The sequence below is a fragment of the Amblyomma maculatum genome, chromosome 11, assembly GCF_055883805.1.
Source record: "Amblyomma maculatum isolate TAMU_Amacu chromosome 11, ASM5588380v1, whole genome shotgun sequence".
Classification (NCBI taxonomy): domain Eukaryota; kingdom Metazoa; phylum Arthropoda; class Arachnida; order Ixodida; family Ixodidae; genus Amblyomma; species Amblyomma maculatum.
This window is the reverse complement of record NC_139354.1, coordinates 52,808,350-52,921,607: the sequence shown is the minus strand read 5'-3', so window position 1 is coordinate 52,921,607 and position 113,258 is coordinate 52,808,350. Positions and strand designations below refer to the sequence as shown.

General features: G+C 44.0%; 4 protein-coding genes across 6 annotated transcripts; all 4 read right to left on the bottom strand.

The window, feature by feature from the left end:
- Positions 1 to 5,469: 5,469 nt before the first annotated feature.
- LOC146173810 (fibronectin-like) lies at positions 5,470 to 15,676 on the bottom strand. Its single transcript, XM_084585275.1, has 5 exons — positions 15,569 to 15,676; positions 13,704 to 13,755; positions 8,642 to 8,917; positions 6,957 to 7,232; positions 5,470 to 5,807 (listed from the first exon to the last, which is right to left on the bottom strand). Exons 1-5 carry the CDS (start codon positions 15,659 to 15,661, stop codon positions 5,470 to 5,472), a joined length of 1,035 nt encoding a protein of 344 aa, XP_084441401.1. The 5' UTR covers positions 15,662 to 15,676.
- A 19,938-nt stretch (positions 15,677 to 35,614) lies between these two features.
- LOC146173809 (fibronectin-like) lies at positions 35,615 to 54,088 on the bottom strand. 3 transcript variants are annotated; one of them, XM_084584550.1, is made up of 6 exons: positions 53,995 to 54,088; positions 51,910 to 51,961; positions 49,110 to 49,388; positions 46,171 to 46,452; positions 41,647 to 41,931; positions 35,615 to 36,031 (listed from the first exon to the last, which is right to left on the bottom strand). In XM_084584550.1, the coding sequence occupies exons 1-6, from the start codon at positions 54,028 to 54,030 to the stop codon at positions 35,949 to 35,951; spliced, it is 1,017 nt and encodes a 338-aa protein (XP_084440676.1). In that variant the 5' UTR covers positions 54,031 to 54,088; the 3' UTR covers positions 35,615 to 35,948. The 3 variants fall into 3 exon arrangements, with proteins under 3 accessions (XP_084440676.1, XP_084440675.1, XP_084440677.1); XM_084584549.1 differs by lacking the exon at positions 53,995 to 54,088 and adding an exon at positions 53,829 to 53,971; XM_084584551.1 differs by lacking the exons at positions 41,647 to 41,931; positions 53,995 to 54,088 and adding an exon at positions 53,829 to 53,971.
- Positions 54,089 to 61,475: 7,387 nt separating this feature from the next.
- LOC146173808 (uncharacterized) lies at positions 61,476 to 70,137 on the bottom strand. Its single transcript, XM_084584552.1, has 4 exons — positions 69,922 to 70,137; positions 66,022 to 66,073; positions 62,849 to 63,133; positions 61,476 to 61,848 (listed from the first exon to the last, which is right to left on the bottom strand). Exons 1-4 carry the CDS (start codon positions 70,120 to 70,122, stop codon positions 61,760 to 61,762), a joined length of 627 nt encoding a protein of 208 aa, XP_084440678.1. The 5' UTR covers positions 70,123 to 70,137; the 3' UTR covers positions 61,476 to 61,759.
- A 9,659-nt stretch (positions 70,138 to 79,796) lies between these two features.
- On the bottom strand, positions 79,797 to 107,813 carry LOC146173807 (fibronectin-like). The gene is made up of 7 exons (XM_084584548.1): positions 107,691 to 107,813; positions 105,836 to 105,911; positions 100,650 to 100,928; positions 90,761 to 91,039; positions 88,650 to 88,928; positions 87,119 to 87,403; positions 79,797 to 80,557 (listed from the first exon to the last, which is right to left on the bottom strand). Exons 1-7 carry the CDS (start codon positions 107,754 to 107,756, stop codon positions 80,322 to 80,324), a joined length of 1,500 nt encoding a protein of 499 aa, XP_084440674.1. The 5' UTR covers positions 107,757 to 107,813; the 3' UTR covers positions 79,797 to 80,321.
- Between the last annotated feature and the right edge of the window lie 5,445 nt (positions 107,814 to 113,258).

The window sequence follows — 113,258 nt, the reverse complement described above, 5'->3', positions numbered from 1 at the left end:
AGGCACTGGGGAGAGCATCTCCATGCTATGTTCATAGCACGCACGCTCGTCAGCATACGCAGTGCACTCAAGTAGGATATGTTCCACAGTTTCTATCGAGCCACAGTTGTCGCAATGAGCACTGTTCATTTCATCGAAACGGTATCGGAAGCCATTTGAATATGCACAGTTCAGGCGATGTCGGAGGTAAAAAGTTTCTTGTTGACGAGGAAATTTTGTCGAGGTTTTTTTAAGAGTTCTGTAGCACACCAGTCGCATAAACCAAATTACCCACGACTTTGATTTGACGCCAGCTGACGATGCATTTCTTGATGTACACTTGAACCCAACACCACAAAATCTTAGGGAAAGTACACGGAGGTAACTGCGACAATTTACCGTTAGGGTACAAACCAGGGTACAAGAACAAACCAAGTATAACTTCAGCGTCGTCTTAGTTCGCCACACCACATCAGCACGTCTTTGTCGTCTCGATACTACATACCGTAACAATATGTTCGATTTTTAAGCCTCATCCCCACATTTTTAAGGGACGTTTATTCCTTCAAGGAAAATTACTTCATATGTTTTCCATGACATATCTCCTAATGATGCGAAGACATTCCATGCAACAATTCCAGGGTAGTAGTATTCTGCAGCACTTAGCTTTAGAGCACCATTTTTCAGCTAGAGGAATTCTTTTTTCACTGACCTAAATTTCAACCATTTTTATAAGATTAAAGTGCCTGTATTCATAATTAAGTCTTGATAACTCACTGTTGTGGTCTTGTGCAAAAACACTGCTTTTGCAAAATGTCGGAACAGTACTTTATAAAAAGTGGGTTTGATGACTTTTTATAACCCACTTTTTATAACCTGCGCTATCGTGATAAAGGTTTCTGTGGAATACTCAAGCCTGAATAATCGATGTCTCTTCCAAATTCTTAGACGCCTATAACTTTTCCAGCCTTTTCACATTTTAAAGTTGAAACACTAAATAAAGAAATGTTTCAGAAATGTCACCTGATATCGCATGCATAACAGATAACGACGCATTTCGCAAAGCCATTGTTTTTCTTTGAATGTATCTATGCTTGTTACGATGTTGTTTGCCCTTTACTTCCTGACAGTTTTTACTTATTCTCACTGCATTGTGAAATTTTATTTTCCTTTTTTTTGCGCATGTTTTTTGTGTATTTGTACCGTATTTTTTCTGTAACTTTGCTCTACTTTCATATACTTTTATGTATCCCACTCCTCTCTGTAATGCCTCCGGGCCCTGTGGGTAAATAAATAAATAAATAAATAAATAAATAAATAAATAAATAAATAAATAAATAAATAAATAAATAAATAAATAAATAAATAAATAAATAAATAAATAAATAATGTTTGCGCACTTCGTAGTTCTGCTCCTAATGACCAAGATAGGTTTCAAGGAAATAATTTATGCAAACTAGCCAGAATAAAAATTCCTCTTGGGGCACTATAGCTAAGGGAAAAAACGTTTTGTGTGATGTTGGTTTAGGGCACCAACACCAAACTGAAAAGCAAGCACAAAGGCACACCAAAGTGTTAGGCTTAAATCTAACATCATGAAAGTAAAAAAAATCTAATTGAAGCCCAGGGGTCTCAACATCTGCTCATCGCGCGCCCTTTGTATTTTCATGCAGGTATAGTGTGGTATGAAAAAATAGCCCAAAATCAATCAGGCATTTCTTTATGATAGGCACCGCGTATGTTTAATTAGAACAACAGAATGCTAATGCGGAATCACCGTTGATGAGTTAGACGGGGCTTGACCCTCATATTTGTGATTTCTGTTAACAGCATGGACTCCAGATGTCAAAATGGCGTGCAGAATTGTCATTTCTATTCCCTGGAGTCTCAAAGCGGCTACATCTTCAATGGCGTGTGGCAGTAACGTCCACAAAAGAACTTGAAACCTGGCCAATTTTAGAGGAGCAAACATAATAAACATACATCCCTACTGAAAAACGAAAAGTTTTACAGGGCAATGACCTCACACAGTTTCAACAAATCACATAGATTCTCATACGGTGCACATCATTATCATAAAATATCTTCCATAATTTATGTTAATGTACAAGAAACTATGAGATCTAACGCAATTATGTGTGACTTGTATGTGATTTCTTACGCGAATTGTGTGAGACTGTGTGAAAAAATGTGAGGTTATTGCCTCATACAATATTTTCGGTAGGGATACACAGCGAAAATCAGGGTTATCACAGTAGGTGGCAACATTTTCGTCCCCGAAATAAAGAGCAACAAGATAAAAATAATTCCGTGAGCTTTAGGACTTTACTAAACGATTATAAATTAATATTTATGAGCACGAAAAAATGTGTTGCTTGATTCGCTGTTTTCTGCTGGCCAACCGCACATGTTGCATTGGTATAAAGTAGTTCTAGGTGCAGTCACGTTCATATTAGAAGGTACAGAAGCGTGATGACCAGAAGTAATCCATTTTGGACAGGCAGTGATGCGGTGTTGTGTTCAGGGGCTGCAAGAACAAAAAGAAACAATATGCAGGCAGAGTTTACTTCGAGGTTTCAAGTAAAGGGGCACTTGTTTCAATCAATATCTTGCAGAACCGTCCACCGTTAAACACTACCTTTAGCATCTCTACTATTATACAAATACGAATATGCGGTGTTTGTCCTTGCCAAATAAACGTACGAGTTTGAACTTTTTTAAAGCTTAAAATCATTTTGAACAGATTTGTTAGGTTTATTTCATGGAGATAATTTCTTGGTGGCCTAGAGACCACCTTAGATATCGCTCAATTTCCTTGTCGCCTACAACTATTGGGGTCGAAAAATTGATCCATCAGTAGTGCTTTCAAAGTTTGGTGTTTAACTGCCGGAAAAGTGTTTGCTAGCATGTAGTCAAACTGTTCCAAATAGCAAATAACAACTGCTCTGGCGTATTAGTGGTGATCACTGTACATCTTGAACCTAACAATGTTTCAGTGAACATATTTCTAAAACCTAATTGAAGACCCCGCTCCCTCAAGGCATCTACTGATGTATAAATTTAGGTGCTAGAAAGAAAAGCGCATGGTCTATGTACTGTTTTATCCTAGAGATCCAGTTTATTGCTCACTTCTGTAATAACACCCTTCGGTTGACATTATGTTGAATTAAGTAAATAAATAAATTTGTGAACGCTTCGCACTGCAGGACAAGGTCAAGTCTCTAGCTTGCGTTACCTTGGAACGGGACAGTGAAATTCAGCGAGGTTTTTCTGTTGAGGCACACTGGCCCTTCCGCGTTGGGCTTGAAATTTGCAGAAATTATATAGTGCGCTCCTTCTTCGAGACCGCTGATCCAATATTTCGAGTCGGCTCCGTCAGTACTGTAATTAGTGCACAGGCTTTTAGGTGTAGTGGCGAGGCATATTTCGATGCCCATTTCGCCTCCTTGAATTCCGTCCCACGACACCTCGATGCTCTTGTTATCCACAGGGCTCACTTTAAAGTGTTCAATCCTGGGTGCTGCGAGGTGAAAAAAGAAGAGATTAATCTCTCAAAACATTGTTTAGGAAGGGGCGGATGCTAGCGAACGGGTATAACAAAAAAGACAGGAGGAAATTGATGTTTCATTCGATGCGTACCATATAAATAGTTTACTTGTGTAGCGGCTTTCTGATGACACGAAAGCTAACTCGCTTGATATCTTGTCTGCTGCGACAGGATGGTGACTATTTTAAATCTGGATTAGGATGAAATATATGCGATCGAATGATATCCTGTTTTGCTGTGGTAAATCAGCCTCACAACTTCTGTGTTTGCACAGCGACGAGCCGACAGATATTCTCAACACAGACTTTATCCAAACGCTTAGGGCACCTCGAAGACTTGTTTCTCTTGAATTTATAGCTTGCACTTCGCATGTACCAAGAATATTCTCATCTCGGCTTGCCTGCTTTGGGAACACTTCCGGAGAACTTGAGTTATTGGCATATCAGTCGAGTAAGATCCTTTTTTAATGAACTACAAACTACTTGTGTGAACCGGTTGACGTGAGTTGAAACCAAGCAGTATCACCTTGTGCTTAATTCTTGTAAATTTTTGGGGCCTATTTTTTGCGTCCAGAAAATCGAGGTAACTGTCACTGCTTCCGTTCGCTACAAGACAACGCAAAGACTTGTCGAACACAGAATGACCTTTGATTTAAAAAAATACCACTCAGATAGGAGAAGCTGACACAGCTGCACAGTCATACGGAGGCATTGCATTTGTATAACGCAAAAATATCTGGTCCCATGTTCTACTTAAACAAGAATCGAGCCAGCTAAGCAATTAGGATAAAAATTACAAAATAAAAGAATATAGAAACAAAGAATGAGAAAAACTCGGTCTATGTTGGAAGGATGACCAGAAGTCAGCAACAGTTTACCACTGTGCGCATGTCAGAAGTGATAGGCGATGTAAATAAAACGATAGTTGCAAATGAACAGAGTACTGGAAACCAATTACTGTAGAACATTATGGGAGATATGCTTAAAAGAGAATTCAGTATAAACACTCAGGGGAAAAAAAAAAAAAAAACGTTGTTACAGTGAGTGTATTGAAGTGGCTTCCCTAGTGAGTTTTATAACAGTTTAATATTATTCAGAGAAAAATGCATTTTAACATCCGAAAAAAATTCCATGAGGCCGGAACATGGTGGGTTATTTACGACAGCCGATAATGTGCAGAAAAAAGTGAAGAAGAGATGGTTATTAGAAGTTGCAGGCAGTGCAGCCGGAGTATCCCACACGTTAATAATGTGCGAATCTTTCCAGTTTTTCAGGCACAACTTGGGCATTATTTACACAACGAATATGCGATGTGAAAGAGTTTTGAATGTGTCCTCTGTACTTTCTTAGATAGAAGTAGAGAGGCATCGATGGATATCGTAATGGGTCAGAAGGCAAGCAGAAGCGAAACCGTTTGTGTCTTTTACAAATAAGTCATATTGAAGTTTCTGTCAAAAATTTATGTTCCAGATTAATTGCTGCTTATGTCCGTTTGTGTGCTGTTTATTCTTGATTTTGGAGTGAAGCTTTAAAATGTCAGATGCAAGCCTTCTTCTAAAGGGGATATAGGAAGTGCCATAAAGAGAAGCAGTGTCGTTAGTGGTTCAAGGTTTCAGATCATATTAGCTATACGTTCACTGCGTGAAAGACACGCACTTAGAGCAGGCGAGACAACTGCCCCATGCTGTCTCGACTCTTCTCTTAGTCTTTCGTGTTAAATAGGAATTATTTCAGTCCAAATAAGCACGCCCAGTTTTTATTCCCCTGAAGTTTAAGATCACAATTTTGAATAGATTGTCTTTGCACAAATAAATACACGTCGATTTCCCACTAAGGAAACAGAGAGAATCGCGGTGGAAGCGAGCAGTTACTGGTACCCATTTGCATTGTTATAGACTTGCAACGTCTCGATGTAAGTTATGGCAGTCAGGTCTCACTTTAGCACTAGAGTGGCGAAATATAGGAAGATGATATAAAAGTAGTTGTCATGCTGTGGCACTTGCCTCGTTTGATGGAGCTGATATTCTTCACAACCGCTTCACTGAGATGCCCGGCGAAACCGTACACTGAGGACTGAATAATAAAGGTGAACATAAGTTCCTCTGGGGCAATTTTGAAGTTGAAAAACCGTTCTTCTGGAGCAGCTGTTTTGTGGAGACAGCTCTGCTGCACGTGTCCGCACAGCTTCAATTCGAACCCGGTGGGAGGATCTCCTGTATAGTTCCACGAGGCCAGTATGCGGTGATCACACGTAGCCTGCAAGTTTACATCTGTTGGTGGTTCTGAAAAAGTGAAGATGCTTTGAATTAGTGCTATGTTACAGAGTTAGGCAACAAGGGTTCATTAAAAAAGTCACACCGCAAACACTTTCAGTTTGATAAATTTCTGCAGAGAGCTTCGACGCTTGAAGTGTGAATTGTCGGCTAGTTGGTTTTGTACATTATGAAGCAAGCCTAGACACACAGACGAAGAAAATATATGCATAAGACAATTCATCATCATCATCATCATTACCACCACCACCACCACCACCACCACCACCACCACCACCACCACCACCACCACCACCATCATCATCATCATCATCATCATCATCATCAGCCTGACTATACCCACTGCAGGGCGAAGGCCTCTCCCATATTTCTCCACTTAACCCGGTTCTGTGCTATATAGTTGCATCCACTTGACCCCTGCGAACTTCGTATTATCATCCGCCCACCTAACTTTCTGCCGCCCCCTGCTACGCTTTCCTTCCCTTGGAATCCAGTTTGTTACCCTCAGCGACCATCGGTTATCCTCTCTTCGCACTACATGTCCTGCCCATGTCCATTTCTTCTTTTTAATTTTCACTAGAATGTCGGTAACTTGAGTTATTTTTCTTACCCATTGTGCACGCTTCCTATCTCTTAATGTTACGCCTACCAGTTTTTGTTCCACAGCCCTCTAGGTTGTCCTCAACTTAAGACAATTGAGAAGAACTAAACAAGTGGTAGCAGCGGTTGTCAGTCAACTCAAGCTCTCATTCCTCGGTCTTTGATAAAGTGTTTGTTCTATCTTCTTAGTGGTTTAAACTGTGGAGATGCAAACGTCGAACGTATGACGCTTCTTAGGAGTATGCTCCTTGCTCTGAGCTATATCGTCGCGAGCTGTACGGTCCTGACAGTAAACTGAGAATTATGCCGCGGCTACAGAACGGCAGCAATATTCTTCTTTTTTCTAGAGCCGTTACAGTGAAGCTGGCCTTGCGGTTTTTCAAGGTTAGCATCTTTATTAGAAAAGGTAGGTCTCTAATTGTACAGCTCGGACATAAAATGGTGATTTATACACATTTACCATTTGCTGTTCGTGCAGTAATAAATTTAGGAACAGTTAAATACCATAATAAAGCTGTGGCCCTGAGAGGGAGCAAAACAAAATAAAAGTGTACTTACGTAGCGTAGTAGTGGTCGCTGACACTATTACAGGTACACCGGAGGTAAGTTCTTCTCCTTCCCTTTTGAATGTCTTCACCTCTATGGTGTACGTTTCTTCAGGGTTCAGGTTGGAAAATGTGACGGTTGTGACGCTTGTGTTGGCTTCTACGAAACCGCCTCCCTTTCCATATCCGTGAACCATGTATCCAATAACTTCTTCCTGAGGCGCAGCCCATTTCACCTCTATAGATCTTGAACCGAGTGCAGTCGCCGTTAAATCACGGACTACGGGAACTGAAAAATGGAAACAATGGCAAAGGTTGACAGTATTGAAACAAAAATGTAATCAATATCGATACAATGAACAGCCGCAAGATCGGAAGTTGTCGTAGTGGTCTCGCAGCATGCTTTCACGCTACTTCGACAGTATTTGGTACATCACCCTTTGTCCTTCTTGTGTATGAGAACTCGCTCGTCTGTTTAATTAAACAGATATGAATGCACCGACGGTCGTGAATATGCTTGACCAAAAGGACATATAAATACGAAACTTGGTATGTATACATTTTGTCGGTTTTGCGATCAGCCTTTAGGTGTGCGAGAGAGTGAGAGAAGACTACATTTTTCTTCACCACTTCTTGGTAAATCGCGGTGCCTCTTAGCGCAAAGTTCATTCTTTTTTGAAGCTGTGGAGCGCCTGTGACACCTATATGTATTAGAGGATAAATCGTACTTCGAATAACACGAGGCTGACCGTTGAAGTCAGGTTTATGGTATGAGGGCAGCTGTGGTATCTCAATGAGAAATACACGATGAACAATATTTGCTGCAATTATTTAATAGTAATGAAACATTGCCTGAACGACTGTTTTTCTAAACGATACCGAGTAAATTGTGAATAGTTTAACAGTATTATTGCCTCATAAATAGCAATTTTCAGTGGTAAGAGCTTATGGTCAAGTGAGTAGTATTCATGCTTAGACGGTTGCATGAATATTAGTATATATACAGCAGTTGAACTTAGATGCACGTTAACATTATTATGAGGATCTGCATATTGTCAAGTATATGGAGCCGCTTGTGGCCTTTATGCTCTGTTAACCAGTTAAACACGCACAAAAAGCATTTTGTGATATAAGTATGTTGGCGGAAATTGCATGGAGCGCTTGCATTGAGACCATCTAAGCATCGTGTCTGGCAGTTCAAAAATATCGCTACATTTTCTTTCTCAACTCCAGATACCGCACGTAGATGGCGCTGTAATGCCGCGACGTTCTTCTCGACCGCCTGCAACTTGCCATATGGCATTTTTGCTTCGTACAGTATAATTGCTTATTGAAGGAATGTGTACGCCTCTTGATTTCTGCTAGGCGCCCGACTAGACTTAAGTGTCGAAGATGAGGGCCCGAAGAGAAGGGAAACCAAAGAAGGGTTAAGGGGAAGCCTCACCCGCCACTGACGTTTCGACTATAACGGACTGTTGCTCCCTCTCATTCATCTCTCCGTTTGCTTTGGCTTCGACTTCTTCTAGGACAAAGGTGACTGTGAAAAAAAATTCTTGCTTCGCTTTATACATATGCACCTGTACGTCGCTAACTATGCGCAAATATAAACAAGACAAAACATACAGTGTTGATGGTAATGAAGTAAAAATATTGATATGAACAAGGCGAAAAATCAGAAATAAATGTTGATAGGCTCACAAGGATGGGTAGTAAATTCGACTACAACTTGGTGTCCGTAGACTCGCGGCTTGCTGTCATCAAATGGCCTGACCATCACTTGGTACGCGGTGCTGGGCTTGAGGTTTTGCAGCTTTTGATTTGCTTCAGCTACGTCAGTTTTTTCGCATACCCGAGGCATCCATTTGGTACACACACGCAGCTCGTAACCGACGACAGGTCCCGTAGACTTTATCCACTTGACCTCCGCTCTTGTGGCGCGCACAGATACGACGTTGAGGCCTGTGACTTGAAACCCTGTTCAAATAAATGCGTCAATTGAAAATTCCTAACAAAATTCACTCCGAATAAATACATAATTATTTCGCCTACAGGGCCTTACCTGCTAAAAGGTGTGCATTTACCAAAGGCGGACAGCACATTAAAAAAAGAAGAAATAGAATAAATTTGTTCGAAATCTCGTGATGTAGAAATTAGCTGTGCGCATGAATATAATGTAGTGCTGACCAATGGGAAGAAGCATGATTTTATTAGTTTACGAGCAATGTGGTTGTCATAACGTAAAAGAAATTTCTCGCCATCATTTAATAGAAAGACGAGCAATGTGATTGTCATAACTTAAAAAGAAATTTCTCGCCATCATTTAACATGAAAGACCACTGAATCGTTTTATCCTTATGTTAGTGACAAATGCAGCTTTAAATAACTCAGTCCCAGCAATCACCGCAAGATATTGATTACATCTCGTCATTGGTGCAGTAACGCTGCACCGTAGACGGTGCAGCGGTGGCGTAGCGGTAGAACATCCGCCTCGCATGCAGGAGGACCGGGGTTCAAATCCCGGTGCCGCGCAATTCTCCACCGGATGAAAAAAAAAAAAGTCTGCGTGTCGATGGAATTGCATATACAGGTTTGGGGTGCGACCTGATGCCGGTGAACACCTCCGGCAACGCACTCCCTCACCAGAAGAGGAGTTGGCCACCCTGGTGCAGTAATTGGCCATACCCTCCTATGATAAGCTCCATAAAACCCCGGCCCTCAGTCACCAGCGGCTGCGGAACAACTGACCACGGCGGCGGTCAGACCTGTGACGCAGCAGGGGGTGCTAAGAAAGACTGGCTCCGCTGGACAGGCCGCCATCGGAAACTGACCCTGGCAACGTTTAATGCTAGAACCCTAGCTAGTGAAGCTAGTTTAGCAGTGCTGTTAGAGGAACCAGAGGGCATGAAATGGGATGTCATAGGCCTTAGTGAGGTTAGGAGGCCGAATGAGGCATATACTGTACTGAAGGATGGGCATGTACTGTGTTATCGAGGTTTACCGGAGAGGCGACAACTAGGAGTAGGTTTCCTTGTCAATAAGTATATAGCGGGTAATATAGATGAATTCTATAGCATTAATGAGAGGGTTGCAGGCATCGTAATTAGGCTTAATAAGCGGTATAAACTGAAGGTTGTACAGCCCTATGCACCTACATGTAGTTATGATGACCAGGCAGTTGAAAGCTTCTATGAATATGTAGAATCGGCAATGCGAAAAGTAAAAACGCAGTATACTGTACTAATGGGCGACTTCAATGCCAAGGAAGGGAAAAAACAGGCAGGAGACAAGGCAGTAGGTGGCTATGGCATTGGTTCTAGGAATAGCAGGGGGGAGTTACTAGTTGAGTTTGCAGAGCGCAATAACTTACGAATCATGAATACCTTCTTCAGCAAACGGAAGAACCGAAAATGGACATGGAAAAGACCTAACGGAGAGACTAAAAATGAAATCGACTTCATAATGTGTTCAACCCCCGCCATTGTGCAGGATGTAGAGGTAATCGGGAAAGTTCGATGTAGTGACCACAGAATGGTGAGGTCCCGAATTAGCCTAAATCTGAAGAAGGAACGCAATAGATTAGTAAGAAAGAAACCCATCAACGAATTAGCGGTGAGGGGGAGGGCAGAAGAGTTCAGGATATCGCTACAGAATAGGTATTCAGCTCTAACTGAGGATGGCGACATTACCCTAGAGGCAAGGAACAATAATTTCAGAGATATCATTACTGAGTGCGCGGTAGAAGTAGGCGGTAGGATAGTTAGAGAGGATACCGGTAAGCTGTCTAAGGAGACGAAAGATTTGATTAAGAAACGGCAGAGTATGAAAGCTTCCAATCCAACAGACCAGATCGAATTGGCCGAGATATCAAAGCTAATCAATAAGCGCAAGGTGGCCGATATAAGGAAGTATAACATGGAGAAAATTGAGCATGCTGTAAACAACGGGGGAAGCCTTAAAGCGGTAAAGAAGAAATTGGGCATAGGCAAAAACCAGATGTATGCGATAAGGGACAAGGCGGGCAACGTCATCACTAATATGGACAAGATAGTCAAAGTAGCCGAGGAGTTCTATACAGATCTCTACAGTAGCCAAAGTAGTCAAGACCGTAATGAGATTGGCGGTAGGGAAAAACAGTCAGACATTCCACCAGTGACGAAGGACGAGGTCAAGAAAGCACTAGAAACTATGAAAAGGGGGAAATCAGCTGGAGAGGATCAGATAACTACAGATTTGCTGAAGGACGGGGGGGATATCGTGCTAGAAAAACTGGCCACCCTGTATACGCAGTGCCTGGTGTCATCGACGGTACCGGAAGCGTGGAAGAATGCAAACATTATCCTCATTCACAAGAAAGGGGACTCTAAGGACCTTAAAAATTACAGACCAATCAGCTTACTGTCTGTTACGTATAAGGTATTTACTAAGGTAATCGCTAATAGAATCAGGACAACCTTAGACTGCAATCAAGCAAAGGATCAAGCAGGGTTTCGGAAACGGCACTCTACTATCGATCATATCCATACCATCAATAAGGTGATAAAAAAATGCTCGGAATATAACCAGCCCTTATACATAGCATTCATTGATTACGAAAAAGCATTTGACTCAGTTGAAACCTCGGCGGTGATGCAGGCATTGCGAAATCAGGGGGTAGACGAGCCGTACGTGAAAGTGCTGGAAGATATATATAGTGGCTGCACAGCAACCATAGTTCTGCATAAAGAAAGTGAAAAAATTCCCATAAAGAAAGGTGTTAGGCAAGGAGACACAATCTCCCCAGTACTATTCACAGCTTGTTTAGAGGAAGTATTCAGAGACTTGGAATGGGAGTAGTTAGGGATAAGGGTAGACGGAGAATACCTCAGTGTACTGCGATTTGCTGATGACATTGCCTTGCTAAGCAACTCGGGGGATGAACTGCAAATAATGATTGATGACCTAGACAGGAAAAGTAGAAAGGTAGGCTTGAAAATCAATATGCAGAAGACTAAGGTAATGTTCAACAGCCTCGGGAAGGAACAGGAGTTTACATTAGGTAGCGAAATACTGGAAGTAGTAGGCGAATATATCTACTTAGGACAGGTAGTAACCGCAGATCCGGACCATGAAAAGGAAATAACAAGAAGAATAAGATTGGGATGGAGCGCATTTGGCAAGCACTCGCAGATTATGACTAGCAGCTTACCGGTATCGCTCAAGAGGAAAGTATACAACAGTTGCATCTTGCCTGTACTCACCTATGGGGCTGAAACGTGGAGGCTAACCAAGAGAGTTCTACTTAAGTTGAGGACAACCCAGCGGGCTATGGAACGAAAAATGGTAGGGGTAACATTAAGAGATAGAAAGCGTGCAGAGTGGGTCAGAGAAATAACTCAAGTTAACGACATTCTAGTGGAAATTAAGAAGAAGAAATGGACATGGGCAGGACATGTAGTGCGAAGAGAGGATAACCGATGGTCGCTGAGGGTAACAAACTGGATTCCAAGGGAAGGAAAGCGTAGCAGGGGGCGGCAGAAAGTTAGGTGGGCGGATGAGATTAAGAAGTTCGCAGGGGTCAAGTGGATGCAGCTAGCACAGAACCGGGTTAAGTGGAGAGATATGGGAGAGGCCTTCGCCCTGCAGTGGGTATAATCTGGCTGATGATGATGATGATGATTGGCATTAGGACCGGTAACTGCCACAGTGCTAGAGCAGGTTTGTTCCCTTCACGTACATTTTTTTTTCGCTGCCTCGCTGTAATTTTATAGATTGCACGTTGTCTTAAACTCAGATGCTTAAGCAGGTATATTTAAAACTCAGATCGAAGGTATGCGCCACTTGCTATTTACCCGGTCGAAGTGAGATATTATGACGGGAAAAACAACCGTGGCACAGTTTTTTTTTTTTTTTTTTGCTGGAAAGAAGAACGTTTACATTAAGTTGCGAGGTGGATTCAGTACGCGCCAGGCTGTCTGCTAGAGGCTGTGCTATTGTGTTGATAACAAGACCAGTAAACCAAACCACGAGACTATTTATCATTGTAATCACTGTTCGAAAATTCAATCACTTTCTCCAACTGCGTGCCTAATAACATAGTCAACAACGCGTGCTCACGCATGAGTCAATCGTTCAATTTCCCAAATAAAGGCTTCTCAGCCTAGCGTGGCAGCTTTGTGGTCAAGGCCTTCGACTGCTGATCTTGAGGAGGCGGATTCGGCCTTGGACAGAGGGGCAGCGCTTCGACGGAGGCGAAACCCAAGACGCGTGCTCAATGTGGTTTGATAGTGCAATTAAAAAAAAAAAAAAAAACCCCAGGTGCTAAGAATTAGTAGAGCCTACTCCTGCTGCGTCCCTCATAGGCGATGTAACATATGGATCTTCAAGCACGTATGCAAAATAAATGGTTGCTTTATTTTCCTGATATGTATTCGTGTGCTGCGTCGCAGACCTTAAGCACAAGGGCCGTGTTTCGGAAGCGATTTGTATTAGTTGTTATCCAGGAAGAGTTAGCGCTGCCATAGCAGCTATTTTTCTCGTTATAAATTTGTCATGTACCAGTTATAAGGATGATGATACTGTTATCTTTCTGTTGAATAATCAATAGGCACTTTGTCAGAATGTCATTCCTTCTGCTGATACGAATATTGGGGATATTTATGTAATCCTTTCATATGTCACGTACTGCTAGAATCCTTAGAGAACGTCAGGTATTACGAACAAGTAATAAATAAATCAATGAATGACAAAATAACATAAAGACAACAGAAAACGTATTACTTACATGTTTCAGGCGGAGCATCATTTCGCTCGGCGTTGTGTTCGAGTGCACTTCTCTGAAATAAACAGAGCATAAAGTTGCAACCGGTGTGCTGCCTAAATACATGAAAAATAGATAACTATAACACTTGATCACATAGTGGAAGACATAATAATAAAGGTGTAAAAGAAAGATAGTTGTTGCACCGTCAGTATATAAAGCTTGCTGGAGGCATTCCCTCCCCCCAAAAAAGATGTTTTAAGCACCACATCGCGATTTGGTTGCCAGATGCTGTCACCAACGAATGCGACATGCCCGCCCAATAATACCTGCAGGCACCTTAGACTAGTTGCTGGCGTTACGGTGCCGTATGCGCTCACCTAATGACATGTGCGAACAATCTGTCAAACGCATTCTTAATATATTGGCGAGATGACTGGCATAGGATAGAAGGTTCGAGACAAACAACTGGAAGTTACCACTAATATGACACCGATTTGAGTATCGGAGCTTTTTAGCATGTTTAGTGTTGTAATTTCATGTAGCGCTCTATTTACAATGTTGTCACAGCGCTACCAATTTTTGTATGTTTTTATTTTCTAGAATTGACTTGCTAGAATGGTAGGGAAAAAAGACTAAACAAAAGACACGCATGACATAAGCGATTCGAATAAAGGCAATTGGACAGCAACACTCTCCCTCGTGAAAGAGATAGCTCGCCAAACAAATATTTCCAAACAAATTATTTCGTACATATGTAAATTATTATAGAACATTTACTGCTTAAGCTTGTCGAGTATTTGTTTTTACAAGAGTACAAAGACATAATCTCCTGCCTACAACGCTATAGTAGGAAATCTTCAAACATTATTTTCGATGAGTCCAAATTGACTCAGCTAAGACAACTTCGCAAATAGTTTTTTGATGCCAGGATAGGGGAGCAAGGATAGCACCTGATTTACTCAAAAATTATTGAGGGCATTCAAGTGCGCCTTGAAGGGTATGGCGCGATAGCGCATGCTACCGGTCTACTTATAAAAGCCCGCATTAAACGATCCGCGTGAACGTGCCTGCGTATACACTAAAGGTAACGTGAATGCTGGGGCCCTGGTAGGCTGATTCTGATATCCCCTTCCCACGTGAAAGGAGAAGCCCGAATTGGCAGCTCCCGCCCAACGTAATGTGTAGCCAACTCTACGTTCAGTTATTGCTCGGCCATGTCAGCTACCAGCTACTGCCTGCCAGCGCCAAGCTGATGTTCGCTCACACCGCTCACAGCGCTAACGGCGACGGATACGGGGCCTTTGGGACTATAGCAATAAAACTGCAATAGCTAGCGACATCAGCTACTAATGTGAAAATTCTGGAATGCGACGGAAATGATGGTAATACGCGATGAAAAACAGATTTTTATTCGGCCTGCTCAACCAAGTTATTAAAAATGTTGACATTATATACCAATGGTAATGTTAAACGCTTATTTTTACTTTTAAAAGGTACTCGATAATTGTGTCCATCAGAGGCTATTCAGACGTCTATTCCTTAGAGCGCGTGCGTGCTAAATCAAATTATGTGCTATATAATGCTTCGCTCGATAACACTATATGGAGCCTCTGTAAGTTTTGCGGGAGGGACTAGCGAGGCTGACCCGTACAAAGTAAGCCGTTCAGTGTTGTCGTTTTGTAGGTGGTAAAAAGCGAGGGTCATAATAGTTTTCACGTTACAAAGATTTAGTTACCAAATTAAAAAGCGTAACACAGTGAAGGTGAAAACATCAACAAAATATCCATGATGTTAAGATCGTGGTCAAATTAATTGTAAACCTGAAATTATAATCCTCGAAATATGCCTTCAGATAATCCGATAATATCTGAGCCCTTCCAGCTTACCTTAATTGCGTGGCTGCAGTGTGCAGTTACAGTGAGGCATAAAATGAGGAGGAGTGCATTTCCAAGTATGAGAAGATTTTGCTTCATCGCCATGCTGCCACTACGATGTGCGAGATGCCAAGTATAAGAGGTGCTGCTCTCTCTGGATTGTTTATATTAATATGCTCTTTATCGCCTTCCCGTGTAAGTGCGAATTCGTGTCACCGCCATATCTACGTCATTCTGTGTTCCTGGAATGTGACGATATGCGTCAAGCGTCAAGGTGCTGCGTAACAAATCTAATGTGATAAGAAGACATTCAACCGTTGCTCCGAAGCTGCTATCCATGATGCGGCTATAACCTGCGTACGCGCTGGCGACAAGGTACTTACAATTGCATTCAGGGGTAATAATATCACAAATTCCACATTTTGTAGACCATGTGAAAAGTGTCTAATCGTTGTTGTGAAAGGAGTGAAATATGCTTAAAAGGAAATTGAACACTCCGTTGAAGAAGCGCAGGGGCCATTATCAGCACTTTTTCTGCTGACATGACTCGAAGCAGCAAAGTCGCGAGGTGATTAGTTTAGCTGATGTTCAACACCTTTTGCGATGTAATAGCTAGCCCAAAAACTGCACTCTTACTGAACCCAAGGGCTCGTTTACACGGTGTTTTTCTTCGACATTCAGCATCACTCGAGATTTGGAGCTTTACTGTAGTTGAAAAGCTGGCCGTAAATCCAATAGCTTTCGTTTCTAGCGCAGCCACTATATGTTTTGTTTTCAACTAACGTCGCACAGTGGAAACTAAGCTGAGATGAAATTGCAGATCGTGCATTCAAAACCTATGCGCTGACTTGCGCCATTCGTCTGGAAGGTGATTCGCTGTAACACCTAACGCTGAAAGTTCGAGTAAAAAAAAGAGTGAGCTTTATTTATATCTTCCTCCATGAAGTTTGAAGCATGTTCCCGCGAATATTTAAGTTATGTTTCGCACAACTGCCTCACTTATGAAGACACACCACAAATGTCGTTTGAAGAGACAATACATGCATACTGATCATAAGGAATGCCGAACTCATTTCGGCCCTTATCCCCTAATGTATAACAGATGAAATCTATCGTCACCTTGATACCTTACGCCAAAAGAAACTAGCACAACCAAAGGAAGATATGAATAGACGGAAGATGCAAAACCACTACTTAAAGTTAGTGAATGATGGCATTGTCGATATTACTCGGCGCACTTAATTTACGCGTTACTCAACAGACGCGCCGGATATAGTCAATTATGAGACTTTACTTTAGTGTTCTAAGTGTTACCATGAAACAGTTAAAGGAAGAATTCGCAATATTGTTTTTGTATCTATGGGAATGACAGTAAATGTAATTAGAACCGGTAATATTTTCTTGCCAGATTCATTGAGATTCTCGCCGTAAAATTAATTCGTAAATATTTTGCGGCACCCATAGGAGGTTTGTAGGAACGCGATACTCCCGTAGAGGGGGCAGTTACGGCAGTTCCAGAGTGGAGACGTACCATTAGACTTTGTTGAATAATGTTAGCCTCCTTTTCTGTAAACTAACACAACACGCACATACAGACATGGGTACTTAAATAAGGGGGCCTGCGTACTAAGCAATTTTCATCAATGATTTTTGCATGTATAATGGAAATGGAACAGGAAACATACGTTCTCTAGCTTATGCGTGTTCCTGGCTAGTGTTCGAGTTGGAGATTCTAATGGTGCCGACATGAGGACACGAAATAAGAAAATGTGCCCGGGACGATGAAATTCAATAGAGGGATGATGTAGGTTTAGCTCTGCTTTCTGCATCAGCAGCATACTTCCTTCGCAGAAAACCTTTGCATCAATTAGTTTCGTGCTTTTTTTACGGATGTATTGCATAGATTCACCGGTGAGTTTGGTCAGCAGCCAGCGGTGTCGTCTTATCTGAGTATTGGTGCGGTACGTCACTGTCTGGAGAGTCGTTCACTTGAAGCCATGACGTCAATGTTGGGTGTGGTGTCAGGTTGCAGCACAACTGCAAAAGGTTTCGCCTTTATCAGGAACTACGCTCGGACGCAGATACCATGTCCTGACCTTTTGCTTGCGTTCGATATGCTATTCAGCACAGAACAATCTGAGGAAGGCGTGGTGGCAGGTGAATGAAATTCTGCTATTTCTGAACCTGTGCCACGCCTAGTAAGTCCAGCAGTTCTACTCACCTTGTATCAGGGTCGGGATTGTGAGCGACGGGGTAATAGATTCTCCGAAGTCCTGATGAAGACTCATAGCTGGAAATCGCAGCGAGTGAATAGGAATAGCCACCTTTTGTCAGGATTCTTTCGCGCCTTACCTGAAACAGATTGTAGTCGCAGGTAAACAGAATGCGACATTTCGTGAGGTGTATGTGTTGTTGTTAGTGTTGTCGGTAATAAATATTTAAATAATTAAATCATGTAGTGGAAATCAATACGTATCCCTCAGGATCAATCGTCAGCAGAAACATTACTGGCTACAAAATAAAGCGCGACAGTGGTCCAGGCGGCTGTTTCGTTGCCTGGCTTTAGTGCTCTAACGATGAACAGCCCTCAAAAACCGAAGCCGAAACTGATTGCATCCTGGCGTTAATAAAGCTACCACGTGCGGACTTCATCTGATCTGCTATCGCGAATAATTTCCTGTAACAGAGAAGAAGGGTGAAATGAAATGGCATAGTTGGTGAAAAATATTGATTTCTTGTCGACATCCTATACGCGAAAAACAGGGCTTATCAGAAATAGTTGGTGGTCAGAGAAATAATGCATGTCCAGCTTTGTTTGATATAAAGCAACTATCGCCATCCACTGGCTTGGGGTTGCGAACACCATGTAACTTAAAAGCGACGCGTTAAGCCTGCAATTTGAGAAAACTGGAGAGCCTAGGGACTTCCTGTGCGAACGCAGCGACAATAATGGACGACTCATCCTCTTCGTTGCCAACTTGGTTGCTACGCTCAAACCAGCTTTTTCTTACATTCATAAAAAGTCAAAATATTGTATCAAAATTTAAAATTTTCGTGCTGGTTTTGAATTCCAGGCACAGCACGTCATGAAGTTGCCGCCGTTCTTAGGAACCCGCTATATCTGTCTACATCCGAGAGAGCTCTCACGATTCAGAGATCTCATGCTGGTGTATCAGGTTTAACGTATCGGATGTGATAATTTACGGATAATCGTCATGAGACATGATGTTTCATGCTGTGATATCAGGCGAAAAGTTCTGCAAAAAGTTATATTTGGCTATTCTTTTGGCCCGGTTTCTTAGCCTACAGCAATGGTGCAAGTAAAAAGTAAAAGTAATTTTGGAGCTTCTAACTTTTGTGGCATGGATTGTGAAAATTAGAAACGATTCTTTGCGCTTGCAACCAACAAATAGACTGCGAAGGAACATGAAATAAGATGATAGTCTCTTTATTATTGTAAAAGAAAACGTTCGTGCCTGTTGAGATAGTGAGGAGCGGTGCACGGAAGTTGCGGAGGCTCAGCGCTGATTGCGTGCGTACGAGGTATGGTTTGCGAGACTTGGCAGAAAATTGCATTCAGCGGCAATGCATTCGCAGTTCCTTACAATTTCAGCTTCCAAGCAAAAAGCAAGCATTGTTTGTTACTGTCTGCACTATAAAATGTATTTTAAACTACATATCATAAAGAACGGTTCTAGAAAAAAAAAGGCGATCAATAATTAGTGCAGTGCTGCGTTAAAAGAATGCAGTGCTCAAGTGCTGTCTGTGTCATTGATGCTCAGCGATGCCTAACAACGTTAAAGCCTGAATGCGCACTTAACTTTGCAGTAGTGTGGATGGCTGATTGCTTGGAGTGTTTGAGAAGCTCTTAATCTGGAGAAAACTACATGCTTTGCGGCTTAGTTCTAAATATCACCTAGTAAATACCGTGTGTTTCTGTCTTTTGGAAAAATCTAGAACATTGCATGATTAGCAATTTATCAGTCTTTTGGAGGGAGGAATAGCTTTAATGAAAGTGCTTTATTATACATTAAAGAAGGATACGGCTCTCCATGCGCTTAGACGACGACCTGGAGCCTAGTAACTGTCTTCATCCAGTTGGATGAGTGTAAGCTGCGTAGTTGAGTCCAAGCTGAATACCAGAGCCTAGGTTTCGAACATAAACATCACGTTTGGGTTTGAGCATATTCAAATGATGTGAATAATGTCTGGAGTGTTTTTACTACTTTTCATGTATCTTTGACTGTCCTGGGTACCCCCTGCTGATGAAGGGGGGTGGAGGGGGTGGATTGTTCGACTTAGAATAGTATTATGTGACGTCTTCGCATTTACGTAGCAGGACCCGACCGCTAACACATGAGGGGCCTGGGTCCTCCCACACGGAAGGTTAGACCGCGGGCGGGATTATGAGCGTTTTCATTTCCCTGTAGCCGGGAGTGGGCTGGATATCAAATAATTCAAACTCGGCTTTCGTATAGCAAATGTACATAATATATTTTGCTTCTTTTAAGGCTCTCCCTTTGATGCACGTGTCGTATGTGGACTTTGAGCGTTTTCTTTTTATTATTTTTGTCCTTGGTGCTGTTATTTACAGCGACTTCACTGTTTCTGCAGAGTGCGCGCGGACAGAGTAGCTAGCGTTATTGGCTTTATTCTCTTTTGGTTTATTTGCGACTATTGGTACCATAGCCGGGCCGTCCTGATGTTAGGCTGCGTTGTCGTATAGACTACATCTTTTCGACCTCCGTCGCGCCTGTTTAGGGCATCGGCGTTTTGTCTTCACTATGGTCTCTTTGTGGATTTCGGATGACTGATTTTTAGGTAGTTTAGAAGAACTTCTTCTTGGGCTAGTTGGTGCATGTTTTTGTTGTTATTGAGGATGGAATTGCGCTCTTTCCATCTCCATCGTTATCTTCCTGTGTTGGTCTTTTATGTTTGCGCTACTCGTCATTTACAACAAAAAGTGCTTTTTAGGACAGGGAGTATTTTTACCCTTTTCGTTTCAGTGTGGGGACGCGGGAAGGGAAGGAGATGTTCTGGGAGCATGACCTATCCTCTTACTGCAACACTTATATTATGTTAGGGTAGGTCTTTAGTTTTACAGCAGACGCATAAATGTCCGAATTACCAGCTTACACGCAGTAGAAGCGATATTTGCAATGGGTACCAAGCGCGTACTGCCCCTGACTTTCTAATGAGTCGGCGCCTAAGACAGCGCGGGACGAGCACATGCGATTGAATTTCCTATGGTTGTGAGTGAGTGCATCTGGTTACTGCACCACAACGACAAGCAGGTGCATGTTACTGTCAGCACGTAAATAAAAGCCCAAATAGTTGCTCACCGCGACAGGCTCGCGCAGAAGCGCTGGCCATGCCATTCGTGGATTAACCGGGGCGTACCAACCACTTTCGAAACATTCATAGATGGTGTACCGCGAGTAAAGAATTTTCCTGGCTCAACTGTGGTATTTTGCCAAGCGATACGGGCAGCCTAAATTTTTCATGTGCACTATGGTAGATTTAAAGCGGAAATTCGTGATGGTTTAGCTTGAATAAACATAGTGTTCAAGCGAGAGCTTTATTACTAAAGGTTGCAAAGAAGAAGCCACTCAAACGGAGCAAGAAGGTTCGGAAGACGATAAGAAGAAGACGACCAAAGAAGGAAGGAAGAATAAGAAGACGGGAGACAAGAAAACTCAAAAGACGCCAAGAAGAAGAAGAAAAAGAACACAGAAGAGAAGTAGACGGGAAGCATGCGCAGTTGTGGCCTGCGCCCGGCACGGTGACTTTGGCTTTACACGGCGTAGTGAAGCTTGCACTTCAAAAATCAGAAAATCGTGTACACAAGGGAAATATATCTGAACACCCTAGAAGTTCACACGTTCCCTAAGACACCTATTTCCTTTCGCCCCGGACAGGTCCCCAAGAGCTGGTACAAGAAAAAACCTGTACAAATTACGGGTCATTGTACAAACAGCTAGCTTGCTTTCATGGTAGATAAGTAAAAAACAACTAAAATATATATGAGACAGGTTCACAAACGAATTTGAACGCGTTTCACATTATGTCTGAAAGAAAGCCAGAAAGAATCGGTTGCTACCACCGGAGCTGCCTTGGATGCAAGATACAGGATATTGTACACTATATTAGGTACGACAATCGACAGGACGGCGAGTGGAAGGCTGGCGTTCAGAAATCCTATCGCTTTCTCTGCTTCCCTGGTTTGGTATGACTATGTATTGTCCCACGAAGCAGGTGCCTCTGCTGAAACGTCGCCACACATGCCGCGTTGCCTTACATTTAGCGGTTAATCATATAGGATATAGCTTAATACTGCCTATTACCGTCTTTTAGGGCGATTCATCGATTCAATTCCTAAACGTTGTAGATTTTGTTTGAGAAATTGGCTTGCGTTGATCAAATTGATTGCAACTCACTCCTCCTCTTGGCTGTCTGTCATTCGTTTGGCACGTGCCAAAAAGAGATAACAAGCCTGACATAGTACATAGTTTTTAGTTTGCACCCTGCGGGTCTTGCCCTCTGGCTCGTCCCAGAGTATCATGGACTTTAGGGTTATGTCGCTTGATACTATGCTGAACAGGCGGCTAAGCCTGCCAGTAAAGTCAGGGTCGTTATGTTCTGTCTTCACTTCTACACTTCTTAGAGGTGCTAATAAATTTCGCAGGCAACGTGTAGTTGAGATATAGACAAATGAAGGACGGCAACGGACTTGAAGCAACAGTCGAAATAATTTTATAAAAAGCAACAACACAAAGCACAGAAAACTATCCACAAAGGAGGGACAGCTACACTACAACAAAGGCTCACTGCTATGAGCTATGCGCAGCTCCACTAGCTGGCACGCTAACTGACACTCAAGTTCATAGCTATAATATCACGTATTCGCTAAGCCGGGCCTGCCTGCTACCGCTGCCGGAGCCTGATCCAGAATCTGCTATCGTAGATTGGCGGGTTCTTAAATATCCGCGAAGGGGTGTTTGGAGAGACCACGACCACTGCTGCTCCCGCGAGCTAAGCTCCTTTATTCCAGCCCGCTAGAGAAACCCGGGCTTGCCTGGAAGGCGTGCCCTGCGCGCGCGGCCTTCTTAAGTGCGGTGTGAGGAGGACCCAGTCTGTGTGGCAGAATGTATATGCTGACGACTGTACCTTCTCGTTAGTACAGAAACTTTCTAGCGGCTACCGCTATGATCCGTGGAGAGACGGCTTTGCGTCCTTGGCGACAAGTGTGATTTTTAGGCGCCCCCCGGTTTCGGAATTTAACACAGAACACCTATTAGTTTTGTGTAGGAGAGAGACCTACGTGATTGAGGAAACGACAGCGTCTTTTCACGGACATTCTTCACGTGTCCCTTGCGTGGTAGTAGGGGCGGAATTTTTTTACCCACTATAGTAACAACAATCCATGGCTCAGACGACTCTCAAAAGCCCCCAGGTGGTCGAGATTTCCGGAGTCCTCCACTACGGTGTCTGTCATAGCCAGAGTCGCTTTGAAACGTTAAACCCCACAAACTAACTAAATTAACCAACTTCTAATTGGAGAACGGCGGCGCTTGGCAGACAGATGCGACCCCCTCGCCCCCCCCCGCCACACACACACACACACACACACACACACACACACACACACACACACACACACACACACACACACACACACACACACACACACACACACACACACACACACACACACACACACACACACACACACACACACACACACACACACACACACACACACACACACACACACACACACACACACACACACACACACACACACACACACACACACACACACACACACACACACACACACACACACACACACACACACACACACACGCACGCGCACACACGCACGCGCACACACGCACGCGCGCACACACACACACACACACACACACACACACACACACACACACACACACACACACACACACACACACACACACACACACACACACACACACACACACACACACACACACACACACACACACACACACACACACACACACGCGCGCGTGCAACGCAAAAACGAACCGACCTCCGAACGCCACCATTTGTCTGCACATGCCAGGTTTCCCTTTTGTTGCTGTGAGCCTGACAAGAGCAACCGAGCAGGTCTCGTTAATTTCGCGAGCCGCAGAAGTGTTAAGGGGCGACGGCGTTGGGGTTGAAAGACGGAAGGAAGCCAGTTGGTAGGGCGCGCCGACCTTCTCCCTGGAGAGAGTAACATCCCACTTATTTTTGATGGCTTTGTTTTGTAAGCGGGACCTTGGGTGCAAGGCTGAGTTCTACCTGCGGGGAAGTTCCCGCCTTTCATGACCTTTTTGATGGGTTAAATGACGCAAGGGGAAGAGCATCGAAAATGACCGCGCATTTTTTTTATCGAGGAAGGAATGTAAAGTGAGTGACCGAAGAGAATTTAGTCTGGATTGAGGCTCCATGCTTAGCACGTAAGTCTGGAAGTGTCTAGGCTTTGACTGAGACACTTATTAGATAAGTCAGGTCCCGTAGACAGCGTCTCTGCGAGAGAGTTTCCCTAAGTTACAGTTGTAGAAATTGTCAGTGTGACTTCATGACTGTAACTTGCAGTTCGCCCTTGTAAAGTTTGTAAATTTAATTCTACTTTTGATCTCCATCAGCTGCATTGTCGCCTTTGCGCCACTCCTTGCTGAATCACTACGTTTGGAGAGGTCTCAATACTGTGACAAAGTGAACCACACAGAAAATTATTGTGATGCACGGGGCTGCAGACGAGATTGCGTAATCTGCCCCACTTCTTTCTGGATGCCCCTTGATGGTTCCACTTGCGCCACTTTCTAAGGGGGGCGTGCCAAAGCATTTCAAAACAGAGCCCCGCGGTCTTACACCACACTTCGTTTGCAATGCCTAAATGCCAGCATATGCTACGGAAACTTATGGAGCGAAAGTTTGAGGTGGCGTGAGTGCCCCGACAAGGGTGAATTAAAAAAAATAGGATGGTAAATAGAAATGACATGAAGGATATATGAATGTGTTTTTGGTTTATTTGCTAATCTGTGTTAGTTCAGGTTATATACTAATTTTAACTCACTTGTACGTAATATGAATTCATTTGATAGCTGATTATACCCTTTTTATGTTTGTGTTCGTCATGTGTTTTGGTAATGTTTCCCCAGTCATCCTTATAGTGACTCTCAATTTTGCTAACTCACTCTTAGTCCACCTTTTATCTCCTAGTAACCTCCATGTCGCTCGCCTGCACAGCACTAACTGGGTTGGTTTTGATCTCTAAGAGGTGTCGTTTTCGTGAATGGTAAACCCTTGCTCTTGAAATTCTTAGAGATCAGGATGGCACACACGCAGCCCACAAAAGGTAGCTGCCATGCATGAGTTCCCACAGCCCCGCTCTCTGAAACATCTTTGAAGCTTCTGGGCCTAAGTTGCCACTTACGTCCGTTCACTCAAACGTTTGCCCAGCTCCCTCATCATTCGATTTCTCGCCTTCATAAAGGGGCTCAATCTGTAGGGTCGTCTGCATGTGAGTCTGCCTTCCAGCGTTTGGAGTATTCGTTAATACGTGGACGTGTTCGACGCCACTTAGATCAAGCGGTGCCTACGGAAGTGCATACACCGACGCCAGCAGCGTGGGCGGCGGGGTGTTCCGCAACCAGCATTAGCAAAGTCGTTGCTTATGTAAGCCGTACTTTGACCAAAGCGAAAAAGAGCTACACGTTAATGGTGGCAGAGTGAATGGCGGTCGTCTTGGATGTCTAGAAGTTTTGACCGCATCTATATTGAAATCATTTTAAGATCGTCGCTGATTACGACTCTTTTGTAGGCTTGTCTGCCTGCACGATTCATGAAGTCGACTTCATCGTTGGAAAAGCTAACAGAATATATAGGGTACAATAAAAATTATCAAATACATGAAATAAAGGAGGTGAATTGACAAGAGTTGATAAAAATGTGGAAACAAGGCAAGTCTGCAAAGATACACAAAAAACACGTGAAAAACTACTTGACCATTGATTCAAGGTATGTTTTGTTAAGTTAATGGATGCTTCGCTAACACACTAATCCCTTCCTTTCGTGATATGATATGCCTCTATAATTTCTCTTGTACGTTGATTGCGCGATGTGCCAAGCACGATAGTTTTATCGAAAATGGGGCGGCATTTAATTTCGTGCAATGTTAGGCAAATTGTCTTGTGCTGTTTGGGTTAAAGAATTTCTATTTTCGAAGAGCCGGACATTCAAACAACGGCCAGTCTGCCTTATGTAGTATTTTTTCACAAGAGAAATATTGTAAATTACCTGCGTTCTGCACTGTACATACCTAGATTTATGGTTAACATAGCAGCAATTCTCACTTTTTAACGCGTCTGCCTTTCTTCTTACCAAAGCACACACACCTGATTGTTAGCTTTTCTAATTAAAAATCAGTTGTGAGTAAGCGCTCGTGTGTGTATCTTTCTTTTTTTTTGTCCTTGTCTTCTTTGCGTTACGTTTCCTAAAATGCAAATGCACCAACTCGCCCAATTCAGCATTCTTGCTCGTTGGGCCTTGCGCCTACAAAAATGATGCTTTACTTGTATATAAAAGTGGACGCCACCATTCTGACGCTGCTTTTCCTGCTTCCCTTTACCGGACACAGCGAATAGGGGCAACAATTTCGATGACTGTCTATCTTCGCTCTCTGTGGAATTCCTCCGTATTGAGACAATTGAAAAAAGAAGAGAAGCGACCCTACTCTTCAACACTTCTTCGAACAAGCCCAGATGTAGTACGCAAGTGAAACTTCGTTCATCATACATCTAGGCATACTTCTTAAAAAAACAAATATTCAGTTGAGGGAGCCCGTCTGCTTCTGGTCGTCCCCACGAATCTTCGTGACGCTGCCCTTCATGTCATGCTCGACGGCATCGCGTCCGGCAATCAAGGCTTTGCTCGCACATATCACCGAACACACCTACTATTCTACTGGAACGTATTACGTGCGGTAGCGCGGCAGTAGGTTGAAAGCAGTATCTATCAATGATTTTTTTTTTGTACGCAAGCTTGCCATAAGGCATATTATATAAACTCATGTAAATGGTTTTCCGTGAGGAACCGGAGCAGGCTCCCGCTCTTAGAGTTGCCGGTGAGCCATTTAGAAAAGTCCTCTTCCCTTGTTGTGGTTAGTCCCACTTCGCGCAGAATCTGTGTCCTTGATGCCCTTGTCCCTGCACAAGTCCATAGCAGGTGGCGAACATCCACTTCTGCAGCTGGTGTGGAACACTTCGGGCATGTGGTTGGTCCGATGTCTGCTTGCGATTCCCATCGGCATTTTACCGACGGGGTAAGGGTCGCCCCAGCTCTTATCCTTCTAAGGGAAACCTCCTCCAATCTCGTTAAGTTACGAGGGAGGGGGAATGTACACGGGGGAATGAGGGCACGTGTACTTTTCCTTAAAGAGGATGCTAAGATGGGAACAGCGGAGCGGGCATCGAAAGGCAGCCTGGTGGGGGCGCATTAGTGTTTGGAACTTCGTGGGTGAGGTGGTCAACTTTTCTCTGCTCAGCGTTCTCAACATTTTCTTGTGTCCAATGTATCTGGATGCTTATCATCGTTTTTTTTTTATTGAGTGCGTGGATTTCCTGGGTAACACATAGCGTCTTCGTCACTTTCTTCAGTTGTTTTATGGCGGCTAAAGAGTCTGTATAGATGTGGGCTTCTGTTATCGAATCTATTTTATTTATGGCCTCCATAGCATCGCGGATTGCACAGAGTTCATCACAAGCGGGTCCGGGTATTCTGAAACATATTCTTTACGTACCTTTAGTTCGCTGTGTGTTGGACTAGTAGCTGCTGTTCTACCGCCATTTTTTATAATTGATACGTTCGTATATGCAATACAGGTACCTGGAAGTGCATCAACCAGAGGTCGAGATGTCAGCTTTTCTTTGCGACGAAGCCGAGTGGTCTTGTTTGTCGTAATTGTCGTGAATTCCCACGGAGGGCTATCAATGATTTAAACATTTAACTACTAGTCCTGTAGGCCTCTTGCAAGCTATCAGCCCACCACATTCTTTATTTGAGAAACTTGGCATCGACTTGCTTGGTGCCTTCCCCAAGGCATCAACCGGCCACCGCTGAATTATTGTGTGCGTCGACTACGGGACAAGATACGTCTACAACGTAGGCATTCTGTCTGCCAAAGCAGGAGACATTTCCAACCCTTTGCTGCACTTTGTCATTCTTGGCCATCGTGCTGTTCGAGTCATCATCAACGACCGCGGACGTCAGTTTACTGCCAATGTCGTCGAAGAGTTACTCCAAATTTGTCACTGATTATGTCACTTTACACCGTATCACCAACGCACGAATGACCTCACAGAGCGCACAGTTGGCACCGTGACTATGATGCTGGTCATGTATGACTACGAGCCATAAGTACTGTAGCACCATGCTGCCATTTGCCACCTATGCTTATAATACTGCCAAGCATAACAACGCCGGGAATTCCCTGGTCTTTTTCTTTTACGCCGTTCACTACACAGCTTTCTGCACCCGGTTCTGCGATTTTTTTTGTATCCTTGTACATTCCTGTCGCAAACTCTATGCCTTGCGCGACGACGTAGGAATCACGACGACGTGTTCGACCGAGAGCTCTCAGTACATAAGGTCGCACTAAGGCACGGTTCAAAAGTGGCCACATTACGGTTTCCTGCATAAGTGTGGCTGTGGACGCCTCTGCGATAACGGGTCACCACCAGGAATTTCTCTGCACGTACTCTCGTCCCTTCATCATCATCCTGGAGTGCCTCAGGGATGTTAATTATGGTATTTTAAAAATTTCCTCAACCCATCACGGCTCCCACAAGACCCGAATCGCCCCCCTCCTCTCCCCCTATAGAGTTGGCATCAGCGCTGCGCGTAATATATTTGCTCAGGACGAGCTCTGAGTGACCCGGGGCAAGTGATCCGTTGTAATTATATATATATATATATATATATATATATATATATATATATATATATATATATATATATATATATATATAACACTGCAAGACAACATATAAGTGAACGTTGGTCGGACAGAAAAGGATAAAAAGGACAAATTATTGTAGCGACAGGGATATGCGAAACCCTGCAGCGATTCCAAACCGTCTCATCTACCTGTATATTTGGTGGATTCGACGGCTTGTTGATCAGGACCACGTAATTCATTTATGAATATTTTGTATTGCGTTCGTATAAAGAAATGTTGAATCGCCGCCAGCACTAATGGTAAAGATGCTCCTGAAAGCAGAAATCTGTAACCTGGTGAAAACATGGGAGAGCTTGAGGATTCAGCGGCTTTCCTGTCAAAAAGTGTGACACGTTTCGAGAGCAGATTAAGTTGAGCCAGCCACGCGCGCGTGATGGTAAACGAATAAAGAGATCAGCTCGACCGTGTGCTAAAAGAACAAAACGAATCAGAGCAATACAGGCGGAAGGTTAAGGTCTATGGCATGCGAGTTACGCCACACGAAAATCTGCTACACAAGCTACTAGACATCAGGTATAAGCTCGAAATGAAAATTTATTCCCCTGGTGACGTTGTCGCTGCACATCGCCTTCGTGCCAAGATGGACAGCATCCCGATTATCCTGGCACGCTTTGTTTGCTGCAACAACCAGAGAAATGAAAATATTGTTTAACTCGTAAAGCAAAAATCAGGGAACTACATGAATCAGAGCTGCTTCCTAGAATATTTTTCAAAGACAACCTAATAAAACAGAATCATCAATTATTCTGGAAGATCTGGCAGGCAGACAGGTACATAAGTACGTTTGGGTAAAAAGAGGCAAATTCTATGCCAATAAGGAATAAAAGGCTCCTCTCATCCTAGTGTACCGTGAAGCAGACTTAACACAAATAAAATGAACCCCCCCCTCCACCATCTCCACCCCGCACCACCAACAACAGTTCTCGGATTTTAACATACTTAAGGAGGGCTTCGGTCCAAATTTGTGCTCGGAAGTTACTGTGGTTAACTTCTAAATCCGCAGTTTCGGCAAATAGTGGTACGAGTTTAGAACGACCGCAGATGGGTATTGAGACATTTAGACAAAATGTCTTGATGGGCTCCAAACTAACGTCACTAACACTACTAGCAATCTAACGGCCACCATTGGAGAGTATGAGTCGCCTCCTGCCCGAAATGAAAGCAGTCTTACAGGCGAAGATCACCATTGATCAGTTCTACACTGCTGCACTGGGGGACCAACGAAGAAGTGGCGGCAAGTAGATTAGTACAGTCTTGTGCAGATAATATCGACATACTTCTAGCTGCAATTTCTCTTTAGGTGTCAGCACTCAGCGGCTGGCACATCCGTACTTTACCGTTTGCCATTTGTTTGACCGCATTACCTGCAACATTCTAGGTGGCACAATATTGGATGCCGCTCAAACCAACTTACTCATTATTATTTTTTATCAACGCCATTTAGACGAACTGATTAAAAGTGTTGATTGGCAGGTTTTATGCACATGCAATCCCCCTATTTTTTTTTTGTTCTGCAAACAAATACACATGTTTGACGAAATCTGTAAGCGGATCATTAAAGACGTAATCATAGATGTTCGAATACAGATATGCAAGCAATTGCACACAGAGACTGGCTATGAAAGCGTGCAAACGCTCTCCGAGAAATCTTTACCATAGCATAGATTACAGGGCCGCAAGAAGTACAGTTGTGGCACTTATACATTGCGCGAAAAGACAGTATTATCGTGAATAGTTTAAACTAGCTACCGGAAGCCGCCCAAAAATCTAGTCACTGATTAATCATATCGGAAGCGTCAATAGCAAATGAGATAACCATTTGCGAGATTTTTTTCATAATATAAGACGAAACAATCTCCCACAAGGAATGGCTGAATCATGCAACAAATGCTGCGCACGTGTAACACAGTCTCTTGCGCGATTTGCCGCATGAAAAATGTTTTTGAGAAATTTCATAACAGCATTTCCCTATTTCACCCAAACGTTCGGAACCACATTTGGCATGCATATTATTCAGTTTTAGACTTGATAAACCACCTGGTCAAGACGGCTTTTCGATGTATCTGCCTAAAATAGTTTGGAGCTCTTGACCATATCTTTCTCGTCATCCTTAACAGATTCTTAGAAACCACTACAATACCAAGTATGTTAAAAAGCTACGAATGTGAGGCCTTTGTACACGAGTAGCAAAAAAGAAATTGTTAAAGATTATAGATCTAATTGGATTCTACACATACTTTTCGAAATTATAGAACTTTTTTTGCTAGAATGCACATTATTTTTTTTTAATTCGGTTCTATGGGACCGAAAGTTTGATGTTATTGAATGCCGCGGTACGCTTTACCTTCTCAAAGTATTCTCGGATGAATTGCATGCGGCTTATGGTCACAATCTTTTCGCCTGCTGCCTATTCTTAGATATTGCCAAGGCTTTGAAAACGGTGAACTACAAATTATTGTTGCGAAAACTGTATCTTCTCAAAATTAGGAGGCATTCCATGATCACCTGAAAAATGATTTACATGATCGCTCTGAATATCACCACAGCCCTTAGCAGCCGACACAGTTTTAAAGCAGGAGTACCACATGGATGCATTCTTTCACGATTGCTTTCCAGTCTATTAAATACCGATTTCACGTCTGTAGTTCCCAACTGCAGGACCTTACAGTACACAGATGATACAGTTTGTCTAACAAAGCACATTTCCTGCAAAAAGAGCTGTTTCTTAACTACGAGAAAATAATAGTAATGCAATGAACTGGTCATTTCGAATTATCGTTTGACAAATGGATGTAAAAAACATTATTATGCACACTCTTGCATACAGTGTTTTAAAATATGGCCTCTCCTTTTTTGCACAGTGTTCGCAAATACTTCTTATTTGAAAAACATGTTGAAAAGTATTCCTTCGGACTTTCCCTCTCTGAAAACGTGGTTTATTTCCTTCGTCTCCCATAATTTGAGTGCTTGTATAAACAATCAGGTTTTCTCTGACACATTTGGAATCCTCCCTTCAAGATTAAATATGTTGTACCAGATTTCTGCAGAATTGACAAGGCTCCACAGTGCCGAGATCCTTGAAAAGGTATGGAAAAGCATGCGGATATGTACATGTCTCTACAGGTTTTCATGTGTTCCCCGCCACCTCAAAAACAAACCTGAAAAAGCTATTGAATTATGTTGTTATGCAACACATTCTCATTCCAAACATAGGTTCTGTGCAATTTGCTTTCTATGGAATATTTTATGTGTGTTCAATTAGTACGACAAATGTTTCCATCACTCTACAATCGCCAGTAATGCTGAAGGTAGATCTGCAAAGCTTCTGCCCGTTGGCTTTGACAATAACGAGTTTATGTTTGTTAATATATTGTGGCAATAAACTATTAATATTTGTATTATACTTGCCTGCTGGCTGAATATCTTTTCGCATACTTGTAATATCGTGCCAGCAAGCAGATACTAATGATGTTGCTGCGTGTAGAGTTTAACCTGTCATGGGTGTGTCTGGGAAGCATTGCGTTTGTTCGAAAACCGATAACAAGATTCGAAGTGCAACTGAAGAGTTGGCACAGTATGTGCCGACCTCGGTCACCTGATAAGAAGCAAAAATGCCGCCCTTATCTCAATGACGCGTAGTGCTGCATCGAACCGCTGAGCTCTCGCAACGTCTACGGTTAAAATTGAAAATAGGTAACTGTGCAAGATGTACCAGCAAATTATGGTGGGGAAGTTTCTCCTCCGGAATATTCTGTGGAAGCCTAAATGCTTCTTCATGATCTTATTGTAATATTTTAGAAATTAGTTCCGAACATATTTGCCACTTCAGTGTGCCCAATAGCACATAAAGCGCCTTGTAGACGCAGAGAGTGTACAATGGTTAGCATGAAATTACAGCTTCGCATAAGACTGCATTTATTTACTTATTTGCGACCTCGTTCACTAAAAATCAAAACCGGGTAAAAAAAAAAGCACATGACAGGCCTTAAGTCAAACACAGACTGCGAATAGAAATTTTGCATTCAGGCCGCTGATAACAGTGCACTTGCTTTCGACGACGGGGGGGGGGGGGGGGGGACAAAAGCAATACTTTGTTACATCATCTGATAGGTTGGTCGTACCTTCCGCAAAGACCACTGAATTTCTGCTGCAAGGTATAACTTCTGTGGCAAGGAGAAAACGTTGTCTTGCATGTGTTATACCGTGAATACCGCGCGAATGGCTGCCTCTGTGAATGTACTTGGTCCACAAGGGTAGAGTTCGATTCTTTCGCACTCGCGTTCTTTCTGGTGTAACCGCATATCCTAAACACTTTGCTCCTTATTCAACCGACGGAATGTTGCCGGTTTTCAGTAAAAGATTCGTGTTGTGCTCAGTGTTTACTTTTACAAAATTAAAAAAGAGAGCAAAATGTTTGTGATATACTTTTCGTCATTTAAAAATTTACTTACAAATTGTTTTATGACTGCTAAGTCGCCAGACAGCAAGCTTCGTATACAACAAGGAAAATATAGAAGGATCTCTGCTTTTCCTCTTATTATAAAGGAGTGGCGTAGGTAGAAGCTTTAGTGTGACTTTTTTTTTTATCATACAGATAGGTTCTGCGTTAGCACCTAATAAAATAGACCGAAGAAAAAAACATTCGAAATGGCCGTCTTGGCAATGTCTAATTGCTGCCGATAAGTCGTTTCATTTTTGACCCTAATATAGCGCGCTAGCTGAGCAATATAAAGAGTTAATGAATTAAGACACGAATGTTCCTAATAACAAACAACCATTTGTTTATTAGCATTAGTAAATTGTAAAAAAAAAACTGAATTTGCAATTTAAAGCTGCATGTGAAAAACTGCTGAATTAAATAAACACTACTTGCTTACGAGATGGTGCGAAAGGCATGCGAGCGAAAATGAAATTTTTAATGAAAGCCGAATGAGCGACTGTAGTTTTGTCCGACTCCTAATAAATCGATATAAAGTTTTTTGTTTTGCTGTCCTTGGTAACCATCACATGACGACCAGACTCGATTTTGCATTGATCATAATTATCACGCGGCATAGATGAAATTTACTAATTGTGGTTTATGTGTCATATTCATTGTGTAAAAACTGACGTATTTATAGGAAGGAAAAGGCGCGGTAACTATCTCACTTGTTTTTATGTGGACACCTCAACCGTACCGTAAGGGAAGGAAGGAAAGTGGGAGTGAAAATGGAAAGAGAGATATTCATTGTGTAAATACGTACTCGCTCAACAATAATAGGAAAGAGAGAGGTACTCCCCTGATGGGGCTGGTACTCGTAGGTCACCGCCGCTTGCGGCGGGGGCTAGCCTGCCACCGAATTTTTATCTGTTTAGGCCATCATTGCACCCGCCACCGCTTCGGTGGTGGATGACAGCTGTTGTTTCAGAGCGCGTTTTTCTCTCCCTCTTCCTCTTTCTTATCTCTTTCCTGTCTGCACGAGGCAGCGGAGGTGGCTCAGCTACAGAGCCAGTAGCTGTAGCTGAAATTTCACACTAATTTCACAACTAGCTGCGAAACTATTGCTTCTTCGATTGCGATACCTACTAGGGCATATGTATCAATTATGACATCAGTCAGCGATAAGGAGGAAATATTTTTATCGTCAGCGTACGTTGCAGGAAGAATACTCGCCATTTTGCTGCATATACGTTTGTTGTATTGGAGCCAGCGAACGAGCACAGGATGGGTACATTGTGCGATGAAGCATAAGGAAAAATGACTGTAACAACCTTCCTGTTGAATGAACTGCTCTCGAGATGCTGTGTATATCCGGCAATTGCGATATAAAAATAAAGTGCAGCTTTACATGACGAAAAAATGTTCTAACGTTATGTAAGGCAGAAATTCGGTATCCTTAACGTTTGAAGCTGGAATGTTTTAATATTGTATTCGTAGCTCAGCTTGCAATCATGGCAGCGCCAAGCTTGACCGCGGTCTGTATTGAAGTTCTGATGTCAAGGGAACTCTTTTTCGTATATCTAGTACTTCTGAACATTCCACGCGTTTTATTGCGAAAGCAATACTGCTAGCACTTCGAGCCTTTGGCGTGTCGTGGCGCCTCCATACATGACCTTTCACGTGGCCGTGTGACGTCACGTCTGACCTAGAGACGGGGCCCCAGCTCGCGCCATCGGCGGCGAGTCCATACACGGTGCTTTGTCGCAGCCGAGAGAGGGCGCTCGCTGTTTGTGACGTCATGCTAGAAGGATAAATGGGGCTGTGGCTCGGCTCCTCACAGTAGTCGGGGCGCAGCCCTACTGTATGTCGGATGATGTGTATAAGGTGTATAAGGTCCATTTGAATGGGCAAAAAAGAAGTGAATTAAGCTACTAGAAGCAACCAACAGCAGCCTCCATGCTTTCGTATTACTCTAATGTAGATTCTGCAGTGCTCTAATTGAATTTTTGTTTGCACGCACCCGGTATTCGCTTATCCACTGCGTTTTGAAGCTCGAAATTCTTATGTAGTGACGACAGTTATTAGCCTGTCGACATGGCAGAAATTGATCTGAATGCTTTTTCTGTACTTACCGTTAATGAAGTTCCGAGTTTACGTTATTCCGAAAGTGAAGGCATGTTTTTTTCTCTCATTGGAAAAATTATTCTTAGATGCCAGCGCTAGACATCCGAATATTCGAATGTGAAACGACCCTATATTTAGAGTAGTGCTGAAGACATGGGAGGTATGCGTTCGTTTGGGTGCTTAATTGCAAGGTGATTGAAAGCGCATATTTAGGATTAACTTTTCATTAAAAATTTCGGCCAAGCATTGGCAGCAAGAGCTGCTCGTTAAAATATTTTTCAACTTGAACTTTTGTTTCTAGTTATGGTTCCACACACGGCTCAGCTCATGAGGAGTGTCAAATGGGAGCGGTTTTCTTGTTTAACGTTTACAACGACTCTTGCCATGTCTCGATAACATAAGCTTAAGAGAAATGTAGTAGAACACTCTTCAGTGAAAACGGCATTGTTCGTAGAATGACATACATTGACCTGGTCAAAATTTATTTTATTAATTACAGCACGCCGGATTTCGAGTGGCATTTTACACCGCAAGCCACAGCGCTTCAGGTGCCTGAAGTAAGCGATATACATGTTGTCCTGGTCAGACCAGCATAACTTGATCATGAAGCACCGTAAATGATTCATATTATCGCAGGGAACACTGCGTGGGTAGGTTATAGCAAGCGAATTGACAGTGAGCACCCGCACATCATGAAGTCTTTCCACTTACGGGGAATACAGCAGCAAATTCCGCATATTCTATTTCAAGGTTTACAGTCAGGAAGCGGCCATATTCCGCCTATGGCGAGAGGCTTATGGTTTTTATCTCATGATAACGTGCAGAAGTGACAACAAAGTCAAGATACAGCTGAATACGGACAACGATGCTGCATTTCCCCCGTTACCTGCAAAAGGAAAAAAAAATGTTCAATTAGAGCAGCAAAAATTCCTCCTGTTGTGACGGCGAAATACAAATTACTCGTTTCATTTAGTGGGAAGATAAAATAAACGTATTGTTCGAGCTTTTATTTTGTTGCGTTTGTCGATTATGAATGAGGATTCTTAGTCTATGTTTATTTACTATTGGAGTTAGCAACAGAAAGACAAATCTAGTTGTTATATTTTGCAGAGTAAATATTCAAGCGTTGTACCCCACAAAACCCAATTTCAAGGGCATTGAAGAGCTTGTACGTGCTGTAAACACCAGAAATCCAGCCTCGCTGTTGTGAAAGGCCGTGTCTACCGTTACGAAGCCTTTAGGATACGACTATGAAATTGAGGGTGTTTTTAAGTAAGAAATGAAATGCTCCTCTTAACGGCGTGGTCTTGTGCAGATAACATTGTTTCATGCAAGAAAGAGGACGCAAAATTGATTTTTGCAACCAAAATGTGACGTTCAATTTTAGAAGAATGAAAATTGGCGTGGCTGAGATTGTTGGCAGTGTCAATGGACCGGAAAAGCTTTCGCAAGCCATTTTGTCATCCTTATGAGAATAAGTCCTAAACAGATAAAAACGAAGGATGCTCGGATAATATTTACATGTTGTTTTGATCAATATTAGATCACTGCGAATTCACACTTATCAGCGCTTGTTCGCGTCGAAAATTAGTTTTCTGGAGCAGCGTATTATATCAATTCCAGATTAAGCTTTTCTGAACAAATAAATAGGACTTGAACGCTTTCGATGACTTCGGACACGTGTAAAAAGTGTTTGCGGAAATTAAAATTTGAGAAATAGACACAATAAATTATTTGGTTATACCACGGTTGTCGTCAACGCATTGGAAATGCTAGGTGAAGATTATTCTTTCATGCCTCTATACCAATCAGCGGAGCTTACCCTAACTAAAGCGTGAATGAGGTAAGTGGGATGAAAACGCTTTAAGTGTCGCAAGCTGGGCTAGTTGGTTTTCGGAAAGCAATCTGGAGCTCGCAAGCGGAATTAGACGACTGTAAAAAAAAGTACAAAACAGAGAATTGAACTTTAAGAATAAATTTGTCATTTTGTGTCGCGAGGGATTTTGATGTTCGCGGGCCCCGTCGCGCTACTAGTACAGCTTTTAGTGGGGAACCTAAGTGGGGAAACTTGGACCTGGCGCCCGTGGGTATGAAGTAGGCGATCCTAAATTTAAAGAATGGAATTGAAAGTTTTGAAAAAAAAAAAAAAACGCTGCATGTTTTATGATAAGGCACTAACATTGTAAAAGGAGCATGCTATATTTATGCGTATGTCGCGCGTAGTGATAAACTGGCACTAAATGTGCGCAGTAGGGAAACATGCGCTCACCTCGAGGAGGTGGTGTGATTGTTTTTGAGATCCGCATGCTGGGATAAATATAAGCATCTAGCATCGAGCTGAACGCGCAAAGAACCTTGTATGACGTTCCGGGCTCTAAAACGTATATTGTGAATTTCGACAATTTGCTAAGAAAGCTGTGGGCGCTGCCGTTTTCTTCCTGAGATTGAGCAGGACAGACTGTAATGAGGATCCAGGATCCAGGCACCAGAACCTGTCTTCTCCAGTTATCTCCAGTGATGTTGATTTGAGTGCACGGACATCGAAATCGTCAAGACAGAATACTGCAGTGTATGAAAAGTCCGCAGATGCCAGTCGCAGCCAAAGAGCAGCTTAATTTCGCAGTAGCCACTACGAGAGAAGAGTAAAACGTTGCTTTAGAAGGGAATATCTATATTGAATTGTATACGTATTTATTCATTCACTGAACTAATGGAAAGTTCAAGGTTTTTTTCCAAACACAAGGTAGCCACTAGCAACTCTTATCCGGTTAACTTTGTGCCTTCCTGCTTTTCGTTATACTGGTAAAATTTTGAAATGTCAAGTGACAATTTTACATCAATACTACATTAGGAAAAAGAACAGGCTCCGAATAGTTTGCGAACACTCCTTTTCATCAGGCCCAATCCGTTTTTAAGTACAGTTTTTGTCAAAAGTGTAGAGCCCAGGAGGTCTGTTGCACAGCCACTTCGCACTGCTTGTAATGCATTTCCAGTGTTCCGAATATATTGATGATAATATTGTTTGTCCTAATCTCCTCAATTGAAAGGACCTCTACTAATGCTAAATAAGTGCCACTATACGGCTCAGAAACAAAGCCCCTGGGCTCTACACTGTTGACATAGGCTGTACATGTCATATTGATGTGCATAGAACATTCACAAGTATTAAATTTATTACAGGTTAGAAATTTTATTTTTATATAGCCGCATAGTTTCCAGGAACGGAGCAGCAAAGCCTTTTCTTACGTTTGCCCTGAAAGCTTGACAGGAAATTTCGAGTCTAAGCTTCGTATATCTGAATTAAATGTAGGAAAACTGCTTTTCACGTTTCCATCATTATAATTCATAATCTTGCGAACAGCAATTATTCCAGACCAAATCGGATGAGAACACCGCAGCTTTCTTACCCAGTTGAATAATTTTCATTTTCTAAATCATGTTCGAAAGAAGCGAAGCGGTAAGAAAATATATTCGAACGCCTATCATTTATTTTTGCGAATATCTGCCATTTGTGGGGTATTCAGCGAGAAATTGTGGGTAAACAGCGATATTCTGACGGCGGCGCAGTGGTGGGGTGTTATTTTGTATGTATTTCTAGCTTGTAAAAGACGCAACCTTATTTCGAAGTCGGTATAGTAACTTTATCATTGCCACACTATGCTAGCCAAGAACTAGCTAAACCTAACATTTTGTTGTCCTGAATGCATCCGAATGCTTTCATGAAGCGACAGGAACGCGAGAGAAGAGTGCGCCTCTAAGGAGCGCAAAATATGGGCCCAACATTGTACTATGTTGGCAACGTCCGGCTCTGTATAGGCCCAGTGCGTTGCCAACGCTCTCCAAGATTACATTAGGCCAATGGTTTGTGCTGCCCGCACTCGGGGATTGCGCAACTAGACAATGCCCGGGCAAGATAGTGCCGATTATTTATTAGGAATAAGTTATAACATGGCGACTATGGGGGGCGGGGGGTTAGTCCGGTAACTGCATCCTAGTTTAAGAGAACACCGCAACCGGACTACTCCCGGGAGGGGTATGATAGGATAGATGAGAGGTGTGATGGGGAAGAGAAGTAGCAAATAAAAAAGATGTGCGAAATGAGCGGGCTGTCTTAGGAGAGAGGCGCACTGATAGTGGTGTAAACTTTCAATGTTAACACAGCAGAAGATTGACATTGGCACTGTTCTTAAAAAAAAAAAAAAAGAGCCGCGAGGTCCGCACCGTCCAAGAAACGCACGAGCGCCCTCAATGTGCTCCGGGTTTCTGTGGGCGTAGCCACTAGGAAAAGCAAGCTCCCCGACAGTGCTTTATGAAAGCCCGAGTTCCGCGTAAGATTCGCGAAGGTTTTCACACGTGCCGGCAATGCGGGATAAACACCTATTCGTTGTTGGACGGTTTGCAGAGCACCGCTGTTACTGCACAATCCGTCGCTTCGACTGCTGGCGGTGTTCGCAGTCCATAAGCCCCGAATTCTAATGCGAAGTGTCCTTGCTGAGTAACCAGAATCATGGAAGAATGTTGGTCGCGCAGGGTTGCCGACGGCGACTTTATGATCAAGGTGGCGTTGCTTGGTGTTGCGCCGAATTATGTTTTGTGCCATGTGAATTGTGTCATCACGTCGGTTACGGGGATACCACTGGGCCCCGTTACTAGACGCCCACGTGTGATGGAAGCTACTGCGCTATGGTGTCGTCATGAGCGGTGGTTCTTGATCTATGGGAAGCACGCTTGGGGCATTGAAGCTGTGTGAGTGCCGCGCCTGAATCATGGAGAGTAGTGAAGTTATCAAGGTGTGGTAATCATGCCCGAGGCTAGGTGAAAGAGAGCCAATTCGACAGTTATTGATGACTAGCAGTACGCGAGGCAAAAATGACGGTCAATGCACAAGTCGGGCGCAGGGACCGGCCATGTCAACCTCGATGCGTTGCCCCACTTCTTGTGGAAGGAGAGGGGGTACACTTAATTTTGGCGGCACAAAGGATAGAGAGGTGATGGTACTCAGGAGAAAATGCGGGCAGGGGGCGGAAGGTGAGTGGCGGAAGCAGGCTGATCCTCAAACTAAGTGCGAAATTCACACGCTCCAGGGACGAAGAGCGGAGTCGCTCGAGAAGAGCGTCTGTGTCAGCGACTCTGTGCATTTGCTGGATGTAATTTAGTTCAGTCCGTTCGGCTGGGAGGAAAATTGGCCCGCTTTGGAGCTCGGCGTGGGCCGGTCTTATTAGCGAATAACTAGGCAGTCTCTCAAAACATCGTAGATCTTCACGGTATTTTTTTCCATTAATTGGGGCGTATATGCACAAGGGAAAATGCATAAAAAATTCTCGCCGTTCCGATCTCCTCACAGAATCTAAGTAGGAGAGCGGGCGTTAACCCTTCGCTTCTTGCGAGTAGCGGGTAACTCAGTATGCCATGCGTTTGTTTTCCTCACGTATATTGTTGATGGCATGACTTTAAGATAGTTTGTTGGAGATGATGAGGCGAAGATATCTGCGGCAACAGCGGTAACGGCTGCCTGGAGACCTTGAGATCGCTTCGAATGCTAGGTCCGTGAAGATGATGGCCTCAGGGTACAAACGCAGTATCCTTTGTACTTATGTGGTAGAGATTGTAGGCCACGACAACTGAATGTAAATTACTTCGCAAGCCGTTTTGTTTCGTTTTGTTCTGACTACAGGAAGCTACTCATAAAGACCTAAAAATTAAGTATGAGCATCAACTAATGCATTGTTGATATGAGCAATATAAGGGCGTTTTAAACGGGCAACTAGCTATCTGCGCTTCTTCTTGCTGAAAAGTGATTTAAGGAACAGCGCTTTATATACGCTCCCGCTGATGATTCGCTGATCATGAAAGTAATATGCGAGCATTCTAATGGTCCTCAAACTCAGGCCCCTTTTTATCTCTCGGGTGAAAATTGGAGAAATCGACAACATATTTTTGTCGACGGAACCAGACTATTCCTCGTGGCCAATAGTGTTCAACGCTTTCAGGACAAAGAGGCGAGTGTGTAGAAGAAATCTGGAATGAAAACCCTGTAAGGGTCACAAGCTGATAGATTCGGTGTTCAGAAAGTAGAGTGAAACTCGTAAGAGGAACAGGACGAAGGGCAAAATAAATATAAAGGAAACAAGTTAGAATCACAAACTGAAAACTATAAGTTGAAAATTGAAAGGCATTTTTCGCTGTGAATAATGTATTTTTTTCGGTTTTACTGTCTCACCCACACCAACGGGCGGCGGGTGTCTTCTGAGATTCATGGTTGGGATCAACAATAACTTATTATTAATTATTCAAAATTAATTGTTCTCTGTGCGAGGCTTGTTGTGCTGACTCTATTCCTTAGAGTTGAGGAATGCATTGCTATAACATCTATGATAACTCTTGGAGTTTGTAGACGTGGAGCTGTCGCTACCTGAACTTAAGGAAGGCGTAATCATATGCATGCTGCGCGTGAAAGCAAAGTGGCACAAAATTGTGCTCAGAAGGAAATCATGGGCTTACCATTTGCGGGTGTTGTGATATTTTTTGAAATCTGCGTGCTGGAATCAATCAAAGCAGCGGCTGTCGGACTAATCATGCACCTGACTGTGTATAAAGTTCTGGGTTTTAAATTATCGACTGTGAATTGCGACCGCTCGCTGCGGAGGGTGTAGGTGCTGCACGTTCCTTGATTGGATTGAGCTGGGCAGACTGTAATGAGGATCCATGCGCCGGGCTCTGATTTCCACATTACCTCCAGAGACGTCGGGTTCAGTGGAAGAACATCGAAGAATTCAATCTTCGGCGCTGGAATATATAAAAAAGTGTGATGTGGCCAGAGGAAGCCCAAGACCAGCTTAATTCTAAAAATGGAACAAGTAAAGAAGAAACTTATGTAATTTATTTTGCAAGAGGAATCTTATTGATGTGGTTCCAAATGCACAGGACTAATTAGTAATCTAAGGTCTTTCGAGCATCGACTGATGTCTACACAAACATAACTCCGGTTATTCTTCCTGCCTCCTTGAATCTGTACATTCAGACCTTGGAGTGTTATATGATGTATTCACGCCATGTTGAAAAAGAAATACTGCCTCAAAACTTAATCCGAACAATCCTTTTCATGCATCGAAATCCAGTTATCGAACTGAATTCTATTTGCATGCTCGTGGAACAAAGATTGGGAAAATATTGGAGGTTAAGATAAGATATTTTTGGATGATGGCACAGTTGGAGTAGATATCAACTAGGAAAAAAAATAGTTTCGATTGTCTCAATAGCGACAGCTTGATTTTAGCTCAAAGGCTTTGACGAGAACATTATTGGTCGCTGCTGAACAGAGCCTACCCCACAATAAGTTTCGAGGTTAAACTTTCTAAACTAGATAACATCGACAAAGGATCGTTTGCAAAGTTGCTTGTTAATAATTAGGAGCAAACTAGTACCCCGCCGGGGTGGCGAAGTGGTTACGGCGCTCGACCCCTGTTTCCCGGCCTCGGCGGCAGCTTTTCGGTGGAGCCGAAAAGCAAGGCGCCTGTGCGCTCTGCGCGCTGTCAGCGCACGTTAAAGAACCCCAGGTGGACGAAATTTCTGGAGCCCTCCACTACGGCGTCTCTCATAGCCTGAGTTGCTTTGGGACGTTAAAACCCTACAAACCAAACCAAACCAAACTAGTAGTTTTTTTTTTCAAACTAAATCAAATACGAAAAATGAACTTTGCAACCAGATCGAATATAAGTAGTTCATTGCGAAGGGTAATCGAATACCAATCAAGCACTCAGAGAATAAAATCAAATAAGAATAGAATATCTTTACACTGTGTGCTATTTATGGGGATATTCAGCCAGCAGTCTCGTGAAACAAAGAAGCAACGGCAGCACTGTTGCGGTAGTGTATAATGAGGCACTATAGCTGTAAAAATAGGCATTTCTGATCTTCATTTAGTATAACATGTGTACCATTCCGAAGTTATGGGCTTAGGAAAATTACTCTTTATCATTGAGGATGAAAGATGTGAATTGGCGCCCCAAGTGAGTACGTGCGTAGGGAATCTCAAATTGCTCTGATCTGTCGCGTCATTGAATGTCTGAAGACATATAGGAGCATCAATAACGCCTCCAGGCGAATGAACTGGATGTGAAGGCGAGCCCTCCACCGCGGCAGCTCAGTACCGGTGTGTGTGTGTGTGTGTGTGTGTGTGTGTGTGTGTGTGTGTGTGTGTGTGTGTGTGTGTGTGTGTGTGTGTGTTTGTGTGTGTGTGTGTGAGAGAGAGAGAGAGAGAGAGAGAGAGAGAGCTTTGTTTTCGGAATACTTGTGGAACAAAAAAAGGCTGTGCATTTTAATGCAAAAACGCATTAAACGCTTGAGATCTTTGCTTTTATGACAGGCTATTTGATCCATTAGTCAATAAAATAAATTTAGATCGCTATTCACATTGCTCTGATATTAGCAGAGTGGCAACAAAAATCTCAACGCCCAAGACGAGAGTGTTCATGTTTTGTTCCCCAGAAAATGTTCTCTACAGTGCTTCAAAATTCTGTTTACATATTTCATATTGGTTTACCGCGACCCCATAACTAAGCGACGTTTTTTTGTTAACTAAATTTTCCCTGCTATGTTTTCCGAGTTGCTTTTATTTCCAGATAAGAACCAAAAGCCTGCTTGGACATAGTCCTTATTTTCGTGAGATAACATGAGGTGCTCTTGTTGGCGTTTCGAACTTTATAATAGGACTTTTGAAATGTTCCATAGGGTCTCCCTGACAACAAAAATAGCGCAAGGAAGGAACAAGGACAAGCAAGAACACACCCGAGCGCTACTAATAAAGTCGGTGGCGTAGAGTCGGTAGACGATGTTAAGACGCCCATAATAAGTGTGCTTGCTGCATTGACCTTTTGTGATAAACTCGGGCCTATGTCTCTTAGAGATGCCAATCTGGCAGATAATGTAAAAGCTAAAAGCAGTCAAGAATACTTCGCAAAATGTCTGTGTCCTCTTGAAAGATATCTCTACGAGGGGCAGTGAGCTCGATAAAATTGCTATGCACCCTCTATAAGATTAGTGAATTATAAGCAGAGCGACAAATACAACTTTCTGGACGTAAGACTCAAATGTTATCGTGTCTGCGGTAAACTGGAAAGCGTGGCTTGGCAGGCGACACCAGGTGGCAAAACTGATACAGTACTTCAAATTTACTTAGATATTGCTTCGCCTAGCACGTGGTGGGAGAAAAAAAAAGGAACGTAATAAGCAATATGCGATCCTTATTAGGCGTTTAAAACCGCTACAGGACACGTATAGAGCAAAAGACGAGACAGACGGACACGCGACAGTCCGTGTGCTCATCGTTTCCTCTGTCCGTGTGCGGAGCGCTTAACACCAACTAGACGAATCAGGCTGCGTTGTACTATCCTTGGTTAGATGACAACATTATGAATTAGAGGGCAAATCAGGCTGTTCAGAAGAGGAGCCAGGCGTTCAATTGCGCACACAAACATGCGAAGAGTATAGCTTCTGAGCTGCTCGCAGTTAAACGACACGCTACGCCCCCCAAATGATATAAACGAAGGCATCCGATGTACAAACCAAAGAGTAATGTAGTTGGCAGGTCATGACTGCAAACATTAGTGAGTTTATAACATATATTACAACCAGATCTTGTCAAAAGTGTACTTTAAATGCTACATACAATTCACGCTTCAGATGCACAGACATAAAAGGGAGTCAAATGAAGAATATATACCGGATAATCGTCTCTATCGATTGAAGCTTTCCATTTCAAAAGCTTTGAAATATGCGTCTATGCCGTCTGTGCAGTATGTATCAAAGCAGATATGATGTCACTGATAGAGCTTGAAGATAAGACAAAGTGAAGATAGGTAGCCAAGATTTACCTTTAAATTTAAGAAAAAATATTCTGTTACTAGACTGATCTGCTTGAGCATCTAAGGTATGTACGGCTTATAAATTTTTATAATGGGCAACGAAGTCCGAAAGGTAGGATGTCAAATATACGTGTCCAAATGCTCCTTCAGTGAACTGCGTACTTATGAAATATCGCTCCACGTGGTATTGTCTCCAGAATACCTTAACGCGGGGCACAATTTTTGTAACTAAGAAATGCAAGGGCAGGTCATTCAACATCCTTTTAAATTCGTGTTTTTGACATTATGCATTTTGAATCACGTTGTTGAAAAAAAAAAAAGAAAACAGGGCTTACCTTTGGTGTTGACAGCCTTCAATTTCAGAATACAATAGCACTTCGTAAAACTAAAAAGTATGAAGGGAATTTGCTATTTGTAACAAATTATTCGTCTATTCATTGAGCTCGATCACGTAGTGGTTGTCCGCCCTATTGTGTATACCCCCTGCACAGGACGCACACAGGCGCCTGTCACAGAATTTAAATAGATATTGAAAAAAGATATATATATATCGCGTAGGGCACGTGTAGTAGAGGTCGAGTTATTGTTCGCAAGGCCAGAGATAGAGTTTGCAGAAAGCGTTTGAAAATCATGAAAAAGAAATTTATTCAGCATGAAAGTATAAGCTTTAATAAAGCCGGAACTCTCATTTAGTACCATAATATGAATTTATGCTCTCTCATGCTTGGCCTTTCGAGCTTGTTTAAATTATTTGAAATTCTGGCCTTTTGGTAAAATAAAAATCTTTTTCTGGTTGATTTATTTGCGCAGTTTGCAGACTAATGATTGTAAAAACCTGGTGTTCTTAAAACTTTGTTGAAAAATTCAGAAGACTCAGCTATCTTCCAGACCACACTTTAATGCCCCAGCCAATCGGGCCAAGGATGTGGACAGGTAAAATAGAGGTAGTATGCATTTGCAATGAATAAAGTGATCACAAAAGGCAGCGATGGTGATCGAATCCTAATAAAAGTTTCGAGATCATGCCCAACGCATCAACAACAACGCGTAGCATGCGCAGGTGGTCTGTTCGGCATAGCCGGTCCCCTCTATAATTATGCATGATGTTAGAAACGGTCAAATATGTAGTAATATAAAAGGATAAGTAGACTGACATTCTTACCAAGAGTGGGAGTAGTGACGTTCCGTGAGACATGCATGTCGGGAGAATGGCCTCCAGCAGTCGTGCTGAAGGTTGCCGTAACGGTATACAAAGTTCCTGGCTCCAAATTGTCGATTCTTAATTCCGACGCATCGCTGCTAGTGTGGTAAATCGGGCATTTGTTGCCTTTGGAAGGGACAGGGCAAACTTGAATTAATATGTTCGCACCAGACACTGCCGTCCATTTCACATCAACGGATGTTGAGTTCACAGGGTACACGTCGATGTCATCAAGCCTGGGCACTGCAAAATATAGTGATGAGAAAGCGGGTAGAAGCACTAATAATTGTTCACGTGCTGGTAATGAGTGATACAAAAAGGTTGAAAAGGCTTGATACAGAAGCACGCGAACGTCTTTTTTTTTACCCACCGATGGTAGCCGTAAAAGACAAAGGAAGGTTTCTCTTGAAGGTGAGTGGCCTTTTCACCCGTCGGGGAGACTCGCACGTTGGGGTTGCTATAAAGGACTTAGTTTGAATTTACCGCGAGAGTACCCGTGGTTGTGACCTCATGAAACAGCTTATCCAATCAGAACGACGAAACAAGATCGGACAAGACTTTGTCGGCAATGGTGAGCATATGAATAACGGGATAGGCAACGATCTTTTAGCTCCCCTGCCCCAACTGACGAAGAAGTTGGAGATACTGTGCTCTGACAAGGTCATCACAAACGCTGTGCGATCCCCGCTGCCAATTCAGATTCTACACCTAACACAACAGTTACCGGGGCAAACATCTACAGCTTCCGTCTATTTGCGTTTTCGTCCTCACTTGTCTAAATAGAACGCCGGAAACGGATGTCAGTTCTGTTGCTGCTATGAGCGGCGACAGGTTGTTACCGTGTTCCAGTTACAGCCATGTTTGACCCCGACAGCAGTGATATGGAGGCAAAATACTTTATGCGCTTGAAAAAGAAACCATTTTAATAAGCACATTTTGGATGCCGGTTGCTGCACAGAATCGCCGAATAAAAGCTTTTAGTTATTAAAGCGAACGCCTTGCTTGTCTCGTAAGTCGTTCACCAGAATATGTTGGCCGAACATGTCATTAGAGTGTGTCGGCAGAGGGCATCTGCACGAATTGGCACTTGTGAAAAATGTAACACTGCTGCTATTATGTTGCGAACCCGTGTCAGAAAGAACACAGAGCATTATGTTATCGCCGCAGTTGATCGCGCCTCGTTTGAAACTGCAACACACCCTTGTGTTGTGCTGTAAACGTCGCCATCTTCATCAGGTCCTGAATGCAGCTCACTCCCGCTCCGTGCATTCAACATCACGTCTTCATAAACTTCATTATACGTCACTGCTTCAATAACCTACGTAAATAAGCCGTACACATGCGCCATCTGGGAAACCTCGGGCAAGGCTCGTGAGCTCTGTGTCGGGCGAATATGCCAGGCAGCATGAAATTTGATGAGGACGGAAGGCCAAGGCTACCGTCCTGGTAATAGATCTGATATTAATAAAATTAGTCTATGCTATGGTATTACAGAACAAAAAATAGAAACTATTGAGGACACTTAATCTCCGATTTCAAGAGTACTACGCGATAGCGTAGGCTACAGAACAAAATATAAAGCCCGGCTATAACCAGGCCGCATGAACACGCCTGCATCGTGTGGGGGTAAAGTGAGTGTAGAGGTCCTGGCATGCTGACTCTGATATCACCCTCCCAAATTAAAGGAGAGGCCTGTGCTGGTAGCTGCTGTCAAACATGACATTAGGCAACCCTACTTCCATTCAGTGGGCGGCCCTGTGAGCAGCCATGAGCCACATGGCAGTGCGATGGTCGAGATGTTTCGTATACAACGTTGAAGCCGAGAATGCCAATGTCGGATTTTGTGGTGAAGGTGGCCTTTAGGTCATCGCATTACAAAATTGGGGTGGACGTGTCTACTGTCGCAAGTTCTCGCAGGTTCTCGCAACAGCAGCAGCAACGCTCAGGCTTTCAAATTTCTTGATTGCAGGAACTGCAGTGCTCTTAACGTTTTTGTAAACCTTGTGTTCTGTAAAGCATCCCTTTCATATCTGAACGTGATCCGGCACCGGCTCTGGCTTTGTGAGCACGAGCACGAGCATGGCGATGGCAGACGGTAGCTCCCAGCTGACATGGCCGTTCAACAAATGAAAAGACAGCTCAGAATCCAACTTGAGATAAGCAATATAGAGCAAAGCGCTAGCCTTTTACCAATATCTAGCCTGTGTTGGCTACCAAAAAGTGCAGTAACAGCAACAAGTTCAGACGGAAGCGAGGTGATTCACTCTCTGAGGCTTTCGAGCGCGCCACAATGCTGGCTATTTTCGTTTCGATCAAGTCTTAGGGCGTCTATGTATGTGGCAAATGTTATGAAGTCTTCGATAAATTTCACTCCATCCGAGCCGCTAAATCTGCACCGACGTTGTTATCAACCAGATGAGGTCGAAAACGACCCATTAAAAGAGATGTAAATTCGAAATACCGAGCCCTAATATATTTCGCTATTATCATCGTAATTTCAAACAGAGAAAAATAAAATTCATTAGACAGAATACGTTCTGTATTAGGTGGCAGCTAGCACAGAACCGGGATAATTGGAGAAATATGGGAGAGGCCTTCGCCCGGCAGTGGGTATTGTCAGGCTGATGATGATGATGATGGTAGCGATTGCGATCTTTTGTAGCAGATTGCTGCTAAAAATCATTTAACTTGTGCCATTTGCCAGTTTGATACTTAAAAAAACGCCTCCCAATACAAAATGGGGCAACATGCCAGTAACAAACAATCGGTGTTAACTACGTGTGAAGTTAAGAGTCCTCACTAGTGCACGCTGCCATGAGAAGGTTCGTGAAGAATTTACACCAGTGTGTCTTGCGAAACCAGTAATGGGATTGGAAAGGAAACTAGAATTGGCGTCTTACGAGGCAGTGTGGTGAACGAGATAGCCTCTTCATCTCCGTAGAAGTTCTGCGACTTGCGGTGATCGAATGGCATGACCCGTACTTCATACATGGTGTTGGGCCTCAGTTGGTGCAGGGCGATCTCGGTTTTAACTTGCGTCTCATGTTGGCATTGCAAGGGCCTCAAAATGGCGCATATTACCACGGTGTAACCGGTGACGGGTTCGTTGGGCTTGAGCCAATGCACTTCAGCTTGGGTGCTGTCCAGGTATGTGACCATGAGGTCCGTTACTTTGAACGCTAGGGAAATGAAAAGATTGAATAAATCAGTCATTGAATTAGTTGATCTAGGTTCCACAATCTATCAACGTTCTGATAGGCATTGCAGATTAAACAACTGCTGAAAGGCTGTCGAAAAATTACTCGTTGGAGCATGCAGCAAGATATTTCAGGTAGTTTTGAAAGATTATATTTCCCTACACCTGTATCACTGAAGGAGACCGCAACAATCACAAGATCGAAGACAAGACAACTATGAAAGAAAATGTATCCGATGGGCATTTAGATCACAGACGCTCCAATAGTGCTTTGTTGTGATATTGTGGATTGTATTTGACTTGATGCTTTCATTTTTTTTTTAAATGTGATCTGCCTTTTACAATTATTTCGAGTCATATTCAGGAATATTATTGCGTAAACATTTAGCATAATATGTACAGCTTCTTTACAAAAGAAACTTAGCGGCCCAAACTGTTTATATACCGAAAATGAAGCTGTGTAAAATTTTAATGGAATAGAGAAGCAAAAGTTTGCGCTGATGTCAAGCGATCACTCTCAATTATTCTGATAACGTTTCGTATGCCCTTAACGAGATGTTCATACATTTGGGAGAATACTGGCATTAACAGATACGCAGGAAAAATTACGGTCTTCGTTCAGCCGTGCATAAGAGAGAAAACAGTCGTGGACACAAGGCAGAGCATAGGACATGAGGGAAAGCATAGAGAAATGTAAGCGTAAGAGATGAAATAAAAACTTAAAGACCCCCCATATGCTTTCCTTGGTGTTAGTGGCTTTTGGCTCTTTTTCATGTGTGTTAAGAGGAGAAGTTTATAATCACCCGTACCTTTTATGCCACCATCAACACCCCCCCCCCCCCCCCCCTTTAAACCTCAAAAGTGGAAACAATAGATTGTAGAATACATACTCAAATAATGAGGCTCGTGTTCTCTGTGTCCGCACTGTCACGCCACAGTTTAAATTTTACTGTAGATTTAGACAGACTGCCATAAGGCGCCATGAAATATTTAGAGTACCGACTATAGTTAGCAATTTTTCTTTGGTCATGACTCTGCGGCAAAAGACTAGTTTAATAACGCAGTCCATCTGGCAGAAATACATGTTGTGAGATGTGCTGGCTGTATTGGTTAATATCAGATGAATTGGGCGGCAGGTAAAGCTGTAGTAATGTTTAGTGAAATTGCGTTCCTTCTTCGGTCAGTAGCAACGTTTCCGCTACTTTCTCATAGTGATTATTCCAGATACAACTGCTTTCATCGGGATATCAAATTGTGGTACCAGCTGCCCTGTTTTCCCTTGATGCGTTTCGTTAGAACCCCAGTCATCAATGTTGCTACAGTTACAGCACACTTAAGCAATAGTCGAAGGTATGCCTGAATATTTTCAGTTGTGTGTTCGGTTGTGAGCCGTTAGTTCCGGTGGCTTTTATCTAGGACATTGCGCTGTTTACAAATCTGTTTTTACACCCTTATGTCTTACAACACTTATGATATGCCGAAAAGGCTGATAGTATCAGTTTCATTTTAAACGCAGTCCATAGGGGCAAATATTTTACTTTTACATAAATTGTAACCTACTTGCAATTATTATAATCAGTTGTGCAAATTAGGGCAGACCTTGTAATGTGAAGTCAAGCTATCTGATGAGTACTAAGCGTAACGACTGAATTTTAAGGCGAAGCAGGGGCAGCAGAGCCGTGGCAGATTGTTGGACGGGCGAATAACATCAATGAGTTAGTGAAGGTTTAGTGGAGGTGAATAGGAGGAATATGAGAGCATATTGTATTGCGGGGGTTGAATTCAGGCTTGGGGTGATGATGACCTATAATATGCACCATAACGAAGGAATACTGCGCAGTAGGAAAAGAAACCTGTTTTGGAGAGAGAAAAACAACAACAGGTCATTATTTTTAATGGGAACTGGATTTATAGTTTGGATCTTGCAGGTATGACCTGAAGAGGTTACTAAATTTGATTCTAGAGGAATAACATGAACGTTTAAAACATCTCATGACTGGTGTCGTAGTCTCGGAAACGTGCTATCCGACATGCATAGATCACTGATTTTTTTTTTTTTTTTTTTTTTGCGAAACTGACGTGACGTCTGTTGAAACGGGCAGGGTGGTAATTTATGCCTCCATAAGGCCTAGTGCTTGCCGAAGGCGTAGTGGTTCGCGAAGATGTTTTCCTGATAGCAAACTAACAATTACGATATGGTTGCCTGCACTGGCTTAGCCGCTCTGTCATGTTTCGAGTGTGGGAAAAAATGCCAAGAGGGAAGTATCATTAAAGCCTGCGGGAGCCAAGGTCGTCTAAGGGAATTAAATATCGCAGTTTTCTTCTGCATGCATGGCTACATAGACTCTTGAAAATAGACGGCGCGCTTAAATTTCAAGTATTTTCACAAAATGTAAACCGAATGACGAGAAAAGTAATGTATTGAAAAAGTGAGTCAATTTGAAAAGGGAATTTTTAATCATTAGAAAAGAAGTAAAAATATGCACATGTATTTGAGCACATACTCGGCCTAGGCGTAACAGCGTTTGGATCGATGTCGTTGCTTTTGGGTTTGTCCTGCAATAAACCGGAAAAAAAATATAACACCATTACTTACAAGTGTATATCAAGTCAAAAACCTACTTGATGCCCGATAGCAGTCTAATAGCAAAGTAGGCGCTGTAGCACTTGTTAGTGAAAGAAATGTAGTTTTCATCGCAATTATTACGAAGAAATGTATTTGCTTAGTCCGAAATATAGAGAACAGGTTGTCCTGTAATCCTGTAAATTTCTCATTGTGTGAGATCCTAAAATACACCGAAAAGAATGGTATTTACCTCATTTTAATTAGAGCTCATTTTCATTTTTATTTTTTATCTGTAAGGCTGCCGTATAATGCGTCGCGAAAAACAGACGTATGAAAAATTTTAGCAAACGTAATAATAGGCAGAAGATAAGATAAAGCATAATTGCGCGGTCCTAGTTTGTTTGTCAGGAGGATAATAAAAGAACGCCCCTGAAAATAGATTGGCGCCGGCGATTCACCTGGCTGCTTAATTTTCAACGTTATAAATAAAGCCTGTGGGTTAGTTCATGGAGATAAAAAAGTTCGAAGGTTTATTATGCACGCCTCTCGAGACATTTACTATTAACAGAGATTTCTGCCTCGTTCCTAAAATGAACAAAAAAGAGTTTCTGTTAGCCTTTTTTTTTTTATCTTATTTAACGGACCCGTCTTGGGTTTCAAGAAGTGCGATAAATTCGTCCCTTCTTTAATATTTTTATCGTCTTCAACTTTTCGCATTCAGAGAGGGGAAACAGGACTATAGTGACGACATAATCTATTTGTGAATTTCTCTTGCATTCATATTAATTGGTCCGCAGTAGGAACAATTATCATTAGAAAATCATGAGGATGCTCTATTATTCCTTTAGAAAAGTCACAACCTCATTATTTGCAACAAATGAAGGAGAGATACGTTTACTTGGCGGGGAACATCATAAGTTGGCACTGTTAAACAGCGCCCTTACAAAAATGTCCAGTGCGGTTTGAAATGTGGTAGTTCAAAAGGCAGGTACAGTCGTGAGCAAAAGTTGTGTACAACACTCAGTCGGTGGCGGAGCTTGGGAAAACTAGGGAAAACTGCATCAGAATGCCATCTATCGACAGCGACATAGAGATCGTCAGCGACACATGCTAGACAATAAAATGGGGCACCACCAGAGCTGTCTCAATTCCGATATCTTTTTCTAGATGGCGTTGCAATGCAGTTTCCCAGATTTCTGTCAAGGCCTGCGTGTTGAATACCGCAGTTGCTCACGACTTTACATGTGACCCCAGTCAGTCTAGACAGGCACTGTAGACAAAAGAGCGCGATAACGTATTTCAGCAAGCGTTCGGCATTGTCGCATAAAAGCGCCAAGTGACAGGACGGTGAAGCGAATGATGAGACATCGTAGAGCACGCCTTGTCATCTTTTATTCGGCGCTCGTTCACAGGGGCTCCCAGATCTACGATACCAACACTACAGTATTAGGAAGAATAATTGCTGTTAAGCTTTTCAAGAAGCACACATACATTGCCTTAGCTTTCTGCAGTGCGTGCGAAGAAATGGCTGTATTTAAATAATGATTTTAGCTCCAAAGTCGTGATCTCACACTAAGCGATAAAAGCATCTGTTACGCTCAAAAATAGCCCTGTCGCGAGACCTAGTGAACAGATGCTGGACTGCTGAGCCTATATACAGGTGTCAACTCCGTACACGATGAATGCGTTGCCACTGAGGCGAAGCGCAAGGCGTCGGTACACTGTGCATTGTCAGCGCACGCTGACAACGCACAGTGTACCGCCCAGTGAACGCCATGGGGTCAACAATTTCGCATTCCTTAAACTGATGACCCTTTCCATACCTGGCGACAAATTATATTGGAGCCTAAAACTTACCTGCTTATCCTGGATGGCAAGTGCGGCAGAAAGTATGCTTCCTAACAGCAATACGTACTGGAGTAAGAAAAAAGTAGCTGCCATCGCGATGGCTAGTGCTGTGTGGTATGCGGATAGGTGTATGTTGAGGCGTAACGTATGGCAAATAGTTCATAAAGCCTCTTACCTTCTCTCCACTCATAGGTGCAAAAAGAAACCTCATACATTAGCAGGAATCTGACGTAATATGCGCTTATCTCGGCGACACATTCTGCTGCTGCGCTGCTGTTGACCTGAGATAGAGGCGCTTACAAGTACCGACCCAAGGCCGCGTCTTCGGCAATCTGATAACATACGCATAGGGTATACGCCCGTTCAAACCACACGGTCGAAAACCGCGGTGACAAAAATGAAGATACGAAAAAATTTATCACTTCATTTAACATATTTGAGCTTCTGAAAACACACGCTCTACTGGCAACTCACCTCGGCCATAAAGACATGATGCAAAGTCTGGCCAGTGCCCATTGTGCCACAGAAGGCGTGGCTGTTAGAACACCACGTGGAGCCTATGCATCAGGTTTTAAGTGGATGACGGCATGCTGCGGCTTTTGAACCTTATTCAGTTCCGATTTCACCATTCCTATATTGATAGAGTCGTCTGTGCGATATAAGTGGTAATGTCTGTAGGCCAACATATCCATCAGTATCAAGGAATGGTTACCTTTGAATGTTACAAATGTTGTATCTTAAAGTAATGCTCACTAAAGGACCAAAGTTTCTGTAAGTCACAAAACCACGCCCTTTTCGAGGTGCATATAAAATGAAACCTGTTACTGGATGCTCAGATTGGTGCGGTTAGATAGGCGGAGCTTGACTGTTGCAGGGAAAATTTATTGTTTAAAGAGACGCGTTATTATCAATATCAGTCAAGAGACTGGTAAAATTCTGGGGCAGTAATCGGTGGTAATATAAAGTTTGTAATTATGAGTCCACAATAATGCTAAACAAGTTCACTTCCTTAAAACGAGATTATCAAATAGCGACGACTGAAGTATCAGACCTTAGCGTTCTCAAAACCGATTGACTGGTGGCCACAGATTTAACGGTTTAATGTTTATAACAATCCATCAGTAATTCTATGTCTCATATCTTTATTTACTGGCTATGCACGAACTGCTTCTTTTAAGGGGGATGCTAGGCTAAAGGGTCAACTTTTGAACGGCTGTACCAATTTTCATAAAATTTTCTGGAGTGGCTTACCTTCCTCTTATTAGAATATATTCTAAATTTCATTGCCCTAGCACAAATAGGTAATAACTTGTAGCTGCTATACTGAACAAAGAAGTGTGTCAGCTTAGGAAAACTATCATTTCAAAAACAATGAAGATATACTAATTTTTTGTGATTGAATACCTTCTAGATAGTTCATTATGCAGGATAAGGAGAATTGCGGGCTTTTTACGGCATTTTTGTAAAAATTTCTGCATTTGGAAAACAAACTTAATTTTTTTTGTTGTCATTGTATGTCAGATATCTCAATTTTTTTTAACTTGGAGAGTAATTAGTGATCTAAAAAGTGCCTTATCTTGTTCCCGACAAAAATATAGTCCAGAAACCACCTTGAAAGCCGCTTATAGCGAAAGAGTTTGGAAATGATAGTTTTCCTAAGGTTGTGTTTTCGCAAAAAGTGCGAACTTAGAAAAATGAGTTCAAACATTTCGGAACATGCTGTTTAATTTTCGGAGCAAAAATAATTAATCAAAGTGCTTTGCTGCATACATAGGGCCCTCCTCTTCAACTCGACGCTGCCCTGTGGTGATTGCTTCGAGTCGCCTTCTCTTTTTTTCAGCTTTACAGCTGTCCGGCGCCCTTGTCGGCGCTCGTGAAATGCTCTCCATTGTTGCCTGCTAGGTGTACCTCTTTATCTGGGTTCCATATTCTTACTATTTATAGACTTACTAAAGCAGTCTGGTTAGCCAGGCTACTTTTGGCGCAAAAACAGCGTTCGAAGGTCACTTGTCTTGTTTCGGCCAATCCAAGCTTCAGTTTCGGTTTTCCAGCCAATCCGCAATTGCCCGGCCCAAAATAAGGCTTTCCGTTTTTTTTTTTTTTAGTTGTGCGCTGTACTCTCGACAGCAGGTCATCTTTGGCTAGAAAGTGCGAAAAACAAACTTTCTAATGTGGCGTTCCACTCCGCGTTCGGTTTCTTGCCCGCTTTGCGGCCGCGCGTTGAAAGCAGCGTTCATAGGTGCTTTCGGCAGCGAACGCGCTCCACCACCTCGTGAAAAAAATTCATTTTATTATTTTCTACGGCGCTGATGACTACCAAAATTGGTGAGAAGCTTCTTTGATAAATGCAGGATCCAAAATAGCAAAAAATAAAAAACACGTTTTTTCTTTTAAAATCGCGATTTTAGCCCCGCATCCCCCCTTAATGCGAATGATTATTTCGCTATGTTCACAGATTTCTGTCCGCAGACCGTGTTGTTGTTGTGGCTGTAAGAAGAAGCAAAGAAAATGCACGGGCCTGCTACTGGTTCTGTAGCTGAGCCACCTCTGCTGCCTCGTGCGGACAGAAGAGAAAATAGAGAAGAAAGGAAAAAGAAGAGCGAGAGAAAGAAGCACACCACAATTCAACAGCCGTCGTCCATCACCGAAGCAGTGGCGGGTGCAATGACGGACTACAACAGATAAAATTCGATGGCTGGCTTCCCCCGCCACAAGTGGCGTTGACCTACCAATACAGCTCCGTAGGGCCAGGAACTACCACCCTTCACCACTTACTCGCTCCATTGCAGACCGTGCCCGCAGAGCGTGTCCGCAAGCCGTGTTAGCAGATTGTGTCCGCAGGCAGTGAGGGAGGTGGTGAAGGGTGGCAGTTCCTGGCCCTACGGGGCTGGGACGGTAGGCCAACGCCGTTTGTGGCGGGGGCTAGCCAGCCACCGAATTTTATCTGTTGTAGGCCGCAGGCCGCCATTGCACCCGCCACTGCTTCGGTGGTGGACGACGGCTGTTGTTGCGGCGTGCGTCTTTCTCTCGCTCTTCTTTTTCTTTTATGTAAAGTATACTAGCCGCACAACCGAGCTCTTCCTTGCTGCGCCACGCGCGGCCGCGTAGCTACCACTTGACCTACATCGGCGCACCACGTGATATGACGTCACAACAGTTGTGAAAGCTGGGGCTCCTCCGCCGGCGTCCTAACTCCCGCTCCTACCGCTAGGAGATACTGACGTCACGCAATTGTATAAAAGGCGACGCACTCGTTGAGTCAGTTGAGCAGCGAGATGTCTGCCAGGGAGAGGGCGGCTCGTCAGACCGCAAAGCGCAAGTTACAAACAGCCACGGAAACGGGAGAAGAACGAGAAGTACGGCTTTGCAAGCGACGTGCACAGTATGCAGCTAGACAGCAGCGTTCGACAACCGATGCCGAGGTGAAGGATGAAGCTTCGAGTACTTCTACTCGGTTCGAGCGGCGAAATACTACCAAACGGAAAATGCGTGCTGAAGGCTGATCATCATAGTGTATTTATTGGTTTGAGAAAAATAAAGGAAGAAGCAGAGTAACACATGAGTTGTTCTTGTCTATAAAATGGCTAACCAGGTATAGCCAGGCAATGTCTTGTCTATGAATGGCTAACCAGGTATAGCCAGGTAATGGTTAAATTTTTAGGCTAGTATGCTTCGCATCCTAGGCTTAACCATAAGCTAAGCCAGACAAATTTTTCTTCTCTATTTTCTCTTCTTTCCGCACGAGGCAGTGATGGTGTCTCAGCTACAGAGCCAGTAGCAGGCCCGTGCGTCCTTTTTTCCTTCTTCCTAGAGCCACAATAACAACGCAGACCGTGTCCGCAGAACGTGTCCGAAAAATCGAGAAGTGGTATTGAGAAGTGGTAGAGTTTAATGACGGGTGTCAATCGATAGAGGGTGACGGGATGTTGTTGCTGAAAAAATAATTAGACGAGTTCATTAGGAAATAATTAGAATAACTGGTTCCCAGGAAAGGGAAGGCGCAGTATCTGCCACACTTGTTTTGTGAACACCTGATTGATTGATTGATTATCTCTTTCCGCTTTCACTCCTACCTTCCTCCCTTCATTTTCGCGTGGTGAACACCTGAACCACGCGTAAACGAAGGGAGGAAGGTAGGTGGGAAAGCGGAAAGAGAAAAAGAGGTGCCGTAGTGGATATGACGTCCAGGATGTGACGTCACGCAACTGGAAGTAGAGACGAAAAAAGGACATAATTTGAAAGTGCCAAAGACTGAAATGGGTAAACAAGAAGTAAATTATTGTGAGGTAGAAGATGTGACGTCACGCAACCAGAAGTAGAGCCGAAAAAGGGCATAGGAAGAGATTGGCGCGTAATTACGAAGTACCAAACACTAAAATGGAAAACAAGAAGTGAATTAAGCAACCAGACGCAACCAGAAGCAACCAACAGCAGCATTCGTGCTTTCGCATTACTTCAATGCAGATTCTGCAGTGCTCTATAATTTTTTTCACTAATCGGTTGGCTGATTACTTAATTGATGGTTTGATTGACTGAGTGATCGACTGATTGTTTGGAAAGCTATGTGGCCTGTAAATGAGGTGCAGTTTGGGTTGGGTGGTTGCCATTCCGGTGGGATTCCGATTTCACTTGCGCTCTAAGAACAAATTGAAATTGTCTTTGTTACTTGATTACCTCGTTCTTACAACAAACGTCCTCCTTTGACTGAAAACTAAGCTTTAGTGACAAATGGCAAGTGTACAACAATCGCCGCTAAGTGCCGTTTTTATAATCAAACTGCCTGATTTCTTCGCTGGTCTCAAAGGCACCGCTCCACTAATGAATTCGGTATCGTCACGAACGTCGTCACTTTGAATCGAATGGCGGCAAAATATATTCTTAAAATATTTTTAACTCCAAAGTCTATCTGAACAGTATTACTGGATCTCTTGTTGCCGAATCAGCGTCAAGGGATTCACGAAAAACCGAATCCTAATAGGACCAAAACTTGGACCCAGTTGACCTCAGTTTCTATTGAAGCCATCTTCTGAAAGATCTGTGCTTCTTGTGCATTGGGCTCTAGTGCTAGCAAGCTTTCTTTGACATGCATTTTGAAGATATAGCTGAAATCATAAATATTGGTGCTGGAGTGGTAAATTGTCGTAAAAAGAGGAGAGCGCAGATTTTCACATTAAAGAGAAAAAACCTCTTCACCACTACTTCATGTTATCCGTGTATGCATTGATAATGTGGTGTACAGCACTGTTCGCACTTAAAGGGAACACTACATTAGATTTCCAGCGCTGACTGCAGGCTAGTTCCTCTGCATGGATGCCAGCCAGGCACGTCGCACTTTGACCACTTTGGCTTCTACGAAGTGTTGCCGCGATTGGCGCGAAATCTATGGCTGATTGAAGGTCAGTGAGGTAGCCAGGACTTTCTCCTAAAGTGGACTCAAGCATTGTTGTGATTGTAGAACATGATTAGCTCATATATTTCTGGAGATAATTTTGTCATCGGTTCGTGAAAAACGCCGAAGGTACTGTTGGTGCAGGTATATTCATCAGCTGAAATCACCTTCAGCGCTGCCAAAGACAATCGTGATTTCTTTAGAGAGTGGACATGTGAATTCATAAAGACGCACAGACGCCGTTAAGGCCTCTTTTTTGTTTTTATCCTCTGCCCCTCTGCGTTCATTTTTTAGGCCTCACTAGGAGCCAAAGCGAAAACATGCATTCCTTGTCAAAGTGACCATATGAAACTTCTGTTGTGCAGAAAGAGATCCCTGACATCGATAGCCCTTGATAAATCAGCGCCCACCAGACATCTCGTAAGCAGCTGACGGGCATCTCGCTTTGAACGAGCTCTTTTCGCATCAGACGAGAGAGACTAGGAAAAGGCAGGAGTAGTAGGAGGAGGAAAGGCCGGGCGGTTAACCGGACGAAAAATCTGGTTTGCTACCCTGCACTGGGAAAGAGACTTTCATTAGGAATAGGCGTAAATTTTCTTGCATATTTTTTGAACGTGTTCTGTGTGTTGAAGGCCAACTTTATGTTCGAAATCGAATTGAGTACTCTATTTTCAAATCTCCGTTCTGATAACGAGGATGCAATAAACCAGGTTTCACGAAAAGCAAATGGTTTTGATGCTACCGTTGAAAGTTTCGTATTCGGAAATTAAGTAAACCCACCTAACGCTGGAGACAAACGGAGATTTCATTTTGTTTTTTATGTAAGTACTGACTGAAATGTTCCAATTAGAAGTGGAACTTTCTCTTATAAAGGGGAAAATTTTTAACACTTATGGGTAACCAAATTATGTGGGTAGTAGCGGTGGGCCTTCGTTGCCTATAGTCGCTAGTATTCCTGGCTTATAACCGAAAAGCTTCTTGCATGAAGCGTGGTCGGAGCCTTCAGCGATGTTGCCGCCCCAAGCGACCGAAGGTGGAAGCTGCAGAGTCGCATGCTTCCAGTGATTGATACAGTTTACGCATCTGTCGTGCAATAGTTTGAGTCTTTCTTAATTTTCTGTCTAGAACAGCTTTCAATTTAAATTCGTAATTACTTTCACCCGTTCTTTTACTGCGGGTGGCCTTCCTAAAGCAGCATTTCGTCGACGATTCATCCTGGGTCTGTTATTGTTTTTCTTTTCGCAGAACAAGACGCAATACTAAAGAAGAATAAATCGAATTAAAGTATTTCCCCGCCGCTCAGGTCTAGCTCTTCAAGTCATCGCCGAATCAGAATATAAGTAACATGTTCCAAACTGCATGGTATTACAGCCTGGCTCGAAATTCCAGAGAGCGAAAAATAAAAGAATAAAAGAAAACGCGCGGAGCAATATGCTTGCGAAAATGGATGAGTTAAATATTACTTGCACATCATAAAGGAAAATATTGCGTAGAAAGAAGAGATCATAAACTTTGCGGAGATCATGCGGAGGCAGCTCACGGAGGACTGGGGGAATAGCAGGTATGCTGAAGAAGCATTAGTCCATTAGTGTGTATAGTCAGACTTACGACGATATGATCTTACGTCTTTTTTGTGCTTTTGATTGATATCAGCGTCTTGTAGATTCAAACGCGGCAAAGTTTTGATGCCGGTCCTATGTTAATACTCAGTGTCTCTGATAGACTTGAACCCAGCAGCGGTCTGCTATAATTTGTTTACCTGGTGTTCAGCCGGAGAGCGGCACGGCTGCAGATCAACCCGAGAAGAAAACGTTCCGGTATGCTTCATTAAAAGATGCTGTGTTTGCTTAAGGCTCTAGAGAGTTTGCGCGGGTGAAGGGGGGGGGGGGGGGGGGGTAGAAGGAAAGGACGTTTTTGCAACCTTTACAAACGAATTATTTAGAAGGAAATTGCAGTTCCACATATAAAGATGTATAAAAGTCATAAAAAGTGTTACAATCAGTGTTGCAATATGGGTAAAATCTGTATTTTGAGCCTTAGGTGCCTGTAAAAACTAAGTCCAGTGTTTTCGCTAGTTGCACGACAAGAACCCAAATAAACCTGAGTTTTTCCTGAAAGCTTACAAAATCAGCTGTGAATTTGTTTGGATTTTTGATTTTGTAGTGCGATGAAGTCTGAGGCGTTTTAAAGGCTCCATATTGAAAAGTTATGGTAGCTGCAATTGATAGCCGGCACTGTAAACTAAGAGAAAATGGAAAATTCGGGAGAACAGGAAAGAAAAATCTTTATTCGCAATTTTATTGCGTCCTCATGTCTGAAATCAGCAATGTTTCTTACAATGATCCAACTGATCCACTTGTGTGCGGATGGAATGTTTCACCTTGCCTTGTGATTGTGCCGTGAAGTGCAAAATAAATATGCATACGGCTTCGCAAAGCCGGAAAAGTCAAATTATTAAGAGTAGTCTGGCGCTTCGGACATAGCGCAGTGTTTGTCTCTTAAAAGAAATAATCCCTTAAAAGTCTACTATAATTTTCATTCCTTGGTGACTTCAAACTAATCCTTTTACGACGAAGTAGAGCAATGACGTCAGCACCAGGAGAGCATTCAAGACCGGTGACGATGCGGCGCTCACCCAACCTGTTGAAGGATAAAAAAGCGGGTCGGAAACACTTGAGAGAAATACGACTGAGAGATTTAGGGTCATGCCATAGTTTAATAGAAATATTAACTGTTAAGCACTTCACCCGGTTAGCGTACACGTTAAGAAGCATTCACACACAGAGAGCGCTTGAAAAAGCGTAATAAAACTCTCAAAATCGATACATAACAAGTAATATCGAAGGAAAAACTATCGGCATCAACTCGCTTCTGAATATGAGTTTGATTAATTATATAAATTATGTAGCGCATGAATGGAGCAGGCCTCGCAAGTCTGTAATTCGACGTCATGTGTTCGGAGAGCGAGAGCCTGTAATGTGTTCATTGACCATAAATTGCCATCAACTGGTGGCAAGAAACGTTATATTGAACAAGGTGTAATAATGCAATCTCACAAGGCAGCAAACCCTCATTCGTAAATGCAAAAAATTAATAATAATAAAGTTGTTGAGGTGAAAATACTTAAATGCTTTACTGAAATAACCGGAAAAGATCAACGCAGCGTCTTTTTGATGCAAAAAACGCTGTTAATGTCATGTCTGGCTGAAAATCCGTTTACCGTCAAGATCCTTACGGAATATAGGAATAGCCCTTTTATGTTCCTAAACCTGTATGCTGACAGCATGACGCTTACTCGACTACTACGTCATAAAATTGTGTTCTGGAAGGTCCAGAGTGAGGCACAGCACCTCATCCTTAAGGCACTTAACGAGCCGTTTCTACAGGTATATGTAGAGCCTTTGTCAAAAGTGCAGATCCCAGAAGGTCTACTTTCGAGCTGTTTAGTGGTGCCGATTTAGCATAACTGGAGGCCGCTGCTTCCTGTTGGGGAGGGTAGAGTAAAACTTCTTCTCACCGTCAAGATATTCGGAACACTAGAAATCCATTACAAGCCGCAAGAAGTGGCTCAGAAGCAGATCGCCTGGACTCTACACTGTTGACGTCTGTCAACAGTCTGTCAACGTTTTTGGAACCTTACCTGGAGGTGGCATGGTGACGGTTCTGTAACCTTCCGACGTGTACGACGTGTGTTCAACAACAATTTGGTAATGGTACGTAACGTTGTACTGTGCTTCGGGCTTCAGATTGTCGATTCGGCGTTGCATTTTTTTAGCCTCGATGAAGTAGGGAACACATAACTTTTGAGAAGAAACAAGAGGGCAGACATGAATGTACATCATGCCTTCCGGGTACTTTGACTGCCACGTTGCCAACAGGGACGTTGAGTTCAGTGGCCGTAGGTTGAAGTTGCTAATCCCGGGCGCTGTAACACAAAGACGCCAGTTAAACTCTACAACTACTTAGAATGGCTTCGTTTGTGCCAGATGAGGGAGCACTTGTTGCAGCTTAGAAAATAAACAAACCGCGTTGCTTTTATGGGAGGACCTAAAATATAAATCTCTCCAAGCAAGCAGCTACTCCCTGTCATTAACCATTTAGATATCTCTGTGAAACTAGCCACGGCACACTTCTTGCTGCCAGAAAAGCAAGACTGCACAGTGCGCTTCGAATGATTTCCGCTTTATTTATAAATAGTTTCTTTCATGGTGCAACAAGGTAGCCCAGTCATGCTGCGCACCAAAGTGTGTTCTTTGATCACAAAATCTGTTCTTTAACCAAATTGTTCTGCTTGACTAAGACACCAGGAAGTGACGTGCCAAGACATGAGTTTCAATTACGATCAGCGCACTCTACTTAATGGTACTTTCTGCCCGCTCTAAGTATGTATTTGTCTTTTAAATGCCAACTGCCAACCATGAGACCGACTGTGGAAAGAAATTCATGTGTGTGAATTTGGAAAGCTGTTGTATCAGTCTGATGTCAGTCATGGAGCGTGCATTTGTTTATAACGAACTTTATATTCGGCTACTGCGTCTTCTGTAGGAATTATGTGGCCGTCCGTATATTATTGGGAAAGCAATACTGCTCGCAGAGCGTGGTCCGGTGGTGACTATCCTTTGAATACCTTTGACCTTTAGACGACCCCAAGCTGGCAGGAGCTGCCAACTTGGGTCTCTCGTTTCACATAGGACGGTTATGTCAGAATCAGCCTGCCAGGACCCTGGCATTCACGTTACTCCTACAGCCCAATAAGGCACGTCGATACAGCTTGGGTAAAGAGGGGCTTTATATGTGGGCTGGAAGGAGCTGCCAACTTGGGTATCTCGTTTCACATGGGACGGTTATGTCAGAATCAGCCTGCCAAGACCCTGGCATTCACGTTGCTCCTAGAGCCCAATAAGGCACGTCGATACGGCTTGGTTAAAGAGGGGCTTTATATGTGGGCTGGCAGGAGCTGCCAACTTGGGTATCTCGTTTCACATGGGACGGTTATGTCAGAATCAGCTTGCCAGGACCCTGGCATTCACGTTACTCCTAGAGCCCAATAAGGCACGTCGATACGGCTTGGTTAAAGAGGGGCTTTATATGTGGGCTGGCAGGAGCTGCCAACCATGGGTCTCTCGTTTCACATGGGACGGTTATGTCAGAATCAGCCTGCCAAGACCCTGGCATTCACGTTACTCCTACAGCCCAATAAGGCACTTTTTTTTCTTTATTGAATGGAAAAACTTCCGTAAAAAGGAACAACTCCACTTACTTAAACATGTCCATGTCTAAAGTTACCGGGCTGCTTAATACGAGCCCGTCATATCCCCAGCCCGACAATGCACAATCATCAGAACATCAAAAGTCTGGGAGACATACACATGCGTCTAGATACGGCATCCAGTTTGGAGGTTCTTCACGTGCAGCATATACACTTCTCACCAAAGCACACGGCTCCCGAAACACGGATTTCGACGATCTTGGTGGCTCTGCATGCCTGTCGATCATGCGGCTTTTCCGAAGGCTGAACAGTCCCATCAACACAAATAGATCGTAAGGCACGACAGAGTTTTTGTCAGGAGGCAAAAATCTAATTGTATAAGGCGTAATTTCAATGTCCTTTTTAAGAGTTCTTTGTAGTATGTCCCAAAAGAACATAGCATCACGGCACAGAATAAAGCAATGATCAATTGTCTCAGGCACGTTACAGAGACGACAATTTACCGACCAGGGCACAAACATCTCCTTATTGTGAAGAAATGTCTTGACAGACAACGTCGCTGTATGTAATTTGAAAAAGAATATTATGAAGAAATATTATGAGAAAGAAATATTATGAAGACGAAGATGAACCAGGCGAGGATATCACAAAGACGAGGAGAAGAACGACGAAGTGCCGCTGCGCTGCTCGAGCTCGCTTGTGGAGGCCTAGACTGGCTGTGCTCTTGTGTGGTTCTCTGTGCAACTTGGAGAGGGCTATTATCCCTGTTAAAGGACAGCCCAATAAGGCACGCCGATACGGCTTGGTTAAAGAGGGGCTTTATATGTGGGCTGGCAGGAGCTGCCAACTTGGGTCTCTCGTTTCACATGGGACGGTTATGTCAGAATCAGCCTGCCAGGACCCTGGCATTCACGTTACTCCTACAGCCCAATAAGGCACGTCGATACGGCTTGGTTAAAAAGGGGTTTTATATGTGGGCTGGCAGGAGCTGCCAACCATGGGTCTCTCGTTTCACATGGGACGGTTATGTCAGAATCAGCCTGCCAAGACCCTGGCATTCACGTTACTCCTACAGCCCAATAAGGCACGTCGATACGGCTTGGTTAAAGAGGGGCTTTATATGTGGGCTGGCAGGAGCTGCCAACTTGGGTCTCTCGTTTCACATGGGACGCTTACGTTAGAATCAGTCAGCCAGAACCTTGGTATTGCGTTACCCCTCTAGGCCACTAAGGCACGTTCATACGGCTTGGTTAAAGCGGGGCTTTATGTTTAGGCTGGGGAAAAAGAAGAATTAGAAGAATGCTCGGTCACCCGCAGCTATTGCTTTCGCTCAATATTCGGTTCAGTAGCGTTGAACTCTTCTATATGTTTTATTTTTCTAAGTTTAAAAGAGTGGCGGTGATCTATTAATGAACATGGTAGCAATCTGCTACACTTCCCAAAAGGCAATTGGCCATGCGACTCTGGCCGTGACACTAAAGTTGATTCGCTTCGGGAAAATTTGGACCCTATAGCTAAATTATTAAGACTTGACAAAATGATTATAGTTAACAATGCCAGTAGAGCCTCAACATAAATAGCAGCGGTACTGTCTCACAACTCACATAATTTTGGAGGTGCTTCATTCCACAGCTGTCTAACGCCCAGCGTATCCTCCTGAAATGGAGAGAATAACATAAGTCCTGCATGTTGCAACGCATGCAGCAAAGTAGCTAAGGAAACTACATGATGATTTGTGGAGCGTACTTGACACAGAGCCGATGCTTATAGTTTTTTTCTCGCTGTCGTATTCGTCTCCTCTATTCTTCCGGTCTGTTTTTAATAACGCTAAGAAAAACAAGAAGTAAAAAAGCGTCTATGGTAGCGCCAGCATTCTGGTCAACCTGCACTTCCAAGGTGTGCACGTGGAACGAAGAAATTCTTTCTGCTAGAAATAAGGGGAGATAAAGGCTGACTAAGGCTGGCTCAGCATAATGAAAATCACCATCAGTGTATAAACGTAAACGAATAAAGGAGGCGATCAAGAATAGAAATGAAATCAGTAAGAAGCAACATTTCAATAGTATAATGGTCACAATAGAACCAAAATTGGTACACTACTGATTGCAAGACTGAGAAGCGAGAATTTCATCTCTGGCTTAAGGAATTTAACGTCCCAAAGCGACTTAGAATACGAGAGACGTCGTAGGGGGGAGGCTCCGGAAATTTCCACCAGCTTGGTTCTTTACCGTGCAATGCCATCGCAAAGCACACGAGCGCCTTGCATTTTGCTACCACCGAAAAGCAGCCGCTGCGTCCGGGACCAGAATTTGAACGCATTGGTGAGCTAAAAAAAGACGGTATCATATTTGCTGCGAAAAACTTATTGATTGCACCTGAATATTTTGGCAATTATTCATTATTTCACACGGCTAAATATAATACGACATTTTACGTCTCCGTATTAGCTGTCACAGCCTCCTGGCCCTTACAAGACTATTTGGAGTTTAATTTTACCGCTTTGTCTCTTGCGCTCAGGCAGTTTTTTTTGTCTCTTGCCTTTGCGCCAGCGCCTTATAGTCGCAATAATAAAGGTATGAACTGCGGCAGTCCTTCACTATTCATCAGCTCGCTATTCCCTATTCATTAGTGCTATTCATCAGCTCGATTTTACAACCCTATATTGACAACAGAACCCGAGCAGGTAGCGCTTGAATAGTGCGGTATGGCTTTATGGGGTTTAACTGCCCAAAGCGACTCAGGCTATGAGAGACTCCGTAGTGGAGGTTCATTACAGGGTTCTCTAAGGTAGTCGAATTTTCCGGAGCCCTCCACTACGGCGGCTCTCATAGCCTGAGTCGCTTTGGGACGTTAGACCCACAAACCACAAACCAACCTAACGTGCACTGAAATCGCACAGCGTAAGGGCGCCTTGCTTTTCGCCTCCAAAGAAAAGCGGCCGCTGCTGCCGGGATTCGATCCCGCACCCTCGGGCACGCGTAGTCGAGCATCTTAAGTACTGCACCACTGGGGCGAGGCAGTGCTTCAATAGATGTATTTTTTTGCACTTCTCATCAACTAAAGTATATACCAAAATGCATGTGTTATCACAAACTTCCACTCGCAAAACACTAACAGCATCTCAAATAACAATATTGAGCAAACATTTCTCGCTCGCAAACGGACTCGAATTCTGGCCGCATATAGGGAAAGTATGTCTAAGGTAACTTCATTTTCATTTGTTTTCGTCGTGTCCTCACTCGAAAAGATATCTGCAGGAGCTTCCGCATGAAATCTAAATAAACAAAGCGATGGTTAACGCATCTTTGCTTTTTTTTGTGCCTTTTCATGAAAAGAACAACGCCATATATGAACAGCGAGGAAAGTCTTCCACAACACGGATGAGCTAGATGAAGACGGAAAGTAAATAGCGTTGTTATGAAACAAACTTGCACCTCTATGGTGACTGCTCAACGCAAAAATGACGTCACCCCCAAAGCAAGTGGCCTTAGAACGCTGAATTTTCTGTTGCTGCTGACTTTAAATAATATATTTCGACCGCAAGGAAATCAGGCTAATACGTCACCGTCCCATATATAGTTTAAATGCAACAAGGAAGCCTTCACACCACCGGCTTTCCAAAGCGTATTGGCCCAACCAACACTGCAACCATAATTTCAGGTGTGGAAATTCTGACGAGAACAGTATACGTGGACTTATCTATCAAGCTGCGCTTTCTCGCTCCACGACTCTGTTTGCAGACGTACAGTATTTAGAGTGCCAAGGTGGCTGGTGGTCGTACTCGCCACCGCGCTGTGGGTTCAAGGGCATAAACATCGCTACTGACTTACTGTATTTCGTCGAGGTGGATTAAAGCCTCCTTTGAAAAGCCGTTCGTAATAGAACTGCCAGAGGGTTTCGAATCAGTGCCAAGATGTCAGCTTCGCTTGTCCCTTCGTTAGGTTACTGAGCAACATTGTGTTTTATTCTTAATTTTATTTGGAGCGAGATGGCGTCATATCGGTTGCCAGTTGCTTCCCATGTTAAGCATACGGTCTTTCATGTTGCACTTGGAATGTAGTTGTCTTCTTGTACTCTAACAATGTTCTACTGAAGACCGTAATTAGGCCTTCTTGGTAATAAAAGCCTATATCACCAGCTAAGTACTTTGCTAAACATTGCAAAGCATGGGTAAGTGATGAAAAGCTTAGACTAACGAGTTCTATGCACATTGCTTCCGCCTCTATACCATCCTTAGTGAAGATTAACCACTACGTAACCTTTTTATAAAATTTAAATATCGTAAATACGCTTACTGGAAAAAAGGCATCGTCATGTTCTCCAATACAAGCGCAAGGCTGATCCAAATAGGATAGGTGAGCAGCAAGTTACTGTCGATTTGAAAGGATTAGGTGAATGAAAAAAAAGAACGTTGCAAAATTAAGATCCTGATAATGTTTACAACCACATTCACACTAATGATTCATCATCATCCTCATCATCCTCATCATCATCATCATCAGCCTGACTATACCCACTGCAGGGCGAAGACCTCTCCCATATTTCAGCAATTAACCCGGTTCTGCGCTAGCTCTATCCACTTGGCCCCTGCGAACTTCTTAACCTCATCCGCCCACTTAACTTTCTGCCGCCCCCTGCTACGCTCTCCTTCCCTTAGAATCCAGTTTGTTACCCTAAGCGACCATCGGATATCCTCTCTTTGCACTACATGTCCTGCCCATGTCCATTTCTTCTTCTTAATTTCCGTCAGAATGTCGGTAATGAGTTATTTCTCCGACCTACTCTGCACGCTTTTTATCTCTTAATGTTACCCCTACCATTTTTCGCTCCATAGCCCTCTGGGTTGTCCTCAACTTAAGTAGAACTCTATTGGTTAGCCTCCACCTTTCAGCCCAATAGGTGAGTACAGGTAAGATGCAACTATTGTATACTTTCATCTTGAGGGATACCGGTAAGCTGCTAGTCATAATGATTACTATACTTAAATATTTTATGTCGGCTTCTAGCTAGGAAATAAATAACAAATATTTAATGATCGATATTCAAGCGAATGGAGGGAAATAACTCAGGCCGCAATTAACGGTTTCCTGTAGATTCCTGAATTAATTCTAAGGAAGAAGAAACAAAAATCTGATTGCATATGGCTGGATCAGTATCGAAGTGATCATGTTGGGGAAAACTAAGAGAATAATACTTTATATCAGAGATAGACATATGCTAATGCACATAATAAAGAATATAAGAGACAGGTACATTTTTGTAAATATTTTCTAAACTAGAGTCAACTAATTTCTTTATTAGGTGATTGAACCGAGCAACCGTTTGTTAATTCCTCCTTGGCCAAAACAAACCACTCTAATGCGCAAGGTTGACCCTTATTTCTGTAAAAATATCACTGTCGTTTGGCAAAACGGACCTATATATTTGTTGTTAGGCATGACCGAAAACTATGCGGAAAAGGCGAAATATTACCGCTGTGTGCTCAAGCGAGTTTTCAAACTTACCCTTTTCTGCGGGCTACCGTATACTGCCGATGTGATGCTTCCGATGGCCAAAATGTGTCCGAGCAATCTGAAACTGACAGCCATTGCAGCTTCTGTTCTGTTAGCAATGTGGGAATGGAATAGCCTAACTGCGAAGCACACGGCGGCCTGTTTTTCATTCAGGGACTGATCTTCCAGCAGGCAGATGTCGAGTGACGACATCGCTGTAGAGCAGATAAGAAGCAGCTAAAACATCCGGTGCAAGAGACGTAGATCCGGCAGTCTGTGGTGCTTCAATGCAATCACTCGTAGTTGATAACAAAGGTCTCCGGTATGGCGCAAAGGTGTCGCCTATGACGCGCCGATAAGGCGGGAATGCACACCTGTGACCAGGATTTAGCAGGAAATTGCTTTCAATCAAACACGCTCGAGGCACTCTTGAAGCGCTAGGTTTCAGATGAAATAACTGACTCTGACTGGAGGAAAATACGTCTGGACATGGTTGTGCAAGAAATAAAAAAGGCTGAGAAATCAAAATGAGGAAACACACTCCCTTAGAAAGAGCGATCTGTATTACACTTATTTGTCGAAGTGAAAGGCAAATTAAAGGCAGCACGGGGTAGACAGTTCACTCTGTCTTTTTGTGTGTGTGTGGAGTGGATTTTTTTCGACATCCATCGAAGCACAACCATGTGCACATACCAAGAGCAGAACTTATTGCACTGATTTATTTTATAAGTCTGCTGGCCCGCTAAGCACACAACGTAATATTAACGGGACATATGAAGCCTAAAGGAAAGCAAAATAACATCAAAATAAATGTGAAAATAAATTATAACGTAGGAGTTAAGGCATCATGGAAGTCTATAACTGAACAGCATGAATTGAAATGGCATTAAAAAAGTAAGGAGACAACAACAGCAACCACGAAAAGGGAACGTATACGTACGTAATACGCTTACGTAATAAAGACTGGTGCCCACGTCATGAAGAATCTCGAAAAGGTGATTTTTCTTGCTTTGAGTAAGGGGATAGCCACAGTGGATATGGGTCCGCTGCTATACCTTCTGCATGCTTCTTGCAAGTCGGTAATTATTTGTTTAGTAACCTCCTCGCCCTGGTGGGTGATAGCGAGAGCGATTGCCGCTTCCCCAGTCTCGAGAATGTTGTTGGGCTTGGTCGAGGCGCAGTTGATTTCCCTAAGCTGGTGATCAACCACGCTGGCTACCGCTCCGTATTGTTCTTTGTGTGTGGTCGCGTCGATGTACAATATGTTTTTTACTGCTAAGCTTCTTTCGTGTGCCTCCGATCTTATGCAGGCGCCAATGCCAGAGCATACGCCAACTGGGGGGCCCACACAACGACTGGGAACTGGACGCAGTCACTAGACGCTATGGAGTCATCCTTGAACATCAAAGAGCCTTAGGAGGATCTACCCACCTCCCCATGGAGACCTTAACAGAGAGCAGTCGGTCGGTTTCCTGGAGACAGCTACAGACCATACCCCAACCTGAGTAAACTCTGTAAAACCCATCCCACAACATATGGTAATAATGACCCACTATGGGGGGACCCTCTGCATTCTACCATGTTACATGGGCGTGTCAAAAACACAGGTAGCGCCAATAAACACCACACCAACATCGGAACAGTGGGAGGCTGCGCGGTCCTGCTCGGCGCCTGTTGACGAGCTCAAACTTATCGACAGAGCACGCAAGACGGCAAAGGCCACTGGAGCCCTGGACTGAGGGACCCACCCACGCCGGGAGAATTTCTTTTCTCGAAATAAAGTTTTCATTCATTCATTTATTGAGTCGGCGTGAAGTTCTTCTCATTTGACTGCGTCACTGCGAATTTCTCGCCGATGGAGCCGGTGCTAACCATGTCAGCTGCCAGTGGTTCGACCAAGGTAAGTCGGCTCGCTACTGCGGTCGCGTTGCTCGGCCGCTCCCCAAGCTGTTGTTCACTCTCTGGTTCAATTTCAATTTTCTCCCATACTTCCTGACTGTCTCGACATTCGCTTACAGTGGCTTTAAACTGATACGCCAAATCAAAGTACGACTTGGTACAGTTTTTCTCGCGCTCATGCCTCTCCCGACGTTCTTGCGGTGACAGTCGCTATCGTATTAGCAATGCCTTTCTCAGTTCATCGTAGTTTTTCAAGCCGCTGCCAAACAAGCGCTTGATTTGTTCCGACGCTTCATCGGAGAGAAGAGCTACCAATTTCTGTGCCCAGCTATCTCGCTCGGTGTGTTTACTTCTGCAGACACTCTCGAAGTCTGCCAAATACTCTGCATATCCTCTGCGATGATTAACGGTTGCAGACCATCTCGCGGTTTTCAATCGTTACACTGAATGACAATTAAAGCTATTTGCCCTTGCACGCTTATTCGATGGGCTGAAATCTCCAGATGCATCAGATTCGTTATGCGGGAAAACCGCTTTTCTCTTTCTCCGCGCTCTTAGACTATAAGCCTTTCACGCTCCTCGCGCCCTTGACGTTCCTAACGTTCAAGTTCCTCTTTTCCTCTTTCTTTATGCTCCCGTTTCTCAATGATCTCAAGGCATTCCGAAAGCACGTCTTCTTCAAGTCCCAACGCAAAAATTGTCGTTAGCACTTCTGGTTTTCTGAGTTTGTCAGTCAGATTCAGGCCCAACTTCATTTCGGTTTGCGCAACGACTTCAAATCCATGGCTGTTCAGAGTGCTGCCTTCTCTACCGCCAACTATTGCCTCGCTGCAAATTAACCTAGCAGCAACGACCACCAAATTACCAGCTCTGTTGTTTACACTAACAAAACTCTGGCAAAAATAAGTAGAAGAAAGTCCTGCACTCACCAAACCTCGCAATCTAGAATCCAGCGCAGTCGTTCCGCTGCAGGTAACCAGTCATCATACAGGGCTCGTTGCACTGCATCCGGATCGCCGTCGAGCTGCTTGCTACACGGGTCACAACTGAGACATCCTAGCTCTGCCTACCAGTTAGGCCACGGTCACGCCCGGGACATTCCGGCGCTGCCACCAGTTGTTAGGACATGGTCACGCCTGGGTCATCCCACCGCTGCCACCAGTTGTTGGACGTGACTCGAGGCTCCATCGGTATTGTTGGCCAAGGCGTCGACTAAAAAAACAACGTTTAATACAGCATCACGTATGAACAAGCAGGGAAGCAGGCCCGGAGAGAAAACTGACATGCTCACAAAGCAGGTGTCTTGGCATAGTCTTTGCGAAGTCTCTCTCGCAGCTCAAACAGCTGCTGCTTTTTATACGCTCGGCAGTTCAGATGGAAAGGGAGACGAATTCATGTCTGAGCAAGATCTTCTGACATGGCCTTTGCAAGTCTTCCGCGAGCCAGAACATTCGTGGTCTCTGACGCACCCAGCGTCTCCTTTCGCTCCTCCTGCGGTCCTCCCCGCTACTTCGCCAGCACTCCAGTGTGCCTTGTGCTCGCGGGCCTCGACGCGCCACCTTTCCGACGGTTCCTCCAGCGTCAACCGCCGCCCCTCTGCCTAGGCAGAGATATCTCAGCGGACCCTCCTGCTGCCGCCCTGATTCTCCGACGGGACAGCTTCCCGTTAGCTCTCAGCTCGCGGGCCTCGGCGCGCCGTACTCAGACGGTCCCCTCAGCACGATCCGCCGCGCCGCTGTCAAGGCAGCGGTTTCTCCATGGTCACCTCCTGCGGTCGCCCGGTTTCACCGAAGCAACAGCCTACTGCAGTGCCCCCGCCGTCCTTGCGCCATCCCTCCGGGGTGTCGTTGCCGAGTTCATTCTCGGGCTTTCCAGTCCGTTCTGGCTCGTTCCCGGAGCTAGGACGCTCGCCGAGCAGCACATTGATCGCATCGAAGCCGACCCTGCACTTGGCTAGGACTTGCCGGATGTGACTGCATTTGTGGCGTGTGATATATGGGCACAAGTATAAAAAACTGGGCGAGTTGGGTTAGATTTATCTTAAAGCAGCGCGAAACACAAGACTAAAAGAACAGAAAGAACACAAGAATAAAACACTAAAAGAAGCGCTTGTGTCGTCTCCTGTTTTTTTAGTCTTGCGTTTCGCACTGCTTTAAGATGGATCTATGGGCACCCCGGATAGCAATCTGTGTCTATGATGCTCGTCGCGGTGCTTTCGTGATTCGGACTCTTTCGGACTGTTGATCACCCCTTCCCGACCACTCCCCGCTATTCCCAACTTCCCATTTCCCCATTTTCTTAAGGACAAGAGTGTCGTCACGAGTTTTAGGCCGACATAACACGTGTCCTTGTAATACGATCGACAAAAAGTATAAGAGATGCTAGTGGCGGTGTGGATGGCTGAAGGTTTCTTTTTCTAACTTGAATTACGATTTTGGGAGCGTTGCGAATAAGCGAATCAATTTCAAATTTGCAATTATGGAATGCGCATTCCTATTTACTGCTCCATTAGCAAACAAAAAAGAAAATACTTCACATGGCAAATCTTTCCCTGGTACGGATGGAGCAAGCGTTACTACGGACTAATTTAAAAGGTCACAATAGCCAGTTAAACTCCCTTTTGTACATCCTTGCTTACAGTGCCTGTACTGTCCTCGAATTCGTATATTTTGCACACTAGATCCTCTGAGCTTAACATCAAGCCGCCAAAACTAACATAGTTACAAAATGGCAGCGCCATTTCGGTAGGTGTTGAGATTGCACCGAAGAAAACATTAGCTATTGAACTAGTTTTGTATCTTAAGGATGCAAAGCAATTTGATAAAACTTTGCAGTCAGTTATCACGCTGACAAACCTTAGCCATCAAATAAGGCAGAAACGTTGGAAGGGAGAGAAATACCAAACCCAAAAAGTGGAAGTGTACTATTGCGTTTCCATTCGTGACCTGTGTAAATGAGTCGTCTCCTGTTATACTGCCTTCTCAACCTTAATGTGTAAAATATAGAATTAATTAAACAACCTTTAGATTGAAAAACGCGCACCGGAGGGTGGCAAGCAATAAAGTGGCATGATCTACAGCATTTACAAGAAACACTGCCCCTGGAGGAGACAAAGTCAACTACGCTATGATTAGGAACTTAAGCACCGAACATCTGCAAGACCTAACGAAGTACATCAACGAAGAACTGTGGGAGAAGGGACAGGTCCCATCAGCTTGGAGACACGCGGATATCATCACCATACCAAAGGCTGGAAAGCCACCGGCTGTGGAGAGTCTCCGTCCTATCTCCCTCACTTCTTGCCTGGGAAAACTCTATGAAAAAGTAGTCCACCTAAGGCTCCAAAATTACATCGACGAAAACAACATCTTTCCTTCCTGCATGCTGGGCTTCCGCAAGGGACTCTGCACGCAAGATGCTTTCCTCCGGATTAGGGAAGAGGTAATCAACACCATACCCCGAAAAGGCGAAAATTTCATTCTGGCACTAGATCTCAAAGGAACATTCGACAACATTGGCCACGAAACCATATTGCAAGAATTAAACAATATCAACTGCGGAGAGAAAATTTTCAAATACGTGAAGGCTTTCCTCTCAGATTGCACAGCCACCATAGGAATTGGAGAGATCCGATCACCAAAAGTACCCATGCCGAACAAAGGTACACCGCAGGGTTCAATAATCTCTGCAATGCTATTTAACATAGCAATGATAAATTTAGCAAAAAAACTGTTGACCCGCAGTGATATTGGTTTCACTTTATACGCGGACGACATCACCATCTGGGCTACTCAAGGATCCTTGGCGCAAAAAGAAGGAGCTCTGCAAGCCGCTATAGACCTAGTCGAGGAATTTGCCGGGGAGAGTGGTCTTCAATGCTCCCCAGAAAAATCCGAACTTATCAGGCTACACAGAAGAAATTACAAGTCCCCAGGAGAAATTCAGCTCTCTCTAGGAGACCAGATAATTCAAGAGAAGGACAAGATCAGAGTTTTGGGGCTGTGGTTGCAAAGCAATTTGAGAGTGGATTATACAATCAAAACACTCAAAACCACAGTCAACCAAATTTCCAGAATGATTAGAAGGGTGACCTGCCACCGGAAAGGGATGAGGGAGGAGGACACCCTACGCCTTGTACAGGCCCTAGTCGTTAGCAGAATTACCTACGGGCTCCCATATCACGAAATTAGATTCACTGATAAAAGGGCCATTGACACTATCATAAGAGGAGCCTATAAAACGGCCCTAAACCTCCCGCCAGAAACATCAACGGAACGTCTTTGGGCACTCGGAGTGCACAACAACTTCGAGGAGCTCAAGAAGGTGGTTCTAGAGAGTCAGAAACAACGCCTAACAACAACGCAGGCGGGTAGGGAAATCCTGTCAAAACTAGGGCTATGGCAGGCACTAAGAACTTCTGAGATCAAATCACAAATTCCGACATCCACAAGAAACAACATCTATGTGAACCCGATACCCAGGCACATGCACCATGAGTTACAGAAGGGTCGAAGGAAAGCCAGAGTCAAATCATTGGAAAAACAATTGTCTAAAGACGCGGAAGTTGTCTACGTGGACATAGGGGCTTACGGCGAACCTGGCAAGTTCACAATAGCTGCAGTTGACCACAAGAAGAGGCCAATTATTCAGGCTTCGATCTATGCCAAGGATCCTGCGGAAGCGGAATCACTGGCAATAGCTATCACCATAAAAACACAACACAACCAAAATAAGTCATCAAACGTAGTGACGGACTCCCAACCAGCCTGCAGGGACTACCTGGCCGGAAAACCTCACAAAAGAGCGTGTGCAATATTAGGTTCCATCTCCCAGACGCACACAATTACATGGACACCTGGACACGAAGGCCTAGAAGGAAATGAGGTAGCGAATGATCTAGCCCGAGCTCTTACAAACCGGGCGGATCCCCATCCCTACCTCACCCCTCTCCTAGGACCCTACGGCGACAGGCTGGAACACCTACGGTTAGAAAGAAGAATTTTCTCACCACCACACAAACACCTTCCTTCCTCGGACGCTATAGACTGGAGAAAAATACAAACAAACACATTCCCTAATCTTCAAATTTTAAATAAGATAAGCCCAACAAAATACACGAGTTACTGTCCTTGGTGCGGTGCAAGCCCCACACTCTTTCACATCTCTTGGGAATGCCAGGACAAACCTGACCAACGTTAATAGTGCCATGCCCGACACACGAGCAGTGGGAGGCGGCCCTGACCAGCGACAACCTGGACCAGCAAGCCTGGATTATCCAGCTAGTCCGCAAGTCAGCTGCTGCCAGCGGAGCCCTGGACTAGGGGCACCGACCACCCAGCTCCTGCGAATATTTACTGATTATATGCTCATTAAAAGTTTTCTCTCTCTCTCTCTCTACAGCAGGTAGAATGAGAGGAAGAAGATGGCTTACACAGTAGGAAGCAGCACTGAAGAAGGATAGAAGGGGGAAGCCTCAATTCGCAGGTGGAGCCAACGTTTCGACAAGTGGACTTGTCTTCGTCTGGGCAAAGCGATCGTAATCTTTTGATATTGCCGAACCTAATGCCTTAACTATTTCTACTGAAACTAGCACTACGCCGCTGTCTGATTATATGGCTAAGCTCCTTCCGTCGTCGTGAAGATTAAATTGCGACTAAACGAGTGATACGAAGGATCCCAGTTATAGGAGGAAGCAGAGGGCAGACACCAGGCCGTCTCAAACCGATTCCAACCGTCAATATCGCGTTCAGCTCCATTCGCGCGCCTCAGTTCCATGCCTCTTTTTCGTCCATTTTGCCCTTTCCCTTTTGTGCCACGCACCTATCTTCCGCACGCTCCACGCTCTGGGATGACAGGATGAACGTTCATAGCGACTGCGCAGAGTCGGTTCGTCACGCGCAGCTGTCGCACCAACTTTGCGCGTTCTGCCTAGCATCGTAGTTTCGTGCACAGTGGCCTTTCTTTCCTTGTATGCTTATGAAACAGTGACGGACATCTTCCGGGTTGTCCGACGATTCCTTTTCTTTCTTCAGCATACTTGCGCTGCACAAGTGCACGACGCATTGCACAACTCAATTCGTATGTTGTTTAATACTCCTGGAGACGAGCTGCTCGTGTTTCTGCTCCACCTCCTTTTTAAGCTTTTACAGAGGTCGGCGTGTCAGCTGGAATCACTGTTGCGGCGTCTTACTCTTGCACACTTTTTTGAAAAGCTGCACAACTAAGCTCTTTAGCGGAGGCTGAAGATGTCTGCCGTTCGCTGCCACTTCTGTGTTGCTCAGGGCCACTTAATGCACTTTCATCGGTTACTGTTAAATACTTCTGGTGTCTTCAGTTAGTTTATAGATGGAAAGACTCAGTTTCCTCGGATGATCGCACTAGAAGTACGTTATTATGAAGGGTTCACCAACATGCACCCGCTCAAAGTCTTGTGTTGGCGTCTCGGAAACTCTCTTTCTGGGAAACGCCACGGAAGTTCTGGTCTGTCTTTCGACTCGTGAAATAACTTCGAGCCACTGCTTAGTCTGGCGAGCCCCTTCTGAATCCATTCCTGAATGAAATGCATATCATTTAAATGTGCTTCGAACAGTAGCCAGCCATTCCTCGGTGACTGCTGGCATTACGTTGAGACCACTAGAATTCATCATTGTGGTCAATTGCTCTGCGCAATGTCTCGATGCAACCAAAGTAAGCGCTCATACGATGCCTTGCAAGTCGATCCGGGCAATAGGAAGAAGGGCATGGTGTGAACGCACTGGAACTTACGACTTGTGTCTCTTTTCAGTGCAAATTTTGAAATACTTCAAGACAGCTGAAGGGGTTGGTTGGTTTGGTTTGGTTTGTAGGGTTTAACTTCCCAAAGCGACTCAGGCTATGCGAAACGCCGTAGTGGAGGACTCGGATATTTCGACCATCTGGGCTTCTTAAACGTGCACTGATATCGCTCAGCAAACTGGCGCCTTGCTTTTCGCCTGTATCAAAATTCGGCCGTCGAGTCCGGAATGAAGGGGTTGAGGAGGAAATACTGATTAAGGGCATCCTAGCTGAGATCAAAGACGAGAAAGTGGCATGGGCAGGGCATATAGGGCGGATTGAAATGCCCAACGGCTGTCAATAGAGTGAGGAGGAATTATTTAAAAACGCGATTACAAAAAATCTGCCAAATATCATTTTAGGACGTTGGCGAGCAGTAGAAGGCAGTAAACTGCACAGGATAGATGCCGCCGTGGCGAACTATTGGTTAGGACTCTCGATTGCTAATCGCAAGGACGTGGATTCATCTCCAGTGGCGGCGGCCACTTTTCATGCACTGACACCGCACCGTGCACTGTGCGGCGTCAGTGCGCAGTAGACAAGTGGACGGACATCATAGAGTCCTTCACTAGACCGTATTTAAGTTTGGAGCTTTGTTTTCTTTTTTCATGTTCTGCTTTGTTTATTGTTGTGTTTTGCGCGAGTCGGACCGAAACATAAACAATATTGTTTTGTTATACGGCGATGATGCAGCTTTCTACTGGCGCTTGTGTACTGGGCGGCACGCTCATAAAAAGAAATGAAGGCATTCGTTGGCTGTCGAGAGCAGTTTCCTGATTTTTACAGATGACGCCTGGTCTGGTTCGAAAGTTCGAGGTCGACCCGTTGGCCTTTGCGCATGGTTGTGCTTGTTATACGCAATGTGACGCAAAAAGAGAGAGAAGCTGTGACACCACCTGTGAGAAGCCTTTAAACTGATGACAGGAGAATCTATCCCACCCTATTTGCAGAAAGGGTGGGATAGATTTTCTTATTTACTCGCTGCCGCACTAATTTTCAGGCATGTAAGCATAATCGACGCAAGAGGAGCCATAGAGATGGTCTTGGTGTGGCAGAATTTTATTCCATGGGAAGTAACTGTTAATCCTTGTTACATAGTTCCTATCTATAGAAAATTTCTGACATCTGTCTCGAGGTTTCTTAAAAACTTTAATTCTGAAGAAAACGAGAAAGAATAACCTATCGATATCTTCACTGTGCACCTCGTAGCCTGAGTCATCAGCTTGAGAAGCAAACGATAGCGACAGAGAACATTGGTAATTAATTAGACGGCATTTGTTCCGGAGTGGTTGAGGCTGATGATGGCAATAATATTTAAATACCGTTGATAATCGTTGATGACAGTTCTGAAGGATGAAAGTACGCGTACTTTAACATGTTGCATTCTAAAGTTCGTGATGGCTTATTTTTGAACTCCGTAGTTTTTCGTTTCCTACTTGGCTTTAATCTCTCGCAGTGTGTCTGTTTTTGAAAAAAGTTTTATGAGAGACTGCCCATTGATATATATTCATTAGCATTAACGGCAATCCCTTGCTCTGAACACAACACGTTTCCCTGGAATAACAAAATGAGAGAAATAAATGCAGGTCCTAATCTAATGCCTGAACTTGGTAATAAAAGGTGTGTAAAAATTTCAATCCAACAATCAAAAAAAGTTTACTTCAAATGAAAATGTGTTGTAATATTGCGGTCCATTTTCTTCACGTCGCTGTTTTCCTCGGGTAGTTCTCTAAGATCTTGTCGATGTCTTGAAGGCAGTCAGCTAAGTCCTCTTCAGAGAGTGTCCTCAACTTGTCCTCTATAGCCTTGCACTTCGAGTGGACGGCGTCGTCTTCTGTCCTCGCCTCAACGCCATTTAGCCTCTCCGCCAACGCCCGCATGTTGTTAGAGAGTTCCTTCACCGATTCTTTCAACTCTTCGTCCGGTCGGCATACAGCTGCGATAAACAATGAGACAGATCCGCTCGTGTTCGCTGAATGTACTTTTTGTTTTCTGTGTAGAGTTTTCTAACATTCTGTCAGCAGTTATTTATCGGCGATTCTGCAAGACTTTTCTTGCATTATAGTGAGAGCCCATAAGTGAAATAACGAGCGCTTTTTCTCGTCTTATTGCCATGCAGCAAAAATATAGCCGCTCTTCCTACCAGTTTTAAAAGTTTAACTTATCGTGACTCCAGCCGCAACAACTGAGATTAATTTGAAACAAGCTGAAGGTATCACAGACTTGACTCGATACCTAATCTTGAATTTGTGTCGTAAAAGTATTGTCCTTTCTTCTAATTTTACATCGATTATATTGCTTCTACCATGTATGCAATTTTAGATTACGGTGTGATGATGTTAATCCTGGACGCGTGTAGAGGTATGGCAGAGCCTCTCATTGAAATAATGCTTAAACAACCTGGTCTTCGCTAGTCGACTGTGGTTGTCCTTTTCCCCAGACCCTCTAAGCGATGACACAGCAACTACAATGTAGGCTCAACCATCCTAATTTTAGTTCAAATATTATCAATTACCTTGCTCAGAAAACATTCAATAATTATGGTTTATGTCTTACCTATGAGACTAATCGCTTTTCATAATTTTCATGCCTGATTAGTGCATCACGTTCCATACAAAGTGAAATATTCCAGGGAAGATATCTATTATTTTAGCAAAATGTAATTTAGCATCATTAGCTGGAACGTGTGAAGAAGGGATGAGAAGGGGAATAACACCAATTGTAAGAAGCAAAATGCATGCATTTCACCGCAGAAGTTCGCGAAAAAAGGCAGTGGCTACGGTGTACCTTTGACCCATTAGAATATCCCTAGAGCTAACCCACAAGGCGAAATTCTAAAGTACAAGCTCAATAATAAAATAAAATGCATTTAAGAGCATGTGAAGAAAATGCAGCGAACATATTACTAATCTTACTGTCAAGATCCTTGGTCTATTTTTTGTACTTTACAAAATATTTCTAGACGGGTTTCATTGACTCTGTGCTTAAACTGGTGTTTTAGCTAGTACGGCTCAGGACACTTTGTATTTATTTCTTTTATTGCGAAGCAATACTACTTTAGCTACCACCTCAGCCCGTGCCATGCCAGGGCCGCATAGCCACGCTTGACCTTTCGCGTGACCTCGCTGCGTGACGTCATACCATCTGTGTAAAAACGGGGCCCCACCTCACGCCGTCGCCTTGCGCGGCGCATAGCCACGGCCGCGGCCTGACTCCTGCTCCTGTCACCAGGGGCGCTGCGCGCTATGTGACAGAAACTTCAAGTGCAGGCCCTCGTCCAAAGTAAAATAAGACAGTCAACCGATCGCTGGATGGCTGATATACACGATGCCTCTAGAGGTGGAGCAAGAAAATTCTGGAACCATATAAGCTGGCTAGGGAAGAAGAATCAAAGAAAGCAAGATCGGATTCAAGATAACGAGGGAAATTGTTTAAAGGGAGACAACGCAGTGAACTACATTACATCAGTTATAGCCGAGTCATTTAAGAGCGACGATAGGGTAATCTCCGCAAATCAGGAAGCAACACAAGGTAGCCGAATACAAAGCACCTTAGAACTGACCAATCTAAACTGGAAAAAGGCAGAAAAAAATATTCCTAAAAACACATCTACAGGAATCGATGGAATTCCGATCAAGCTGATTAATGAACTCGGTCTAAAAAGTAGGGAAACGTTGTTAAAAGCTTTGGAAACAGTCATAACGAATAAGCAAATTCCGGACAGCTGGCGGCAGAGAAAATGAATTTGATTTATAAAGGGAAAGGAGAAAGGATGCACATAAAATCCTACAGGCCGATTACCATAACATCTGTAATGTACAGGTTAGCCATGCAGGCGGTGAAATTCAAGATGCAAGCATGGGTTGAAAGTAACAAGATACTCGGAGAACTTCAGAACGGCTTTAGAAACGGTAGGCGCTTAGATGATAGGCTGTTCGTGCTTACCCAATGAATCGAACCGTACGTTTGCACGCAGGAAGCTGGGTGCAAACGTAAGGACACAGGGTTGATCAATACCCTTTAAAACTCATCTGTGTGTGCTTATGGGCGTGTGAAAGTGTGCGACACCAATTCTCTTTTCTTCTCATTTATTTCCCCTTCCCCTCCCACACTCTGTCACCCTCATCCCTCAACCCTCATCAGGAGTAGCATGTTAGGCTTACCACCAGGCAGACATCTCCTGTTGCCATTAAAATATATCTCTCTCTCTCCAATGCATCGAAATATCTAGAGTGGAAAATAGACCTTTGTATTTGGCCTTCCTGGACATAAACGGGGCGTACGACAACGTAAGCAGGGAACTCCTGTGGAACATATTAAAAGAAGAAGGTATCGGTTATGAGATAATAGAGTTCCTACAGGAAATATACCGGGATAACAAAGTAGAAATTACGTGGGAAGGGATAAGAAGTACGGAGGATGTCAAAGTATGCAAAGGATTAAGACAAGGCTGTCCTCTATCACCGGTGCTGTTCATGCTTTATAGAATAAACCTGGAACGGAGGATACAAGACCGTAACCTAGGTTTTAACCTGTCATATAGATTAGGTGGAAAGGCGGTAGAGCAGCGCCTCCCCGGTTTGATGTATGCAGACGATATTGTGCTGCTAGCTGAGAGTCTGGAGGAATTGCAAACTCTGGTTAAGTATTGCGGAGATTAAGGGGACGCTATAGGCATCAGTTTCAGCGCAGTTAAGTCGGGTCTGATGATTTTCAACGGCTCAACTGATCAGGGTCTTAAAATACAAGGCCTTGAAATACCTAGAGTAGCAGAATATAAATATTTGGGGGTATGGGTAAACGAAGGATTGGCATACATTGGAAAGCATGAGCAATCACTTAAGGCTAAAGGGCGAAAGAATGCCGGGATAATGAAGCATAAGGCATTGTGGGGATACAACAGGTATGAGGTATTGAGGGGTATTTGGAAAGGAATTATGGTGCCCGGACTTACTTTCGGAAATGCGGTTTTGTGCCGAAAATCAGAGGTACAGTCGACATTAGAAACAAATCAGAGATCCGTTGGACGATTAGCACTAGGTGCCCACGGCAAAACTACAAATGAGGCGGTACAGGGAGATATGGGCTGGGCATCTTTAGAAGTACGGGAAGCTCAGAGTAAAATATTATATGAGGAACGCCTGAGGAAATTGGACAGTAACAGATGGGCAGCTAAAGTATTTAAATACCTGTACCTAAAAAGCGTTATCTCACAATGGAGGAAAAGAACTAGGAAACTAACTAGTAAGTATGCTAAACAAGGACGGAGAAATAAAGAGCATTAAGCAACAAGTGAAAAACACAGAAGGTAAAAATTGGATAAATTCAATGAAAAAGAAACAGAGCGTGGAATTATACCGAAAGTGGAAAATGCAGATCAGGAAGGAAGATTTCTTTGATAACTCAAGAGGCAGTGCCCTACTTTTTGAAGCTAGATCAGGGTGCCTTAGAACACGCAGCTACAAAAAGAAGTTTAACAATGGAGATGCATGTGCTGTGTGTGGAAACTCCAGTGAAACAATTGACCATATTATACTCGAATGCAATGGTATCCATCCGGAAGTTGATGCAGGCGCAATCACTGTTCCTGAAGCTCTGGGGTTTAGAGATAACAGTGGCCGGGTGAATAAACCGGCGGTGGAAACTAGCAAAAAACGGCTGGAAGATTGGTGGCTTAAAAGCAGAGAAGTGACATAATGTTAGTAATGTAGGAGCAAAATTTAATAAATAGAATGATGGTTTAGTTAACCATTCTAAATCAATAATTAAGATATATGGAGAAAAATGAGCATGATAGCTACTGCTACCACCCCGTTTCAAAGGGGACGCTCCTATATTCCATCCATCCTTCCGTCATAACATCTGTGTAAAAACGGGGCCCCACCTCACGCCGTCGCCTTGCGCGGCGCATAGCCACGGCCGCGGCCTGACTCCTGCTCCTGTCACCAGGGGCGCTGCGCTCTATGTGACGTTATACCATCTGTGTAAAAACGGGGCCGCATCACACGGCCGCGGCCTGACTCCCGCTCCTCTCACCAGGGGCACTGCGCGCTATGTGACGTCATACCATCTGCTTAAAAACGGGGCCCCATCTCACGCCGTTGCCTTGCGTAGCGCATAGCTACGGCCGCGGCCTGACTCCCGCTCTTCTCGTCAAGCCAATGAGATGCCGCCTCCGGCCTATACGCTTCGGCAGGTTGCAAAGAGAAAGCAGCAGCGAGCTGCGGAGACAGAAGAAGAACGAAAAGAACGGCTTTCCAAGCTACGAGCTCAAGATGCAGCCAGGCGAAAAAAACGGTCAGCGTCTTCGGCAGCAGAATCAACGGCAGAAACAGGTGAGGAAGTTATAAGTTTGGCCCACAGTGTGGAATGTGCATCTCGTTCCAGAACTACTAGTTCGGTTTGAATAAAAGATGAAAACGAGTAACGTGTGTGTCGTCATTCTTGTCTGTGCATGTTTACCCATGGCAAACATAACAGAAACATAGCAGAGCCAAGAGTATCACCATAGCCATACTAGCATAATCGTAACCAGAGCATCTCCACAAGCGGTACAATAACAGAACCCACGTATTGCTTCGCAATTACCAGGCTTAACCAAGTTAAGCCACAGGCAATTTTTTTTTATGTTCTAACGCACCCCTTCAATAAAAACTGAACTATAAACTGCTCTGATAAAATTCATTCCTACACGAATGAGTATGCCTACAAACCATTTATATGGTTAGACATCTGCTTATGTATTTTTCATTGGAAGAAAATTGCAAGCGCGTTAATCTGAGACACATATTACTTAGTTCCCGTCTGGCATTGATGTTTTGCTTCGTGAGTTTTGACTTGATGTAAACATCAACAAAATTGCGTCGTAGCGGAACAGCGTGATGTTGTCGAGGTGGTTTCGCCGGGTTACTAGAGCCGTGCTGAACGACCACATTTCCAGCAGCTGCCTGAGATCGATGAGTAGAGACTGGCTTTCATCCACCGTGCTTGCATCGTAGCCTCACTGCTCCCTGTCTTGCTATCGGCAGTCCCTCTATCTGTCGGATTCCTGCTGTCTCTAAAAACAGCGCGTGCAGGTAAGCATGCTCTGCCTCATTGTTATTGCATCCCATCTTCTCGACACCGAGTTGAGCCTAGTCCCAAGGAGCAATTAGCAACCCCACAACAGCTTCTGCCACGGCATCACATACTGTTCTGGTGATCCCTATTTGCAAAAGCCAAAGCGCTCACTATCTACATCATCGCAAAAATATTTCAATGACATGGTCTATTTTTGTTAGGACTGATAGGAAATATTTATTTGCAAACGACATTGAGATGAGGGACAAAACTGCCGCATACTCACTTAAACGTCTACATTGTCCTCATGTCACGAAATCGGCGCACGTTTTTATTCAGTCAGCGCGGCACGACGCCTCCCTCCCCTTGCGAGGAGAGCGCGTGGCCTTGTACGCATCGGCTTCACCCTCCCTCTCATCGTTCGGCGATGTGGTGACTCATCCGGCCGGAAAATGTGAGTCGTCTCGAGAAGGTTCGACCGGGCCTAACCAATGACGACGCGTGGCTCGGCGGGAGGAAAGGGAACGCTTCAACGAGCGAAGCGAAGTGTTTGGGCGCCAGCTTTGGCGCGTTGGAACACACAGACGCGGCGTGCCCTATTTACGGTGGCCACGTCGCTTGTGTGAGTCAGTGTGTGAGCCACTATTGCGGCGTATTGGCAAGTGCTACTGCTCGACTCCCGGGGTTCACCCCCTGCTGGCAAGCCCACAGATCTGCAAAGGAGCGGCGCTCGTCTTACATGGCGGCCATATCGTACGTGACTCTCCAGGCGTCGGTCTGCAGCAGTGCCCAGTGAACAATTTGGTGTTTGTTTATTTGACTCTCTCGTTTATTGTTCTGGTTGTAAAGCCTCTGTGTTATTCTTAGTTGTATGCTTAGCATTGCTTTCTGTGAACCTCTCGTTTGTGCATTTTAAGTGTTCGTGTGCATTCCTCTGTATCCTCTCTTGCTTTGTGTAAAGTTTGTTTTGTTTGTTACTTCTGACTCCGAACCTTACTCTCGTTTGAACCGGCGAAAGCTGGGCACCAAACGGCCTCCCCCTTCTGTCATTACAAGGTAGTCTAATTCCGGCTGAGCTTGCCACGCAAGTCGAGGGCATCTCCTTTGCGACCGGAACAGCTACCCCCCCTCACTCTAAGGGTGTCTGGGTGTGCGCGCACCAGTAGCAGCGCATCGTTAATAACTTCTAATTATTAACGGGTGGCACCTTAATATGAGGCAAAAACTGCAGTCTTGCTTAGTTTTGAGCTATATAAAAACCCAAGGAACGGTGCTATACTGCTGCCAAATTTAAAATTTTCCATGGCTTTAAGAATTATTTGATACTCAATGTTATTCAGAATTTTCTCGAATATTTAGCTCATCCTTTCTGTCTTTGGGAAAATATTTGCTGCAGCAGTACACATTCTGTCACACATTCAGCGTATATGGCGCCTACCTTCAGTGAGAGTTGTGACTTCTCGAGTAGTCCCTAGGCCGAGACATGTGCTTGCTCCAAGGGTTACAGCTCCGCTGGCTTCAATGAAGTACTTTGTGCTCGGCAGAAGACCGCTAATGGTGTTCGTCAGCTCGGTGCCGTGCGCAACGTAGTTCACGCAATTTTTGCGTGGTGAGTTGTGGGCGCAAACGTGTAGACGCACGTCGACCTGAATTGGTATCTTCCAAGTGGCCTTCACCTCCCTCAAGGAGACGGCTTCCACTTCGAAGCCATCAAGGCTGGGAACTGTAAGAGAATGACAGCACTCTTAACAATGCTCCAGTGTTCGAAAGTCAAAAAAGCTCCCAAGGAAAACGCTGGGGCTTACACTAAAAAGTTTGGTTCCTCCCATAAGAAAAGGTGTTAGGTTTTTATCTTTTAGTAGATTAAGACGAGCAATGACAGGTACGAAAAAGGGATTAATTTGTTATTGTGTTGTGCCTGCAGAATAATAATAATAATAATAATAATAATAATAATAATAATAATAATAATAATAATAATAATAATAATAATAATAATAATAATAATAATAATAATAATAATTGATTCACAGGAAGGGCAAGGCGCAGTATCTGTCACGCATGCTCTGTGGACCCCTGAACCGCGCCGTAAGGGAAGGGAGGAAGGTGGGAGTGAAAGTGGACAGAGAGAAAGAGGAGCCGTAGTGGAGAGCTACGGAGTAATTTCGACCACCTGGGGATCTTTGACGTGTACTGACATCGCACAGCACACGGACGTCACTTCGTTTCGCCTCCATCGAAACGCAGCCGCCGTGGTCGAGTTCGAACCCGAGAACTCCGGCACAGTAGTCGGGCGCCTTACCCCTGTACCACTACAGTGAACTAGAATATTCTAGTTCACAGTAGTACCACCCCGGCGGCGCCCTGCACATCCCCAAATTACTTTTCAAGGCTATGTATTGGCATCTTAAATTTCAATAAAAAAGGTACGTGTCGAAATTGTCTTCAACTGTATAAAGTGTCCTTTTCGCGTGCTTTTAGTTACTGCTGCGGAGCATTCCAGGTTTCTCAATTTGCTGTGCGAATAAGCACGTTCATTTTAACAGAAAGTATTATTTGCTTTGTTCTTACCTAATGTTTGACAGTGGCGTTTTAGTTGTTAGTAAGAGAGTTTCTGCCCTATAGTTCACAGCGTGCTGCGCATATCTGTACGGTGCTGAACAATATACTGTTGAATAATTGCTCCCCTTCCATTCCAGATTCATTTGCAAATGTTATGCAACAGTTTACCGAGGCTAGCAGACCTTCTAGCAGCTATTCATACCTTCAGTATATTCAGTTTGTAAAAAAAACAAATAAAATATTCAATCGAATCAATAGAATTGCGATCATGCTCACACTGTAATTATGCACACCATAATAGGAAAATTATATTAAGTCTAGGAAACAACCTACAGCACTTTTTAAGTAAATTGCCGTTAGTTTAACTTTGTTGATGCAAAGCAAGGAGGGCGTAAATGTTCGCTTGCCTTCCGGGAACGATGTAACTGATGCGTTGTGGACTGCGCTGGAATGTTTTGCGTTCCCCTTCCAAATGTAGGCCTCCAGAGAAAGCGTGTATTCACGAAGAACGGGATCCACCTTGAGAGTATGCTCCCGGTCGGCTTTGTCCACAGTTCTAGTAATGCAGTTGTGGCCATCCGCACAGAGGTTCAACAAAAATCCGGTGATAGCATCAACCGAGTATTCCCAAGATGCAGTGATGAAGCTGTCGCAAGTTGCTCTCACGGAGACGTTGTGAAGTGGAGCTGTTAACAAGACAATCACCATACATTTATAATGTTTACGTGCTGTATGCGCTGGAAGACGTATTTTTTATTTTGTCTGCCTCCTCTGCTTGTTTCCGCTATGAAACAGGCAATTGTGGGGTCGGTTAACAAGAATTATTCGAAGGAATCCTTCAAGTATAACACTTGTTTGCCTTTTTAGTTCTTTTCGTTGCATTGATCTGTTTCTCTCGGCGACGGGTTATACGTGTATTATGTAGCCATGGCTCTTACTGCAGTCCCCGTTGATATGAATGATTAAAATTATAGATTGCTTAAATGCGTAAAAGATGTTTTGTGCACTTCGGCTTCACAGATTAGGGAGGCCGTTGTCTAGACAATGAACATGATTTGAAGGTGATACCAAATAAGGTACGTAAACTTTGATCATGCTAATTAAGTCTTGGCTGTAAAAAAATGTTCGCACTTTGCGACTCAGGTACTTTCTTCTTGTAATTTTAGTGCCAATAGCAGTGAAAGGCTGGTGACTGTTTTGCGGCTTCATGGGGTCCCTAGAAATCATGATGAGTCGGCGCGGCCAGCGTTAATTTGTGATATTTCCTGAAGATAGCCTTTCTGCAGCTTGCCGCAGGTTGAAAGCCGCGTCTGCAGCTTTCCATGGGCTTATGAGATTCATATGTTAGTGGTTAGTGTTAGGTTAAGTGTGCAAATTAGAGATGCGACAAAATGTCATGGGTCGCCTTCATACATATTCTAGATCCCTACACCCTTCAATGTGCATCCCAGAATAACAAATTTGACGGTGACAAGGCTAACAAGTGTTATGGTTCCAAGATACCGTAAACCTGGCGATTGACTGTCAGCTGCAGTACACAAAAGCAGACATTCGTACCTTGCTCTCGTTGCCCTGAGAAACTATTGTCTTCACGCTTTCTAGTTACGGTGAATTCACTTTATGGCCAGTTTCGCTCGATAAACCAGGTTTGTATTTCAACGAGGCACGCTATACTTGTGACTGTTAAAAATATTGACTAAAAAGTTTAAGAAAGCTTGTGTACGGTAGCATTGCATGCGAGGGTTTGTTGACCACCGAAAGCAGCGATATGTTTTTCATTGCACCCGAGACGATGCTGCTGTTAGAAATTGCTTTTGCAAACATTACAGTCTATTTACACAATCGGAACTGCAAAGGGGCAAGATGTGAGGAACATAATGTCGCTGATTTAAATAAGCATTTCGAATTTTTCTGTAAGAATAAGGGCGTTCGACGGACTACCTTAAAGAAGACTAAGCGGGAACATCATTAAATATATTTCCTTCAGAATCCAAGTCAAAAAATCACAGTAATATATTTCGGTAGAAAATTGAAATGAAAACATTTTAAATAATAGAAATAGTTATTCGGCTAGCAGCAGTCTAAAAAATGGCAAACCGTTTACAATTAGTTGTCAAGCAGTGGGAACCAAACAGTGACAAACCTTTACAACCAGTGGCTAAAGGTTATTATAACTGTGTATTATAAAAATATCAACCACTTTAGGCGCTTCGAAAACTTAAAACCTAACAGCACGCAGGTATAAGCGATGACTTTTCCTTTGCTTCCATTTTATACCCGTATAGACAATGTGCCGGTCTCTGATATCCATTTTAATACCCAAGGTGACAAATGTGACCCCATGGTTTGCACTTAGAAACTTCAAAAATACCGGATATATTTTTTTCAGAAGCTATACTAGCGGCCAAGATGTAGTACCCTCTTTTACATTCCTTTCTTCATGCATCGCTTTTATATAAATAGTTCAATATAGGTCAAATAACGCTGATTTGCATACAGCACTATATGGACAACTTACGTAGCTTTGTCGTCGTAGCAGAAACATTAGAGGTTGGTCCAAATGACAGCTCTTTGTTGTGTTCAATGACGCTTCGAACACGGATGTCGTATGTCGTCTCAGGTGCGAGGTCTTCGAGTACATAAAAAGCTTCTTCCGCATAACCGTGAACGCAAGCTGCGCCGCTATCTGGACAAGCATCGATGGCAAAGTGGGAGACAGAGCCGTTTGCAGGGGCCCAGACCAGGTGGACTGATGTGGATTTCACCCGAGTAGCTTCAAGGTCTCGAACAGATGGAACTGTGGTAGTACGAAAACCAAATATTCACATAAACAACATACACGTGATTGCTATCATTACAACATTAACAGCGACAAATGCACTTTTGTACAGATATCTCGTAGTCAGTTACATGCCTTATGAATATTTAGTCATATAAGATGCAACCGTCCCGCCGCTGTGGCACAGTAATTAGGGCGCTCGGCTGTGGAATCGAATTCCGAACTCAGCGGTCGCTTTTACATAGAGGCGAAAAGCAAGGCGCCCGTGTGCTTCAGGTAACAGTGCAAAACTCATGGCCGGGACACAAGAGCAAAACACTCAACGAGTGCTGACTTTCAGCAATGTCGAATGCGCGAAAGGTGTTGCTTATTCCCTGCCGTTGAAATGTGGAAAAACCTTACATAGGACAGACCGGCAGATGCACTAACGATAGACTAAAAGAACATAAAATTAACATCGATCAAGCACGCAGGCATATTGGAATACATGTGAGGTGAGTTGTATGGCTAAATATGCACGATGTAAAGTCGTCGATAAAAACGTCGAGCAGCTGGTTCGCGAGATAATTGAAGCAGCCGAGATAACAAAGCTTGGAGAGGATTGTATCGGCAAACTATCTGTACCTTTAACAAAAAAATAACTGCAACTGTTGGATAATGTACAATGAGATTACGCGTGGCAGAGGTCACGTGTCTGTGTCTCGTGCGGTGCGCAGCAGTGTATAAAGCAATGTATGCCTCGAAATAAACTTGTTGAAAGTCAGCACTCGTGTGTTCTTGCTCTTGTATCCCGTCCATGTTTTTTGCGCTGTTACCTGAATATGAATAACCAACAAGCCTAAGCTGCTGTTGTGGCCCGTGTGCTGTGCGATGTCAGTGCACGGTAAGGACCTCCAGGTGCTCTAAATGTTCGCAGTCCTCCACTACGGTGTCTCTCATAGCCTGAGCTGCTTCGGGACGTTCACCCCAACCAAACCAAACCTTATGAGGTGCGATCGACTTCCCCTTCAGCTGTCCTTTTACCTTACTCAACAACGAGGATATTTATATGCTTGAAGCTAAAATAACGTTCTTTGCGGAATAAGAGTAGCCTACAGTGACCTCCAACCACTAACTAAAGCCTACTTTTGAAACTATAGTCCTTGTGTCAAAATTATGCTGTTTTGTATAGAAATGTTCAAAAAGTATTTGCTTCGAATGTTATCATGCTCAGCCTGACATAATGATATACGGGCTTCGAGAACACTTTAGGCGCGCAGCGCCGAAAAAGATGTAGCACATTTTCGTGCATCACCATGCTCTACCTTGGAGAAAACTTCAACATGCCTGGTGAGACATTTCCAGAAAACAGGGGCTGTTTTAAGCACTATAATTCTACATGTTTTATATCTACAGTGCGTCAAAAGCTAGAAGCTACTCAGCTTCAAAGCTTGAAAGCAACGATTGCACCTTCTAGAGATTCTGAAGATTGCTCTGGGTATTAGTGTTTCAATAAAGAGCTGAAATGTGATTTTGGACCAGCGAACTTGAGCGGCGATCCATTTTCGAGAACGTTTAAATTGCTCTTCAGTATGTGAAAATATTCCTGTTTCTGCAAACATAATGCAATGTAGTTCCGCCTATTGCCATTATATATTGTTGTAGTAAAACGGTCGACATTCCTAAAAAAAAAAAAACGACCATGCCGCGCGTCGCAAAATTCTCTGTAATATCCCGAAATTTTATCATTTGTCTTGAGAGGTTCCGTTTTCTCGCGAAGTCAAAGACTATGCTGGCCAATCAGAGCTCGGCTAGATGACGCAATCGTTTCCCACCATAATCTTCTCGGCCTATCGGAAGCGTTGTAGGTGAGTGCCAGGCTGTAGTAAGGGAGTGATATGGCAGGGCGCTGTAGGTTATACAAAATGCACCAAGGAAAAACACCCTTTCACTGCAAATAAAAGCAGCTGATTAAAAATAGAAATGTTTGTAAGTAATTTTATTTGGCGGGGAAATCGAATTAGAACCGGTTTTTGGGCGCAACATGGTCTGAGCAATGACTTGATAAAAAAACGTTATATTATCTTGTTCCATGCAGAATTTGACAGAAAATTAGAAAACGCGAGCAAAAGGAACACCTGGTGACGCTGTTCTCAAGAATAATGCTCAATAAGCGCCAAAACGCATAATAAAACGACGTAGGTAAGGCAAGGCAGCCACAAATCTAAGCTTTAATGATATCACGTTTGCCTAAGAAGGTGCTTTAAGCGTGCCTCAAAGCTTCATTAGTGTAAAGGCGTTTTTGTATCTTGGTCAAGCTCTTGTTAATTTTTCTCCTCGGAAATGAAGAAAAAGACCTGTAGCAAAAGTGTCAAATTCAACAATACTTCTTTGGACTACGCTTTTAGGATTTCTTCAGGGGAAGAAAAATTCCATGTTAGCTATGCCCATTTTTTTGAAAATATTGTATTGTCCTTTTCGCGTGTTTTGTGTTAAGTCGGAGCAGCATTCCATTTTCTCAGTTTTTAACTGTATAAGGATAAGCACGTTCATTTGGACAGGAAGTATTATTTGCTTTGTTTTTACGTAATGTTCGACACTGGCGCTTTAATTGTGAGTAGGAGAGTATCTGCACTGCAGTTCACAGCGTTCTGCGCATGCCTGTACGGTACTGAACAATGTATTGTCGAATATTTGCTCTCCTTCAATTCCAGATTCATTTCCGAATGTTAGAATGTAAACGTTATCACTGGGAGCAGGTTGGATACGTCCGTTTACCCTCAATAAGATATTTGCACAAGAGGGGATTGATTATCGCAGCTTATAATTGACGTTGAAATGGGAATCCCACCGCGCTAGCGGTGACATTACACCGCGAAGTAGTGTCTCATAGCTGATCACGGCACGGTGGAGAACAATTGAAAATGCATACGTGTGTTCATCCCTAGGTAAACATGATAGTGGAGCAGTTCGTATTTGCTACAAGGGTATCAATATGATTTACGTGGAGACGTTTCGGAGCAGATAGGCACACGCACTAAGAAATATAAAAAAGGTGTAAAATTGTGCAAACAGAACTGCGTAACATTGGAAGCTCTGGCAGGCTCTACTGATTCTACACCGCTAAAAAACAAATTCCGGCATATTTTGAATAACAAATCAAATCAAGTTGCATTCACGAGGGAGACTGAGAAACGGCGACGAAAGGTTCGATTCTATTCGTATCAATGATACATTAACGCACAGGCCTTATATGCAGTGTCTTATTAAAAAGGAAAGCATTCGTTTTCACACAAACAGACCCTTGTCATGGTAGATTAGATGCATTGAGTAACAAAATCTCATCGGCGCTTGAACAGCGCTACACAATCTAGTTTCCTTTTTGTTTTGTGCGAAAAGCATCCGGTAATGCCATTGTGAAGCTTATATTCAAACATTTATCGAATAGCCGCGAGTACGTTTCTGTTTTTCTTGCGAAAATGTCGTTACAGACTATTTTCTGGGTGATTAGCCCCAAAATACTAAATGATGTAAGGAAACACGAAAGGACGGTTAAAGCTCTTTAAACAAGTAAGGTGAATCTACAAATTTTCAAAATAGTGAAGACGTCAGAATACTCGTCTTTAAGGCGTCAATATTTTTCAGAAATGAAGACATAAGGTTCTCTGGACGTTTTGCGGGCGTCTTTTCGTAGGTCCTCACAGCAGGCAGTACACATCTGAGGGCTGCTGGGAAGGCGTATTGCTGCTAATCCCGGTAGCTGCCGGAGGAGCCGCGATTTAATCCTCTCTACTCACGTTTTGCCACGGACGTGATCGTTCGGGGTACGGTTGACGTGCTGGTGGACGGATATCGCTAAATATTGTCACATTAGGCGGTGCAACGCATAAGGAAAGAACGCATACGCATAAGGAAAGAAGAAGAAGACTCTCGTGAGTTTTGGAGAGGAGACGACGTTCAACAGCGTCGGCTGGTGCCTACAAAGAACGTCCGTTGGAAAGCCTTGTCTTCAGTGTCCGCCCTCTGCTACCAGCTGAACTACCCCGTAACACCTTGGTGGAGGTGCGGGGTAGTTCAGCTTGTAGCAGAGCTCTCCCTGAGCTCACCCCACCGACTACCACAGTAAGCATGGCATCCCAGGACGCATCACCCGCTACGGAAACTCCAGCTGCCCCCATGGTTTTAACCAAAATCCGTCATCCGCCTATCTTTAACGGCGAAGACAACAAGGACGTTGAAGATTGGCTCGACGAATATGAAAGGTGCAGCAAGAATAACCGCTGGGATGCTAGCATAATGCTGGCAAACATCATCTTCTATCTGGCGGGAACGGCGAAGACCTGGTTTACCAATCACGAACAGGAGATGCCTACGTGGGACATCTGCAAACAAAAACTGCAGGACTTATTCGGCAAACCAATTGGGCGAGCTCTGGCAGCCAAAAAAGACCTGGCTACTTGGGCTCAGTCGTCCACCGAGTCATACCTGGCCTACATACAGGACGTTCTCGCATTGTGTCGAAAGGTGAATACCTCCATGACCGAAGATGATAAAGTGGGCCACATACTTAAGGGTATCGCCGATGACGCATTCAATATACTTCTCTGTAAAGACTGCTCTACGGTGGACTCAGTCCTGCAAGTCTGTCGCCGTTTCGAACAGGCGAAGCAGCGCCGCATCGTCCATCGGTTTCAGCGCCTTCCCAACACGGCGACTACATCCTCATGTGACGACTTGCCCACGTTACAGCAGCCTTCAAGTCAGAATAACCTCACTACCATCGTCCGCAGAGAAATCGAGGCCTTGACTCCTGTTACACATACGTCACCTCCTGCACAGGCAACAATAGCTATGATACAGGCTGTTGTCCGCCAAGAATTCGCTAATGTGGGCCTCGTTTCAAATCCCGCCCCACCACCCCCTGCACCACAGCCAATCCCAGTGGTTGCTGCTGCTGCCACAACCCCGCCCTACACACCGCGCTACCCTACCCGCAATCCTGCGGAGTGGCGCACATCTGACGATAGGCCTATTTGCTTCGTCTGCTGTCGAGCTGGCCATACATCCCGCTATTGCCGCAGCCGCCCGGCTCCCCCCTCTCAACCCTATTACAGCCCTGCCCGCCATAACTATTATGCACCACGACGCGTTTCTGTCACCCCAGCACATCTTCGTACTGAGAACACAGAGCAAGACCGTCGTCCTAGCCGTTCTCCATCGCCTCAAGCCCACCATTCCCGATCACCTACTCGTCGCCGCAGCTTGTCCCCAACGTACCAAGGCACCTACTCGGGAAACTAGGCAACGCAGCGCCTGGACGTGACGCTGCGTTACCAACCCGGACAGCCAACTGTGTTTCGACCATCGCACCACGCCGCAACCTGATCAATGTCCTCGTAGATCGAGTCCCTGTTCCCGCTCTCATTGACACTGGAGCCCATATTTCAGTTCTTAGTTCGTCCTTCCGCCAGCGCCTCAAAAAAGTTCTTACGCCCGCTAACACCTCTACAGTTCGCGTTGCTGATGGAAAAACTGCTGCCATCATCGGAATGTGCACTGCACGCGTTAGCATCGCCGGCCACCATGTCCCTGTGCTCTTCGCCGTCCTTAATACTTGTCCTCAAGACGTGATTTTAGGCCTAGACTTTTTAACAGCCCATTCCGCACTCATTGACTGTTCCGCCGGACGTCTGCGCCTAGCCCTGCCCCATTGTGTTCACGACCCCAGTGCTGACCAATCCCAGCCTCGCCTCCGCTCCAGTACATTTACTCGCCTACCTCCCGAGGCAGCAGTATACGTGCCCATGTCACCTTTTCCCTCCCTTCCTGACGGCGACTACGTTGTCAACCCCATCACCGACGTCACTCTACAGCGCAACATCGTGCTACCTCATAACATTGTACACGTCGAGAATAACCTCACCTACATTCCCGTACTCAACTTCAGCATGTCTTCACAAGTTCTCCCGGAGGGCATTTCCCTTGCCGAGCTGTCGCCTTTGTCCACCTTTACCATTTCTGCAGTGCTGTCCGACCGTCACGCCGACGTACCTGCACAACCTGTCCCATCACATAGTCCGGAGGACCGCATCGCAGCCATGGTTGCCTCTGACCTGCGTCTCGAATATGCCAGCGCCCTTGCCGGCCTTTTGCGGTCATTCAGCGACATTTTTGATTTCGGTCACGGATCCCTGGGCCAAACGTCCGTCGTCACACATCGTATTGATACTGGAGATGCCCGACCTATTCATCGACGGCCTTACAGAGTTGCTCTTTCCGAACGCAGGATCATTCAGGACGAAGTAGAGAAAATGTTGGCAAGCAACATTATTGAGCCGTCGAGCAGCCCCTGGGCGTCTCCGGTAGTACTCGTCAAAAAGAAAGACAACAGCTGGAGGTTTTGCGTTGATTATCGACACCTAAACAAGATAACAAAGAGAGACGTGTACCCTCTTCCAAGGATCGATGACGCTCTCGACTGCCTGCATGGTGCTAACTACTTCTCCTGCATCGATCTCCGTTCTGGATATTGGCAGATCTCTGTTGACGAAAGAGATCGTGAAAAGACGGCTTTTGTCACCCCGGATGGCCTCTACCAATTCAAGGTGATGCCTTTCGGCTTATGTAATGCCCCTGCGACATTGGAGCGTATGATGGACTCCCTATTACGCGGGCTCAAATGGACCACATGTCTGTGCTACCTCGATGACGTCATCGTATTTTCATCAACCTTTGAAGGCCACCTCCATCGTGTTTCGGCTATTCTTGGCGTCTTCCGACGAGCTGGCCTTCAGTTGAACTCCAAGAAGTGTACCTTTGGTCGCCGGGAACTCAAGGTCCTAGGGCATTTAGTCAACACCCATGGCATCCAACCGGATCCCGACAAAATTCGTGCTGTAAGGGATTTCCCTAAACCGAAATCTAGCAGCGACGTGCGTAGCTTCCTCGGTCTTTGCTCATATTTCCGGCGATTTGTACCAAACTTCGCAGAAATAGCCCGTCCGCTCACGCAGCTTCTGAAAAAAGAGGTCTCCTTTACCTGGGGCCACGAACAATCGGCCGCCTTCGTCGCTCTTATTGCCCACCTCACCGGTCCGCCAGTGTTGGCTCACTTCAATCCGTCAGCGCCCACAGAAGTGCGCACCGACGCAAGTGGTCATGGAATTGGTGCCGTTCTCGCACAACGTCAGCTCGGATTACCCCGCGTCATCGCCTATGCCAGCCGACTCCTCTCTGCGGCCGAACAAAATTATTCCATCACTGAACGTGAGTGCTTAGCCCTAGTTTGGGCCATTACAAAGTTCCGCCCTTACTTGTATGGGCGGCCATTCACAGTAGTCACTGACCACCACGCACTGTGTTGGCTTTCTACACTCAAAGACCCTACTGGCCGCCTTGGACGTTGGGCCTTGCGCCTTCAGGAGTACAATTTTTCAGTAATTTATAAGTCTGGCCAGTTGCATCGAGACGCCGATTGCCTGTCCCGTCATCCAGTCGACCCGCCAAGCCAACCTGAATGTGACAATGACGCTTGCGTGCTCTCTATTTCTGATTTCTCCAACATTCGCCATGAGCAACGCCAGGACCCTCCGCTTCGCGAAATTATCAATCGCCTCAGCGCCGATCGCGATGACCCTTCTCTTCGTTTGTTTGTGCTCCACGACGGCACCTTATACCGGCACAATATGCGACCTGATGGCCCCGACCTTCTACTAGTAGTCCCTCAGCACCTACGCTCAACCGTCCTTCAACAACTTCACGACGTTCCTACAGCGGGTCATTTAGGCGTCTCTCGCACATACGACAGTGTGCGTCGTCGGTTCTTTTGGCCAGGCCTATATCGCGCAGTCCGCCGTTACGTAGCTGCTTGTGACCGCTGTCAACGCCGGAAAAAGCCATCACTTTTACCAGCTGGACTTCTGCAGCCAATCGACATCCCCATAGACCCATTTTCTCGAGTGGGTCTGGATCTTCTAGGGCCTTTTCCACTGTCCGTATCGGGGAACAAATGGATTGCGGTGGCCACTGATTACACAACACGCTACGCGGTCACACGAGCAATACCAACCAGTTGTGCAACTGATGTCGCTGCTTTCCTCCTCAACGACGTTATACTCGTCCATGGAGCTCCCCGCCAACTGCTCACCGACCGTGGCCGTTGCTTTCTGGCTCGTATAGTCGACGAGATCCTACGGTTGTGCAACGTTCGTCATTCTTTCACGACCGCCTACCATCCACAGACGAACGGGCTTACCGAACGCCTTAACCGGACACTGACTGACATGTTGTCTATGTACGTTTCTGATGACCACCGCGACTGGGACATAACGCTGCCATTTGTGACATTCGCTTACAATTCGTCGCGTCACGACACTACCTGCTACTCCCCCTTCTATCTTTTATACGGCCGTGAACCTCTGCTTCCTTTTGACAGCCTGCTCCCGTCTGTCACCACTGCCAGCTCATATGCTCGTGACGCCATAGCCCGAGCTGATGCTGCTCGCGTTTTGGCTCGCAACCGAATCGCAGCCTCTCAGCACTCCCAGAAACGTCGCTATGATTCCTGTCATCGCAACACCGAGTATTCTTGCGGCTCTCTCGTGCTGCTCTGGACTCCAGCTCGCCGCGTTGGCCTCTCGGAAAAACTTTTGCCCCGGTATACAGGACCCTACCTTATTTTACGACAAGTGACACCAGTGACATACGAAATTGTGCCCTTGCATCCCGTCCGCCATGCCTCTACACCACGCACCGAGACGGTCCATGTTGCACGCCTAAAACCGTACTACATGGACCCTGGTTTGGACGCTAGTACGCACCGAGACGGTGCTTTTCAGCCGCCGGGGTAGTGTCACATTAGGCGGTGCAACGCATAAGGAAAGAACGCATACGCATAAGGAAAGAAGAAGAAGACTCTCGTGAGTTTTGGAGAGGAGACGACGTTCAACAGCGTCGGCTGGTGCCTACAGAGAACGTCCGTTGGAAAGCCTTGTCTTCAGTGTCCGCCCTCTGCTACAAGCTGAACTACCCCGTAACAAAATTATTAAAAAAAGAACGTTTTGCGCTACCACTGGAAGTGGCTGCCAACAGCACGATATACATCGAATCCTAACATTTACGCCCCATTCATAGATCTATATCAGAAAACGTTTCAGACACTGCATTTAGCGTCCAGGACATGCCAGAACTGATAGCGCGTTGTATTAATGTGCATAGGTGTCTGATCGTTCAATGACAGGCGTGAAAAACGAGGCAAGATATTCACCAAGATGGAACCAAGATTAGCAAGAGTTCATTTTACTCTCAATGAAAGGAAGATTCTTCACCTACTAGTGCTTAGTTATCACTGCATCTTCCGTTGACTAAAAACAGCAAGCACTTCTTCATGACTCCATGACCTTATACAAATACGGTTATTGTTGCAATATACTTAATTGCTCGACATTCAATATAACTGGAAGGTAAAAGCGCAAACCGTAACGGCACGAACAGGAGACAAGTGCATGTCACGTCCCTCACGAACGCTCTACTGACCCCTAGATTTAAAATCAACAAGTCTAAGTCAGCGATTCTACGAATACATGAATTGTCAAAACAGCAAACCAAAACAAGAACCATTAATTATAATAGAAATGAGTAGGTTTCGTACCTTGAATAGTAGAAAATATGATTTGCTTTGTTTTCCCATTAATGATTTGGCCGTCTGCTTTTAGATATGCACGAACCCTGGCCTCGTAAAAGAACCCAGATTCAAGATTCTTCAGCTTCTGGATCGTATTTTCAGTTTGCGCAGAATGACACTGCGAGCGATCATGTAGTTGGCACACGGTGACCTCATAGCCAGAGTAGGGTCCAGTCACGTTTTCCCATCGGAGTATGGCCGAATTGGCACTACGGCTTACTGCTTCAAGCCCAGATATTTCCAGAGCTGCAAAATAAAAAAAAAAACATTGCAGAGACGTTCTTTAATGAATTCTTCTTAATGAAAGTGCAAACTTGTAGAGATTAAAAGCAACGGAAAGACGCAGACGCAGAGAGGTACACAGGACAGCGCTGGACTACCAACTAAATAAAAAGACAACATGCAACTTTTGTTTTTTTCGACTACTTGACCTTCGAGGAATTTTCACATTATCAGTGGCCTGCTGTCCACAAAAACGTCATGACGCCGACACAGGGAGTTTTACACGTCGTCAAAAAAATCTTGTGGCATCGCGTTCGACCCAGCGGAAGCTCATGCATACATAGATTATGAAACAGTGGGTGAAAATGCGCATACCTCCTAGCGGCCACGAACTACAGGCGCTAGCGCCAAGTCCTCCTTCAGTTACTTCTCTATTTTTTCGAGGCTGAACTATGGACTGAACCACTGGGGCGCTGGGGGGTTGTAGGTGGGATTTCCGGGGGTTGTACGACGTCCGGATGTAATTGTGCGAAAAAGTTTCCTTTAATGCACGTTTTGGCTACACTGCCATTTCTGCTGCGTGCTGATCACACCGGATGCACGTAGCAGCAGATTCAAAGCATTGGTGAAGAAGTGCTATAAGGGAAGATGAGTCACGCTCGCAGGCATATGCGTGCACTGCGTGTGACCTCCGAAAAGCAAATAACAACAAACACTGTTCACGTCAAGTGCGAATAACTCCAGCAATGGCAAAGTAGGCCAGAAAGTGCATTCAAGAAAGTTTGCGAGATTTATGGCGAATGCGGCGCGTACTATTTACAGCAGCGGTAAGAAAATGCGCAAATGTGCGACTGAACATTTGCATGCATCGCACACAATTGATGTCGCGCTAGTGCCAGCTACAGGCCATCTAATTTGTTCAATGTCATCGGGAACACACACATGATCCATTATCCACATCCCGCTGGTTATATTCCCTATGTACCGATCACTACTCATAAATCAATCGGTCAACCAATCAAGCTTATCAACCATCTCCAATTGATCAAGCAACACTAGGTATGGCATATATCCGCTCCATAAAAGGCGACTATCTTTTTTCGGCATCTCTTTTGACTCAACAGTGATGTAGACGCACACGCGGATGATGGATTAGTACGCGAAGGCACCATCTATGTTGGCGAAAATGGATCAGGGCTGTAGTTCCCGCTGCTGCCGCACTCTATGACTGCCCACCCCAGATGTTTGCACCGGAAGAAACTTGACTCCTCCTTGAAAGCTGCCTGTCAAATCAGAAAATGGTGACTTCGGCGCAACCAGCCCGGCACGCTTCGCGCAATACATAGATACACCGCAGGCGAAATATCACCGAGAGTACTCCAATAACTGTGGTTGGTCCATTGCCTCCTGCGACGTATCTGCTCTTATGAGAGTCGAATTTGATAACTACGTCGGTCTGAGTAGTATCAGAATACGTTTCCGAAGAGACGACGCTTAGGCAGTGCCGTGGACAGCGAAACACTGCCTTCCAGGGGCGCCTGGGAATGCGAAAAGGCGCGGGCCAGATCATATTTTCGTTGCCTTACGTGGGTGAGGACAGCGAGCACTACCACACGCGATGGTCGCAAGTACAGAAGGCAATCATGACTGCGAATGTTGTGTGCCGGCACACAAAGGACTCATGGCACAAAACATTTAGTGGATGCCGCGGAAGCGAAAGATTCTGAAGGTCACGAGCGCAAAACCAAACACTGCGGCGTAGCGGTGGCTGTACTGACATCGACAAAATGAGAATGTGAAGAAGCATACGACAAAGTGACTAGAGTCGCAAATTTTGAACAACCAATGCAATACTAGTAACGTGGCTGGCGGAGCCCGCAAAACTCACAAACCATTAAAACGATGCCAATGACCAGACAGAGACTGGAGTTCAACGGCCGACTTGCGGCGGAGGCCCTGCGGTCAGGAATTCAAAAGTGAGACAGAAGAGTTGGAAAAGAGATGCAGAACAAATGACACTTCTTCCTCGAGCCTGAAGGTGAAGAGGGGTTCGTCGTAATAAGCAGGATGGAAGTGGTTCGCGCTCTCTTCCCCTTGGAATGAAGTCATACCGTCCTTAAAACCGGAGACAATACTTGCCTATACTATTGCACAAGATACAGAAAAATTTCATGCCTTGTGAATTTGTAGCCCAATGTTTTTGCAAATAGAACTTATAAACGAATGTTGAAGCGTTAGCTGAGTTAGGAGTTTTTTTTTATTATATCTGTGCACATTGATTTCAAGAACGAAAGGTTAGACTATGCCCCTGTTTTCTCTGGTTGTGCGGCATGGCCATCAATACATGACCCGTAGCTGACATATAGCACATTAAAATTTTGTAGGATAGCTACATGCGTACGCAGTGTGTTGGCAATACGATGTTGATGACGTTTTTGCATCGGGTTTGGCATCATGCTTTTATAATCTGGAGAGTTGACGAGACAGAAATTTAGATACTCTCAAACGTATAGATGTCATCCGCCGTCTACTGTCCTTAACTACCACTCCTGGTAATAAATACGAAACGGCGTTTTGTTCCAATGAAACATAAAAGACACGGACACTGGAAGAAAACACAGCACGGGCGCTGACTCCAACTAATGTTATTGAAACAGATGCATCCCACATTTGCACACCAATGAGTGAACGAGAGCGCATGCGTATAGGTAGTTACCTGCCAGGTTAAGAAGAGCAGATAATCTATATTCAGTGTCTCGTAGAAAGAGTGGTGTGGTGCCCCCGCGAGACACTGAATATGCAATAATAAAAAGGCGATAGAATGTACCTGCTGTTCTTAATCTGGCAAGTAATTTTCTATGCTCATGCGCTATCGTTTGTTCATTGCCGTACAAATGTGGGATGCATCTGTTTCAATAAAATTAGTTGGAGTTAGCACCCATCCTGTGTTTTCTTCGAGTGTCCGTGTCTTTTGTGTAGAGCTGAATATCTTTTTACGAAACCATGTTTCACCAACTAGCCCAGCAACGTGTTTTGTTAAACTTGTAATGTTTTTGCGTAAATAGACAACTATGATTAACTGACCAAACTTAAATTTGCGGTATTATCCGGCCCTATTAGGATGCACAATTTGAGGTCGAAAATTGCACAGATGAAACACTGTTTAACATTTCTTGTAATTCGAGTATACCTTACGTTGACGGATGAGCAAAAAATAAAGCCTACGCCGAACATTGACGCATGACATGTGCCTGAAGTTTTAAAGCGCCATTTCAAGCTAGCAGATCTTCAAGAGTTCGGCAAAGTTCTAAACAACGGTGTGTCCAACCTGCCGTATAGGGTCGCTCGTTCGGCATCGCCAACTGGGCGAGTGGATGCGGCGTAGTCACGACCACGCATACTGCATAACGCTATCGCTGCTTTACTGGCATTTTTAAAGCGGCGAAAGAGATAACGACTTCCAGGTCCTGCTTCTGGCTTCATGTAGGGCGGTAGCATCTATGCCGCTGCTCCATTATTAGGTTCATTGCGTCGGTTTAATAATCCGCTGCCCTCAAAAAAGAAAATAAACACCGTTTAATTCGTGTCACGCTCAACAACGCGACGTACCACACCGCCGGCATCTGGGCTGGTGCCCGCTGGCTGGTGCCTGGCTGGTGCGGTTCTCAAGTCATCGACGCAACGCCACCCGTAAGACGACTCCGGATGTCCGCGGGTAAGCAAAAGCGAGCAGCAATATTCGCAACTTCAGGTTGGGAGATCATCTACGGTGTGTGGGTGTGTGTTGTGTGCTAGGCTCTCGTGTAAAGAGGTGGCGGATGCAACGAAGGCCGTTCCCCCGTGACTCGAGCTGTATGGCGCGGGTGCACATGCCGACGGCCACAGATTTGAATATTATGGAAAGAAGATGCTACGCATTGCAAAAACCGGATATGTGCGCCAAGAGATAACAGGAAAGTGCCATTAGGAGCATGGTAAGATTGGTAATGTAGCAGCGGAGACCTGGTGTGAAAGAGGAATCAGTATGTCACAATTTCTATTAAGTATGGTCTGCACTTTAAAGACTGCGCGCTAGCCCACCTTCTATGGCCTAACCCTTTCCTAAACTGTTCCGTAAATATAATCATATTTTCTTGCACTCGCGTATCATAGAGATCGCGGCTAGTGAAGGCTAACTGCTGAGAACTTTCTCGACTTTATTTTCATTAACTCTCGAGAGCGATAGCAAAGAGCAATGTCATGAAGGTGCTTTTAGCTTAAATGTGTACATGTGGCCACGGTTTGGTCAGTAAACAAAGATACAGGCCGGGGAAAAACGTCCTACTAAATATTCTATGAAAACAATAGGAAATGCCGAATGCATATTGAATTTTCTGTGGCAACGTCTAATCCTTTTTAAGAAATTCAGAATAGTTTATGGGTTGTACAAAAATTTCAGGCTAAATAAAATTACCACCAGAATCCTGAGGCAGAATCATCCTTGTCCAAACTATATAAACCGCTCACACAAGCGCTAAGGCAAATGTTGCCCAAATTATTTTCTTTCTTAAATAGATTCGATTTATGATTTTTCTTTTGCGCTGGTTAACGGACGAATAATACCGTTCTGAAAGCTTTTTTTCACAAATGAGTTTATGTGTAACGAATTACAGGAGGAGCCGCGCAATCTTGGCAAACAGTTAGACCTCTCAAGAACGAGCACACCTAATAATGCAAATGAGTGACCGTACCAGTTTGAAATTGAATGCAGATTATTTTTGTACATTTGAAACTGAACACCTATTCCAGGTGTGCCAAAAGTTCATAAATATTTGTTCAAGGAGCATGCAGCAAAGAAAAAGGGGTGATCCCTAATAGCTGCAAAAACCTGTGGCTCGTATTTCAGATAAATAGAGCAGTAAGACTGAGTAAAATTGCAAGCCGAAACTTACTGGGATTTGCATTGGCATCAACGTCTCTTCTGTGAATGCCAAATGAATTTCCATTTCTTGCTTGAACAGCCGACGCCTGCACACACAAGAAACAGGAGGGGTGGATTGTTACAAAGGCCACCAAAAGTACAACATTTTCGAGCATCGTTACTATAGCGCCAGTGATAACGGAAGAGCAAATAGACGAAAAGGCACTAGCAAGCCCAGTAAGTGCCATCTAATGGTCATGAAAACAATGCTAAGCCCAGGTCAGCTCAAAAGCTTTTATGCTATATTATATGTGGTCATAACTTTTGGTCATATCATGGGCAATCGCAGAAAACAGCCTGAAAATTCCCGTACAAGGCAAATTAACTCTCAGAACTGTTACTACCACCGCATCGACACGTTAAGCAGTGCTGAGGCATCTATATATTTCAAGGTAAATCATGTCATTCATCGACGGCGGCCGATCTTTAAGAAAAGCATCAACAATTTCTTGTTATCAATTGGTCTTTCTCATCCATACTTCTTTTACCATCTCTTGAAACCCGCCCTGCAAACTCTAAATTGCCACGTGTTACCTCTTTTACAATCTTCATGCCGTGCTCCTATGCGTTTTAACTCCATATTTCTATCTAGATTTTACCAACTTGGGCTATTTGTTTAACTCTTTCTGATGCATTCCGTTACATTTATAATGCAAATTTCTTAGCACGGGGCATTCCCTGCCATGTGCTCGCAGTCATGCTTTCATATTTCAGATTTCTCCATAAGTGTGAAATGGCAGAAAATAGAAAAAGGTGATTGAAAAGCGACACGCCAATGAGCCTGTGCTGAGTGCACTTTAAGGTGAAACATTTTGTCACAAAATATATAACATGATCTCTCATACTACGAAATACTTCAGATGATATGCAGGCATTTTTAATCTGTAGCCATATTTTAACAATGAACCAACACAAGAAGTTTGCGCGAAAGTCAAAACGGCAGTAGAGCTGCTTTATTGATGCATGGCGCAGTTTGGAAGATTTCCTGCTTCGATAAATGCAAAGGGTTTACTTTTAGAAAAGGCTTCGTTGCGGGGTGAATGAATATCTAACGCAAAAGATACAAAATAAATAGTTAAGCAACAAAGATATAGTTATCCTTCTTTCAAGAGGGAGTACAAACGAGTCTTTAAATTTACGACTCGAATATCGACTCACATAATTTCGCTTTATGAGCGTTTAACTAACAGTCACACTTCGCACTGTTAGCGGTTATGTTATAACAGTAATCTTATTGCGTATAAATTTATGAAGACAAGATATTAACGCTTTGAAAGCGCTCGCACTGAAATGAAAATTTGGCCCAAATCTCGCAGAGAGCCGAATAAATTCTGTTACGTCTAATAATTTCTCTTACGTCAAGACTTTCTGATCTACTTTGGTTAGGTGCGTTAGTTGAAGACTAATTACCGGGCTTCGAATTTGGCGCGTGTACACATGACGAAGGAAGGAAAGCAACGCACTTAACATCAAAGGTTGTGCAAAACATTTGACAAAAAGATATTTTTGACTGTCAGGTTTATGAGAACATACGATCTATCCAGAGCCAAATAATACTCTTAAATCGGTAAATATTGTGAAACTTTCATTTTATGAGCGGAGTATAGTAAAAAGTCTCCGACCTGTTCTTTGATGAATTAAAGGTATCTAAACATTGTAGCCGATGTGGCCGACTGCCAGTTCTAGGGAGGTGTATATTTTTTAGGTTTAGGAGACTATATAACGATTGTAGTGGCGAAAAGTTTACTGCGGTTAAAAAAATGTTACGTTGAAAAGTTTACAGGATAGCATAGACAACCATTTTTGTAGGAACCAGAAATGCTTACCGTTAAGCTAGAATATACCGCCAAGTAAGCACAGAAGAGGAAGCGCGGCAGTACTCCGTCGGTCATCTTTCCAGATCAGCTAAGAATGAAATGAGCTAAGCGCCCGGTGACGTGTTTCTTCTGCCTTTAAGACAGCGACCGCATCTTCGCCAGATAGAGATATGCGTGCGTAAGTTTTGTAACCCGTGGGTCTATCTGGCGTATAGGGTGTCACGGCTAGCCGAGTCTGAGACGCAATAGGCTTGCTGAAGGGCAAGGTCGTCCGGAATGCCCCGAAAACGTTAGCTCTTTCTCGGGATTCCGACGTCGTTTTATCGTATGGCTGACGAAATTCGTGTTGCTGACGTCTACGTCATGAACTTTCCCCGCACTCGAAACGTGAGACCCCTCTCTGAAAGCTACGGATCTTGAGCGTCGCTAAATATACATTTTTATGCGGCAAAATCAGATGTATTTCCCACGCTTCCCTCTCTTCATGTCATCTGATGCTTTTTTGCTCCATTATTCGTGGCCGCAGAAACTTGTGACAGTTTTGCACTACTGCCACTCGTATTATTCTGAGCAGATGGGAGTAGAACTTCTAGGCTTCTTTAACTATCTGCTCAGTATTGATTATGAGAATCCCTTTTAATATAACGGAACATAATTTGTGTTCAGCGAATCACGAGACGTGCGAAACAGGTCTCTAGAACAGAGGCCTACCAACGCGGCTAGGCCGGGCTGGATGGAAATATTACAGTTTGACTGAAAGCTAGTGTACGCGGTTGGGTACCAGACCAGGGCAGCAAGCCGATATACTGCAAGCCGTTACCATCTCATTTCACCTGCGGAAGTGGGAGGATGGAAAAAGGAAAACCATAAAAAAGTTGAAGCTGACCAAACCATGAAATCAATAGACTATAAACGTACCGTGTTAAAATGCGTCTCACAGATGGTGGTAGCTGCCCTTGAAGATTGTGGAGGAAAAGGAAAGGAAACACATTATTGAGGGAAATGGGAACGGAATCGAGATGTCAAGAGAAGTCAGGGGGGTTTCGTATGCTTCCCCAAGGAGCACCCGCATGACCCGGTTTAGGACGACTGAGGCCTAGCGAGTCTGTGGCGCCTTCTATTTCTCACAAGAGTGCGCGTTCTGAATGAGGTTCTGTTTTAGCCATACACCTAAAAGAAATGAGAAAATTTATGGTGTCACTGCTCTAGGCGGGTATTGAGCTGTATGCAATGTTGATAAAAACGTTTGAGATCACTGCGACACCCGCACTGAGGGATCGAATGCGTAAGCATTCTTTGACGGAGAAAGAAGGGAGACGGAAGAAGGAAGAGGCTTTCGGTTTATGACGTCACACTGACGTAACGCGGCATGGAAGAAGGGTACCAAATGACTACCCTTGGACGTCGACATTACCCTGTTAACTATAGCGACGTCTGATTCACTTAATTGGCTCCAATTAATTAACGAGTTATTCGTCACGCAACAAAATTTTCCCTGCGAGATTTTTTAATCCGCTATCTAGTGAAATAATTCGATTTCTTATAACGCGTTTCTTTCAGACATGCCAACAAACTTGTGGGGCGACGTTGAAAACATACACGACGTTAAACTGACTTAACTGGCTGTAATTAACTAACTAGTTATTCTGCGCGCATTTTTTCCCCCGGCGATATTGTTTCATTCTGTATCAAGTGAAATCATTTCTTTTTTTATCACTCATTTCATTCGAAATAATCCTGGCGACAAATTTTCAGTGACAGGATCTTTAAAACATACCCACTTAATGCATTCACATTAATAAACTTGATTTTATTTGATATTGTGTACGGATTGCCTCTTTAGGCCCGAATCAACATATTTAGAAGCTTTTAGCAACTCTTCACAGATGCTGAAGAGTTGCTCAGCGTCACGACGAAGTGTACTGACATTTAGGACGTTTAGCTTGGCGGATCAGCGGCCTGGGTGTTTGGGTTCTTTCGACTCAAGAATGACGTTTTCTCGTACCCGCTACTCGCACGCGAAGTGCTTCATGCAATTTAAAGCTCCCGGAGTTGTGTGGCGCGATCCATCCTCACGTTCACTCTTTTTGCTGAGCTTCAGTGAAAGCAAGAACTCGGGCGGAAGATTCCTACGGCGGCTTACCCATTATTTAATCAGCCATTTCCAGCTGTATTAGTTATTTCACTAGCTGGCCTTACAACCCCAAACAAGGCAATGTTGTATTAGCTGAACTGAATGCACCTGTACCCATAATTCGGCTTAGGTGTGATGACTAAGGATTACTCTATGGAACTCAACAATATCATGATTTTTGCTTCAGTATCTACTATCTGCTCTTCTGCTTCTTGCGACAGGCATTTGCAGCATGAACATAGGCATGAACATAGGCCACTTTTTCAACGTACCGGTTTATAATACAGCCAACGAAAACCTTCGCAAAGATTTCAGCTGTCCACGAGCAGGACCCGCCGCATCGGTGGCTACGGTAACGTCTTTGCTTGAAGGGCTAAGAATGCTGTCCTGTCAAAAAGCTACTGCTTACGTTGTTGTTGTTGTGGCTGTAGGAAGAAGGAAACGAAAATTCACGGGCCTGCTACTGGCTCTGTAGCTGAGCCACCTCAGCTACCTCATGAGGACAGAAGAGAGAAAGTAGAGAAGAAAGAAAAGAAGAGGGAGAGAGAGACGCTCGTCGCAACAGCCGTCGTCTATCACTTAAGCGGTGGCGGGTGCAATGACGGCCTACAAAAGATACAAATTCGGTGCTGGCTAGCCCCCGCCGCAAGCGGCGTTGACCTACCGTCCCAGCCCTTCCGTAGGGCCAGGGACTGCTACCCTTCATTACCTCCCAAGTCCATCCTACTCTTTAAGGAAACAGCGTTAAAGGTGTTGTTTTCTAGCTGTGAGGAGGTTCTTTAAAACCCTCAAATCAGAGGGCTGGTTTAGCGGAATCAAACAAACACAGGGCCAGGTCGGGCAAACTAGGAACGTATCTTCTTATACAAACACATTAGACTAAAATAACAACAAATAACAAATAACGAGCTTACCACATAAAATGAAGATGAATGCAATCTAATAACAGTCACCGCGGACGCTAGAAGATCAATGCGACCGCTCCCGGTGGCATGGGCTTGGAGTGGAAGGAACACGACGACGACGAACAAGGTATGAAATTTTCAGCTTTTCATGATGTTGCCGGAATACTATGGTAAACTGGTTTCTCCGAGTAGTGTAAAATCACAAATCATGTCACTAATGCGACATGCTTATGGCGAGCATGACAGCATTGAGAAGTAACTGCATATTCACGTAGCATGCATTTAAAAGGACGTGAGCGCAAATAAAAAAAAAACATCACAAAATGCTTAATTTACCAGTGCCAAAAGCCGTTCCCAGATCTGAGGTCACACAATGTTACTGTTATTTATACAAAACCAAACTTAAGAAATTTGGCCTTCCCCTTCTACACCTACTTTAATTTTATCATGCATCTCTGTGGAACCATGAATTCTACGTAGGACTTTGATTTTCTCTCTAACTGCGCCTTACAGCTTACGGAGTTGTGCTGTGGTAACATTGGAAGCTGGTCCAAACCACAAGTCTTCGTTCACTGCTTTTTTGCTCCGAACAGAGATGTCGTACGTAGTCTCAGGCGCCAGGTAACCGATGATGAGCGAGGAATTTTGCTGTGCTCATGTATTTGCAGTTTATGCCTCCCCTGGGGCATGCGTTGATGGCAAAGTTGATTGAAGAATCATTTGCGGACGCCCAGCTTAATTCGGCAGACTTGTAGTCGACCGACACAACTTAAAGGCCTGCTACAGGAGGAACTTCGGGGGAAACAGAATGCACAAAGTCACCATTCTAAAGACATCATATTGATGCATTGTTTTGGGCCCAAAAGTGTAGTTGTAGGCACCATGAGAGAATAATAGAACGGGGCTTGTCCAAACACACAGTAAATATCTGTACCTGTTGTGTACTGAGATACGATGTTTTGATATTTGGTACATTTTACTTCCAAATAAATGCTCAAAATGCCCCCCCCCCCCTCTCCCTCCCATGAAAAGAAGCACCTTACAGGTTATGCTTAGCTACTTATTAATTTAGACTGCCTAGATGCCAAAATCGCATAAATGAGATGTTAAACTAACCCTTTCCTCTCCGCTGCCATCTTGATGTGTCCCTTTTTACAAAACCCGGTTTCTCGTGGGCAGACAATGTAGTTTTCGATGTAGATCCTACAATGTGTAAACCAATTGCTCTGTAACTTCAGAAAGGGAAACCAAGGCAAGATTGGCTGACTTGCAGTGCCTGCGTTCCTGCCTGAACACGCAAGATTGAACCTAAGTGCGCTTGAGAAGGTGAATGGCACGAGTTCAAGGTTCCGCCATTGCATCAGAAAAGTATGGCGTGGTTCGGGCAATGAGACAATTTACAGATCTTCTAAAGCGGCCGTTAGAGAGAACATTCCGAACTTTTGATGCAGTGTTTTAACCTGTATCTCATCAATGACTGGTTTCATGCCCTCACTTTTCTATTTCTGCATGTTACATATCAACATTTTATAAATTTATTATGCCGAGTATTCACAATAGCTACAGGCGAGGTATGTTCAGTGCATGGGTTTGGATGCCATAGTTTCCCCACTACGACACTTCATTATTTGGCTTGAGTGCATTAATGCAATCGAACTTGAATATTATATTGCATATATATACCTCTAGTGTGGCTTTCTTATTCGATACCGTTAACTTGTAATTGGCAGTAGCACGTTGTATAGCGTTTCAAAACCGCATTTGTTGCCAGCACCTTTCAAAATTTACAAAAATGAACTTCAGCTGCAAGACAGAGAAATATCTGGAGCCCAAGTGAAAAAAAAAACTAAGAGCTGTACAGTAACTACCGTCTAGGACGATATGGATTTCACCTTTACGGTGGATATACCGCAAGTAGATTATCAGCATAAGGGAAGGCTATGGAATTTTCGTCGATTCAAATATGAGAATAAATTCGATTTCTTGAAGGGTTTTTTCTTTCTGAATTCTAGATAAGCTTGCATCACTGGCGTCTTGAATTTACGCTTGACATATTTATTCATGGCTTGAGCTCCTCCCAAGCTTCAAGAAAATGCAATGGTTCTGATGAAGTAAGCGTCTGTGCATAAAACCTGCGTTCTGTTGCAATAGGTGCAAGGGGATAAAAGGCTGCATTCTTGATAAATAGAAGTTAATAACTGTATCTGTAATGTTCGCACGAAAACAGCCATAAAACAGTCAACTCGTGACGTTATGAAACATGCTGCGGTGTTTCACTGAAATTGCAGTTTTAAACCTTTCTACAGTGAGAATGCGGCTTGAAGCTACGAAAAGAAAGCGAGCAAGGAGCAAGAACACTTTTTTCACGGGAAAATAATTTTTTTATCTGCAGTAAAATAATTTCGTTCTTAAATTTATTCTCATAGCGAGATCAGCTACGAAGGACGTTTTAATTGCAGGGCAGAAATATTTCGAAAATCTGACGTTCTTAATGAGCACTGAAATCACACATCAGATGGGCGTCTACCATGTAGCTTC

Bases quoted from the DNA above. Each gene is read 5' to 3' on its own strand.
- LOC146173808 (XM_084584552.1), bottom strand. From the start codon at position 70,122: ATGTCGTCACTCGACATCTGCCTGCTGGAAGATCAGTCCCTGAATGAA. The intron at 63,134-66,021 runs GTGAGTTGTGAG...TTTGTGTTACAG, and splicing joins TGAAGCACCTCCAAAATTAT to CGCCCGGGATTAGCAACTTC. The intron at 61,849-62,848 runs GTAAGGTTCCAA...ATCCTTCAACAG, and splicing joins CGTCACCATGCCACCTCCAG to GTTGGGTGAGCGCCGCATCG.
- LOC146173810 (XM_084585275.1), bottom strand. From the start codon at position 15,661: ATGGCGATGAAGCAAAATCTTCTCATACTTGGAAATGCACTCCTCCTC. The intron at 7,233-8,641 runs GTGAGCCTATCA...TCCATTTTTCAG, and splicing joins CGAATTTACTACCCATCCTT to TTCCCGTAGTCCGTGATTTA. The intron at 5,808-6,956 runs GTAAGTACACTT...TCACTTTTTCAG, and splicing joins AGCGACCACTACTACGCTAC to AACCACCAACAGATGTAAAC.
- LOC146173809 (XM_084584549.1), bottom strand. From the start codon at position 53,912: ATGGCAGCTACTTTTTTCTTACTCCAGTACGTATTGCTGTTAGGAAGC. The intron at 51,962-53,828 runs GTAAGTTTTAGG...GGTTTATTGCAG, and splicing joins TTGCCATCCAGGATAAGCAG to GACAAACCCAAAAGCAACGA. The intron at 41,932-46,170 runs GTAAGAATGTCA...TATATATTCCAG, and splicing joins CGTCACTACTCCCACTCTTG to CGCCGAAGATTGAATTCTTC.
- LOC146173807 (XM_084584548.1), bottom strand. From the start codon at position 107,756: ATGACCGACGGAGTACTGCCGCGCTTCCTCTTCTGTGCTTACTTGGCG. The intron at 91,040-100,649 runs GTACGAAACCTA...GTACTACCACAG, and splicing joins CATATTTTCTACTATTCAAG to TTCCATCTGTTCGAGACCTT. The intron at 87,404-88,649 runs GCAAGCGAACAT...ATTCTCTTACAG, and splicing joins AGTTACATCGTTCCCGGAAG to TTCCCAGCCTTGATGGCTTC.